Source organism: Protopterus annectens, chromosome 17.part0 (assembly GCF_019279795.1).
Source record: "Protopterus annectens isolate FY-2018-M chromosome 17.part0, PAN1.0, whole genome shotgun sequence".
NCBI lineage: Eukaryota > Metazoa > Chordata > Ceratodontiformes > Protopteridae > Protopterus > Protopterus annectens.
Window position 1 is genome coordinate 405,428,896 of NC_056751.1, and position 144,179 is coordinate 405,573,074.

A 144,179-nucleotide genomic window follows, 5' to 3' on the forward strand; every position below is an offset into this window, starting at 1 on the left:
CCTTTCTTGTGGCCGCCACCACCACTATAGCATCTACCGGCAATCCCTTTGCCTAAAGCTGATAGTCCTCTGGTGCAGTTAGAATCTTGTCTGTGCTTTTGGGGATGGGTTCTATGTTGTCAGCAGCCTTCCACACCTGCTGCGAGATCAACTTAATGAGCTTGTCAGCAGGAAGAGTTACCGAAGAGGTAGATGGTCGAGCACCAAAAGCCTGCAGGTACACTGACTCCTCCAAAAAGAGCTTTTGGGACATCCAGCCACCCCTATGTTTAAGGATCTCAAGGCTGTCTCCAAAGGAAACGTCTTCTGGGGGTGACTGTGGGGAACCCTTCCCTTCATCAAAATCAGTGTCTTCTATGATGGATTCCTCCAAGGAATCCAGGTGTTTCCTCTTACACTTCTTCTTCTGAGGAACCTCCTCAGTGGTACGAGGACAAACCCTGAACAGGTGACTCATGCAGTTTCGGCACTCACTGTCCAGGTGTTGGGATTGGTTGAAGCTCTGGATGAGGGGAAAGATTGGAGAGCTGCTCCAATAGGGGAAGAGCCAACTGTATGCCCACAGTGGACAGGGCCTTCTGCGTACCCTGGAAAGCTGGTCCCACCAAAGAGGAAAGGGAGCCTGGAAATGAGAAAGATTACCTAACCATGCTCACTCCCCACTCCAAAGAAATCACCCCTGAAGCTGAAGCCAGGATAGAGATAACATGTGCCAAAGCCCCAAGGTGCTGAGATGGCCCTGAAAGCACTGGAGTTGAGCTCCAGCTGCTGAAACCGACAGCACAGCCACAACCCTAAGAGCTCTCCAGATCTGACAGAGCCAAAGAACTCAGGGTAGAAATCAGAACTGGAGATGAAGATCTTGTCAGAATGAAACAGCTGGCACCAGGAAGCTCACAGCTAGAATCTCCGAGGCCTCAGAGGTGGTCAGAGGAGGAAGACTAGGTGGAGATGAAGAAGACAGGGTTCTGGCGCAGAGAGGGGCTGAAACTGAGGATATGCCTGAGAATCCCCTCATGGCAAGGAGCTAGTCCACCAGACTCAACACATCCATTTCTGTCAGACTCTTGGTGGAATGAATTGACTAGGTAGAAGGGGATTTTGGGCATTCCAAAAAGGGGCTCGGTAACTGACCTATGAAGGGGTCTATGGACAGGAAGTACCTGGTCCTAGGTCTATCAAGAAAGGAGAATTCAGTATTTTCTGTTGGCACAGAAGATATTGGTGCCGAAATACGAGGTGGCACTGAGACTATCAGTTCCATGGTCTGATCGTGTGTTTGCCCCAACAAATTCAGCATCGATGAAAGAGCCAGTTTCAGTACTGTGGTTGGCATAGAGGTATCCTTTAAAGTCACTGTCAGTTCTGCACTGGTAGAGGGGAAATGAAGCTTTAAGTCTTTTGGTTGTTGGTGCTGAGGGAGAAGCTGGTACTGATAGACTCCTCTTTTTTGGTTTGTCAATTTTCAGTGTCAGTTGCTTGTCCTCCCTAATTTTCTAGTAGTTAACGGTCTTTCTCTTTCATAAAACTACTGCTACTGTTTTGTGCCATTTTCAGTTTCGCAAGAGCTAAACTTCTACAACAACAGTAATGTGAAAGTGAACACCGTACGGGCACCATTAACATTCGCAATTTAAAAGTACAACTTAAAAGCTACATAAAAGGGTCTAATTCAAAGAACTGGGAGAATATCCCACTGCTGAAGCAGTCTTCCTCTCAAAGGTTTATTTTTTTTTAAACAAGAAACCTCTTTATTAAATTATCAATTATGACATAGACACTCATACATTTATGTAAATGAAAACAAACCATATGACATATTTTCAATTACAAACATCACTTAGAATCTTCTGCACAGTCATTGTCATTCAAACACTACATAGCTCACCCAATTCCTGCATTCCCTTAAACCTCATCCCCCCAACCCTCCAAAATATTATTCTGAGTGTATTCTTCCCACAGTTCCCATTTTCTATGTAATATGGTCCTACCATTTTCCTAAAGATTCCACTTTTAGATATTTTATTGCTGATACTATATTCGCTACTTCTAGTACATTGATTCAGACTTTGATTTCCATTTTCTAGTAACTACATTTTTAGCAGCCACTAGAATTAAACTTGGCAAGGCCTTAATATGTCTAGGCAATTCTAATTCTGTACTACAGCTCAAAAAAAAAAATTTCCTTAGTTACACCAATTTGCTCACCCAGTATTTCTGACAGTAGTCTGCAGAGAATTATTAGTCTGCCATCTCATTACACTCCCAAAAATACTTTCCCAATTACCTCTTTCCCCATCACACCTCCAACATTTGCAGTCTACCCGAGTAAAATTCTTTGGAGTCTCTGTGATGAACGTGCCCTGACCCAGCAATCAAGGAACCTCAATCCTCACCACTAACACCAGGGAGGTCGTCTCATAGAAGAGAAAAGGATAACTAATACACACAGTAAAGTACAATTTCCCTTAAGTGCACACAGTGATCACAGTCAGTTTGGGGCTGGTTGCTCCTTTGCTCACCAGGTCCCCAATAAGACTCCCCACTGGCACAGCTATAGGGTCCAGGTCTCAGCCTAGCTGGGCAAGCTAGAACCTCCAGTATCCTCTCTGTCCAACCAGTGCTTCGTGTCCCTGCCAAGTAGCCAAGTAGCTCACACACACACACACACACACACACACACACACACACACACACACACACACACACACACACACACACACACACACTCTCACACTCACACACACACACTCACACACTTTGAGATAAGTATTTATACAACTTCACAGACACTCCTGGGAAAGGCTGACACAGATTCTCCAACTGTGCCCCTTTACCCAGACCATACGGTAGTAATTACTGCCACCACCCAGCTAATAATATGAGCTACTAAAAGGCCCTTAAAAGGGTGTCCAGTTATTACTGTGCAATATTATTATCCAATGGTAATGTGACTATACAGTCTAAGGCTTATTAGAGTGGCCTATTACAATAACCTCTATAAATATGCAACGTACTCTAGAGCTTATCTCTACACAAACCAGCCACAGGTAGAAGGTTTTAAAAATATTTAATAACAGATAATTAAATCACAAGACAAAACTACTACACCACAGAGATATCTAAGAGTTCAGAGATCACACATAAACTTAAAATAATACAGTAGGACAGGTCTGATTTCAAAGAAAAATACCTAATTAATCTTTACTAGCTTTAACTATTCCTACAAGAAATCACAGTGCTAGAAACTTACATGTGAGCTTAGGCAGAGTGCTGAGTTACCTGGATATCAAGATAAAAATGCGCTTTAGTCTCTTGTGAGAAATAGTATTTAAACATTACTAACAAACATGTCTCTTAGGCCCACCAAATTACATCATTTTCGACACTTAGGTTTTCCCAGTATTCATATTGTATCATCTTAACACCTGGTCTGAGTTCTCAGGCCACAAACTGCATTATTTAGCAATCTAACACCTGCTCAGAAACTGACAACAATACAAGGCATTTCACATGTATATTCTAAGAGAAACCAGAGCAATAAAGCACATTCCACATCTAAATTCTGGTCATAAACCTTAGCCTTAAAACAATGGGCATGAAACCTTCATCCAGACGCACTGGAGCCAAATTCTAACATGAAAGGGTCACAACATGCTTCACTGGGCCAGTAGAGTGCAATGTTGTCACATATTTTGCAGTTCCATATTTCACAGTATTCTTTTATGTTCAAGAAAACATGCCTATATTTTACATTTATTTACAAATGTCAGAATTATATATCAAATTCTGTTTGACTAGGCTGGCAGCCTTCGCCCATCTCTCCCCAAATGTCACAGTCACTTGAGTTATAAAAATACCTACACTTACAAGCAAAGATCATAAATCTTCTAGACTTTGTTGCATATTTGGGAGCCATACATATATCCTCCCATTGTTTCTTTGAGAAGTGCTTATCCAGTTTCTCATGCCAATTGTTTCTAACCTCGTCTGATTGATTCCTACAGTTATCATGCAAAAGGTCTATTATTTTTAGAAATTATATCACTCACATGTATTATTTTTCTTTAGGAAAGACTCTTGCAGCAGTATAAAGAATGAGCAAAATCCCAAGCAGTAGCATTTTGTGTTGCATTTAAGGTGGTGACAATTTGTAAAAGGATTTTCCTGCAAACTGGTATACCAAACCCGCCCTTCTCTTACACAGTAGAAGCCAGCTCATAGTATTTTGTGAACATGTAGGTAGAGGGTTATATTATAGCTCCATAAACACAAAAGCCTCACATGAAGGCAGCTAAAAGTGCACAGCTATCAAACAGCAAATCAAAAAAAAAAAAAAAAACAGGACAGCATAGTCTTTACCATTCAATAATCTAAAAACCTTTATTAGGTCACTTACAAATTGAGAAAATTATAGTTCTCTCTAAGCCTGGTTTCCTCAGGAAACAGTGTCTTCTTCAGTAAATCTAGTCGAACAACATCAGTTTAGTGTTTAGTTATATCCTATGTGTAACAGCAATGTAGTGTATGGAGTGTGGTAATTATGCTCTGATATTCGGAAAAATACAGTTAAGCTCTACTATAGCACGAGACTGGATTTTAACAAATGTTAAGCACTTCCTACTTAATTTGATAATGTCAGGTGTCATACTACACAGTCAAATCTGCCAGTACTGGCCAGCAAACAACAGCAGAAGAATATTAAAAAAAAAAAAAACAGATTTGTTTCTGCCTGCCGTCCATACTTGTAACATGCCCTGACTTCCTGTTTTAACTTAGAAAGTGGCTAGAATAACAGGATGCTTGTTCACCTGCATTTTCTGAATGAAGTCTGGGACTCAAATGTATATCATTTAGTGAAATGAATCCATATTTTATGAGGAACAGACCAAACATATGAAGCAAAAATCTGAACACTTGAGAGGCACGGCAAAGTGAATGTAAGCATAAAAACTGAGTTATACTGCCTTTCTGACTGCATTCACTAAGTGCTTTATGCCTCTGAAAGCCAGCAAAACACTTAGCATTTTTTTACTGTAAGTCATTGTACATGGAACAGAAAAGCTTCATGCACTACAAAGAATTATGATCTGGTCTACATTCATAGCCTTTTATTATGTATTCTCGACATGGATGCCAAGATTCACCTCCTGAGCATCACTCTCGAGGTGTATTTCTAGGCATCCATGACTCAAACACATAATAAGCAGGTTATGAGTGTCAAACCACTCATACTCCTCTACATAATATGCTCATTTAAAGCTCCCTGTACAAAAGAAGCAGTTATTTTCTATACATAATTAAATGTTAATTTAAACATGGGTTAACCATAACACCCAAGTTTACAATCTAAATACTCCATAGCTCCACCTACATCCTGAGCTGAAACATTCATAAAAAAGGCTGAAGAGGTAGCTAACCTCTCTGAGTTTGCTCTAACTAGGCCAGATAACATCTCACAACAAAAACATTTAGAAACAGGCAAGACATTTTGACAAGGTCTGTTTAATTGACAAAATGTCTAGTCTTCCCTGCATAAAGAAGGCAAAGATTTGGCTAGCTTGTTCAATGTTTTTAATCTTTTAAATATCACAAATGTATTTGAACATTCTGCATGAGTAGTAATGTGCATTTGTGTAAGTAAACTTACCATAACTGTACATGTTCTAATAAATCAGTGTTGTGTAAGCCTAAACTATATGGATTATAACCTGACCAGGATATGACCACTGCCAGCTTTTAATTATTCAGGGCACCTTCCATGTGCCATAACATCCAGGGGCTTGAGCTGAACCACATAAAAAGGCAGTTTGGGCATTAAATATTTCAGAGGTTTCTTGTCTTAAGAGAGGCTACAGCCTGGAAGGAAAAATGCTAGGAATGGAAAAAGCAATAAAAATATGTAACTATATAAACAAGGGTTTAAACATCCACACCCTGACAATACATAAACAAAAAAATGGCATTGAGGGGATGGCTACTGAAACAGTGATCTATTAGAACTACTATTATTGTAAGTTTACTTACTCTATACTATGTTCAACATATCACTGTTGTAGTAGCCTAGTATATTTGGATAGATTACCACAGGGTTAGGAACATACAGGGAAGAGGAGGGGGAAAGAATTTTGGGGTCTTTGGAGAATGATCCTAGCAAAGTTTGTTCTGGACCTGTAAAAGAATACAGTTTGTAATGTTTTGTGAAAGTACATACAGATGGCAAAGTTGCTGCTTGTAGAATATTTCTACAGTCCACCCCTTTCCAAAAAGCCACAGAAGAAGCCAAGGCCCTGGTAGAATGGGTCTCAACCATGCCTGGATGTGGCTTGTTATCATGAGAATAAACATAAAAGGATAAGATGATAATCTAGAAATTGTCTGCTTTGACACTAGTTGCCCTTTTTAATTTCCTTCATAGGAGAAATACCTGATTGGTTTTCCTGAAGGATTTAGTTCTATTCACGTAGTATCTGAGCTGCTTGCAGACATCCAGAGTATGTAGGATTCTTTTTTAGGTTCTGAGGTTCTGATGGACTTTTTTTCAGGTTCTGAAAAGAATACAGGAAAATTAACAGATTGGCTCAAGGTAAAATCTGAAACCATTTTAGACATATAAGAAGGCTTTTTTCTTAAAGAAATCCTGTCCTTGTGGAAAATGATGTAGGGTTGACTCACCATAAGAGCTTGTAACTCTTCTTGCAGAAGTCAGAGAAATTAGTAATGCAATTTTCCATGTCAAGAACCTCAAATCAGCCAGATGAGTTGGTTCATATGGAAGAAGTGTCACTTTTTCAAGCAAAAAGTTAAGGTCCAAAGGAGGAGCCTACTTTTTTCTAGGTGGACAGATATGTAAAATGGTTTACTATCAGAACTATGCAAATTAGTTATGTAAGTCATTACTTGAATCAAAATGCCAAAAATGTGCACATCGTTCGCTCACATCTCCAAATGTGGTAATGTCAGTATGTCGAAGTTGATATTATCGACATTACCTGGACATCTGGAGATGTACTGCCAATGTTTTGCAGGGTGGCAAGCCCCCCTGCGACCCCCACACCCATGCTAATTATATATTTTAACTCCAAGATTGCACTACACTGAGGAAAAGGTACTTTTCCCAATCCCCAATGTAGTGCAATCCAACTGAAACATTGATATGAAAAAACTCGAATGCAAGTTACATGTTGACATTTTGGAGACAACAGGTTTTCTACTCGCAATTTTGAACTTGTGCACCTTTACCCTCAACCTTATGACTTTCAGACATTTGATAATAAACCATGTAAAACACCTTTCAAAAACTACTCGACTTGACAACATGTTGAACAAGGAGGGTCTAAGGACAGGCAAGCAGAAATGGCCAAAAAGTGAATCTTGACAGATGAGTGAGACAGACCAGATGATAACAACTAACACAGATAATCAAGAACAAGAGTCATCCAAGCTTTAAAAGGGTCCAGGTTCTTAGAATGCCCCCAACTAGAAAATCTATTCAATTTGAACATATAAAATCTCCTAGCATTAGGTAGCCCCCTTTAGTACTTGTTGCACGCCCACAGAAAAATGGTGCCTAACCACTCCTGACTTCTAAGAGTATATCCAGTCTGTGAGGAAGTTTGTGGTAATTGCCCTTACCCAATTTCAAAAGAAGGTAAAAACACTGCTGCCTGGGCCAAAAGGGAGTCACCACCACTATCTTCAGAGAGTCCTTCAGAATCTTTAGAAGAACTGTGGGTATCAGTGGAAAGAATGAAAAAGCATACAGGAACATTCCTGTCCATGGGAATGATAAAGCATGTGTCTTCCAGGCCTTTACAAGGAATCTTAGAACAGAATTTATTTCTTTAACTGTCTGTTTTAAAAGGAGGCCAAAAGATCTGAGGTGTTCACCATAACTGAATCAGTTCATAGAAGATCCCATCATTCAATTTCTATTTGTGAGGGTCTGTCCTTGTCTTGCTCAGCTCGTTTGCCAAAACATTTTACTCTGACGGAATGTATGATGCTTGTAGGATTAAGGAATAATGAAGAGCTCATTTCCAAGCCATCATTGTAAGCTTGCATCGGGGGTACAACCTTGTACCTCCATGCTTATGTACCACATGACTATGGTACTGTCTGTAATTACCTGAAGAGGTCCAGCAGACTATTGGTGATGAAGAGACTTCAAGGCATAGATGACAGCCAGAAAGTGGTAATAAACATCTTTCAAGTCTACTGTTACCAAGTAACTCACAGGAGGATTGAGGGGTAACAGTTTCTAAAAGGTCAGCATTTTGAATTTTGGTACTTTCACATACAGATTTAGACATGAAATATCTAGTACTGGTCTCCCACAGGCCTCATTCTTTGGTACCACAAATATTCTAGAATAGAAGCCCATTCAGGGTTCTTGTGGATACTGGTTCTATGACTCCTTAATTGAACCTGAGGAAAATTGTTGTTTGGTTTGGAGGGTGGGAGGTTTTTGTATCCAATGTCATCTGTAACATTCCATTTTTAGGACCCTGGGGTCTAAAACAATCTTTTGCCAAAAGGAAGTGTTGAGGACCAGTTTATGGAATAGATTTGTAAATGTATTGGCCAGAGGGGATAAAGAATGCTGGCATAGACATTTTGTACTGTTGATCTGTCCCTTTTTCTGAAATGAACCCCGTTTCTTGTTACTTCCTTCAGACCATCTCTTTTTTTGCACCATGATTGCCAGAAAGTCTGCTTTTGTTTATTTGGCTTTTTTGTGAAAGAGGGAGGCCTGTACAATTTGTACTTCAGTACCTGAAAAATCTTTGAAACTCCCTGAATCAATTTCCCCCTTTCAACATATTGTTTTGAGCAACTGTGTAACAGAAAGGTCAAACAATATTTCTGTATCTAAAACAGAATCCAAGATTTCAGAATTTGCCTCATCTGCAAACTTGTGGTTACATACCCAAGCATACCTTCTCAACACTGTAGCAGTAGTCCTAGACACAGTATCTGCACAATCATAAACACTCTTCAAAGCATGTTTATATACTTGGGACAGGATAGAAACAGTATGGTTCAAAAAAGAGCATTCTTCTGCAGTAAGAGTGGCAATCAATTCCCTCAGACTGTCCACATGACAAAGCAGACATTTCCACATATATGCCTGGTAATTCAGAATTCTGAAGGCTATAGTGGAGGAAGAAAACATTCTGTTACCTATATGGTCCATCATTTTCTTTCCTTTTCATCAGGCAAAGGATTTGTGTTAAGGACCAACCTGCTGCCAACATGAGGTACAGCAGAAATTGCTACTGGATCAAATCTAAGGTGAGAAAAATACATTTATTCGCATGAGGTACCTTATACAGTTTATCTGCTTTCTTTAAGGACTGATGGCTGGATATCCAGATGATTACAAGCAACATTCAACACTTCCTCCAAGGCTGGTAGTACAGGAGAAATAGGACAGAAATAAGGTATATCCATTTGTAACATGTCATAGTATATCCGTAGATCAAGGGGAACATCTATTACTTCCCATAAAAATACCTCATTCATTCTGGCTATGATCTGATTTTAAAAAATTCCTCCACAGGAGGATAAGACTTAATATTTTCATCACAATCAAAGAGATGGGCTTGGGAATCTGTAGGAGAAAAGCCCTATCTCTGTTAAAGTCAGAATCATTGGACTCTGCTTCCTCAGGAATTTCTTTAAAGGGTAAGCCCACTTCTAATTGTTTCTATGTACCAGTATTCAATGCTTGTCATGCTTGGTAAGGAACTCATCTTTCTTAACAATAATTACTTCTTCAGAAGAACGAAGTTTAATCTTTTGTTTTTGCTTAATAGGTATTCCAGTAGAATAACATTATCTTGAAAGAGGAATGCCCGCCTAGTCTAAAGGTCTTTTGCCAGAGTTATCCCAAGAAGGATCTTCCTGAGTGTTTCCTAGATCAAGAGAAGATGGTTCTCCCATGCCTGTATCAGACACTGGAAGAGCCAAAGAGGACGTGGCTGACCCCCATGGTCATGATGGCAAAAATAACTACAACCCAGGAAGCTGGAGAGGCAAGTCAATGGTCTGAGGAAAAAACAGTAGCCACTGCAGGTTCATCAACTCTTGACTGAGTTGTAGACTGCCAGCTGGACCAATGTAAGTATCTATGCTGTATCTGGGGAAGACTAACCAAAAGAGGTAAGCATTGCTGGAGTGAGTCGGTATGAAGATAAATTGTCACTGAGTGGTCAAAAGCAGCACACAAACTCAGAACACTTTCCCCAGTCCCTTTATCATAAAAAATGCACAAGCAGAACACAAAATCCATGCCAGTACCTTTCTACATTCAAAACACACTGACAGAAAAGTAATATGACAAGTAGGTTGTCAGGAAGTGAGCTTAAGAATTTTACTGACACATGCATTCCTGCCAATCCCTCTGTAAGCTTTTTTGCCTCCCCCCAAAAAAGTCAAAATTTACACAAGAAGTGTGCAATTTCTCATGAAATTAGCCCCAAATACATTAATAGGCAATTGCAACTAAAAATAGAGGACCCTGGCAGGAAACTTTCAATACTGTGAAAAAATACTGGGTTACTTAAAGGGGAGATACAGCATTTAATAAAAAAATGGAATAAATATAATTTTTCTTAAACTGCAATAATTTCTTTGTGGAAGGGTTCTGCAATGGGGACTTATCTGCCAGAAATGAAGCTCTCAGCCATTTGCTGTTCCTGTGAAGACCAAGAGATCCTTCTTCTCAAAAAAGCAAGAAAGTACCTAAGAAATGTTCACTATAACTGCTGATTTCCCTCCTTAGGATTAACCAATCAGTTGTTGTTGTTTCCTAGGTAGGGTACAACCCATATAGCCTAAAGGCTACTGCAGCAGTGGGAATAATGAACATAATGTGAACACTTTTGATGAGAGCTTGCTTACATGAGAAGCAGATACAATTAAGGTTACTTCACAAGAGGAGAGGTTAACAGTTAAGATTATCATGTTATCAAAAAAGCCAATACAAATTCTAAAATGAGAGCCTAGCAGTTCAAAATTCTGAAAGTTAAAGTAGAGAAGAATAACTATCTTTCCAAATCTATCAAAAGCTTTTCCATCACTGTCAGAGAAAGTAGGGGTCATTAACAATCTGTTTACCAGCAGAAGTGTTAGATAAGGAAAGGGTGGCCCAATCACAGACCCTGGTAACTACAGACCTCTTAGTTTCACTAGCCTCATATGTAAAGCTATGGAGAGCATCATCTCAGACCTCATTAATCTAGACAATGAAAATCTCTTAAAGGTGGACCCATAAAATTTGGCTTTGTTAAAGTAAGGTCCTGCCTCTTTCAACTAATTAATTTATTTGGAAAAAGTAACCAAAGCAGTGGATAGTGGTTATGCACTGCATACAACATACCTAGACCTGGCCAAGGCCTTTGACACCATTCCCCATGCAGGCATTTTTGATAAGACTTGTAAATTTGAATATAAAACCCTTATATTGTGCTGCAGATAGCTAACTGGTTGTGTGATGAAACCAATGTAGTTAGAATTATAGGTGCCACTTCTGAATGGAAAATGTCACCAGTGATGTACCACAGGGCTCAGTTTTGGGCTCACTCATATTTGGCATTTACTTCTCAAATCTTCAGGCCAGCATTCCTAGCCTATGGTTAACTAGATTTGCAGATGACTGTAAATTGGGTGGTGCTTGATCGTCAACTGTCTCACAGTTGCTCCAACATGGCTTAGAACTTGTTACAACTGGTGAAAAGACAGTGGTCTCAAATTAAATGTGAAAAAATGTAGCATAGTTCATTTTGGTAAACAAAACCGTTTCACTTACTGAATAGGTGATAAACTCACCAAACTAGGCATCAACCCCTATATCACTAGGTGGGTTGCAAATTGGCTCACAGACAGAACACACAGTGTGAAAGTAGCGTACTCCAAGTCAGACTGCCTACCAATCATGAGTGGAGTCCCGCAGGGATCAGTCCTGAGTCCTCTCCTGTTTGGCATCTACTTCTCCGAAATCCAGGCCAACACAGAGGGACTCTGGCTGACCAAGTTCGCAAATGGCTGCAAGCTGGGAGCCATTATTAATTCCCCAAGTGATGTAGACATCCTACAGAAAGGCCTCATTCAGACCAATGACTGGTGTCGAAACCATGGCCTTAAGTTTAATGCCAAAAAATGTGTCGTCATCCTCTTTGGGAAAAACTCAGTTCCCACTAATTACCACATTGATGGGAGCCCACTGAACACTGAAGGCATTATAAGAGATCTGGGGACACAGGTTGACAGCAACCTTTCCTTCGACCACCACACTGCCACTGTGGTCAGAAAGTCCTTCTATGTGGCACATCTCATTACCAAGGGTTTTGCATCCAGGAAGAGAGAGGTCATCATCTCTCTCTCTCTACTCTTCCCTCATTTTCCAATCATTGAGTATAATGCCCCATTTGGCATGTACCTCACTAGACACATGCAACAGCTGGAAAGGCCACAAAAGTACCTCACGAAGAGGATCCTAGGTCTTAAACACATGTCCTACATGGACAGACTCAAAAAACTCCAGCTATTCTCTGTCTCTTATCATCTGCTAAGAGGCAATCTCTGCTTGACTTACTAAGCCATGTCTGACCCAGCTCTGTTAGAAATGCACCTTTTGGCATGTATTCCCCTAAACATTTCACACAACTTGAGACCTCAGAGATTCATAACCAAAACAATCAGTGACCTCACAATCTTACTTATCAGGAGAGAATGTCAGCCTTTTCTCTGTACTCAGTCTTTTACATATTCCTCCATGCTGGTCTGTGCCTAGCTTTTTGAGCCATGAAAGATCCAATCCTATATGACCTCCTGTCCCTTCACATAACTAATGGTGCCACAAATACTCAGTTAAAAGAATGAAAACTTCATCAAGAGAAAAATAAATCATGTTGGTGTGATAGATTCACATCCCAATGTATTCTTCAGCTCTTCAATAAACTTCCATACATGTCAAACAGAGTAGCACCCTTACCACGTTTAATGCCAAACTAGATAATGGGATATGCAGTCACAAATTCCCCCCAGTTTATCTTGTGCTGCCCTCCTTGAAGCTAGAAGTAGCTTTTGTATAGTTCTTTTGCCTAGGCTTATAACAGTATTCAAACTGATTGCCTAGTATTTACCTATGAACCTATAAATAACGGCAGGGTCTGCTTCAGGTTTAGAAAAAAAGAAGTTATGTACTCACAATACGTTCCATGTTTGTTGTTCATCTCGCCTTAATTCTTACTGGTTGGGGTTTGGAACCAATCCTTGATTCTGACTCGGCCGTATACTAAAGCTCGAGGTCTTCCACTGACTCAAGGCTTTATCCCTATTCCATTATGCTCTAGTGAAGGTCCTCAGATCTTGTTTGCTGATAACTCCAGTTACCTAATATACTATTACAATATCTTATGAAGACAAAGAAAAAGGTCAGAGAACACACTTGCCCAATGTAAGAATCTCTTGGTCCTCCAGGAGCCACAGGCTAGAGGAAGGAGGGTGGGACGTAGGAATTAAGGCGAGATGGACAACAAACATGGAACTTTATGGTGAGTACATAACTTCTTTATGTTATATTGTCCTATCTCGCCTTCATTCGGATTGGTTGGGACAGCGTCCCTAGCACCATATTTCCTGGGTGTCTCACGGGAGGATATTCTTCAGGACAGTGGACCCAAAGGAGGTCCTGTCCCTAGAAGCCAAATCTAATTTGTAATGAGTGATAAAGGTATGAGGCCTTGCCCAAGTCGCAGCAGCACAAATGCTATCAAGTGGCAGTCTAGCTCAAAAGGCAGAAGAGGTTGCCATGGCTCTCGCAGAATGACCTTTGACTTTAAATGGGAGAACTTTGTTGTAAGAATTATATATAAAGGTAATACAATCTGAGAGCCATTTTGAAAGTGTGACTTCAGATATAGGGGCACCTTTCTTTGCTTCTGAAAATGAAACAAATAACTGATCAGATTTCCTGAAGTCTTTTGTCCTATGTAAGTAGAAATGTAACTGTCTATGTACATCCAGTTGGTGAAGCTTATATACTGCCTTGTTGCCATGGTTAGGGAAAAAAATGGTAGCTCTACGGACTGAGTTAGGTTAGACTCTGAGCATACTTTTGGTTGGAAGGATGGGTTTGTCCAAAAGGATACTCTGTCTTTGTGGAAAAGGATATATGGTGGCTTGATCGATAATGCTTGCAGCTCTGAAACTCTTCTAGCAGAAGTGATGGCAATCAACATACTTGTTTTCCATATTAAAAAATTTAGATCACATGATGACACAGGTTCAAAGGGGGGGGGGGGGATCAAACAGGACAGAACAAAGTTTAAGTCCCATGGTAGAAGATGGGTTTTTATGGGTGGTCTTAATACTTTAGTCCCCTTCAGGAAGGCTTTGCATAGTCTGTGGGACATCAAATTTGGGGCCAAATCACTTATATGGAAATTAGATATTGCTGCTAACTGCACATAGATGGCAGCTGCAGCTGCACCTTCATTAAATAGTTTTCCCAGAAATTTGAGAATAGAACTTATAGGAGCAGAAAAGGGGTCAATGTGTTTGCTTGATGCCCAGGAAGAAAACATTTTCCATTTACTCATATACAATTTTCTCATTGAGGCCTTATGAGAAGAGATCAAGATACGTTTCAATGAAGGAGGAAGGTTAGGAAACCTGGCTATATTTGGAATTGGAGCAGCCAAGCTGTCAATTCGGGGGTTTGAAGACAAGGGTGGAGCGTTCTAGACATATGAGTCAGAAGGCCTGGAACTGGGTCCAGAATTCTTGTGTCCTCCTGAAGATGAGGCCAAAGAAAGGGGAACGAAATCTGACAAGGCCAGTATGGGCCAGTGAGAATCAGATTGCTTCCCAATGCGCTGGCTTTCTGGAGAACCTTGGGTATCAGAGGAAAGGGAGGGAAGGCATAAAGGAGACCCAAGGGCCATTCATGTACAAGTGCATCCCTTGGTGACTCCCCAGGAGAGGGGATCAGGGCAAAATACCTGCTGCATTTGGCATTCATGGATGTGGCAAAAAGGTCGCAGCAAGGTTGGCCCCATTTGGGGAAGATTCTCTCTGCTACTTCTTGTTTTAGGGACCACACGTGAGGAATGAGGATTGCTCTGCTGAGCTTGTCTGCTATCACGTTGGATTTCCCCGGGGATGTGCATTGCTATCAGAAAATGTTGGGAGGAGATCTCCCACTGCCATACTCTGAGGGCCTCTTGACAAAGGGGGTAAGACCTGGTCCCTCTTTATTTATGTACCAGACAACCAACATGTTGTCTGTCTGTATTGCAATTGTTCCCAGTGACAAAGAGTCCTGGAGTGCCTGCAATGTCAAAAGCACTGCTCTCATCTCTAGGATACTGATGTACAAAAGGACCTCATGATCATGCCAAGTACCTTGAACTGTCCTTCCCAGATAATGCCCCCCCCCCCATCTGGGAGGCGTCCATGGTCACTGTGGCCACAGGCTGTGGGTGAAGAAATGGTTGACATGATGTTACATGATTGGAGTGAAGCCACCAGCGAAGGTCCTTCTTGCAGAACTCTGTTAACAGAATTTGATGAGACACGAGTATTTCCTGCAAAGATCATTGAGTGAATAGTAGCCACTGTAGAATTCCCATATGCATGCATGCTAGTGGAACTAAACTTATCACTGCTGCCATGGTTCCCAAGACTTTCAAAACTGTTCTCGCCTGTACTCTTGTCTTAGAGAGAAGGTTGGAGACTTGCTGTCTCAGAACTATAATTCTTTCTACAGGAAGTTTTGCAATCATGTTCATTGTATCTAGATCTGCTCCTATAAACAAGATACGTTGCAATGGCAACAAGGTAGATTTCTCTTAATTTATTGTGATTCCCAGGTGAGAGCAGAGAGATAAAGTGGTGTCTCTAGCTTCCAGCAGTAGATGCTTGGTGGTGGCAGTTAGGACTCAGTCATCTAGATACGGAAACACTCGGAATCCTAGATGTCTCAAATGAGCCGTGACTACTGCCATACACTTGGTGAACTCTCTGGGGGCTGCTGTGAGACCAAAGGGCAGAGAAACTGGTAATGACTGACTCCCAGCTGGAAGTGCAGATGACTCCTGGATGGCCTGTCCATCTTTATGTGGCAGTACACATCCTGGAGGCCTATAGAGCATATCCAATTGTCTTTTCCCAGAAAGAGAAGAATCGACTGCAATGTTACCATCTGGAACTTGGTCTTTTTTACTGATTTGTTTAATCTGCTGAGATCCAAAATGGGCTCCAGTCCCCTGTTCTTTCTGGCACTAAAAAGAATCTCAAGTAAGTTCCGGATCCTATTCGGTCTGCGGGGACTCTTTGTCAAGCAACGTTTGAATTTCTAGAGGTGCTTGATCCCTTTGACTGGGTGGAACGTCTGGGGTTTTCTTTATGCTTGGGACAGGAAGAGAAACGGTATTGAGTAGCCTATGGATATGATATTTTGTACCACTTTTCTTTTGTTATTTCCAGCCAGACTTCTAGGTACAAAGATAATCAACCCCTGACTGCCTCCAGAGCTGGACAGACGGACCTCCCTTCAGGAGTGCTGAAAGGGCCTACTACGGAAAAAATCCCTGTCGCCCTGATTTTGTGGACCCCCCTCTGCTGTGTGGGTAGCATCTTCCATTTGTACTTCCCCCTCTGCCCCTAGGGAAGAGTCACCACGTGTGTCCTGAAAAACTCTCTGGGATTTACGGAACTACATTTTTCCTCCCTTCTGACCTTTTGGATAAGATCTAGAAGGTATGGAAAAATGGACTCATATCGCAGAGAGAGTTTTTCCTTCTTGTTCACACCTGGTTAGTGTGTCCTTGACCTTTGGCCTGAACAAGGATGAACCATCGAAGGAGGCATTAATAAAGGAAGATTTAAAAGGTTCCAAAAAGTCACACAAGAGCATCCAGGAATGTCTCATTAGGGAAATTCCTGAACCGGCTGCTCTGCTCACTCCATCTGCTGCATAAGAAATGAGTCTCATGGAGGAGTTGACCACAGAGTTTAAGATGGAGAGTTGAGAGGAAACTTTGCCTGACACCCCTGCAGCTACTGTACCTTGGAGAGTATCTCCTAGCTCCTTTAGGAGATTTCTTTGTAGCTTTGTAAAATGCGTCAGATAATTCAGTGAGCTGAGTGCAAAAGTCGCTAAAGTAAAAAAGAAGTTATGTACTCACCATAATGTTCCATGTGAGTTGTTCCATCTCGCCTTCATTCTTCACTGATGGGTTTGGAGCCGATCCTCGGCTCCAACATGGCCGTTTAGCAAAGCTCAAAGATTACCAGTAGCTCAAGACCAAGCCCCTTATCCCATGATGCATTGCTGGAATTACCTCAGATCTTGTTTGCTGCATGTACCATATCCTAGTAAGAGGACTAATCTCCCCAGACAGGAAGAAACAATGAATAACCAGGATGAAGTCAGTCTCCAGGTCGACCGTCAGCTAGGTGGGGGAAGGAGGGACGGACATGAGAATGAAGGCAAGATGAAACACCTCACATGGAACGTTATGGTGAGTACATAACTTCTTTATGTGAATTTGTTTAATCTCACCGTTCATTCTTCAGTGATGGGTATTGTCCCTAGCACCCTAAATCCTGGGTGGCTCACGGGAGTACATTTTTCAGGACCGTAGAACCAAAGGAAGCCCTGTCCCTGGAGGCCTTGTCCACTTTGTAATGAGTGATAAAAATGTGAGGCTTAGACCAAGTGGCTGCACACAGATATTGTCAAGAGGTAACTTGGCTTGAAAGGCCGAAGAAGTACAGACTGCTCTGGTAGGTTCATAGGTTCATAGGTTCATAGGTTTATACTAGGCTATCTGCCCTAAGGCATTTATAAGCCTAGCCCAAATTTTTGTGGCTTACGCCACCCCTTATATGAAAAAATACTGTGCCCATTAGTTTGCTGTGCCTCTGTCCAGCAGTGACACAGAGATGATTCCCGGGGTAAACCTACGATCTCCCATCCACAGGTCTAGATTTCTCTTGAACAGAGTCAGCGAGGTGCTCTGCCTCACATGGACCGGGATTTTATTCCACAGCATAGGGAGTCTCTGAGTGATAAATCTATCCCTCCAGCACGTCCTATTTATATCCGTGCTAAGGTTTAAGTCGCTTGCTCTAGTGGTTTTGGTGGATTTGGATTTTTTGAGGTGGAGCATGTCCATTAATTCCAGGTTGGACATGGCCTTGTATGTCAGGCACATGTCACCTCTGAGCAGACGGTATGCGACTGACTAGAGCTGGAGTTTCTTCAATCTGGCAGCATATGACAGATTTTGGAGTCCCTTTATCCTTTTGGTGAGGAACTTTTGGGGTCTCTCCAATTGCAGCAGATGTCGGGTGAGATACATCCCAAATGGGGCATTGTACTCGATCATTGGTCTGATAAGTGAAGAGTACAGGGGAACAATGACCTCACTAGATCTGGATGTGAACCCCTTCATGATCAGGTGGGCAATGTAGAAGGTCTTTCTAACCACTTTAGCAACGTGAGTGTCAAAAGAAAGGCCACTGTCAACCTGGGTCCCCGGGTCCCTGATAACCTCTTCTGTGCTTAGTGGATTGCCACCTATATGGTAGCTTGGGGTTACCTTGTTTTTCCCGAAGGGTATGACTATACATTTTTTGGCGTTTAACTTCAGACCATGGCTCTGGCACCAGCTATCTGTTTCCGTGAGTCCCTTCTGAAGGATATCCGTGTCCGATGCACTTTCCACTATGGCGCCCAGTTTGCAGTCGTCTGCAAACTTTGTCAGCCAAAGTCCTCCCATGTTGGCCTGTACTTCTGAGAAGTAGATGCCAAACAATAGGGGACCAAGGACCGAGCCCTGTGGGACACCACTTGTGACCGGCTTGGAGTCTGACACAGCGCCAGCAACTCTAACCCTGTGGGTTCTGTCCTTAAGCCAGTTTGCAACCCATCTTGTGACATATGGGTTTACATTTAAGCTGGTAAGTTTTTCTACAATACCCAAGTGGGGTAGAATGCGCCTTCACTTTATGCAACAAAGACCTATTAGCAAATGGTTGTTTTAGCCACTGGTCTACCTTTTCTGGCTTCAGAGAATGAAACAAAAAGCTGGTCTGACTTTCTGAAGTCTTTTGTTCTGTCCAAATAATATCTAGGCTGTCTGTGAACATCAAGTTTGTGCAGCATGTATTCTAATTTGTTGGAATGGTTGGGGGGAAAAACGGGCAACTCAATAACTTGATTGATGTTTGCCTCAGAACATACTTTAGGCAAAAAAGAAGGGTTAGTCCTAAGGGATACTCTGTCAGGATGAAAAATCATATAGGGAGGCTTGATAGATAATGCCTGAAGCTCTGACACTCTGCGGGCAGTAGTAATGGCCACTAGAAAAATAGTTTTCCATGACAGAAACTTGAGCTCACAAGATGATGCTGGTTCAAAGGGAGAAAGAATAATACGGGAAAGCATGAAATTCAAGCTCCAGGGAGAAGAAGGAGTCTTCACTGGAGGTCTCATGTGCCTTTGAGGAAGGCCTTGGATAACTGGTGTTGCATAATATTCAGTCCATCAGTACCTAGATGGAAATTAGATATAGCTGCTAACTGGAATCTAATGGTAGCAGCTACAGCTCCTTCATGAAAAATCTCAGTCAAGAATTCTAGAATAGATGACAGTGGAGCTTGGTAAGGATCAAGGTTTTTGTTAGAAGCCCAAGTGGAAAATCTTTTCCACTTACTACAGTACAATTTTCTGGTGGAAGGTTTGTGGGAAGCTAACAAAATTTGACTTGTGTCATCTGAAAGATTGTGAAGTCTGGCTATATGGGGAACTGGAGCAGCCAAGCAGTTAGCTTCAGTGACTGCAAGGAAGGATGGAGGTCCCCTGATGGGTGTGCCAGAAGGTCTGGAACTGGGTTCAGGGTCCATGGATCCTCCAAGAGATGATGGTAAAGAAATGGAAACCAAATCTGCCGAGGCCAATGAGGGGCTATACGAATGACAGTCCTTCCCAGCTACTTTGCTTTCTGTAAAAACTGGGTGTCAGTGGAATTGGGGGAAATGCATAGAGGAGATCCGGGGGCCAATCGTGTACGACTGCATCCCTCGGTGGTTCTCCCAGAGGGGGGATCAGAGCAAAGTAGCTTCTGCATTTGGTGTTGATGTGGCTGGCAAAAAGAATGCAGCAAGCCTGGCCTCATTTGCAGAAAATCCTGTCCGCAATCTCCTGTTTGAGGGACCACTCGTGTGGCAACAATATTGCCCTGCTCAGTTTGACTGCTATCACGTTGGATCTCCCCGGGATGTGCATTGCCAACAGAAAGTGCTGGGATGACATAGCCAACAGCCAAACTCTGAGGGCTTCTCGGCAAAGGGGGTAAGACTTGGCCCCGCCCTGTTTGTTCAAATACCAGACCACTGACATGTTGTCTGTCTGTATGGCAATTGTACCTAGAGGGAGGGAGTCCTGAAAGTACTGCAACACCAGACGTACCGCTCTCATCTCTAGGACATTGATATGCAAATGTGACTCTTGATCCGTCCATGTGCCTTGGGTAGTCTTTCCCTGAAAATGCCCCCCCATCCTATCAGGGAAGCGTCCGTGGTCACAGTGGCTACTGGAGGGGGAAGTACAAAGGGGCATCCTATTGTGACATGTAGAGACGTCAACCACCACTGAAGATCCCTCTTGCAAGAGTTTATAATCAGAATCATATGGTTCATTGGCAACTCATGGAAAGTCCATTGAGTGAACAGAAGCCACTGAAGAATCTGCATATGCATCCTGGCCAATGGAATGGCTAAAATTGCTGTCGCCATCAAACCTAGTACTTTCAAGACCTCTGCGGCAGGAGCTCTGTTCTTTGAAACCAGTGAAATGATGTGTTGGAGAAGAATTGATACCCTTTCGACTGGAAGATGTAGAGTGGTGGTTGACATGTCTAACTCTGCCCCTATAAAGACGATATGCTGCAATAGAGACAAGGCAGACTTTTCGAAGTTGACCATAATGCCTAAATGGTTGCAGAGTGTCAGAGTGGATTCTGTTGCCTGAATCAGTTGATGCCTGGTGGTGGAGGTAAGGAGCCAATCATCTAGATACAGAAGCACCTTGAATCATAGATGCCTCAGGTGAGCCGTGACCACTGCCATACATTTGGTAAACACTCTGGGGGCTGTAGTGAGACCAAAGGAGGGCAGGACTCGAAACTGGTAGTGAATGGCTCCCAGCTGGAAATGCAAATGATCTCTGGATGGTCTGGCCATTTTTATGTGGTAGTACGCATCCTTCAGATCGATCGAGCACATCCAATCATCCTTCCCTAAAAAGGGGAGTATGGACTGAAGCGTGACCATCCGAAACTTCTCTTTTTTTACAAATTGGTTCAGTCTGCTGAGGTCCAAAATGGGTTTCCAGTCCCCTGTTTTCTTTGGAACCAAAAAGAATCTTGAGTAAGTTCTGAATCCTATTTGGTCTGCTGGGACTGGTTGGATGACTCTTTTTTCTAGTAACTTGCGGACCTCTATGGTTGCTTGTTCCCTGTAACTGGGTGGAATGTCCGGGATTCTTTTGACGGGAATGGGTGGAGCAGAGAATGGTATGAAATACCCTCTGGAAATTATGCTTTGTACCCATCTGTTGTTTGTGATATCTAACCAGGCTTCTGGGTACAAAGATAAGCAACCCCCGACCGCCTCCAGAGCAGGGCAGTCGGGTCTCCTCTCAGGAGCGCTGGTAGGGTTGGCCAGAGAAATTATCTCTGTCACCCTGGTGTTGCGGACGCCCTCTGCTGTGAGGGCGGCGTCTTCCATTATTATCCCCTCCTCTGCCCCTGGAGGGGGGGTTCTCCACGTGTGTCCTGAAAGGCTCCTTGGGCTTTTCGGAACCACATCTTCCCTCCCCCTTTGGCCTTTGGGAAAAGGAGAAGTAGGGGTGGAAAATGGACTCCGACGGCAGACAGAGTCTTTCCCTCCTGTTCACACCTGGTCAATGTTTCCTTTACCTTTGGCCCAAACAAGGATGAGCCATCAAATGGGGTGTTTACACATGGATGAGCCATCAAACGGGGTGTTTACACATGAAGACTTGAAAGGCTCTGCAAAGGAACAGAGGGGCATCTAGGCATGCCTGCGAAGAGCAATCCCTGTACCTGCAGCCCTATTCGAACCATCAGCTGCATATGATATGAGGTGCATGGATGAGTTCACAATGGAATTAAGGGTAGCAAGCTGGGCCGAAACTTTGTCAGAGACGCCTGCAGCTACAGTACCCTGAAGAGAATCTCCCAGCTCCGTAAGGAGATCTCTTTGCAGTCTGGTGAAATGGGTCAGATAGTTCAGTGATCGCAGAGTGAAAGTCGTTGAACTGAACATGCGTTTCCCATATCTATCCATGATCCTGGACTCTCTGTTACGAGGATGGATAGACGCAGAAGTTTCTGACAATTCCTTCTTTGTGGCCGCTGCCACCACCATGGCATCAACAGGAACTCCTTTGGACAGAAAGGATTTATCGACAGGTGCAGAAATAAATTTATTGGGCCTTCGGGGGACAGGCTCCATGGACTCCGACTCCCACGCCCTACGAGAGACAAATTGCATGAGCTCATCTTAGGATGGAGACACCCAGGAGGTGGAAGTTTGAGACCCGAAAGTCTTCAGAAGAACCGACTCATACTCAGTAGGGATTTTGGACTGCCAATCAGCCCTCTGCCTAAGGATCTCAAATATCTCCGCAAAGGAGATGTCCTCAGAGGGGGATTGAGGGGACCCTTCTGTCTCCTCCAAGTCAGTGTCAGATGTCAGGGACTCCTGTGGGGAGTCCAAGTGCCTCCTCTTGCACAGTCTCTTTCTGGGTGCTTCCTCAGTGGGGACTTCTGGAGATGTCTCAGAAGAGCAGGAAGCACCCAGTGAGGCTACCTAAGGCTCTGGGTCTCTACCCGTGGAATGACCAATGGTAGCAGAAGCGGACACAAGCACTTTAAGGGAAGAAGAAGCCAAACCTGATGATGAGGAAGTCTTTGGAGACAACACCCGCCTCATGGCTTCGAAAGCATCACGGCTCCAATGAGAAGGAGTCGACCGACCCGAAGGGACTGCGATCCCCTCCCGCACTGATGCCATGGGCTCCGAGCCCGAGGTAGGAGCTGAGCTCACCTGAGCCGAAGCCCTGAGAGGAAGAGTCAGCACTGACAAGTCAGTGCGACTATCCTCCCTGGATCCGACAGGGGAGCGTCGGCTCCTAGAGTCCCCGGTCGGCACTGAGGACATCCGAGCAGATGGAGCCGATGATACTGGAACAGCCGTCGGCTCCAAGGGTTCTACAATCATAAAGTCGGCCTCCACCAGCTCTGAAGGACCGGTACAGCTCGGAGGAGGAGTAGTCAAGTTAGGAAGTGTGATCTTCAGTTACGATGCCCGGGTCGGAGCCGACAACAATTTAGATAAGCCTGGTGCTGTTAACTTCTGTACCAGTCGATCCATGTCCGAATCAGAAAGGCTAACCGATGACCTGGAAGAAAGCACCGATGGTGCCGACTGGAGAAGTGGTGAAGAGGGAGTCTTGGAGACCAGTACCAAGTCAGAGTCCCGGCTCCGAAAAGAACAGACTGTCGGCTCCGAAGGCTGTGGAGTAAAGTCACAGAATACTCCACTTTTTTTGATTTTTTTGATTTAGACTCCGAGGAAGATTTTGAGGATTTTGATGATTTGCTGGCCCCATCCTGGTCAGACAAAGCTTCTACAAAGGACTGCTTAAGGATACCTCGATGTATGAGTTTCCTCTTACTCTCAGCCAGCACCCTAGTAGAAAAGGAGTGGCAGATACTGCAGGACTCCTGAAGGTGCACTTCACCCAAACAATAAATGCACTGACTATGTGCATCTGTCACCGACATTTTTTGTCTGCAGCCTGGACATTTTCTGAAGTCAGACTTCGGATGTTTCTCCTTATCTTCAGACATAATATCTAATTAGAATAATAACCACTATAAGACTATCAACAACTTTGACAACAAACGCCCAAAGGGCCATTCTAAATATAATACAATAGAGAATAAATATATTCTCCTAACTGTTCTAAACTATTCTAAACTACTGAGGCCGAGGCCAAGAAGCAAGTCATGCAAAAACCTAGCAAGTTATAAAAGGGGAAAGGGAACACTTTTAACAGTCTAACTCTATCTAAGCAATAGATATATAAACATATACAAGAGAAATATGAAGAAAAACTTGCATATGTAGAAAATCCCACAAAAAGTCTCCAGCAACGCCGGAAACCAAGAGATCAGTGCCATGGCAAACTAGATCTGAGGTAATTCCAGCAATGCATCATGGGATAAGGGGCTTGGTCTCGAGCTACTGGTAATCTTTGAGCTTTGCTAAATGGCCATGAACCCATCAGTGAAGAATGAATAGTCAGATTGAACAACTTCACATCATGTGCATCCCGTATCTGTCCATTGTATGAGAGTCAATGTTCAGTGGATAGAGAGACGAGGATGTTTCAGAAAGATCATTTTTGATGGCTGCTGCCACCACCATAATATCTACAGGGACACCTTTACTCAAAAAATATTTATCAGAAGGGGCTGTGATGAACTTATTTGGCCTCCGAGGGACAGGTTCCACTGTGTCTGGAGACTCCCATGCCTTTCAACTAATTAGTTCCATAAGTTAATCGAAAGGCAGAGACACCCAAGTGGATGAAGGGTGAGATCCCAAGGCCTTCAGGTAAACAGACTCCTCATCAGAAGGGTTGATGGGCTTCTAGCAGCCTCTCTGCTTAATGATTTCTAGGATGTCTGCAAAGGAGACATCCTCAGAGGGTGACCATAAGGATCCTTCTGACTCATCGAGGTCTGTGTCAGAGGTGACTGACTCCTCTGGGGAGTCTAAATGCTTCTTCTTGCAAAGCCTCTTATGAAGGAACTCTTCAGAAGGATATTCTGGAGAGGTTTCGGAAGAGAGTGATTCACCCGATGGGGTACCCTGAGGCCTAGGGTGTCCACTGGTTTGTAGATGGTGTGGTGTAGAGACGGACGCCGGTGCCTTAGGGGGAGGAATGTCAGAACCCTTGAGTGGAGCTGTCTGAGGAGACAGCACTCTCCTCATCAGCTCAAAAGCCCCCCTCCCCTGATCCAAGGATACCTCCAGCTCCGAAGAGACAGAAGAAATCCCTGGAACCAAGGGGGTTGGCCCTGAAGTTGATGTAGGAGCTGAGCTCATCCGTGCCAAAGCCCGAGATGTAAGTTCTGATCCAACAAATGTCCGATCTGACTCCCCTCCCCAGACTTGACCGGATGGCGCTGGCTCCTAGACTCCTCGGACGGAACCAAGGATGTCAGAGCAGACATCAGTTCTGAAGATCTCAAGATGGTTCTTGGCACCAATGGTTCCACAACAATCGTCTCCAAGCATTCAGCCTCCAAGGTCCCAGGTTGGCTTGGAGGAGGAATCAACATCGACGAGGAAGACTTGGCTGGCTCTGAATCCATCTGGGTTGGAGCCGAGAAGACTTTTGCCAGTGCCGGTATCCTTAGCAGTCTACGCACCACCCGATCCACATCATCGTCTGAAAGACTCCTGGAGGACTTGGAGGAAAGAGTAGGAGATCCAACAGCCTGCAAAATAGGGGACCTTAGAATAGTAGTAACTGGCTCTAATACTGGGGACCAGCTCCGTAGCTCAAATTCCATCGGCACCGAAACAGTTGAAGGAGATTCTGTAGGTCCAGTAGTCTTCGGAGCCAAGGATACTACTTTACTTAATTTTTTTGCTGGCTCTTATGTACAGGTGGCATGTTACTCTAGAGCTCCTCAAATTCTGAGTCCAGCATTGAAACCAGCTAATAAAAGTACACAATTGTTATAAAATGGCACAACTGAAATGGATTATTAGTCACCCCCTCCAAACAAACCCAACTCCATGATCTCTGTTTCACTTCTCTTAATGGAATCCATTATTATTATTATTATTAGCATTTTTACAAAGCTCCTTTTTAGAGAAGGCATAGGGAAAAAAGCTCCAAAAAAACTCATCTCTCCCTGTGGTCTATTTATGCCCTCTCAAACACATAATTAGAAATTACCTCCACTTTTAGAAATTTTAGACTCTACTTAGACCAGTGTTTAATCTTGCACCATCATATTGAAAGACAAAGATCAACAGACATCTCACCTCTGTTTTGGAAACGGAAAATCTCAAACTTCATTTCCCCTGAAGGAAATCAAATATTGGTGAAGGCATAATCTTAACAGAGCTCAGATATGGACTGCTACTGACTGCACATGCTTCGAAGAAACAGCTCAGTATTTCAGAAAAATGAGATGTTATGAACTTACCATAACGTTCCATCTTAGTTGTCTTCTCTCGCCTTCTTTCTTGCTGGATGGGTTCGGAGCCGATCCTCGGCTCCGACGCGGCCTATACTAAAGCTCGAGAGCTAATTTTACCGGCTTGAGGCAACCCTATATCCCATGATGCTGGGCGGTAACTACCCAGATCTCGTTTGGTAGCTGAAAAAAATAGCCAATTTAGTCCCCCAACTCAGGAGGAGAAGGAGAAAGGAGAAACTCCCCTAATGTCACTATCTAAAGCAGTAGCTACCCCAGGGCAACCTGTTTGGGCTTAAAATAGTGCAAGATAAGGCCCTTTAGAAGAAGGGGAAATCCTTTCGGTCTGTCCAGGCTAGGGGGATGGTGGGAGGGACGCAAGAAAGAAGGCGAGAGAAGACAACTAACATGGAACGTTATGGTAGGTACATAACTTCTCAATGTTAAGTTGTCAATCTTGCCTTCATTCTTGCTGGATGGGACCGCGTCCCTAGCACCTTCATCCTGGGTAGCTCATTGGAACAGACTCTTGAGAACGGTGGAACCAAAATTTGGCCTGTTTCTGGAGGCCATGTCCAATTTGTAATGAGTAACGAAGGTATGAGGAGAGGCCCATGTGGCTGCCGCACAGATAGTGTCTATTGGTAATCTAGCTTGAAAGGCTGTTGAAGTAGCCAACGCTCTGGTTGAATGGGCTCTTGGCCTAGAAGGCAATTCTTTACCTCTGAGTTGATAAATACAGGTAATCACAGAAGACAGCCACCTAGACAGGGTTACTTTGGATACCAGAAGGCCCTTTTTACTTTCTGCATAAGATAAAAAGAGTTGATCAGATTTCCTGATTTGTTTAGTTCTGTCCAGATAGTAGCGGAGCTGACGATGAACGTCCAAGCAATGCAGTTTTTGCTCTGCCCTGTTTGAATGATTAGGGAAGAAAACTGGAAGATCAATAGATTGATTTAAATTTGTCTGGGAAGCCGCCTTGGGTAAAAAAGACGGGTTAGTTCTAAGAGAAACTCTGTCTTTGTGGAAAACTAAATAAGGAGGACGAATGCAAAGGGCAGAAGCAGATGTAATGGCGACTAGGAAGAGCGTCTTCCAGGAAAGTAACTTCAAAGAACAGGAAGCCGCAGGTTCAAAGGGAGGGAGAATCAAGGATGTTAAAACTAAGTTTAAATCCCACTGTGGTGGGGGTTCTTTGATTGGGGGCTTGAGTAAAAAGATACCTCTGAGGAATGCTTTGCAAAGTTTATGAGACATAATGCTGGAGTCTGACAGGCCTATGTGAAAATTTGAAATGGCTGCTAACTGAACTTTTACTGTGGAGGATGAAGATCCTGAATGAAAAATTTCAGCTAGGAAATCTAAAACTGAGTGTATTGCAGCAGTGAAGGGATCTATATTCCTAGCCCTTGCCCAGAAGGAAAAACGCTGCCATTTACTAGCATAGATCCTTCTGGTGGAAGACTTAAGGGAAGCTATGATAATATCACGGACAGAATTTGAGATAATGGGAAGCCTGGCTAGGGACGGAAGTGGAGCAACCAAGCTGTGAGGCTGAGAGATTGGAGGGATTGGTGCAGCTGCCCTGACTGATGGGCCAAAAGATCTGGCACTGGATCCAGATGCCAAGGCTGCCCCAACAGATAACGATGCAGGAACGGGAACCATATCTGTCGAGGCCAATAAGGGGCAACGAGAATCATCTTGGCTCTCAAGGCGGTAGCTTTCTGAATTATCTGTGTGATTAATGGGAAGGGGGGAAGGCGTATAGAAGTCCCCGAGGCCAATCGTGGACTAGAGCATCTCTGGGGGGATGGCCTGGAAGGGGGAAGAGAGTGAAGAAGTCGAGGCACTTGCTGTTTTGTGGTGTTGCAAAAAGATCGCAGCAAGGAAACCCCCACTTCCGAAAAATATCCTCCATCACAGATTGCTTGAGAGACCACTCGTGGGGCATGAGAATAGCTCTGCTCAGCCTGTCCGCTATGATGTTGGACTTCCCGGGGATATGCGTTGCTATCAGAAACCGCTGAGAAGAGATCGCCCATTGCCAAAGTCTGAGTGCTTCTCGACACAGGGGATAGGACTTGGTTCCGCCCTGTTTGTTGATATACCACACTACGGACATATTGTCCGTTTGAATTGCAATAGTCCCCAGGGGAAGAGAGTCTTGGAGGGCTTGCAACGTTAAAAGCACTGCTCTCATCTCCAGGACGTTTATGTGCAAGTGGCATTCGAAAGGTTGCTATGTGCCATGGACTGTCCTGCCCTGAAAATGGCCCCCCACCCGATCAGGAAGGCATCCGATGTGACCGTGGCGACCGGGGGGGGGAATAAATGGTCTGCCTTGAAGGACTTGAGGGAAGACCATCCACCAAGACAGATGTTTCTTGCAAGATAGAGTGATTAAAATCTTGTGTGTCATAGGAAGCTGTTGAAAGGACCACTGGGAGAAAAGCATCCACTGGAGGAGCCGCATGTAAAAGCGGGCAAGGAGAAGTAGCGTGATGGCTGCCGCCATGAGATCTAACACTTTCAGAACATACTTGGCCTGAATTCTGTTGCTCTAAAGGAGAACGTGAACATGATTTTGAATATCTAAGACCCTCTGCTCTGTTAACTTTGCTGAGAGCTGTACGGTGTCCAAGGTGGCGCCTATGAAGGTAATAGACTGACAAGGCAGACTTTTCGAAATTTATGGATATACCTAGCCCTTTGCAAGTTTGGATGGTATAATCTCTGGCCAGAAGAAGCTGATGCCTGGTGGTGGCAGTAATGTGCCAGTCGTCTAGAAATGGAAAAACGTGGAATCCCTGACTTCTGAGATGAGCCGTAACCACTGCCATGCATTTGGTGAACACTCGGGGGGCTGTAGGGAGACCAAAGGGCAGGGCCCTGAATTGATAGTGACTGGCCCCCAGCCAGAAGCGGAGAAACCTTCTGGAGCGCCTGTGTATCTTGATGTGATAGTACGCATCCTGAAGATCCACTGAGCACATCCAATTGTCCTTGCCCAGAAGGGGTAGAATGGACTGTAGCGTGACCATCCAGAACCTCGTTCTTTTTACAAACTTGTTTAGTTTGCTGAGATCCAATATTGGCCTCCAGTCCCATTTTTTTTGGTACCAAAAAGAACTTTGAGTAGACTCCGGATCCTAGTTGGTCTGCTGGGACTGGTTGGATGGCTCTCTTTGTTAGCAGCTTTGATATTTCTAGTGCTGCTTGTTCCCTTAGACTGGGTGGAACATCTGGGAGGGACCCTTTTTGTAGAGTTGGGGTTTGGATAAAGGGGATTTTGTAACCCTCGGATATGATCGACTGCACCCATTTGTCTTGAGTGAGGGAGAGCCAGGCTTGTGGGTACAGCGATAATCTTCCCCCGACTGCCTCTGAAGGCGGACAATCGGGCAGCACCTCAGGGATGCTGGAAGGGTTTGTCAGAAAGAGGTTCTCTGCTACCCTGATTCTGCGGACCCCCTCTGCCTCTTGGATGGCGTCTGTTGTTGTTGTTCCCCCCTCTGCCTCTAGGGGGAACTGACCTCTTGCGTCAAGCGTGACTCCTTGTGATTTGCGGAACCACATTTTTCCACCCTTTTGACCCTTAAGATATGGTCTAGATGGGGTTGAAAAACGGAGTCCTACGGCAGAAAGAGTCTTGCCATCTTGTTCGCATCTGGTCAAGGTATCTTTCACTTGAGGTCCAAACAACGCTGAACCATCAAAGGGGGAGTTAGTGAAGGACACCTTGAAGGGGTCTGTGAAGTTGCAAAGCCGCATGCAGGTGTGACGCCTTAAAGCCACACCTGTGCCTGCGGTCCTACTCGCTTCATCGGCTGCATAGGAAATAAGCCGCATGGAGGGGTTGACGATGAAATTCAGGGTTCCTAGCTGCGAGTTGATTTTTTCCTGAGACCCAGCAGCTGATGGATCCTGTAGAACCTCACCCAGTTCTTTGAGAATATCTCTTTGAAGACGGGTGAAGTGGCATAAGTAATTCAGCGACCGCATGGCAAAGGTCGCTGACGAGAACATCCGCTTGCCGTACCTATCCATAGACCGAGAATCCTTATTAGGCAGATGGATAGGCACTGAAGGATCAGCCAGTTCCTTCTTGGTGGCTGCAGCCACCACCATGGCATCAACTGGGACACCCTTACTTAAAAATTGCTTATCCAAAGGGGCTGTGATAAATTTGGAAGGCCTCCGTGGGGTGGGTTCCATCGAATCAGGGGCCGTCCACACCTTCCATGCCACCACTTCCATAAGGGGGTCGAAGGGCGGAGACACCCAGGAGGTGGAAGGGCGAGAACCAAACACCTCTAGGTAAACCGACTCGTCCTTGGAAGGATTAAGGGTAGACCAGTTCCCCTATGTTTGAGGATTTCAAGGATGTCAGAAAAGGAGACATCCTCAGAGGGGGACCTTGGGGACCCTTCCGACTCATCCAAGTCAGTATCAGATGTGATGGACTCAGGGGAGTCCACATGCTTCCTCTTACATGTCCTCTTACGTGGGGGTTCACCTGACGGATCAGGAGAAGCCTCAAAAGAGGAGGATATTCCCAGTGGGGAAACCTGAGGCATTGGATCTCTACGGCCAGGGGCAAGAGAGTGGGCAGAGACCTCAGCAGGCACTACAGTGGAAGGAGCTGATGGAGCTGACCGTAGAGCAGGCACTGGGGCCAGTACACTCCTCATGACCTCGAAGGCGCCCCTATCAGGCAGAGCAGAGGGCTCCCGCTCCGAAGAACTAGGAACCCCAGCCGGCACCGACACGGACGGCTCCGAAGCCGATGTTGGGGCCGAACTCACCGGCGCCGACGCTCCGAGAGGGAGAATGGGGTCGGACAAGGGTCTGATGCCACTCGCCCCCTCGGAGCCGGCGAGGAAGTCCAAGCACCCGGATCCCTCCAAGGAAGGCACCATGGATGAGATTGGAGCAGACGAAGGAGCTGAAGGGGGAGGTATCGGCTCCGACGTCACGACGGACGCAGCTCCGAGAAGCTCCGGCTCCGAACTCAGTGGTAGAGTCGAAGGAGGAATCGTAGGTTGTATGGATGTAGCCACTGTCTGATGAGACAGGCTATGAAGCATTTGGGCCAGTGCCTGACCACCCTCTCAAGTTCATGGTCGGAAAGCCTGGAAGACCGAGAGGAATGGCTCCGATGGCTCCGCTCCGAGAGTAAAGGCGATCTCGGAGCCGAATGAATAGATTCCAGAGATGGAGATCTAGACCTCTTACGTGTGGAGGATACCGAGACTGGTGGACCTGTAGACACGTCGGCTACAGCCGGAGCCGACTGTGAAGACTGAGTCTTGGAGGCATCGGCTCCAGCCGGAGCCGATGCAGGAAGCTGCGATATAGACGTATCGGCTCAGCCGGAGCCGATCGTGTCGCAGAAGGTGAGCCACCAGCCGAAGGCTTAGAGCACGGAGCCGAAGGTTTGGATGGCTTCGAAGGCTTCCCCGGCAAAGACTTAGCCGGGGAACCTTCGGGCTTTAATAAGCCCCTCAAAATCAACTTATTCCTGTGCTCCTGCAGGACTCTTGGGCTGAATGCATGGCACACAGAACAAGAGTCCTGCAGGTGCAGGGGTCACAGGTAATAAACACAAGAAGTGTGACCGTCTGTCAGCGACATCTTCTGACAGCACAAGTCACACTTCTTGAAGCCTGAGACCTTTGTGTCTTTCGACATAATGCTGTCGAAAAAAGTCAAGATTCTGAAAGTTAGAATCTACACACACACACTCAAACAGACAAGAATATACAATTAGTAAAAACCACACACACAGCCAAGAATCCCTGGAAGGGACTGAGAAAAAACGGAAGGGCCTAAGGCCTAACCTAAGGTGGGGAGTATAACTTGGGATAAGGGATTAAACAGAGGGACTAAAAGGGAAAAAGGGTAGTAATAAGGATAAAACTAGCCTTTTAGACAAAAAAGTGGGAATCTAAGAGAGAAAAACTAGAAATTTTCTTAAATTTCTTACTGACCTGTGGAGCCGGTAAAAAGAGCACCTCGCTAGCGAAAGCGGCAAACAAGATCTGGGTAGTTACCGCCTAGCATCATAGGATATAGGGTTGCCTCGAGCCGGTAAAATTAGCTCTCGAGCTTTAGTATAGGCCGAGTCGGAGCCGAGGATCGGCTCCGAAACCATCCAGCAAGAATGAAGGCGAGATTGACAACTTAACATCTATAGTTATGCAACTAGAATTACCATAACCGTAGAGTTTGAATGATCACTTCTGCAGTAGCCTAAGCTATATGGGTTATATCCTGCACAGGATATAACAGCCGGTCAGTTTCCAAATCTTCAGGACACCCTCCACAAGCCCAAACCATTAGTTATCTCACACAGAGTTGAATAAAAAGACAGGTATGGGTTCCAAGCACCTTCAGAGCTTACATGCCAATGGACAGAAGGAGGCTAAGCCCTGAGAGGACTTTGCCTAGAAAATAAAAAATACATGTCCACAACCTGGCTCAAAAATCATACAAAAAAGGGGGATGGATAAAGCTACTGCAGCAGTGATCATGCAAACATCAATTATTACGGTAGGTTTACTTACACCACTGTACTATGTTCTTCATATTCATCACTACTACAGTAACCTAAGCCATATGGGTAGAATACTATAGCTTAGAATAACTGATAGATGGAAGGAGAAGTGTCCAGGATCCCCTGGAGAACAGTCCTAACAAAGCCTGCCCTAGACTTGAAAAAGTAATATAGTTTGCAGTGCTTTGTAGAAGCATGCACAGAGGACCAAGTTGCTCCTTATACAATACTTCTCGAGTCTAGCCCTTTCCAAAAAGCCATAGATGAAGCCAAGACCCTGGTAGAATGAGCATTGACCCCCGCCTGGAATAGATTTGTTGTGCTGGGAATAACAAAAGGTATTAGCCTGAGATAACCATTTGCACTGTCTTCTTTGACACAGGCTGTCCCTTCTTCTTACCTTCACAAGAAATGAACTGATCAGTTCTGAAAGATTTTGTTCCACCAAGATAGTAACCGACATGTCTGTGGACATCAAAGGTATGCAGACTCCTTTCTCCCTCATTCATGAGTTCAGGAAAGAACAAAGAGAGATGGATAGTCTGACATAAAATACACTTGGAAACCACTTTAGGCATAAAAGAAGGATTAGTTCTCAAAGAAACCCTGTCTCTGTGGAAGATGAGATAAGGGTGACCCACCATAAGAGCTTGCAACTCAGATACTCTTCCTGCAGAAAGAGATGTTCAAAAACATTATCACATAAGAGTGCACTGAAAGAGGGGGATTCATGAGCAGACATGCTGAAATGACCAACAAATGAACAATGATAGAGAAGTAAGACATGGCAGTAAGATAGTAACTCACACAAATACTGTAAAACCAAGGAAACACAAGACTTGAATGGATGTTGATTGTTTTGTTAGCACCAACTAGAAAATCTTTACAATTTCCTTATATGTAATTTTCTAGCAGCAGGTTTTATTGCCTCCATTAGTACCTTCTGCAACTCTTCATAAAACAGGTGCCTGAAAGGTATTAAGACCCAGTCATCTAGGCAGTCATTTGTAGTTGTTCGGGTCGGGATATATCAAACAACCATCATCTTGTGTGAGTAAATCCAGTCTGTGAGAAAGGTGATCAGTCAAGGAGCACTATGTGATAGCTCCAGAAGGGGATGGCAGGAGAGAATGTTGAGCCAGATGGAACAAGACAACATAGATCTAGCATTATGGTAAGTACGTAACTTTTGTATCCAGTGTTTTCATTTCCATCTGACTCAACAGATGGAACAGATTCCTCAGCAATCAGAAGAAACCCTGGGAGCTCATAGAATGATGTTCCAAAGTATGGGGGATCTAAATGATTAACCAGATCTAAACTGCACATCTAGTTTGTAGTGTGAAACAAAAGTATGAACAGTAGACCAAGTAACCAGAGCACACATCTCATCTATGGGTAGTCTAGCGAAGTAAGCAATGTAGGTAGCCGCTGCTCTAATTTACTGAGCCTTGGGCTTATGTGGTACTGACAATCCTATTTCCTTATAAACAAAGGTAATGCAGTCAGAGAACCACCTGAATAAAGTAATTTAAAAAACTCACTGACCCAATTTGAAAAGGACAGAAAAAGCTGGTCTGGTTTTCTGCTATCTTTGGTGCTATGCAGGTAAAATCTCAGTTGATGATAAACATTCATCAAATGCAAGGTGAAAACTGGTAGGTTAATTGTTGGATCTATATTAGAACATCGACAAAGCCATTAATTGAGCTGCTTAATAATTGAAAATACCGATAAAAGAACTCACTCTTGTGAGATCGCAGTACAGTAAAGATCAGAAAATTTGCCCTTTCCTCACTGTACTGCGATCTCGGAGATGATATATATAATTAAGTGAGTTCTTTTATTGGCATTTTCGATTATTAAGCCGTTTGATTAATGGCTTTGTCGATGTTCTAATATAGATCCTAACTGTTAAGATTTGCTTCTGAGCCCACTTTAGGAAGAAAATGTGGACTGGACTGCAGTGATACCCCACCCTCATGTAAAATACGGAAGGAGGTCTGCAGGACAACACCTGGAACTCTTAAGATCCACCTAGCTAAGGTGACTGTTACTTCCAAGAAAGACATTTTAGTTCTGCTGAGGATGTTGGCACAAAGAGGGATCTAGTTAGGGCTTGAAGCATCACAGTAATATTCCATGGATGAACTAAATATCTGATTGCAGGAGGTCTGAGAAGTACAGTTCCCTTCAAAAAAGACTTGGACATTTTCAAAAAAGATCTGGAGATTTTCAAAGAGACAACAGAGCTATGGTTTTATCTCACATGAAAGCTGGATATGGATGCTAATTGTACTTTGATGGGTAAGAAGCTAGCACCTCTCTGAAACAAACCCAACAAGAAGTTTAAGATAGATGGCAATTGTGCAGAAAATGGGTCTAAACCTTCAGAGGAAGTGTAGAAAACAGATTTCTTCCATTTTCTAGCACAAACCTTCCTAGCGCTAGGTTTCTGTGATGAAGAAAAATTGTGTATAACTGTAGAAGAAAGCCAGCCATCTCTGGCCATCATTACCATGCAGTCAATTTCAGGGTCTTTATGTCTCAGTGAGGCTGACTGGATGGATGTAGTGGAAGGTCTGGATGTGGATCCAGTACCCAAGAAGGGTGATTTAGATGAGGCCAGAGAAAGGGAAACCATACCTACTGGGGCAAAAGATCACAATGAGAATCAAAGTTGCCTTGCTCATGGCTTTCTGAATAAATGTGGTTATGAATGGAAAGTTTGGAAATGCATATAGGAAACCAGGGGCCAGTTGTGATTAAGAGCATCCCTTACTGACTGCCCCTCTGGGGGAATAAGGGTGAAGTAGCTGCTGACCTGATATTTAGATGGGAGATGAAAGGATCACAGCAAGGTTGGCCCCAGTAACTGAAAATCATTGCTGCCACTACCTAATTGAGAGACCACTCATGAGTCAACAGAATAGACCTGTTCAGCTTGTCCACCAGAACACTGGAAGTCTCCGGAATGAGCACTGCCACCAGAAAGAGTTGAGAAAACATTGCCCACTGCCACACTCTCATGGCTTCTAAGCATAACAGGTATGAATGGGTTCCCCCTTTCTTGTTAATATACCAGACCTCTGTCATGTCGTCCATTTGTATGGATATCACACCCTTGGGAAGGGAATGCTGGAATGCCTGAAATATTAGGGAGATCTCCATCATCCCAAGACATTGATGTAAAGCCCAGCCTGTGTTGTCAACCATGTGCCCTGAACCATCTTCTCTTTGTAATGCCCCCTCCACCATCCCAAAAGGGAGATGGATGTGGTCACAGTGACTATCAAAGTGGGACAGCAAAAGGTCAACCCCATGTGACTACTGGGGAGGTCAACCACCAGTGAGTATGGTTTCTGCAAACTGATGTGAGGCGCACTGGGAAATAAAGAAGTTGGTGCAAGAGCGGACATTTAACAGAAAGTATCCACTTCAGAACTCTCACGTAAAATGTTGCCTGAGGTACTAGCATGATAGATGCAGCCTTCAACTTCACTAAAAGAAGAGTCAGTTTCAGTGGAGCACTGAATAAGGCAGGACCTCAGAAATTACCTGACATAGGGAAAGGACTCTAGATTCTGGAAGCCTAGCAATTTGTGAAGTTGAATCCACATGGCACCCTATGGACTCTGTTGACTAGTATGGTCTCAGCTGGCTTTGGTTAGATTGATTGTTATTCCCAAGTAAAGATCTAAATGGAGCAAGACGTCCCTGCACTGGATAAGTAGATCCCTCGTGGATGCGGTGAGTAGTAGGGGAACACCTGAAACCCTTGCATCCTTAGATACACTGCAATAACTGCCATGCATTTGGTGAACACCCTGGGGGCTGTGGTGAGAGTAAAGGGCGATGTCCTGAACTGAAAATGACTGGCTCTCAGCCAGAAACAGAGATATCTCCTGGACTGCCTCACTATCTTGATATAGTACTAGGCATTCTGGAGACTGATCGAGCACAACTGGTCATCGTTCTTCTTCAGAAGAAGGATGGAATGCACCATGACAATCAAGAACTTTGTAAGTTTACTTCACCATGAACTGGAAACAGAATAGCTCACCACCACACAAGGAAAGAAGCCAGTGATTACCTTTATATTTTATTAAAATTATAGTCCAGTCCAGTAGTAGATCCACAATGTAGTCCCACAAAACAGGTAAAATAAGCACACACTGGATCCAATAAAATCTGGTTAGCAGCAAATACAAAGCATAAAATGCAGACTCCTCTAGCGCCACGGCTCTTCAGCCTTTACAGAGTATATCCCTACTTCACATATTCTGTCTTTAAATAGCATAATTATAAACAATTAACCAATCATAGACAAATTAATTGAAGAAAACATTTACAGTGACATTCTTGATTCATTTCATACAGAATTAAAAGTGTTAAACTTCAGAATTAAAGTAGATTCTAACTTCCAAAGTTGTCTTTGAATATCAAAGTCATACATTTGTTGTACTTGCCCCAAAATTGTAGCTTGTAAGCCTTGTATATTTCCACTGTGACATTCTTTAAAATGTGATGCAACAGGACTTTCTTCTTTACCCTTAACATCCCTAACATGCTCCTTCAACCTTTGTTTGAAACTTCTTTTACTTCCCCCTATGTATACCTTACCACACGGACATTTCAAACCATAAACTATTCCAGTACTGTCACAGGAAAATTCCTTGTGTGGTGGTGAACTTTGTAACTTTGTTTCACAAATTATTTGAGTTGGCTTAGGTCCAGAATGGGTCTGAGAGCACCAATCATTTTTGGAACCAAAAAAGAACCTTGACTAGACACTGGATCCTCACTAGTCTGATGGGAACTCCTGGTTGACTTGTTTATCTAGCAGTTTTGTTACTTCTGCTGCTGCCAGTTCCCTCTGACTAGGAAGAAATTCAGAGATTCTCTTTTTCTTTTCTGAAGGGAAGGGAAAAGGAATAATATAACCTCCGGTGATTATCTTCTCAATCCAGAAATGTTGAGTGATGGCTAGCTAGGCAGAAGGGTATAGGAATAAGTGTCCCTCCAAATGCCTCCAGAGTGTGGCAGCTGGGGAACCCTTCAGGATCAATGAAAAGGCTTTCTGGTAAAAGGACCCAGAAACCCTTGATTCTGCAGTCTGCCTCTACTCCTGGAGCAAAGTCCATTCAAGTTATTCATTCCCTCTACCCAGTAGGGGGACTGCCAGCAGAAACATCTTGGCAAAGTTCTGGGATTTTCAAAACCATAGCTTTTTTCCACCCTTCTGGTTCTGAAGGCAAATTAACAAATACAAACTGGGGGGGGTTAGTTTTACAGACTGCAGCTCAAGATGACTTTTGACCGTGGTCACAAAGAACTAATTAAGGCTTAAATTTGAAAAACTGAAGTTTCCAAGCAACTTCAAAAGCTATAAAGATTTTTTCTTTCTCCAAGACCTGCCCGTAGTTTTAGATATGGATCTGCCAGTAAAAACCAATATAAATAAATAAAAAACTAGGTTATGGATGTTGTTTCAAAATATAAGTCCTTAATCCAAGATCTGTTAAAAATGTAACGAGGACAGAATAAACATAAAAATAACTAAAGAGCTTTCTTTCATAGATCAAATCCTTTATTTTATTTCTTAACAGACAGCTGAGCGCAGTTGTTATGTTACAGAAAATTTTTATTAAACCCAGTTTATATCACTAGAAACACAAAAGCAAGTGCTGTTTTTTTTTTTCAAATTCTTAAGCAATGGTTTTGAAAACAAGCAAAACTATTGGATGTACTTCTCGAGACCCTTAATCGTACTGGATAAAGCTTTTGAGTAATGGCCAATCTGTGTCACCCTTAAATCTTCTATATCATAGGTTATCTAACAGTTTTGTCAAGATATGATAGGATTAGAATGACTAATGGGGTGTCCAGTGGTAGAATGATGAGTCAGCCAATGAGATGTAGTGGGGGTATGCACCAATAAGCAAGCACCCAGTGTGGACTCCCCTCAGTAGGTGTCTTGGTTGGACTGGCCAATGGGGGGGGGGGGTAGGTCTGAGGTAACCCTTGTCTAATAGCATGTTTGTGCTTTGTGAGCATAAATTAGAAGCAGTTTCATAGGTTGTTACAGTAATTGGCTTCAGCAATGTGTCCCCAAGAGGGGAGGTATGGCAGGATCCATGTGGACTTGGTGATAGGTTCAAGGGTAGGGGTGCATTAAATGAAGGTAGTGATTGGCCAGAAGTCTCAGTGTCATCTTCCGTAATGCCTATCATTCCATGGCGGGAAGGCTGTGCCTGGACTGACAGGTGTGGAGACAGTGGGGGAGTGTCCTAAGCTTGTGATCGAATAGCACTCAGTAGGCGGGGGTGTGTGTCTGTGGGACCGAGAGGGATAGGAGAAGACTTGGCCAATTAAGTGGTGGTGAATAATGGGGAAGCCCCATGGATAGATGAATGCAGAAACTGCCCATCTTGTACTGACTGTAGTACAGTCACCATTTAGTACCTGATGTTGAGGCTTCTCCCTGAGTCGTGTCCTCAGCAGAAGTTTAACTATTGAAATCTACAACACAGGAGATTCCCAACTGGATAGACAATACATAAAGAAAAGTTACTATGTATATTTGTCTTGGCTATAATTCTGCCCATAGATGAATAATGGAAAAACTTAATTTAAATTTAGGAATAATAAATATAATGACCAGGATAAAAAATTAACCAAAACAATAAAAAAAAAAAAAAAAAAAAAAAAAAAAAATCACAGAAGACAAATTAAAATATATAATATAAAATAGATGTGGTCCACACATCACGAAAACTAGAAACCAGTCACAAAACTAGTCCCTTAGGGAACTGTAATGGGCACTGGCTTAGGTTAAATAATCATGCACCAGATGGTTAGATTTCAAGTGGCAGAGAATCACTGGAGTTAATCATGACTCCATGTGGGTTGTGAAGGATTAAAAAAGAGAACGGTAAAATACAATGAAATAAAACAAAAGTCAGTAAAGGTCATAGTCAAATCTTAAGGGATATCAGTCAGGAAGTAAAACCTAAGATGTAAAACTTAATGAATGTGACTAGCAGAAATGTGCCACTTTGTTGTGGGATCCAGATATGTTGGTTAACCACAGAGTGGGTCTGCCTGTTTTAGGGGCTATGAGGGAAACATCAGGAATGGGAAGGAATCGGCTTCATTAAATTTAACCACCAGAAGTAAATATATACCCTTATTAGTTTAGGAAGCTTCCCAGAGAAAGTTGAAAATTAAGCAAATTATGAACTGAAGGAAAACTGAAAGAAAACAGGTGAACCAAAAAGAGTCTCAGTGCACCGCTCATGAGAAAATTTGAGGTAACCCTTGTCCAATAGAGTGCTTGTGCTTAGTGTGAGAAAATTAGAAATATTTTCGTATCTTGTTATTGTAATTGGCTTCAGCGATGTGTCCCTCAAGAGGGGGGGGTATGGCGGGATCCATATGGACGTGGTGATAGGCTCAAGGGTAGGGGGCGTGAAATGAAGGTAGTGATTAGCCAAACGTCTCTGTCATCTCTCATAATACCTACCATTCCACGGTGGGAAGCCTGTGCCTGAACTAATAGGTGTGGAGGCGGTGGGGGAGTGACCTAAGTTTGTGACCAAATAACACTCAGTAGGTGGGGGGGTGTCTGTGGGACCAAGAGGGATAGGAGAATTTTGGCCAATTAAGTGGTGGTGAACAGCGGTGAAGCCCCATGGATAGTTGGATGAAGAAACTGCCCATCTTGTACTGACTGCAGTGCAGTCACCAATCAGTACCTAATATTAGGCCTTCTCACTGAGAACGCATCATTTCCTCAGCGAAAGTCTGACCATTGAAATTTACACCACAGGGGATTCCCAATGGGATTAACAATAACAAAAGAAAAGTTACTAAGTTATACAGTGGATATAAAAAGTGTACACACCCCTGTTAAAATGCCAGGGTTTTGTGATATAAAAAAATGAGACCACAATAAATCATTTCAAAACTTTTCCCACCTTTAATGTGGCCTATAACCTGTACAATTCAATTGAAAAACAAACAAAAAATCTGTTAGGGGAAAATTATAAAAAAATAAAAAAATGTACGGTACACTGGTAGCATTAAGTGTGCACACCCTTAAACTAACACTTTGTTGAAGCACCTTTTGATTTAATTACAGTATTCAGTCTTTTGGATACACACCTGCCATCAACTAAAGAGACTCTGATTAACCCCAAATAAAGTTCAGCTGTCCTAGTAGGATTTTACTGACATTTACTCAGTTGCCTGCTACAGCAAAAGCCATGGTTCACAGAGAACTTACAAAGCATCAAAGGGATCTCATTGTTGAAAGGTATCAGTTAGGGGAAGGGTACAAAAAAGTTTCACAGCATTGCATATACCATGGAACACACTGAAGATAGTCATCAAAAAGTGGAGAAAATATGGCACAACAGTGACATTGCAAAGAACTGGACGTCCCTCCAAAATTGATGAAAAGACATGACGAAAACTGGTCAGGGAGGCTGCCAAGAGACCTACAGCAACACTGAAGGAGATGCAGGAATTCCTGGCAAGTACTGGTTCTGTACTACTTGTGACAACAATCTCCCGTATTCGCCATATGTCTGGACTATGGGGTAGGGTTGCAAGATGGAAGCCTTTTCTTACACAGAAAAACATCCAGGCCTGGCTAAAATTTGCAGAACAATACATCAAGTCTCCCAAAAGTATGTGGGAAAATGTGTTATGGTCTGATGAGACCAAGGTTGAACGTTTTGACCACAATTCCAAAAGGTACGTTTGGCGCAAAAACAACACTTTGCATCACCAAAAGAACACCATCCTCAAGGTGAAGCATGGTGGTGGTAGTATCATGCTTTGGGGTTGCTTTTCTTCAGCTGGAACTGGAGCTTTAGTCAAGGTGGAGGGAATTATGAACAGTTCCAAATACCAGTCACTTTTGGTCCAGAACCTTCAGGCATCTGCTAGAAAGCTGAAGATGAGGAGGAATTTCACTTTTCAACACGACAATAACCACAAGCAAACATCCAAATCAACAAAAGAATGGCTTCTCCAGAAGAAAATTAAAGTTTTGGAATGGCCCAGCCAGAGCCCAGACTTAAATCCAATAGAAAATCAGTGGGGTGACCTGAAGAGGGCTGTGCACAAGAGATGCCCTCGCAATCTGACAGATATGGAGTGCTTTTGCAAGGAAGAGTGGGCGAATATTGCCAAGTCAAGATGTGTCATGCTGATAGACTCCTACCCAAGAAGACTGAATGCTGTAATTAAATCAAAGGTGCTTCAACAAAGTATTAGTTTAACGGTGTGCACACTTATGCAACCACCATATTGTACGTTTTTTATTTTTAATATTTTTCCCCTAACAGATATGTTTGTTTTTCAATTGAATTGTACAGGTTATAGGTCACATTAAAGGTAAGAAAAGTTTTGAAATGATTTATCGTGGTCCTATTTCTTCATATCACAAAAAACAGGCATTTTAACAGGGGTGTGTACACTTTTTATATCCACTGTATTTGTCTTACCTATAATTCTGACCATAAATGAATAATAGAAAAATGTAATTTAAATTTATGAGTAATAACAGTAATGACCGGGATAAAAATTGACTAGACCAATAATAAATTATAAAAGAAATTAAAATATAAAAAATATAAAATAGATGCGGCCCTCAGCTTATGAAAACTAGAAACCAGTCAAAAAACTAGTCCCCTAGGGAACCATAATGGACACTGGCTTAGGTTAAATAATCACGCGCCAGCTGGTTAGAATTCAAGTAGCGGAGAATCACGGGAGTTAATAGTGACGCCATGTGGGTTTTGAAGGATTAAAAAAGAGAACAGTAAAATAAAATAAAAGTCAGTAAAGATCATAATCAAACCTTAAGGGATATCAATCAAGAAGTAAAACTTAATGAATGTGACTAGCTGAAACCTGCCACGTGTTGTGGGGTCCTGATATACTGGTTAATCGCAGAGCAGGTCTACCCGTTTTAGGGGCTACGAGGGAAACATCGGGAAGGGAAAAGATTCAGCTTCATTCATTTTTAACCACTATAAGTAAATATAGGTATACTATCAAATACTCGAAATTCAGATGTACGAATGTTGAAAACGCCGACGCATTAGATCGACGTCATGCATATTAAGTAGGTTAAAAGATCAACATATAAATTCGAAATGTCCATGTCGATGTTAATGTCGACTTTTTTGTATTTACTTGCTGAAGTGCTGCAAACTGTGAACCGATAGTCCCAAGATCTCCAAAGCATTACAATATACATCATAAAGTGCATTACAGAAACACCGTAATAATTCCAACATGATAGTAACATATCCCTGTAGTCTCTTTGAAATACAAACTGGAACACCGCAATAGTAGTATACTCTCAACATATCCCTCACAAATCTTGTTGCATTTCCATCAAAAGTTGCCCGGACATATAGTTTAGTTTAACTAATGACATTTGACAGATGAATTTCTGGAATTACACGTACACGATGTACATAAACATCCTAAAAGCTGCAATATTCAACGACAAGTGCCACAACACCTTTAGGGGTGAAATCACTTCTCTTTTGGAGCATTAAATAGAAGACAAATATTTGCAAGATAAATTACCTAAGTATGTGTATACTTCTCTCCTGCTTTATAAAACTCGAGAGAGTTAAAGAGCATTTCACAGCCTATGTATTTTCCATTACTTTTAATGTCATTTCAGTAGTCAGTGTGCCATGAAAGGTCCTGCAGTGTACTTCCTTTTGTGTTAGGCACTGTGAATCAGCCTTAATTTAGAAGATAATCAGATGATTTCTTAGGTTTACTTGAAACCATAATCTCTCATCTGAAACTTTCAGACTATAATTGAATTAATTATGAATTATGAATGAGGATTTTCTTCTCTTTGCACTTGGCTTGTTCAAACGGTTTCCACAGTTTTCATACTCACAGCTTAAACTCACTTTGCATCAATGATTTGTGCCTCCTATCTGGTTTTTAGGATAACCTCAGCTAAAAAGAAGTTATGTCTTACCGTAACATTCCATCTGTATTGTTGATCCTCGTTCAGTCATTATGTGTGGGTATCGGTTCCAACCTCGGAACCAAGCCGGCTATCTTCCAAGCTTGCATCAGCTACAAACTCTCGAGCTAAAACTCTTACCCAGAATTCCCCTCTCCCTGTTACCTCAGATTGAGTTTGCAAGTCAAAAGAAGGTAGAGGCTACCTCTGGTCAAATGACCTAACAGAACCGGATGGTGAGATCCACTAGAAGCCACAGGAGGGGGAAGGAGGGAGGGTCATAATGACTGAACGAGGATCAACAATACAGATGGAACGTTATGGTAAGACATAACTTCTTTATCTGATATTGTTAATCCTCGTTCATTCGTTATGTGTGGGACAGAGTCCCCAGTTACCTTTATTCCTGGGAGGCTCTCATGGAAGGACATTCCTGAGCACCATAGAGCCAAAAGATGCTCTTCCCCTGGAGGCAAATTCAATTTGTAATGATTGATGAAGGTATGAGGAGTAGCCCAAGTTGCAGCGGCACAAATGTCATGTAAAGAGGCTCTGGCATGGAAGGCAGCAGAAGTTGCCACTGATCTTGTAGAATGAGCCTTTATGGTAGTAGGTAATGGAATATTACGTTGTCTACAAATGAAGGTCATGCAGTCTTTTAACTATTTAGCCAATGTGACCTTAGCAACAGCACATCCTAATCTAGGTCCAGAATAGGCCAAAAATAACTGGTCTGATTTACGAGAAGCCTTAGTCCTGTTCAAGTAGAAGTGAATTTGCCTGTGAATATTTAGGGTATGTAGGCAATACTCTCCTCTGTTTGAATGATTGGGGAAGAAAACTGGCAATTCAATGGTTTGATTAATGGACATTTCAGAGATCACTTTTGGCAGAAAGGAAGGATTAGTTCTCAATGACACTCTATCTCTATGTAAAATCAAATAAGGACTCTTGATGCATAAGGCTTGAAGCTCAGAGATACGTCTGACGTAAGTATGGCGACCAAAAACAAGGTTTTCCATGACAAATATTTGAGGTCGCAAGAAGAAACTTGTTCGAAAGGTGGCATTGTCAAAGCTTGTAGGACTAAAGACAGGTCCCATGGTTGAGTAGGTTCTCTAAAAGGAGGTCTTAGATGATTCACGCCTTTTATGAAGGTCTTACATAACTTGTGTGACATAAGAGAAGAGTTTTGGACGCCATCCTGAAAAGTAGATATTGCAGCCAAATGAACTCTAATGGTAGAGGCAGATAGACCGGACTGAAATAGGTAGACAGATATTCCAGTACTATCGACACTGGTGCTGAAAAAGGATCTACTTGTTTTTCTTTCAGCCAAAAAGTAAATCTTTTCCACTTGCTGAGATATGTAATTCTGGTGGAAGACTTATGAAATGCAATAAAAATGTCACGTACTGGCAAAGAAAGATCATTCTGCCTGGTAATCAAAGGAATTGGAGGAGCCAAGCTGTGAGCTTCAAGCTGTTCAGGTTGGGGTAAATCAGATTCTGCGGATGGGAGATCAACCCCGGGGTTGGATGAAGAATCCATGGTTGATCTAGCAGGTGAGGCCAAAGGAAGGGAAACCAAATCTGATGAGGCCAATATGGTGCTATGAGGATTACTTTGCTCTTCAACTGGCGGGCTTTCTTCAGAAAATGGAAAATGAGGGGGAGAGGTGGAAAAGCATAAAGCAGACCCGAGGGCCAATCGTGGACTAGAGCATCCCTGGGTGACTGTCCTGGGGGGGGGAATCAGGTCAAAATAGTTGCTGCATTTGTAGTTGGTCAGGGAAGCAAAGAGGTCGCAGCAAGGAAGACCCCAGAGGTTGAAAATCTCCGCCGCTATCAAGGGATTCAGGGACCACTTGTGAGGTTGTAGAATACACCTGCTGAGTCTGTCTGCTATCACTTTGGAACTCCCAGGAATGTGCATTGCTAGAAGAAAGTGGTTGGTAGCCATTGTCCATTGCCATAACCTCATGGCCTCTCGACAGAGTGGGTAAGATTTGGTTCCACCTTGTTTGTTGATGTACCAGACCACCGCCATGTTGTCTGGTTGTATCGCAATTGTAACAGACAGCAGCAGGGGATGGAATGCTTGCAATGCCAGAAGCACCGCCCTCAGCTCCAGAACATTTATATGCAGATGGGCCTCCATTTCGGACCAAGTACCTTGGACTATCTGCCCTTGAAATAGCCCCCCCACCCCATCAGGGAGGCGTCAATGGTTACTGTAGCCTTGGGCTGTTAGGGGGAGAAGGGGTGAGACCATTGTGATGGATTGTGCACCATCCACCAATTTAGATCTTGTTTGCACCTGTGAGTTACCTGAATCTTGGCTGAAAGAGGGTACTGAAAGGGATACCATTGTGTGAGGAGTAGCCATTGTAGAAGCCTCATGTGAAACCTGGCCAGGGGGACAATTGTAAAGGAGGCTGCCATGGAACCCAACAAGTGGAGAACAGAATGAGCTGTCTATTTCTCCCTTGAAAGGATTGGAATCAGTTGCTGCTTTATCCTTAGAATTCTGTGCTCTGGATGCTCTGCAATTCTTTGTATTCAAGATGACCCCTATGAATTCTGTGGACTGAGAAGGGGTGAGATTGGATTTTTGCCAGTTTATGGTTATGCCTAGCCTTTCTGCAGTGAGGAGAGAGTATGGCAGGGCTTCTTCCAATAGATGTCTGGTGGGGACGGAGATCAGCCCAGTCGTCTAGGTATGGAAACACCTGGAATCCTTGTAGTCGCAAGTGAGCTGTGATGACTGCCATGCACTTTGTGAACACTCTGGGGGCTGTACAGATTCCGAAGGGCAGTACTCTGAACTGGTAATGACTGGTTCCCACACAGAAGTGAAGGAATCTTCTTGATGGTCTGTCCACTTTTATATGGTAGTACGTATCTTGAAGATCTATCGAGCACATCCAATCATCTTTTTCCAAAAGCGGAAGGATAGAATGTATTGTGACCATCTGGAATTTCTGCACTTTTACAAACTTGTTCAATACACTGAGATCCAAAATTGGTTGCCAGTCCCCGGTTTTCTTTGGCACCAAAAATAGTCTTGAGTAGAATCCGGATCCTATCTGGTCTGGAAGGACTATCTGGATGACTCTTTTTCTTAGCAGCTTTGAAATCTCTAATGCTGCTTCTTCCCTTTGACTGGGTGGAATGTCGGGTAAGCTTGTTGAGGGAGAGGAACAAAGATCGAAGGGGATATGATAACCTCTGGTTATTATCCTTTGTACCCAAGAATCAGTGGTAATGGTTAGCCAGGCAGAAGGGTACAAAGAGAAAAGACCCCCAACCCACTTCCAGAGGAAAGCAGTTGGGTCGCTCTAAAGGAGCGCTGGTAGGATTGGCTAGGGAAAGCATCCCTGGAACCCTGGTTATGCAGACCCCCTCTGCCCCAAAAGGGGAGTCTTCCCTGAGAGTTTCCCCCTCTGCCTCTAGGGGAGAACTCGGCCTGTGTGTCACAGAAAGAACCTTGATACGTTTTGTGCCATATCTTCCCATTCTTCTGGTTTCTGGAGCAAGCTCGTTGAGGGGAAAAATAATGGACACCCACAGCAGAAAGGGTCTTACCGTCCTGTTCACATCTGGCAAGTGTGCTTTTAAACTATAAAAACGGTCCGATCCACATCTGAATAAGATTTATTGACATACTAAAATAATTAAATTAAATAAAGAATTGTATTCTGATGAAGTCACATTAGCAGAGATGAAAGCGCTTAATACGTTATTTTTAATTATTTTTGTATGCCAATAAATTTTATTCAGATGTGGATCAGACTGTTTTTATAGTTTTTTTCTTTCAGTACTATACATTTTATTTGTTTTTATCAGTGTGCTTTTAACCTTGGGTCTGAACAACGACGAAGCTTCGATGGGAGCGTTGGGAAAGGAAGCCTTGAACGGTTCTGTGAAATTACACAAGCACATCCAGCCATGTCGTCTCAAAACAATGCCTGAACCCACCGCTCTAGCTGCTCCTTCTGATGCATGAGATATCAGGAGCATAGAGGAGTTAGATACCAATTCGATGATAGCTAGCTGAGAGGCCACTGTCACGTTCCTTATCAGACACAGCTCTAGCCAAAGTTTCAGAGAGCTCAGAAATTAAGTCTCTTTGAAGCCTGGTAAAATGTGCCATATAGTTCAGGCACCTGACTGCAAAGATTGCTGATGCAAAAGTATGCTTCCCTATTCTGTCCAGAGCCGGTGACTCTTTGTTGGGTGGATGGACAGTCTGGCTTTCTTCCTCCGCCAGGTCCTTTTTAGTTGCGGCCACCACCACCAAAGGATCTACAGGAAGACCTCTGGACCAATGGGGATCACTAGCTGGAGGGGACAAAATTTTATCTGGCCTCCGGGGAATGGCCTCATCGGTGTCAGGAGCCTTCCACGCAGACTGCACGATGAGCCGGACAAGTTCGTCGGCAGGTGGAGTAACCCAGGAGGTAGGGGGCCGAGCATGAAAGGCCTGCAGGAACACAGACTCTTCAGAGGTCGGGTTGGAGGGCTGCCAGTCACCTCTCTGTTTAAGGATTTCAAGGATATCACCAAAGGATACCTCAGAGGGTGATCGAGGGGACCCTTCCCGATCATCAAAGTCTGTGTCTTCAGCAAGGGACTCCTCTGTGGAGTCCATGTGCTTCCTCTTGCACAAGCTCTTTTGAGGATCTTTCTCAGAGGGAGAAGCTGGGGAAGACAGCTCAAAAGGGGTCTCCTGTGGGAGTATGTCCTGAGGCCCTTGTGCCCGGTGTCTGCTAGAAGCGGCTTGTGAACATTGCGGTCCAGAGGAGGGCGGGGAGAGTGATGGCACAGGATCGCCAACTGACGCCAGAGCCTTCTCCATAAGCTGGAAGGCCAGTCCACCAGAAGAGGGATGAGGACCCAGGGCAGGGGTCACCCCTTGCCTAAGTGGCTCAGCCTGCCAACTCGGAGTCCCTGGATGGTTGTGAAACGCTAAAGCATGTACACCACAGCTGACATCCTGGGCCATGACAAGACTCTCCTGCCACAAAGGCAACTGTGGCTCCTTAGTGAGGTCCATAAAAGGAACCATAGTGGGGCAAGACTGTGCTATCTCAAGGGGCTTCAAAGGCAATGAAGGAGGAGAATAAGTAGGGGCTCTTTGGTAAAGGGTGATCACCTCCCAAGGAAGGATAGGTCCTGGGGGGTGGAATACCTCTGGCCAAAAGCACTTGATCCACAAGACACAACACATCATGTTCAGAGAGGCTTTAGCAGATCTCACGGACATGGCTGAGGGAGAGTCAGGTCTATCCAAGGATGGAGCAAACTCGGTGCCCTCCACGGAGGTGGTCTGCACTGAGAACAACGAAGCTGTAATGGACTGAACTACTGGTGTCTGCACCAAGGAAATCATCGGTGCCGAAGGCGTGGTGTGCACCGACGATGAGGTCGGTACTGAAGTGATTGTCGGCGCCAAGGCCTGAACCAAAAAAAAATCAGTGAAGAAAGCTGAATGGTGGTACCAAGGGGGTAGTCTGTGCCGGGTAAGTTGTCAGAGCCGAAAAGGAAATGGGCGTGGAAACATCCTTGGTACCGATGCTGTATGGGGCACACTAGTCAGTCTTGGTGCCGAGGTCACAGATGGTGCCAATGGCCTCGGTGCCGAGGGTCTAAGCACTGCAAGCGCATTAGCCGACGAAGTCAAATCTGAACTGGAAAGCTTAGCTTTCTTGGGTCTCGGTTCCTGAGAGTCCCCAGCTGGGGACGAAAGAAGAGACTTGGCCTTTTTATGTTCATCACTCTTTTTCTTATGGGATCTTCGAGGGGTTGAAGCCTTTGACCCAGAAACAGCTCCTGAAAAATAATATTTAAGTAGCCCCTTCAATATTAATTTATTTTTTCTCTCAATTAACGTCCTGTTGGAAAAATTCTTACAAATCCCGCAAGGCGGGTCAACTGTTAAATGAGGCACACCTAAGCAATAGACACACAAGGAATGTGCATCTGAAGTAGGTAATTTATGGCCACAATCTAAACATCTTTTAAACCCTGGGATACCTTTTTTATCTGTCATGTTAGTTAAGGAAAGAAAGAAAAAACAGAAAAATACCAGCAATGGTACAGGAAATACCCGAAGGTAAGAAGGAAAAGGGGCTTACCAATGATGGTAAAAAAGGATTACCTCATGGTAAAAAGAGAGGAAAGGAGTTGAAAAGGTTCGAAAAGGTTAGTCGCTAAATGCGATAAGGTAAGAGATAACTATCTAATAACTTTTTTGTGAAAAAAAAAGTTGTCTTAGTATGAAGAAAAATACTGTACTTGGCTCAAGAGAAGCAGCTTGACACGACCGAATGGCGATGCGGCAAACGAAATCTGAGGTAACAGGGAAAGGGGAATTCTGGGTAAGAGTTTTAGCTCGAGAGTTTGTAGGTGATGCGAGCTTGGAAGATGGCCAGCTCGGTTCCGAGGTCGGAACCGATACCCACACGTAAGGAATGAACGAGGATTAACAATATCGGATTAAAGTATTAATACATCTTTTCATGCATTACATTAAGACTATTTGCTGTTATTTCTCAAACCTTGACTTACTTTATAGACCTGTTATTCACCAAGCTCTTTTGCAGTCTCTGTATATACCTTAGTTTGCCATTTCCATTAGAGAGTTTGTAGCCAACATACCCGGCTTGCATTTCTATATTTTTTTCAATCAACATGGAAGATATTTTCTCTTCTTTTGTTTTACTTTAGAAAGGACATTTTATTGTGGTTAGAATGGATGCTACCTTATGTTTTATTGTGAAAACACTGGTCTCAGTATGCTCACATATAAACTTCTTTGTTTCCTTCACAATGAAAAGCGACATTCAACAACAACATACATTTGTTCGACAGTTGTATGGCCAACTGCGGATCTTTTGCGGCCTTATGACTGTCGAGTAATGTAAGTTAGTTGCCATGAATTTCAATATTATGAATGTCGAACATATGGCTGCCGGACATGTTACTTTCGATATTTTGATAGTAAACCGTAAATATGTACCCTTATTAGTGTAGGAAGCTTTCCAGAGAAAGCTGAAAATTATACAGGTTACAAATTGAAGGAAAACTGAAGGAAAACAGGTGAACCAAAAAGTGTTTATCAGTGAACCGCTCATGAGAAAGTAGTAGCCTCAATTAAACTAAAATACCAGAAACCAATACAGTAAAATGACCATTACCTTCTTTTTACCCTGATGAATCTAGCCATCTGTTGCCCCCCTCATTTTTAAGATTCAGTTTGGTCCAATTAATGATATGTCTGTCTTGCAATTCTTTTTGAGTAACCTTTTAGGCCAACAGAATTAATATTTATTTATTTATTGACATTTGTTAACCGGGTTTGTCCAACTGGGCTTGTGGCCCATTTTCAGTGGAGACTCGAGGAGAAAAGCTCCAGTAGTACGTTTTTAAACAAGTACAATTTTAAACAACATTGATATAATAGCAGTTATAGCAAAAAGATTCACATATGTTGGGTTACATGCATGAAGTTGAAGTTGCATTAAAAAGAAGCTAAGTAACATAATTTTACATCAATATAGTTCAATAGGTCAACAATAAAATTTTTTGTTTGTATAAAATTATAAAATGCATAGCAGACACATTGGAGAGAGAGGTGTAATGAGGAACTAAATATGGTCTTTTTGAGGGTACATAAAGGGAAGGAAGACTAGGTGGGGTCATGGCAAGGACAGGTCCTGGAATTGAGAAAATAAGCTTTTAGTTCATTTTTAAAGTGTGAGGTGTGGGAGATTGAACATAAGTCAAGGGGAAATTTGTTCCAAGCATGGGCAAGGGAGTGTTTGTAGAGTAGTTTTCCTACTGACCTTTTTGGGTGGTAGATATCAAGTAATTGTTGGTTAGAAGTATGGAGGGTCCGGGATGGGATGTAGATGGAGACTAAGGAAGATAAAGATGGACAGAAGGAGGTTTTATAAAGAATAGAGTGTAGCATATGAAATTGATAAGATAGCAGAAATTGGGGAAGTTCAAGCCATTGAAGAGTGTAAAGAAATGCAGTGGTGTGAGTTGTATGGGGAGTTAGTAATGAATCTGGCTATTTTATGGTAAGTCTGTTGGAGTTTGTTTAGAGTGGAGGCCTGGATATTGGTAAGAACTGGGGCTGCGTATAAGAGGGAGGGGAGGAGGAGTGCCTGGCCCAGGGTTAGTCTAGATTCAGGGGTTAGAAATTTTTTGTTCCGATATAACAGACCTAGTTTCTGGTTTGTTTTTTTTATACACTGGAGTATGTGTAGGTTGAACTTTAGTTCGTCATCGATAATGACCCCTAGGAGTTTTGTGTGGGTGTCAGGTTAGATAGTTGTATTGTTAGAAGATTTAATAAAAAAGGAGGTTTTGTGATGAGAAAGAGAACGAGGAAGGAAAAGTAGGAGGTTTGGTCTTTTTAGGATTTAGGATCTTTAGGTTGTGAGAGAGCCATTGTTCAGTGGATAGTAGGGCTTGTTGGGTCAGGGAGTGTAGTTCAGGAATGTTATTTGAGATGGAAATAAGTGTGGAGTCGTCGGCATACTGAATAAGGGAGGAGTTTTTGCATGAGGTGTAAAGATCATTGGTGAAGATGTTAAACAAAAGGGGTCCCAAGTTAGAGCTTTGAGGAACACCAGTGGAGTTGGGAAGAAAAGGTGAGGAGGATGAGAGCCATTTGACAGATTGTTCTCTGCCAGATAGGTAACTATTAAACCAGGCAAGTGCAGAGGGGGATAGGTGGAGATTTGCGAGTTTGGATAGTCATAGAGGATGACAGACAGTATAAAAGGCTTTGGAGAGATCTAGGAAGAGACAGGAAATGAGTTTATTGTTGTTTAGGGCCTCTGCAATGATATGAGTGAAGGAGAGGAGGGCAGTGGTGGTACTGTGGTGAGGACGAAATTCATGTTGGATAGGGGTAAGTAAGTAGTGTGTGAGGAGGTGATTGAGAAGCTGCGAGTAAATACATTTTTCTAATATATTGGAGAGGGAGGACAGAATGGTAATGCGTCTGTAGTTTGAGGGGTCAGTGGAGTTTCCACCTTTATGAAGAGGGATAGTAAAGAAAAATTTCCAAGGGGTGGGGACAGCTGATTCCAGAATAGATCGATTAATTAGTATAGATATAGGATAGGCAATTGAGTCAGCAGCAAGTTTGGGGAATGTATGAGATAGATTGTCAGTGGAAGAACAGCAAGGTTTTAGCTTGAGTAGTAGAGATTTGATGTAAGTAATGGGAAATGGCTCAAAAGAAAACAAAGCTGTGTTAATGGGACTTGGAGGGGTGGGTGTTGAAGTAGAGTTTGGCTTAGAGATTACCAAATTTTGAATGGAAAAGATAAAGTGTTTATTCAGGAGGGTAGCTGTTTCCTGAGAGGAAGAGTTAGGGTATGGGGAGGGATTAGAGGGCTTTCCAGGACAGAGGATGTTGAGAGTTGACCAAAATCTTCGAGGATTGGATTTGTTGTTAAGCTGAGCAGAGCTATAGTATAACTTTTTGTCATTAGTTGTATGTTTTTGCAAGGTTCCTCAGTTGCCTGTATTTTTGAAGAAGAGGTGGTTGCTTAGTTTTAGTCCAGGTTTTCCAAGCACTATCTGTTTGTTTCATAAGGGACCTAGTCTCCTTGGAGAGCCAGGGAGCATGATTTGATTTTACTCTGATCTTCCTAGAGGGAGCTAAGGAGTTTAGAGTACTCACGAAGATGCTATTGAAAGAGCTTACAGCATCATTTAGGGGGAGGTGTTTTAGGATGGACCAATCTATGTTGTGGAGAATGGAGTTAAATTGGGATGAATTGAAAGTCGATAGTTTTCGATAGTATTTGATAAGGTGGTGTTTAGAAATATGGGAGTAGTGTCTTAAGATGGTGGTAGAGAGATGATCACTGAGGGAGTCAGGTAAGGTGGCGGGATTGGGGTATTGGTGGGGGAATTGTTAAGGATCCAGTCTATGATGGAGCTGGAGGTGGAATTTTTATGGAAGCGAGTGGGAGATGTTATAAGTTGGTGGAAGCCGTGTAGGTGAATACTGAGTTGGGGGGAGTCAGTTGTGAGTTTAGACCAATCAATGTTGACATCACCAAGGATAAGTGTCTCATATGGTATGTTGTGGGAGAACCAGGATAGGACGTTTCAAGAATGGAAAGATTGTTATCAGGAGGAAGGTAGATAGAGGCAATTGTAAGTTTTTTGTGGGGATTCAGATGGCAGTTAAGGATGATGATTTCAGCTGGGAGGAAGTCAGGAATTGGGGAAGGGTATGGTGAGAGGTTAAGGTTGTTTGAGTAGAGGATGGCCACGCCACCCCCTTTTTTACAGGTCTATCAGATCAGAAGATATTATAATCTGGTGGGAGTATTTCACTATTTGAGATTTGTGGCTTGAGCTAGTTTCAGATAGGGAGAGAATGTGAGGGGTATTGAGAGCTATCCATGAGTGCAGCTCAGTAACTTTATTTGCTAGACTCTGAATATTCAATGAGTAAATAGTTAAGTATTTGGATGGAGATGGTTGTTGTGACTGAGGTTGGTGACTGTTTGAGGAGTAAGATGGGGGCAGTGTAGAGGTAGTTTTGGGAAGAGTGTGGATGGGGAGAGAAGAAGAGGGGCCAGGGTTGGGATGGATATCTCCAGAACAAAGTAGGTTTTTAGTGAGGAGAGAGTGAGTAGTAGATGCTAGACGGAGTTTATATAGTTTTGACTTAATCCAAAGAAAACCAAGTCAGTTCAAAAGGAAACCACAAAGCAGCATTTTAATAAATCCAAGTAAAACAGAGAATGGTTAAATGCTTTCGTCTGCCAAATCAGACATCTTCAGAACCACCCATATTAAACTCAACATTCAAATAATGGAACTGCTTGATTATTGTGGGCGGATGCTGAGGTTGTTAAACGATGAGGAGGTCTACAACCAAGTGCCCTTGAACGAAATTAATCTTGCTTATAGGTCTGTTAAAGTGGTTCTTGATGAATTGTTGCTTTTTGATACTATTTCCAGACCTTTGTATAAATTTTTGTATGTTGATAAACCAGTCATTTCAAAGATTTTTGGCATACCCAAAATCCATTCTAACAAGCTAGACCCACCCCTCTGCCCAATTGTGGCATCCAGAGGGTCTATTACCAAACCCCTGGCAAAATATATCAACACTAAATTGAAATTTTTGTTCAAGTCCAGTATACACATACTTAAGGACTCATGGGATCTGTTAAATAAATTACAGATGGTTATTGTTCCTCAAGAGGCGCTATTAGTTACATGTGATGTACACGGTTTATATAATGTTATACCACAGGAACTGGGTCTTGAATGGTTTAAGAATATTTTATTATCCCATAGTGGACTTAGTACAGCTGACCAAGAAATGTTGGTTTAACCCTTTTATGGATTTGGTGTTGAATAACAATTTTTTATACTTTGAGGGAGAATATTACAGACAATGCAAGGGGGTGGCCATGGGTGCTTCTTGTGCCCCCCTCTTTGCCAACACTGTTATGTTATGGTGGGAATTATTTATTTATTTTATTTATTTATTTAAATTTGTTGACCGGGAGTGTCCGACTGGACGTATGTCCATTTTCAACGGAGGCCCGGGGAGAAAAGCTCCACAGTAAAATAAACAGACAGTAGTTACATTGGATTACATAGCGATTAACAATTTAACATAGCAATTGCTTACAACATATTTACAGATGAAGAACATAGTACATCAGTAGACAACTAGAATCTTTATCTGTGAAGTACATAACAGACATTAACAAATGCTACAATGAGAAGTTCCTGCTGTATAATAAGTACTAGGCTTATGAGCATCTGAGCTTGCTATAATCAAGGTAGTTAGTGGAGTGGAAAGAAAGGTAGTGGTTGGATGGGGTGGATGATATTAGAATGGGAGTTGCAAGGGCATAGCCAGCATGTTTTTAGGTGTGCTTTTAGTAAAGTTTTGAAGTGGGTGCATGATGGTACGGAGGTAATTGTGGGTGGGAGTGAGTTCCATAATTTGGCTTTAGCTCAAGAGAATAGGGCTTCACCAGCAGAGTTATTGGCTTTAGTGATCTGCAAGTGATTTTTGTTACTAGATCTTAGTGGTCTGGTGGTGCGATAGGGTTGGAGTAGATTCTGGAGGGATGGGACATTTAGTGGATGGTTTACTAGTTTGTGGGCGAGTGAGAGTTGATACCACTGAAGGAGGTGAGGGAGTTCAAGCCAGCCCAGTTCAGCAAGTGAGAGACAGTGGTGACTACGGTAGGATGCCCCTGTGGCGAATTTGGCGATTTTGTTGTAGCAGGTCTCTAGCTTGTTTAGATCGCATTGCCTTAGGTTGGTATATATTGGAGAGGCATAAAGTAGGGTGGAGATAAGGTGGGAATTTGCTACTGAAATCTTTGCTGCTTTGGTGAGAAATTGCTTATTTCTGTATAACGCTCCTAGTTTTTTTGTGGACTTTTTTTATGGTCATGGATATGTGAATGTCAAATTTTAGTTTATTGTCTATTTCCACTCCTAGCAATTTGGTGTGTTCAGTTGGGTATATAGTGGTGTTGTCTTTTGCTGTGATGTTAAAGTGAGAGTTGTTTTGAGTATGTTTGGTGGGTTGGAAGATGAGTAGTTTAGTTTTGTTTGGGTTGAGTATTAATTGGGCATTGGATAACCATGTTTCAACAGAGGAAAAGACTTCCTGTGTGACTTTTTGCAGCTTGGGTAGGGACTGGGCTGAGCAGATGATGGTCGAGTCATCTGCGTATTGTATGAGTGTGCCATGTTTGGTGGCAGAGGCTAGATTATTAGTGTAAACAGAGAAGAGTAGTGGTCCAAGGATGGATCCCTGGGGAACCCCTATGGAGACAGGTAGTTGGGGAGATATGTCATTCTGCCATACAACGGATTGTTGGCGGTTAGACAGGTAACTCTGAAACCAGTTGGTGACTGATTGTGAGAAGTATAGGTTATTGAGGACAGAGATAAGTTGTTTGTGTGGGACCATGTCAAATGCTTTAGATAGGTCTAGGAAAGTAGCAGAGGAGAGATAGCCATTGTTTTCATGCTGAAGGATAGTGTTAGTAAAGAAGAGTAAAGCAGTGGTGGTGCTATGGTTTGGTCGGAAACCATGCTGAGTACTGGAAAGGAGGTTGTTAGTAAGGAGGTAGTCTGAGACCTGAGAGTGTATGCATCTCTCTAGTATTTTGGAGAATGGAGAGAGAATAGCTATGGGGCGGTAATTGGTTAGTTCTGCGGAGGGTCCGCCTTTGTGGAGGGGAATTATATGTGATACTTTCCACAGTGTGGGAACGTAACTTAATGACAGAGATCGGTTAATCAAGATGGATACTGGGTAGGCCAGAGCATCAGCTGCGATTTGTAGGTATTCACTTGGGAGGTTGTCTGCTGCTAATTTGGTGGGTTTAAGTTTAGTTAAGAGTTTTTTTATGTTGGAGGTAGGTACAGGAGAAAAAGAGAAGGCAGTGGGGAGATTACTAGTTGAAGGTGTGGGTTGGAGGGGAGGGGGGTTGTGTTGTTTAACTAGTGATAGTATGGTTTGGGTGAACTGTGTGTTGAATGAGGTAGCAATATTTTCTGAGGAGTGAGGGATGTTAGGAAGAGGGGTACTGACTTTACCTGGGTGGAGGATGGAGTTTATGGAGGACCACAATTGTTTGGGGCTGTGTTGTGAGGAGTCTAGGGCAAACTGGTAGTATTGGAATTTGTCCTGTTTTATTAGTTTTTTGACTCTATTGCGTAGTTCTAGGAATTTCTGTCTAGCTGAGGGGGTTTTGGTTTTGCACCAGTGCTCCCAGGCTTTATCCCTGTTTTTCATTTCTGACTTAGTGGTTTTCTGTAGCCATGGGGAGGGTTGTGCTTTGGTTCTGGAAAATCTTATGGGGGCATGGTAATTAAGGATGTTCAGGAAGGTAGTATTAAAAAATTCAACTGCGTCATCTAGACTGAGGTACTTCAGAGGATGCCAGTTACATTCTTTGAGGGATGAGATGAATGTGAGTGGGTTAAAGTTTAGTTTTTTACGTATTTGACGGTAGATGACAGGTTTAGCTTGATATAGGTATTTTTTGAGTAGGAATGTTGGGGAGTGATCACTGAGGCTATCTGATAAGCAGCCTGTTATATATGACTGGAGCTCTTACTGACTAGTATCCAATCCAGGGTAGTGTGCATGCTGGAGTTTTTATTTATCCTGGTTGGTGACTTGACTAGTTGGGTGAAGCCATGAAGTTGTACATGATGGGTTGGATTGTTGCCAGAACAGGATTGTCAGTCAATATTGAAATCACCTAAGATGATAGTTTCTTGGGAGAGATGGTGGGTAGACCAGCTGAGGAGGTTTTCTAGTGGAGGGATGTTTTGGCCAGGTGGGAAGTAGCATCCAATTATGTTGATGGTTTTGTTTTGGTTAATTTTGAGGTTGGTATATATTATTTCTTCATTGCCTATTTGTGGAGCTGATGATTTTAAGAGCTGGATGTTTAGATGCTGTTTAAATATTATAGCTACACCACCTCCTCTTTTGTTTAGCCGGTCTACTCTTTGTATGCCGTAACCTGTAGAGAGTATTTGCTCACTGGTAATGTGAGGTTTTAGCCAGGTTTCGTCAGGATGACTATATCTGGGGAGTACAAGTCTATGGTGGCATGGAGTTTATGGACTTTGTTGGATATACTTCTAATATTTAGGCTTAGTAGAAGGAAGTCACTTGGCTTTCTATTGTAATATGGGAGAAGTTGTTTTTTTTCTAGTCTGATTATGAGGATTGGGGTTGGAGATGGTAGGGCCAGGGTTGGGGTGGATGTCTCCACTTAGGGCTAGTTTTGATATGCATGAGATTATTAGTTTTCTCAGTTTTTTAGTGTGTTTGTTTATAAGGGAAACTTTATGATTGTGCTCTGTGGGTAATAAGTATGGTGGGAGGGTTACTATGTTAAGTTAAGTTGTAGGGATGCTTTATGTTTGAGTAATATAGTTGGTAGAATATGTGGGGGGCGCATAGGGAATTGCATTTATTGTTTAGTTTGGCATTTTTTAAGTTTTATTTGACTTATTATAGGTACCTGGACGATTTGTTTTTTATTTGGACAGGGACACAAGATGATATGGACAAATTTATCAGTTTCATGCAGGAGAGTACTGATTTTCTAAGATTTTCTTATGTGGTGGATAAACGAAAGAAAGAATGGCAGGACACTGCTGTAATATTTTCTTCTTTATTAAAAGCACAAAATCCAGTGGTAAGCGCTTTCGGGTTATGCAACCCTTCATCAGACAAATTGGAGATACACAACTCTACATTTTTAAAATCACAACCTACCAATCAACAGTCAGTAAATAACCTGCCTTTTTTGTAAGGCTGGTTTTAAAGGTACCATCTCATTCAAACCAGGGCTCCTATGAGCCATGAGTTCTATAATCCATCTTGACTCCAAAGACTCAGTAAGAAGTTTGAGATCTCCACCTCTATTGCTCAATCTTACATTGGCCACAGCTTTGAAAAGAAAAGTGTGTGTAGGATTTGACTCAATGTGTCTATACAGGGCATTGTGTACATCCTTATTTCTGATGGATGATAAATGCTGTAGTATCCTGACCTTTAGCATGTTGTTGGTCTTTCCCACATAAAACCCTGAACATTGTGAACATTCAGCCAAGTAAACCAAATTAGCTAATATATAGTAGAATATACAGGAAGCCAACATTTTGTAATCTTATTTATATTTTACTAGTTGCCATCATATGCATGGGAAAAAAGGCATTGTGAGAAGCCAATTGATCCGGGTTTCTAGACTGACATCAGATAATGGGGATTGTCTGAGAGAATTTAGTTTTGTGAAGGACATGTTTAAGGAGAGGGGGTATCCGCCTGATCTCTTGGACTCCACAGGCAATGAAATTTGGATGGGTAGACAAAACAAATATGCTCCCATTATTAAGTCTGGGCTTGGCCATCAAGTTAATTTACAAAGTTTGGACACTACTAGGGAAATTGAACCATTTAAGGTTAACAATATGGTTATGCATTATACGGCAGAAGCTAGATGTTTTGAAAAAAATATTTCTAACAACTGGAATTTATTACAAGCTGGCAGTGACATTTATCACTTATTTATATCCAGACCGACTTTTACTTATAAAAATAGAAGTAATTTCAAGGTGATATTGGAACATACTGGGTGCACATATGGGGTCCCCACTACAAGAGAATGCAAACATTGTACATATTGTACATATATTAATGTTAATAAAGATGATGAGGTGTTCAGTAAGATCAAAACATGGAATGTGGGTACATTTGTAAACTGCAACACAAAAATAATTATTTATTTAGCTACCTGTTGCTCATGCAATGCATTTTATATTGGTAAAACCAATAACTCCCTTAAACAAAGGATTTATCGGGTCTATATTAGAACATCGAAGTTTCAGAACTTTGAATGTTCTAATATCGACCCCTATTCAGCGAACGCTGAAAACATCTAAAACATATAGAACAGCGAATTTTTTCCTAGGGAAAAAATTTGCTGTTCCAACACACATAAACACAGCACAAGCACACCAAACAAACAGCAATCCACACAAATGCAACTAAAATCTTACATCTAACCATACACTAAACTGTACATACACCACTATCTACCCACTTACCTTAACCGAAACCCTAACCCTAAGGTCCATCACTATCGCACACACACCTCACCCGCGCCCTAACCCTAACTCACCTACCCCACCCTAACCCTCACATCCACACATTCGCACACTTACCTGACCCGTGCCCTAACCCTAACTCATCTAACCCATCCTAACCCTCATGTCCACATAATTGCACACTTACCTGAACCCGACCCGTAACTTTTCACCACAGTGCTGAAAATAGCGAAGCGACAGGAACGGACAACCAAATTCTTTCCCTAGGAAAGAATTTGGTTTTCTGTCACTTGGCTATTTTCAGCTTTTGCTGAATAGGGGTTGATATTAGAACATTCGAAGTTCTGAAACGTAGCTCTTCTAATATAGACCCGATTTATCAACATATTTTTAGTATTAGAAGAAGGGATAATAAAAGTGCACTTGCTCGACATTCATTATATTGTTTAAACTTTAATAAGTTTGTGTTTCTAATTCTGGAGCAGCAGGTTTTGCACGATACTGGTGGTGATTGGGAAAATGAATTACTTAGGAAGGAAATGATATGGCAGCTTAAATTTGATGCTGCATATCCACCAGGGTTAAATGACAATGTTTCTATTTCTAGTGAATTAAAGAGAAGGGCTTTGGAAATGTAATTGTTTTAAACTATTTTCAACTATTTTTTTTTAACTATTTTTAACTATATTTTATTATTTTCAAATTTTCTTAATTTTTCACATGTATTTATTGTAAGCATGTTTCTTTAAATGCATTGGTTGTTTTTGAGGGGCGTGTTTCTTTTAATGTTTTTAAGTAGAACTTTGAGTTTAATATGGGTGGTTCTGAAGATGTCTGATTTGGCAGATGAAAGCGCTTAACCATTATCTGTTTTACTTGGATTAATTAAAACGCTGCTTTGTGGTTTCCTTTTGGACTGACTTTGTTTTCTTTGGATTTTGTTTGGTGTATACCTGGTCAAGCACTGGTGGAATTTTTTTGGTTATTGGCTTTTTTATCTTCAGTGCTTCATGATGTCTAATGGAAGCCTGCAACAGCTTATTCCTGAAATGCGCTTTTCTCAAGGTGATAGTGTTGTTAATCTTACTTTCCTACTGCAGCAGCTGACACAGTCGGTGTCATTGCTTAATTCTATCATTTTGGAATTATGTGGCCAGCGATGTACTACTGACAACCCTGGTAAAGGAACTTCTTATTCTGCAGCTATATGTAATGCCACTACTTTTCGTGGGACTCAGTAACAAAACAAATGTTAGTGTCTAAGGTTGCTCACAGTATTTCTGACAACAACACAAGAGACGGTAAGGGTGAGTTTTCAACAACACCCAAAGTACATGCTTGGTTGGACAAGTTTGAGTACAATACTTGTGTCACTTTAGACAATGCTGTTAACAACGAACCTTTGACTATTCGTAAGCAAATTTCAAAACTTGACCATTTTTTGTACAGATTTAAAAGTCTGCAGCTGGACAATTATTTTTTAGAAGAGAATGTACGTAGACAGCGTTTATGGAAATACTCTCAGGGGTTGGAAGTTAACTCTATTTTTCATATAGAGTTATTGGTATTATTTGACCACACTGGCCTTGAACTTACCAGGTTGCTTATTAACGACAACGAAAGAAAAATGGTTGAACTTAAACAACACATTGACAAACTAGTGAACTCTGTTACTGTGGATGTCCAGTTTCCTGACTATAAATTAAAGTTTAATCACACCTTTGAGACTGTGGAACACAATCTAATTAATGTTAAGGGCAGGAAAGACAAGAAATTGATGAGGGACGATGAAGATTATAAAAGGAAAAATGTTTACCCCCCCAAAGTACAACAAACATGTAGAAATGATATTGGTGCGACTAACTGTGATATGGACCAGGATGTTCCGCGAGGAAATGTCCCTTTAGGACCTCAAGTCCCACACCACTCGGAGAGGCTAGCGGGGCATTCTCAACACAACAGCAACAACAAGGGGAGTGGGTACAGGAATGATTATTACAACAACCGCCATACCACGAGGCGGATGTAGATTTGTCTAGTTCCTCATTGGACTTGTTTAATTTTCAAACAGGTACTGTCGACATCACTTCTTTTTTAATTTCACCATCTACAATTTTTCTTCTTTGATTGTTGGGCCAGAACATCACAAATTGTTGTTAAAAGGTTTTAACTTTATTCCTGCTTCTAAGGCCCGTGCTGAAGACATTTTGTTGGACATAAGATTGTTTTGTAGGAAAATGAACTTTAGAGTGATGTTTAACAGAAATATGCAATCTACTATGATTAGGAATGAATTTAAACATAGTAGTACTTTTATCCCACCACAACATCCTCTTATTAAAGTTTTTGAAAGATAATGTGAATGTGATATTAGAACAGTTTTGACAACAAACACAACTAGATATTTTAAACTATCAGTAAATGAAGTTCACTTGTTGAATGAATTAAAACCAAACACTAATTTATGTTATATGAAACTAGACAAGGGGTGTGATCTGGTTATAATGGAACTGCATGATTATTGTGGGCGGATGCTGAGGTTGTGAAACGATGAGGAAGTCTACAACCAAGTGTCCTTGAATTAAATTAATCTTGCTTATAGGTCTGTTAAAATGGTTCTTGACAAATTGTTGCTTTTTGATACTATTTCCAGACCTTTGTATGAATTTTTGTATGTTGATAAACCAGTCATTTCAAAGATTTTTGGCATACCTAAAATCCATTCTAACAAGCTAGACCCACCCCTCTGCCCAATTGTGGCATTCAGAGGGTCTATTACCGAATCCCTGGCAAAATATATCGACACAAAATTGAAATTTTTGTTCAAGTCCAGTATACACATACTTAAGGAATCATGGGATCTGTTAAATAAATTACAGATAGTTATTGTGCCCCAAGAGGTGTTATTAGTTATATGTGATGTACATTGTTTATATACTGTTATACCACAAGAACTGGGTCTTGAATGGTTTAAGAATATTTTATTATCCCATAGTGGACTTAGTACAGCTGACCAAGAAATGTTGGTTTGTTTTATGGATTTGGTGTTGAATTAATAATTTTTTATACTTTGAGGGAGAATATTACAGACAATGCAAGGGGGTGGCCATGGGTACTTCTTGTGCCCCCTCTTTGCCAACACTGTTATGTTATGGTGGAATTGCATTTATTGTTTAGTTCAGCATTTTTTAAGTTTTATTTGACTTATTATAGGTACCTGGATGATTTGTTTTTTATTTGGACAGGGACACAAGATGATTTGGACACATTTATCAGTTTCATGCAGAAGAGTACTGATTTTCTGAGATTTTCTTATGTGGTGGATAATGCTAGTATTAACTATTTGGAGATCAATTTTTCTAAACAAAGTGATGGCACTTTAAAAACTAGAATATACAGGAAGCCAACATTTTGTAATGCTTATTTATATTTTACTAGCTGCCATCCTATGCATGGGAAAAAAGGCATTGTGAGAAGTCAATTGATCCGGGTTTCTAGATTGACATCAGATAATGGGGATTGTCTGAGAGAATTTAATTTTGTGAAGGACATGTTTAAGGAGAGGGGGTATCCACCTGATCTCTTGGACTCCATAGGCAATGAAATTTGGATGGGTAGACAAAACAAATATGCTCCCATTATCAAGTTTGGACTTGGCCATCAAGTTAATTTACAAAGTTTGGATACTACTAGGGAAATTGAACCATTTAAGGTTAACAATATGGTTATGCATTATACGGTAGAAGCTAGATGTTTTGAAAAAAAAATATTTCTAACAACTGGAATTTATTACAAGCTGGCAGTGACATTTGTCACTTATTTATTTCCAGACCGTTTACTTATGAAAATAGAAGTAATTTTAAGGTGATATTGGAACATACTGGGTGCACATATGGGGTCCCCACTACAAGAAAATGTGAACATTGTACATATTGCACATATATTAATGTTAATAAAGATGGTGAGGTGCTCAGTAGGATCAAAACATGGAATGTGGGTACATTTGTAAACAGTAACACAAAAAGAATTATTTATTTAGCTACCTGTTGTTCATGCAATGCATTTTATATTGGTAAAACCAATAACTCCCTTAAACAAAGGATTTATCAACATATTTATAGTATTAGAAGAAGGGATATTATGCACTTGCTCGACATTCATTGCATTGTTTAAACTTTAATAAGTTTGTGTTTCTAATCCTGGAACAGCAGGTTTTGCACGATACTGGTGGTGACTGGGAAAATGAATTACTTAGGAAGGAAATGAAATGGCAGCTTAAATTTGATGCTACATATCCACCAGGGTTAAATGACAATATTTCTATTTCTAGTGAATTAAAGAGAAGGGCTTTGGAAATGTAATTGTTTTTAACTATTTTCAACTATTTAACTATTTTTTATTATTTTCAAATTTTCGTAATTCTTCACATGTATTTATTGTAAGCATGTTTCTTTAAATGCAGTGGTTGTTTTTGAGGGGCGTGTTTCTTTGAATGTTTTTAAGTAGAACTTTGAGTTTAGTATGGATGGTTCTGAAGATGTCTGATTTGGCAGTCGAAAGCGCTTAACCATTCTCTGTTTTACTTGGATTTATTAAAACTCTGCTTTGTGGTTTCTTTTTGGACTGACTTGGTTTTCTTTGGATTTTGTTTGGTGTATACCTGGTCAAGCACTAGTGGAATTTTTTTCGGTTAATAGTTTTGACTTAGCTTTCTGGGAAGGTTTAAAAACCTGTATTATGGATAATTTATATAGACTTGAGGTAGAGGTAGTAAAGAGATTAGGGGAGATAGTAAAAGATGAAGTAGTTTGATATATGTTGTATGAGTGAGAAGTTGGTGAACATAAGAGTGGGTCAGAGAGATTGGAGTGGTAGGAGGTGGAGATAGAGAGAATAAGGAGTAGTGTAGAAGATATTAGAAAATAATACATGGAATAAAATATGGTCAGATAGAGTAGGTAGAGACAGTGGTATAGAGGAAGTGGTGTTGACAAGATTGACAGATTATTAAGGTAGTTGTGGCAATAGGCAGGAAGTGGAATTGTAGTGGCTAGTGGGACAGGAAGGGGAGGGATAGGTATAAAGGTAATTGTAATGGGGGGGTGTGGGAATGGGGGTAGGGTAGGGGAATGAAGCGAGCATAGTGAGGGTGAACAGAGAAGGGCTAGCACTCTGGTCAAGATGAAGTCAGAGAAGCAATCAGAAAAAGATAGTGAAAAACTAGCTTGATAGACAAGGATATAAAGTTTCTAAAGGTATAGTCACCAGAAATAAATAAAAAAGAAATAAAATATGAGCAGAAGTATGCTTAGAAAAGTACACTGGCCTCAAGCTACACAAGTAGATTTACTTGAAGCAAATTCAGTGCTGTATGGTTAAAATAAGCTACAATAGAGAGGGGCTTTGGAGGGGGAGAGAGGTCATACTAGCAGCTAAAAGCAGGGCAAAAAAAAGACATTAATATGTAAGAGTCTGAAGACAGTAAAATAGGGCAGGTGCACTAGCAAAGTCAGTTATGAGTAAGACTAGAAATGAATTCTGGGAAAGGTAAAGTACAGAACAGGAGAATATACACAGACATAGTATGAGGACAGAGGGTAACCAAACAGAAAGGATAGGAGCTGCTGGTGTCTGCTTTTTGTGGCGACTAGCAAAAAAAACTGTAAATTCCTGTTGTGCTTATAAATTCTAGCATTAGTTAAAAGATTAGCTTATGTAGTAATTATTCACTGGGACACGTACTTCAGTGGTATTATTTTAAGCTTAAAATGGTGGCTTCCGGATTGATGGTTAGAGTTGCCGGGTATCTGTTAAGGTCTTCAAACCTGTGTTGCCTGTACTGTGGCCAGGAAAACACCACAGGGAATAATCCACTAGGGTTCAGTGGTAATATTTTAAGCTTAAAATGGTGGCTTCCGGACCGATGGTTAGAGTTGCAGGGTATCTGTTAAGGTCCTCAAACCTGTGTTGCCTGTACTGTGGCCAGGAGAAAACCACAGGGAATAATCCACTAGGGTTCAGTGGTATTATTTTAAGCTTAAAATTGTGGCGTCCGGACCGATGGCTACAGTTGCAGGGTATCTGTTAAGGCTCTCAAACCTGTGTTGCATGTACTATGGCCAGGAGAAAACCACAGGGAATAATCCACTAGGGTTCAGTGGTATTATTTTAAGCTTAAAATGGTGGCTTCTGGATCGATGGTTAGAGTTGCAGGGTATCTGTTAAGGTCCTCAAACCTGTGTTGCCTGTACTATGGCCAGGAGAAAACCACAGGGAATAATCCACTAGGGTTCAGTGGTATTATTTTAAGCTTACAATGACGGCTTCCGGACCAATGGTTAGAGTTGTAGGGTATCTGTTAAGGTCCTCAAACCTGTGTTGCCTGTAGTGTGGCCAGGAGAAAACTGCAGGGAATAATCCACTAGGGTTCAGTGGTATTATTTTAAGCTTTTAAGCTATTAAGTTGAGCTGGTGATTGCTGATGTTAGTTTATATTAAAAACAAGCTCAGTAAATCTCAGTAAAAGCAAAAGAACAGCCCTATAAAACCTTTCATAAAAACATATAATAAAATACATAAAAACCTAACCAAAATTATATTTGAAAGGCAAATTATCCAGAACAGGAATGAATTCTGGACCAGCGCTTTCACTGGTGCTTCTTCAGATCTGTCTGCAGTATGTGAAAGCCCCCTAGGAAAGAAAATTAACCAGGTTAGAACCTCACTGCCATTACTTCCAAAACATATTCTAAATGTCAAACAAGTTATAAAATCTTAGTATGTTCATGTAAAAGCTATCAACCATATCAACATTAATAAATCCACCAATCATGTTTTTTATCCCATAAAATGAAAAAGAGTGAGTGATACAACAAAATTTTTTAAAAGAACAATGAATCTATGGTTCAATAATAGGCATGGTGATGGAGCTTTCTTAGGTGGACACAGCACAGCCTTCATGTCATGGAATGGTATGCGTTACGAGAGACGACACTGAGACTTCTGGTCAATCACTACCTTTATTTCTCGCCTCCCTACTCTCAAGCTTATCACCACGTCCACACCTCATTAGTCATTCTAATCCTATCATAACTTGACAAAACTGTTAGATAACCTATGACATAGAAGACTAAAGGTGACATGGATTGGCCATTACTACTTGAAAGGTTTATCCAATACAACTAAGGGTCTCAACATGTACATCCAATAGTTGTTCTTGTTTTCAAACCCACTGCTTAAGAATATGAAAAAACAGCACTTGCTTTTGTGTTTCTGATGATATAAATCACGTTTAATAAAGATTTTTTGTAACATAACTACAGCATTCATCTGTCTGCTAAAGAAATAAAATAAAAGATTTAATATATGAAAGAAAGCTCTTTAGTTTTTACAATTATTTTGTCCTCATTAGATTTTGAACAGATCTTTTTGGAATGAAATCCATAACCTAGTATTTTATTTATTTATTTATATTGTTTTTTTACTGGCGAATCTAAATCTGAAATTACAGGCAGGTCTTGGAGAAAGAAAAAAATCTTTGGTGGTTTTGAATTTGCTTGGAAACTGCAATTTTTCAGGTTTAAGCCTTAATCCTTCTGGTTCTGGGAAAAAGTCCTTTGGCAAGTGTAAAAATGTCTGCGTATGGCAGAGAGGGTCTTGGTCTCCTGTTCACTTTATTTTTATTTATTTATTTAGTTTTATTTTACATTTGTTGACCGGGATAGTCCGACTGGATGCGTGTCCATTTTCAGTGGAGGCCCGGGGAGAAAAGCTCCAAGGGTAAGCAGATACAGCATTACATAATACCAGCATTACATATTACAAACAGACTAGTTACAGAGATTACATAAGTAAGCAAGTTAAACAAGTTCCACAGGTTACAGTTAATCCTGAGCACAAATCAGGATTAAATTAAATTACACAGTAAACTGATTAACAGATTTTTACATATTCTAGAGAGAGTTAGCCAGGCTTGATACACTGACATAGCCAGTTATGTGACAAATGTTGTTTGAGTCTAGTTTTAAATTGACCTAAGGTGGAAAGTAAGGTAATATCAGCTGGAAGAGAGTTCCAGGATCTACTTACAAACTACTAATTCAGAGGCTATGTTATTAATTTTGCTAGTCTGAATTAGTAGTTTGTTACAGGATTGAAGCGGTCTAGGATTGTTATAGGGGGTGATAATATTTTTAAGTGCAGGAGTATTGTCCGGATTATAGAGGATTTTATAGGCCATAATCAGTTGGTTATACTGGATTAGGCTGGGTAGTTCAAGCCACCCAAGCTGATTTAGATTGATGCAATGATGTGTCCTGAAAGGCAGCCCAGTGGCAAACCTGGCAATGTGGTTGTAGCAAACTGAGAGTTTGTTAAGGACAGTCTTGTTTAAATTTGAGAGTAGAGGGGATGCATACAGAAGGGTTGAAAGAAGGTGAGAGCGAACTATGGCAATTTTAGCTGGAGGGGTTAGGAAGGCTTTTATTCTGTAAAGTGAGCCTAGTTTTTTACTGATGGTTTTGATAGTTTGGTTAACATGCAGGTCAAATTTTAGATTATTGTCTATGATGACACCTAATAGTTTTGTAGATGGGTCAGGGGAGATTATTGTGCCATCATTTGATTTTATGGTAAAGGTGAAAGCGGTAGACCTACGTGTTGGTGAAAATAACAGCATTTTAGTTTTTTTGGGATTTAGGATCAGACGATGTTCAGAAAGCCAGTTTTTTACTGTATTAAAGGTGGTCTGGGTAGCTGACCATAACTCTACTGGAGATGTGGCCGAGCAAATCAGAGTAGAGTCATCAGCATATTGGATGCAGCTGACTTTTGGGATGACAGTATAAAAGTCGTTAATGAAGATGGAGAACAGCAAGGGCCCTAGTATAGAGCCTTGTGGTACTCCAAGGGTGTTAGGTAGAAGGTTAGAGAGTTTGTTCTGCCAGAGGACAGCCTTCTGTCGACCATTCAGGTAGGATTGAAACCACTGGAGGGCTCCAGTATCTAGACAGAATGTTTGCAGGGTGTGGATTAAAAGTTGGTGATCAACCATATTGAACGCCTTGGAAAGATCCAAAAAGAGGGCTGAGGATATATAATTATTGTTTCGATTATGGTTTATGGTGTTAGTAAAGGCTAGGAGGGCTGAAGTAGTGCTGTGATGACGACGGAAGTGTCTGCCATAAGACGATTTTGGATTAGGTGGTGCATGAGTTGTCTATAAATAGAAGTTATGTTCTTACCATAACGTTCCATGTTAGTTGTCTTCTTCTCGCCTTCTTCTTGCTGGATGGGTTCGGAGCCGACCTCGGCTCCGACTCGGCCACTCTAAAAGCTCGAGAGTTGGTTCCACCGGCTCGAGGCTCCCCTTATATCCCACAATGCTAGGCGAGAGTTACCTCAGATCTCGTTTGTAAGCTAACCCCAGCTTATAATAGTAATAGAACAACTCTAAAAGAGTCCACCTCTAACAACAGGGAGAAAGAAAGGTGACCTACATCCTGGTTCAGGAAATATGCAAACAGCATATGCCTAAGAAAAGAGGTGGTAGAAAGAGAGGTCACAATCACAACTCCTCTAGGTCTGTCCAGGCCAGGGGGAAGGAGGGTGGGACGCAAGAAGAAGGCGAGAAGAAGACAACTAACATGGAACGTTATGGTAAGAACATAACTTCTATATGTTAAGTTGTCTATCTCGCCTTCATTCTTGCTGGATGGGACCGCGTCCCAAGCACCTTGTCCCGGGTGGCCTAACGGAACAGACTCCTGAGAACAGTGGAACCAAAGTTAGCTCTATGCCTAGAAGCTAAATCCAACTTATAATGAGAAATGAAAGTGTAAGGAGTAGCCCAAGTAGCCGCTGCACAAATGGTGTCAATAGGCAGTCTGTCTTGGAAGGCTAAAGAAGTAGCCAAAGCACTGGTAGAATGGGCCTTAGGTTTGTTAGGCAGCTTTTGGTGTCTAATCTCATAAACAAGGGTAATCAGAGATGTAAGCCATCTAGATAATGATACCTTTGAAACTGAAAGTCCTTTTCTGCTTTCTGCATAGGAGATAAACAGTTGGTCAGATTTTCTGAATTGTTTTGTTCTATCCAAATAGTACCTCAACTGACGATGAACATCTAGCCAGTGTAATTTTTGTTCAGACCTATTGGAATATTCTGGAAAAAAGACAGGGAGGTCAATGCTTTGATTTAGATTTGACGTCGAGACTACCTTAGGCAAGAAGGATGGGTTGGTTCGTAAGGATACCCTGTCCTTATGGAACAATAGATAAGGAGGTCGACAGCTGAGTGCATGAAGTTCTGAGACTCTTCTAGCTGAAGTAATAGCTACCAGAAAGAGAGTCTTCCATGATAGCAATTTCAAAGAACAGGAGGCTGCAGGTTCGAAAGGGGGGAGAATCAAAGAAGTAAGAATTAAATTTAGGTCCCAAGGAGAAGGAGGATTTCTTATAGGAGGTCTGAGAAGAAAAACTCCTTTCAAAAAGGCTTTGCAAAGCTTGTGGGACATTAAGGCAGACTCAGAAATACCTACATGAAAGTTAGAGATAGCTGCCAATTGAACTTTAAGAGTAGAAGGGGATGAACCTGCATGGAAGAGTTCAGCTAGAAATTCAAGGACTATTTGGATGGAAGCAGTGAAAGGATCTATGTCCCTTCCTTGAGCCCAATATGTGAAACGTTTCCACTTACTCAAATAAATCTTCCTTGTGGAAGATTTATGGGAAGCTATCAAAATATCTCGAACAGAGCGAGATAATTGAGGAAGCCTGGCTAATGTTGGAACTGGAGGAACCAAGCAGTGAGGTTCAGATAGGGGAGGGAGCGATGTAACTGACCCGATTGATGGATCAAAAGGTCTGGAACTAGGTCCAGATGCCAAGGTCGCTCCAGTAGAAATTGATGTAGAAAGGGGAACCACACCTGTCGAGGCCAGTAAGGAGCAATGAGGATCAACAAGGCCTTCTGAGCGATAGCTTTCTGTATCACCTGAGAGATTAGTGGGAAGGGGGGAAATGCATACAGAAGTCCCCGGGGCCAAACTTGGACTAGAGCGTCTCTGCTGGGTTGGCCTGGTAACGGGAATAGAGTGAAATAATGTCTGCACTTGCTGTTTTGGGGAGTAGCAAAAAGATCGCAGCAAGGCTGACCCCACTTGAGAAAAATCTCTCTCACAACAGAGTCTTTCAGAGACCACTCGTGAGGCATGAGGATAGCTCTGCTCAATTTGTCCACTATTTGATTGGACTTCCCGGGGATGTGCGTTGCTATCAGAAAACGCTGAGAAGAAATTGCCCATTGCCACAATCTGAGTGCTTCTCGACACAGGGGGTAGGACCTGGTTCCGCCTTGTTTGTTGATGTACCACACTACAGACATATTGTCTGTCTGGATTGCAATCGTTCCCAAGGGGAGAGAGTCTTGAAGGGCTTGCAACGCTAAAAGCACTGCTCTCATCTCCAGAACATTTATGTGCAAGTGGCATTTGTCTGGTTGCCATGTGCCCTGGACCGTCCTGCCCTGATAATGCCCCCCCCCACCCGATCAGGGAGGCGTCCGTTGTCAAAGTAGCAACCGGAGGGGGGGGAACAAATGGTCTTCCCAACCAGAGCTGAGGGGAAGACATCCACCACATGAGATGATTTCTGCACGCCTGCGTGATCATAATGGTATGGGACATTGGAAGTTGCTGGTATGACCATTGTGTAAAGAGCATCCATTGAAGGATTCTCATGTGGAATCTGGCTAATGGAAGCAGAGGTATGGCAGCCGCCATAATTCCCAACACTTTCAGAACTAACCTGGCTTTGATTCTGTTGTTGTTGAAAAGGAGTGAGACCAGTCTGTGTATGTCTGTTATTCTCTGATCTGTTAACCTCGCAGACATGTTTACTGTGTCTAGATTTGCCTATGAAGGTAATAGTACGACAAGGCGACAAAACAGACTTTTCGCAATTTATTGAAATGCCTAACTTTTGACAAATGCGAAAGGTGTAATCCCTGGCCATCAGAAGGAGATGCTTGGTGGGGGCTGTGAGGAGCCAGTCGTCCAAATATGGAAACACCTGGAATCCTTGTCGTCTCAGGTGAGAAGCTACCACTGCCATGCATTTGGTAAACACCGGGGCAGTGGTGAGACCAAAGGGCAGGGCCCTGAATTGAAAATGACTGGTTCCCAGCCTGAAGCGGAGGAATCTTCTGGAGCGTCTGTTCATTTTATGTGATAGTACGCATCCTGAAGGTCTATAGAGCACATCCAGTTTCCTTTTCCCAATAGGGGAAGGATGGACTGCAGCGTGACCATCCGAAATCTTGTTTTCTTGACTGATCTGTTCAAGATACTGAGATCCAAAATTGGTCTCCAGTCCCCTGTTTTCTTTGGAACTAAAAAGAACCTTGAGTAGATTCCGGATCCTTGCTGGTCTGCTGGAACTGGCTGAATTGCTCTTTTTGCAAGCAGTTTTGAAATTTCCAAAACCGCTAGATCCCTTTGCGCGGGTGGAACATCTGGAAGGGATTTTTTTGATTGTTTCGGAATGCGAAGAAAGGGGATAGAATAGCCTTCGGAAATGATAGACTGTACCCATTTGTCTTGAGTCAGGGATAGCCAGGCTTTTGGGTACAGTGACAACCTTCCCCCGACTGCCTCCGAAGGTGGGCAGCCGGGCAACACCTCAGGGATGCTGAAAGGGCTTATCAGAGAAGGCTTCTCGATTGCCCTGGTTCTGCGGAGCCCCCCTGCCTCGAGGGCGACGTCTACCATTGTTATTCCCGCCTCTGCCTCTGGCGGGGTAACGACTTTGTGCGTCAGGCGAAGTCCCTTGATTTTGTTTACGGAACCACATTTTCCCACTTTTCTGGCCTTTGGGGTAAGGCCTAGAAGGAGTAGAAAAACGGACTCCGACGGCAGAAAGAGTCTTGCCATCAGTCTCGCACCTAGTCAAGGTTTCTTTCACTTGAGGACCAAAGAGATGATCCATCAAACGGGGAGTTAGTGAAAGACGTCTTGAAGGGGTCCGCAAAATTGCATAGCCGCATCCAGGCATGCCTACGTAAGGCCACACCTGTCCCTGCGGCCCTACTCGCTCCATCAGCCGCATAAGAAAGGAGGCGCATGGAGGAGTTGGCTATGGAGTTAAGGGTAGCCAGCTGAGTGTTCATTTTATCTTGAAAACCCACAGCTGTAGGGTCCTTCAACATGTCACTCGCTTCTTTAATCAAGTCTCTTTGAAGACGAGTGAAATGGCACAGGTAGTTCAGCGAACGCATAGTAAATGTCGCTGACGAAAACATCCGCTTCCCGTACCTGTCCATGGACCTAGATTCCTTGTTAGGTGGATGGACAGGTACTGAAGGATCAGCTAGTTCCTTCTTAGTGGCAGCAGCTACCACCATAGCATCCACAGAAACTCCTTTTGTCAAGAACTGCTTGTCTGCTGGTGCCGTTATGAATTTGGAGGGTCTCCTGGGAGTGGGATCTACTGAATCAGGAGCCGTCCATGCCTTTTTAGCAACCACCTGCATGAGGGGGTCAAAGGGGGGGGACACCCAGGAGGTGGAAGGACGAGAGCCAAACGCCTCAAGATATACAGATTCATCCTCCGAAGGGTTAAGGGCTGGCCAATTTCCCCTCTGCTTCAGGATCTCTAGAATGTCTGCAAAAGAGACATCTTCAGAAGGGGAACGGGGGGAACCCTCGGAATCATCTAAATCTGTATCAGATGTGATTGACTCAGGTGAGTCAATGTGTTTCCTCTTACACTTCCTCTTCCGAGGGGGCTCTTCTGCCAAATCAGGAGAGGCCTCGGAAGAGGATGAGATCCCCACAGGGGGTTCCTGAGGAGCTGGCTCTCTGCGGTCCGGGATGAGGGAGTGAGTCGACTTGACCTGAGGCACCGTAGAGGGAGGGGCGGACGGCACCGACTGTGGAGTAGAGCCAGGCTCAAACACACTCCGCATGACTTCGAAAGCACCCCTGTCAGGCAAAGCCAGAGGTCCCCGCTCCGAGAAGCTGAGAACCCCCCTCGGCACCGACAGTGATGGCTCCGAGGCCAATGTCGGAGCCGAACTCACCAGCGCCGAAGCTCCGAGAGGAAGAGCGGGGTCGGACAAGGGTCCGATGCCACTCACCCCCTCGGAGCCGACGATGGAAGTCCGGCGCCGAGATTCTTCTAAGGAAGAAATCGGAGCCGACGATGGAGCCGAAGACAATTGTATCGGCTCCGACGCTACCACAGTCTCGGTTCCGACACGACCCGGCTCCGAGCTCAACTGAGTCGGAGGAGGAATATATTGATGGACAAGGGCAGGCATCGACTGATGAGTCGGGCTCTGAAGCATCTGGGCTAGTGCCTCGGACTTAAGAAGTCGACTCACTACCCTCTGAAGGTCATGATCCGATAGCCTCGATGACCTAGAGGAATGAGATTTATGGCTCCGTTCAGACAGCAGGGGAGATCCTGGAGCCGAATGAACCAAGGGATGGTGACCTGGACCTCTTCCTCGATGTCGGTTCCGAAGATCTGGACGGAGCCGACACGAGAACCTCTATTACCTCGGCTCCAGCCGGAGCCGAGGGAACCACAGAAACTGTGGACTGAGACTCATCGGCTCCAGCCGGAGCCGATGTAGGCTGAGGTTTAGAAGCCTTAGGTCTCGGCTCAGTTGCTGGAGCCGAGGACCTAGAAGCCTTAGAGGTCTTCCCAGAGACAGAAAGGGAATCCTCCGGCTTAAGAAGACCCCTCAGGATCAACTTATTTTTTCTTTCCTGCAGGACCCTGGGGCTGAAGCCGTGGCATACAGCACAGGAGTCCTGCAGGTGCAAAGGCCCCAGGCAATAGACACAAGAAGTGTGACCGTCTGTCAGAGACATTTTCTGACAGCACGCATCACACTTCTTGAAGCCTGAGACCTTTGTGTCTTTAGACATCCTAAACAAAAGTGTAATCACACACACTCAACAAACACACTGATTACACTAATCTAGTTTTAAAACTCAAAAAATAAACAATTAACTAAAGTTTACCAAGAGTAACACACACACACAACTAGGGGATGGAGAAAGGCCAGAAGGCCCGAGAGAGAACTTTAAAAGTTCTTTGGAAAAAAATTGGGATTTTCCGGAAAACGGAGTAGAAAAACCCACTACACTAAGGGAAATATATTTAAACTCAAAAAAATAGGGTTTTAAGTGATCTAATTTTACCAAAATTACACTTACCAACAAGCCGGTAGAAAAACCAACACCTCGATGCTGTAGCGGCAAACGAGATCTGGGGTAACTCTCGCCTAGCATTGTGGGATATAAGGGGAGCCTCGAGCCGGTGGAACCAACTCTCGAGCTTTTAGAGTGGCCGAGTCGGAGCCGAGGTCGGCTCCGAACCCATCCAGCAAGAATGAAGGCGAGATAGACAACTTAACATATAAATTTTTCCATAATCTTTGCAAGTGGAGGGAGTATAGCTATTGGCCTATAATTGGAGAATTGGAGAATTCAGTAGAGCTGCCTCCTTTGTGAAGTGGGATTACACAGGATATTTTCCAGATGGTGGGAACTTTAGCTTCTACTATGGTTCGATTGATTAGTATTGAGACGGGGTAAGCAATAGCATCAGCTGATTTTTGTAGGTACGCGGCAGGGAGTTGAACAGCAGAAAGTGTAGTGGGTTTTAATTTTTTGATCAAGGTACGGATAAGTGAAGTGGCGACTGGTTGGAAGCTGAACGCGAGTAGGTTTTTAGGGGTGCTACTTTCAGGACCAGGGGAGCTAGGAGGTAGTTGGCTAGCTAGGGCTTGAATTGTCTCAATAAAGAATTGGTTAAAACTATCAGAAACATCTTCAGGGGTTTTATCAATAGTAGTAGCAGGGATTGGGGTTGAAGTTTGTCCAGGATGTAGTAGATTATTTAAACCTGCCCAAAACTTCTGAGGGTTATTTTGATTTACGGTCTGTAAATTACAGTAGTATTGTTTTTTGTCTTGTAAAATTGATTTTTTGGTTTTGTTCCTGGATTGCCTGTATTTAACGTGATCTTGAGGGTCTTTAGAAGAACGCCATAAAGCCCATGCTTTGTTTCTAAGGGTAATTTTGAGTTTAGACTCTATAGAAAGCCATGGTGCAGTTTTTGCCTTGGTTCTCTTTGAACGAACAGGTGCATGCAAATCAAGGATCTCAAGGAATTTGTTGTTAAAGTATGCTACTGCTTCCTCTAAGGGGAGGTGTTTTAGAATAGACCAATTACATGAGTTTAGTTCTTGTTGGAATTTGGCAGGGTCAAAGTTTTTATTGTTTCTAACCTTTCTGAGTAAGGGTTGTTGGGAATTAATGGTTTTGTGCTTAATTACATATGTGAGAAGGTGATTGCTTAGGCCATTAAGGAGGGTACCAGAGGTGTACAGTTGGGCGTGACTGTTTATGAGTACCCAGTCAAGTATACTTTCTTTTTGGTTGGGTTTACCTATCCTGGTAGGGGTGGATATGATTTGTGTAAATGCATGCAGGTTAATATGGGTGGTTGGGGATTCTGAGGAATAGGTGCCCCAGTCTATGTTAAAGTCTCCAAGTAGTAGGGTTTCTTGGGGGTAGTGACGTGATAGCCAGTGCAGGATATCTTCAAATGTAGATATATTGTTACCTGGGGGAATGTACATACAGATGATATTAATGCATTTATTTTTATTAAGTTGCAATTTGGTGGCAAGAATCTCTGAGTTACTAATCTGAGGAGGTTGTATTACATCTATGGTGACATTCAACTCAGATTTATAGAGTACAGCTACCCCACCCCCTTCCTCGAAGCACGATCCAGCCTGTGTATGTTGCACCCAGGTGGTAACACTTCATTGTCTTTTGTGTTAGGTTTTAACCAGGTTTCAGATAAACAGAGAATCTCAGGGGAGTGGACATCCAGAAGTGCATGCAATTCATGTACCTTGTTATTAATGCTTCTAATATTGAGATGACAGACTAGGAGAGAGTTAGTTGGCCTATTAATTGTAGGTTTGTAGCTTAGATTGCAGGTAGAGGGGGTATGTGTATCTGAAGTGAGTGGGCCAGGGTTGGGGTGAATATCACCACCAAGTATTAGGTTGAGTCTATACTTGGTGATGAACTTCAGGAATTTGTTTATTAGTTTGTGGTAGTGTTTGGATCTAGAGCTAATGTGCCTGGGGTTGAGATGTTGATAGACTGAACAAGATGTTGGATAGGATCTGGTACTGTAAGTATGGTTGAAGGTGGAAGGATTTACAGCTGGGGTGATAGTATGGCCTTTTGGGACCTGGAATCCCGTAAGAAACTGGTTTTCATACAAGGTAAGGAGGTATGGGGTGAACAAGAGGGGTAGTAAAGAGGAGTATATCATTATCTGTGATTCAGCTAGTGAGTTAAGGAACTGTTTTACCTGGTGATGCAACACCAGAAGATAGAGTGGTGAGGTAAAGGTACTGGAAAGGGGATGGGAGAATGCCAGATGAAACCTAAAAGGTGCTATTAAAATGTAGGTAGTAGAATGGGGGTGGGTGGAATTATCCCAGATGAAAGCAGATAGGATCTAGAAAGTGGGGGAATGGCTATAGTACTATAAATTTAGAGGTACTGGGGGCGAGAGGTAATTGGGGGCAGGGAGGGGAACGAAGAGAGCCCGAGCATAGCAAGGGCGAACGTACCGGGGCTATTGCAGTTTACAAGGTTTCCTAAGGTGTCCTAAAGCTATAAGCTTTAATCATCCTGATTTGCGAAGAGTTTTCTATACTAAAGTGGAGGCAAATTGTATGACAGTACATGTTGTATACTTAGCAGTGTGTCAGTTGTGTTCCTCTTTCTACGTTGGTAAGACCAACCGCCCACTTAGAGATAGGATGAGGGAGCACAACTATCACATCAGGAAAGGCACGCTGCATAATGCTTTAGCTAAACATGTGGCTGTGCATGGCCATGACCATAAGTTTCTGTTTAGAGTGTTAGAAGTTATCACCCCAACTCAGAGGGGTGGTGATATCAGGACTTACACTGAAGGGAAAGAGAGTGATTGGATAACACTATTGAGGGCTGATAGGGGATTAGGTTTAAATGAAAAGGCATCCATTAAACCCAGGCTGAGACAGCGTTGGCATGTCAAGTGATTATATGTAGTTTATTTTTAATATGAGTATGCCTATGTTCATGCCCTTATGCCTCAGTGTTTTTATGTTTTTAATATATGGAATTTTCTCCATGCACTATTCATCATTTTTTATATATATACTTTCTATATATATTGTATGATATGTTTTAGTTATTTTATGCATTTATACTTCTGTAGTGTGTATCTTTAGTTTTCTGCAATCTGCTATGCCTTTAAATAGAATCCTGTATTGAATCAACTTTTTGATAGGTTAATTGTTTAATTGTATCTGTGTGCTTTCAATATATAAGTCTGCATTAGGTGTTTGTTTCATGGATCTGAAGAAGCTAATACAGTGAAAGCGCTTATCCGTTTGTTTCTGTCTGCAATAAATACGTGGATTTTATATCTTGGATTTATCAATTTTTGTTATTTTCTCACTTTAACTCCTGCTCAGTACAAGTTCTTTATTTATACTTCTCTTTATTTTTTCTGAGCAGGGGCGTTTACCTGTGAAGCAGCATCTTATTTGACTTTTTCACTTTAATTTTAATGTCACTTGCACTCAGCACTGTAATTTCACTTACATTTAACAGGAAACTCGGACCAACAGTATACAATTTTGGGAATTTTTGCAAGGGTTACTTGTTCAAATGTCCGGCTATTGCAGTTTACAAGGTTTCCTAAGGTGTCCTAAAGCTATAAGGTAAGTATTACAGCTCTTAATGTAAGAGTCAATTTACTTCAGTTACAGAGGAAGGAGGCAACCACTCAAGTAGAAACAAAGAGCCGTATGGCTGACCAATATGGTGACCTGCTTAATTACAAAGCACTGTAAGTGAAAGCTTAACAAATGCTTTTTGTGTGTGCAACCTACTCTGTTTAAATGTTGAGAGAAACTGATTGCAGTCCTGTAGACACCGTTTTGTAGGGAACTGTAGAGTTCAACTAGGAAAAGAGAAAAGCAGAGATTCTAGGGTAAGCATGAAGGCAACAACAGGCAGTTATTATAGCAATAACCCACGCCTGGGTGTGGGTAATGCTAAATTTACCCACACCCAGAAGTGGGTTATTGCTATTATACCATGACATTATTTAAGAAAAGAAACTATTACTTTTCTTAAATAATGGCATAGTATAATGCCTGTTTACTGCCCTTCCGCAGATGTCTGGCATCCGCGGCAGTTCTGATGTACTGCGCGCCTGCGCAGTACATCAGAGTTGTAAAGCAACGGAGAAAGCAAGATCTCCGTTGCTTTTTAAGTTAGCTATGTTAAATGAGTTTAACATAGCGAGACAGTTTAAAATAAGCAACGGACATCTCCGTTGCTTATTTTAACTGTCTCGCCATGTTAAACTCATTTAACATAGCGAACATTAAAAAAAGCAACGGAGATGTTGCTTTCTCCGTTTTAAACATTCGCTATGTTAAATGGGTTTAACATATGAGACAGCTTTAAAATAAGCAAGGGAGATCTCCGTTGCTTATTTTAAAGCTGTCTCGCTATGTTAAACCCATTTAACATAGCGAGACAGTGTTTTAAAAAACCGAGTTATACTAATGGAAAAACGTCCGGGCGACCGGACCTTTTTCCATTAGTATAACTCGATTTACAACGGGCACGCTGGCCAATCAGCGTGCACGTTTTGGGGGGATCATGGTATAATATATAATAATGCATTCAGAAAGGTTTGGTGGGGGGGTAAAGTAGCATACTTCAGAATGAACTAAGATTTATAGCTAAGAAACCTAAGCAAGAGAGCAATGCAGTAAATAAACACTTGCCAGATTTTAAAGATATACCAGAAAAACTAAATCAGTTATTCACAATTGTACAACTGGAAAATTGCCAGTAAAAGCACTTCAGGTATAGCTAGCCCAAGTTATTCAAGTCATAAAAGCACTTCTTCAATGTGTGTGTGCAATTTAAACATTAAAAAACACATGCAGCAAGGAGGAGCTCTGATTATACACTTTCTCTAGGTACAGGTTCAGTTTAAACACAAATATTACCACAGAAATTCAGTAAAGTCACTAGCTACTTATAGAGCCTCTGAAAAAATAGAGCAGTCTGTGCAGAATCAGAATTTAGCAGCAGGTCATTCAGTTACACAAAAAAACAGTAAAAGAGCCATACAATGAAGAAACTTACACTAAGTCACACCAGGTCAGCCAAGGTGGGGAAGAGAGAGGGAAATCCTAAGCACCTAGATTTGAAAATGATGCCTGTACTGAATTATAGCAGTTTAACCTGTTTGAGGAAAGAGGGGGGTGGGGGAAAAGAGAAGGCAGTGGGAGTGGTTACAGGGAATACCCTGATTGACTCAAGACACCACACCAGAGATAAGTTGAATGTAAGGGCCTAAAATCTGCACTCAGCACTGTTATTTGCACTCAGTACTTTAATTTTAATGTTACTTGCACTCAGCACTGTAATTTCAGTTATGTTTAGCAGGAAAGACAGACCAACAGTATACAATTTTGGGTATTTTTACAAGGGTTACTTGTTCAAATGTCAGGCTATTGCAGTTTACAAGGTTTCCTAAGGTGTCCTAAAGCTATAAGGTAAATATTACAGCTCTTAATGTAAGAGTCAATTTACTTCAGTTACAGGGGAAGGAGGCAACCACTCAAGTAGAAACAAAGAGCCCTATGGCTGACCAATATGGTGACCTGCTTAATTACAAAGCACTGTAAGTGAAAGCTTAACAAATGCTTTTTGTGTGTGCAACCTACTCTGTTTAAATGTTGAGAGAAACTGATTGCAGTCCTGTAGACACCGTTTTGTAGGGAACTGTAGAGTTCAATCTGTTTAAATGTTGAGAGAAACTGATTGCAGTCCTGTAGACACCATTTTGTAGGGAACTGTAGAGTTCAATCTGTTTAAATATTGAGAGAAACTGATTGCAGTCCTGTAGACACCGTTTTGTAGGGAACTGTAGAGTTCAATCTGTTTAAATGTTGAGAGAAACTGATTGCGGTCCTGTAGACACCGTTTTGTAGGGAACTGTAGAGTTCAATCTGTTTAAATGTTGAGAGAAACTGATTGCAGTCCTATAGACACCGTTTTGTAGGGAACTGTAGAGAGACTTCTGGTAAGTTTGTCTTTTTCCTTGGGATGAAAGATTGTTGAACCATCAAAGGAGCACTAATGAAGGACATCTTGAAACTTTCTGCAAAACTGCAGAGAAGCATCCAGGTGTGCTGACAAACAGCAGTGCCAATTAAACTTTCAAAAAACATAAGCCAGCACATAAGGTTCCATCGAAACCAACTTTATTGACATCCAGATCCCTTCAATAAAGGAATCTAAAAGCTTAAACAGCATACCGGTTTCGGCCATGCCCTGGCCTTTATCAATGCAGTTCAAAAAATAATTGGGAAAACCGACCCCTGGTGGACCATGCTTATATAGTCAACAATTAAAGTGATACAAATTCCTTTTATAATGAACACCATACATAGGAACATGGCACATCAATCACATCATTTGAAAAAAATTATAAACAAATAAACCATATACTATAACATCCTAAATAAAAATAAAAATAAATAAAAATAAATGATAAAATACAAAATCAAAATAATAATGAATAATGCAATAACTTACATATATTAATAAAATATTAAAGTGTTATTTTGACAAAAATATGATAGTACCTAACTATCTACCTATCTTACATCAACAAATAATGAAGGGGCTTGTGGGGTAGTCAGATCAACTACTCAAAACTATTACTGTATGTAGAAAAAGACCTAAATAGGTCAACTCTTTGAAAAAATCTACATATACATACTCATACACATACTTCCACATATACACCTACATACATGTACATACAAATATACACATATATATATATACATATATGTTCCCGTATATATACACACGTCTGTATATCCAAAAAACATATACAAGCCATGTGTGTATACCACCTTACCATTGTATTCATGCTATGCCTGCAAACCATCTCCAAGGAGAATGTCATATTTGTAAAGAAAATACCAATTCTTTCAATATATAAACAGTTGCTCATATATGCAAGCCCTGCCTAATTCTATTCCAGCAAATTTAAACCAGGTTTAAATAAGCCCCCCAATCGAATAATCCATCTTTGTTCCATTTGATCAAGTTTTTGATGCCACCCGGCTTTAAAACCCCTATGAAGGGTAATTTTGTCTATAACCACAAACCGAAAGATGGCTGAAGGATGCTCAATGGTATGTTTGAATAGAGCATTGGCAACACGTTTATTTCTGATTGCACTTAAATGTTCACCTATTCTAAATTTGACAGGTCTGGACGTTTGTCCAACGTAGAATGCAGAGCAACTACACGTAACCAAGTATACCACCCAATCTGTGCTGCAATTAGCAAAGACCCTTATTTCAAAAATTCGTGATGTATTTTTACTAGAAAATTCTTTGGTCTGTTGTAAATGCTGACATGCAGCACAATGTCCACAAGGATAACACCCCCTTAATCTATCCCCACTTAGGGTTCTTTGTTGTGGTATAATATCAACAGCAGTGCCAATGCCTACAGCTCTTGACATGCCATCAACTATGTTTCAAAGCAGAAGCATGGATACTTTGGACATAGATTTTAAGGTAGATATCTGTGACTCCACAAATTTTTGGATGTCAGCAGACAGGTTACCCCAGAGGGATTTGGATAGCTTTTTGGTTGATCAAACAGTTAACTGCATAGACAGCAAATATCTCTGAAGCATAAGTGCATTTCTCAAATCTTTCCAGCACCCTTCATTCCCTGGTAGGGGGGTGAGCAGATGTGCTCTCTCTTCTGAGAGTTCATTTTGGTGGCTGCCGCAACCACCATAGTATCTACTAGGGCTCCTTGCTCCAATGGGATCTGTTTCTAGGGGCAGCCTATATTTTGTCAATTTCCTTGGGATAGGCTCCATCATAATGGGTTCCTTCCATGCCTGCTGACCAGCCAAGTCATTGAATTCGTCAGTAGGTGGGACATCCCAGAAGGTAAATGAGTGAGTCTTGAAAGGCTCAAGGAACACCAGTTCTTTGAGGAAGGGGCTACAGTGGACCAGACACCTCTCTGCTTCATCAATTCGAGTATATCTCCAGAGGACATGTCTTCTAGAGGGAGTTTGAGGGATCCTTCCCCTTCCTCAAAGTCTGTATCCTTACTGACAGACTCTTGGGAAGAGTTAAGATGCCCTCTCTTGCAAGACCATGACCTTCCCTAGTGGTGGATTCCATCAGAATTAGAGAGAGATCTCACCAAGCAAGACCTCCTGAGGCTTAAAGAGACTAACTGTTCCTGTCTGATAGGATGAGCGGACATGATAACAGGCTCCAAGGAGAGTTGGAATGGAGCTCAGTGGGCAAGAGATACCACCTGTCTGGATCTGGAAAAAGCCACAAAAGCTGAAACCAAAATCAGTGACAAAGATGTACCTGCCCCCAACTCAAACAGGCCAAAGAAGGAATGACCCAGCCCCAATCCATCTTGTTTCTGAGGCAGACATTGGAACAGTAGTGTCCAAGGCTGAAGACCTTAAGGCTAGGAACAGCTCCAAAAGCCTTGGAGTCGACCTTGATCCCCATACCTCAGCCCCACTGCTTTGGCCCAGAGGCCCTTCCTGATCCAACAGTGCCAGAACCGAACAGGTGAGGGAAACCATCAGAGCTGAAGTTAAAAGAGCTGTTGGTTCTGACAGACAACTCTCATAGATGCCACTCAGTACCATGAGAATTAGTCCGAAAGGTCAGAATGGTGAAGGAGAGATAATGACTGTGATCAGTGGGACAAGACCTACAGCCAACAATATGTTAGGTGCCAGGAGGACCCCCAACTGAATCTGAGTCTGGAGAAATGTCCATATCATCCTATCAATGTTGGTTTTAGAGACTCCTCAATGATCGAAAGGGCCAGAAGGAAGATGCTGAATTTTCTCTCTGTTTTTCTTTTTCCTTTTCTTTCTCTTAGCTCCTGTCTCTCTCTCCCTCTCCACTTCTCCTTTTCCTTAGTACTCCATACGTTTTCTGACTTTTTTAAGAAATGAGATGTAGTATCCGAACTAGAAGAAGCCAGAACTCCTGTTTGCTCAGAGAGAAGGCCTTTAAGGACAAGTTTGCTACGTCTGTCAGCAACAGCCTCGGCCCGAAGGAGGCACAGGACTCACATTACACTTCCAAATGAGCTACCCCTAGACAGCACACACAGACAGTGTGAAGGTCCTGTTGTGGGGATATTGTGCCCGTAGATACTGCATTTTGTTTTTAAAACTAGAGACCTTGTCAGACATAATGAAGCAAACTGACAACAAAGAAAAATCAAGTGCAACAAAAAACAACTAAACAGTAAAAACCCAATAAAGGAGACAATGCTAATAGCCTTAAACAGCGATCTAAAATACACCAGAAAAATTATGTACTAGTTAGACTGAAGTTTCAGAATTATTTTTTTTTTGTAGGAAAGACAGGAAGAAAAACTCCCCAAAAACTTATATAAGGTTAACACCAAGAAAAAATGTAGCTACACTACATTTCTACTATATTGTACACGTGAAAGACATATATATATATATATATATATATATATATATATATATATATATATATATGCATATATACATATATCTATTAAGAGGGTCTATACTGAATCAGAAAACGCTTAAAAAGTGAATGCCGATTCATCGACCCCAATTCACCGAGCGCTCACAATCCCGAACACTCAGAACAGCGTTTTTTTTTCCCAGGGAAAAAAATCGCTGTTCCACAAAAAAAATTTTTTTAAACAATATTTAGCCCCCCACACCCCCCTACTTAAATATACCAACTCCGTGATCGCACCACAGTGGAGGAAATGGCAAACTCCCGAAACCGGCCCAGCAATTTTTTTCCCCTGGGAAAAAAAATCGCTGTTCTGGGTGTTTGGGATTGTCAGCATTCACTCAAATAGGGTAGATGAATCAGCGTTCACTTTTTTAAGCGTTTGCTGATTCAATATAGACCCTATATATATATATATATATATATATATATATACACATGTATATACATACAAATGTATATATATATATATATATATATATATATATATATTATATATACATACATATATATATATATATATATATATATATATATATTACATATACACACACACACACACACACACACACACACACACACACACACACATATATATATATATATATATATATATATATATAAATATATACATATATACATATAAATATAAATCTATACATATACATATATATATATAAATATATACATATATATATATACATATATATATATATATATAATATATACATATATATATACATATATATATATATATATATATATATATATATATATATATATATATATATATATATATATATATATATATATATATATATATAAATATATATAAATATATATAGATATAAATATATATACATATATATAGATATAAATATATATATATATATATATATATATATATATATATACACACACACACACACACACACACACACACACACACACACACACACACACACACACACACACACACACACACACACACACCCTCTGTGAAAGGTTGGTCCTTGGGCTAGCAACCTGAGCCAGTAAAACCAGTAACTGCTACAGAAACACTGAGAGCTGAAAGGTGCTCATTGCCAAATATACCACATGGTGGGTAAACTGGAATGAGAAAGTTTTATATATATATATATATATATATATATATATATACATATATATATATATATATATATATATATATATATATATATATACTTCTTCTTTCAGCTGCTCCCGTTAGGGGTCGCCGCAGCGGATCATCTGTTTGCATTTCTTCCTGTCCTCTGCATCTTGCTCTGCTCCAACCACCTGCATGTCCTCTCTCACCACATCCATAAACCTTATCTTAGGCCTTCCTCTTTTTCTGTTACCTGGCAGCTTCATCCTTAGCAGCTTTTTCCCAATCTACTCTGCATCCCTCCTCAGCACATGTCCAAATCAACGTAATCTTGCCTCTCTGGCTTTGTCTCTAAACCTTCCAACCTGGGCTAACCCTCTAATATACTTATTCCTAATCCTGTCCACCCTCGTCACACCCAGTGCAAATCTTAACATCTTTAACACTGCCACTTTCAGCTCTGACTCCTGCCTTTTTGTCAATGCCACTGTCTCCAACCCATATAACATAGCTGGTCTCACTACCCTCTTGTCGACCTTCCCTTTCACTCTTACTGGTACTCGTGTGTCACAAATCACTCCTGACACTCTTCTCCACCCACTACATCCTGCCTGTACTCCCTTCTTCACCTCTCTTCCACACTCACCATTACTCTGAACTGTTGATCCCAAGTATTTAAACTCATCCACCTTCACCACCTCTACTCCCTGCATCACCATTCCTCTATCCTCCATCTCATTCACACACATATATTCTGTCTTAGTCCTGCCGACCTTCATTCCTCTTCTCTCTAGAGCATATCTCCACCTCTCCAGGGTCTCTTTCACCTGTTCCCTACTCTCACTACAGATCACAATGTCATCTGCAAATATCATAGTCCACGGGGACTCCTGCCTGATCTCATCTGTCAATCTGTCCATCACCATTGCAAATAAGAAAGGGCTCAGAGCTGATCCTTGATGTAATACCACCTCCACCTTAAATGCATCCGTCACTCCCACCGCAGACCTCACCGCTGTCACACTACCCTCGTACATATCCTGTACCACTCTTATATACTTCTCTGACACTCCCGACTTCCTCATACAATACCAGAACTTTATATATAAAATCTTGTATGACCCCCCAATTCGGTTTCCATTTGTGAGAGTCTGCCTTGGTCCTGCTCAGGTTCTCTTCCACACAATTTTTCTCTGACAAAAAGTAAGATGCCTGTACAGTCAGATTGTGCTGTAAAGCTATATCCCATGCTAACATGGCTAGTCCGCAAAGGGGGTATGAATCTGATCTGGTTCTCCCTTGCTTGTATATGTACCACATCACTGTTGTATTATCTGTACCTACTTGAAGAGGTCCAGTGGACCACGGTTGATTCAAAGAGTTGAGAGGCTTTATAAGAGCTAGTATCCCTTTTACGTTTATGTGCCAGAGAACTTACACTTTTATTCCCCATGACACTGCACTCCAAGCAAAATCAAACCTTCTGCACTGAGTGACTGCTTTGGAGCTGGAGGGAGAATGGGAGACCTGGTTTCAGAGATATTTGATACCTCCAGCAATTGATTTCCCTTTTCACAAATCCCAGAACTTGAATTTGAAAAACAAAATAGGTGTTGATGCTATGAATAAATAGACTTCAGATACCATTGTATATTTCTCATGTGGAGTCTTGCAAGAGGTATCACGAGAATCATGGAGGCCATGAGACCCACAGTCCTGAGGTATTCTCTCACTGAGACAGAAGTCTGAGTGGAAATCCACTGGACTACATCTACATTTAGATTTATTTTTCCTAAAGAAGAAAAGCTCTTTGTACTGAGGTGTCTGGCAGGCACCCAGAAACACAATCCCATGTGATGGAGTCAAAACAGATTTTTGAATGTTCTCTCAGAATCCCAGCCAGTGTAGGAAACTCATACCTAGGTAACAGATTCCTGGCACTTTGAAAAAGACTCTGCAAAGATAATCAAGTCATCTAAATATGGAAGAATGTGGATACTCTGCAACCTGCAATGGGTTACCACAGGAGCTATACACTTTGTGAAGCAGTGGCTAGCCCAAAGGGTAAGACAGAGAACTGATAATGTGATTCAGATGCACAAAACCTTAAGAAATACCTGAATCTGGATTAATAGGAATTTGGTGATATGTATCTTTTAAATCTAAGATTACTAAAAACTAAAATTGTGATGCAGGTAACAGGTTGTGAAATAAAAGCATTGTGAACTTTGGCACTATCGCAAACTGATTTATGAAAGAAAGATCTACAACTGGACTGCAGGAATTTTCTTTCTTTGGCACTAAAAATATTCTTGAATAAAATCCTTTCCTCAGTTGGGAAGGAGGAACAGCTTCTACTTGCCCTCTGAGACAGCATATGATGCAGGACAGGAGGAAAAAGAAGGTTTTGGTCAGGCAGATGAAGAGGAATCCCTTGAAACAAAGAATTTTCCTCCCACTGCCATTTGTACCTCAGATGACTCGCACTCAGGACCCATTTATTCGAAACAATCTGTTGCCAAAAGTGGCACAGTGGTGCAGAGATTAGCATTGTCACCTCATAGCAAGAGGTTCTCTAGTTCAGTTCTTGGCTGGGATGCCTTCTGTGAGGAGTCTACATATCCTCCTTTTGTTCTCTTGGGTTTCCTTCAGAATCTCTGGTTTCCTCCCACATTTCAAAGATGTGGAGTAGCTGGATAGGACACTCCAAGCTGGCCATACATGTGAGTGTGCATGTGAATGTGTGGTATGGAAGAGCAGCAGCAACAGGGCCAAACACCTGGCAGTCTGAACCTTTGCTCTAGATGATAATGTTAAAGTGACACCCCAACCCATTGTGAAAAAATGGGAAAAAGGGTTGTGGAAGGGGGTCTATATTAAAAGCACGAAGGTGTACTTACCCGAATACGTAAACGCTGATGCATATTCCTCGAACCGTGAATACACCGAATGCCCTAAACCGCAAAATTCAAAAACTCGAACCGTCGTAGTTGCCCCACCCCACCGCCCGCTACATACTACCTACCCAAACAAACTAAATAAACCACATACATACACTAACCAAAACCCTACTTCTAACCCTAAACTAAACCCTACTTCTAACCCTACACTAAATCTTGCATATACCACCATGTATGCACTTACCCTAACCCGCACCCTTAATTCTAAGGTCTGTAACTATTGCACAATTACCTTAAGAAGCTATACCCAAACAAACTAAATAATCCACACACATACACTTAACAAAACCCTACTTCTAATCTTACACTAAATCTCACATACATTACCATCTATGCACTTACCTTAACCCGCACTCTAACCCTAAGGTCCGTAACTATTGCAAATTTACCTTATGGAGCTATACCACAGAAGGGCCAACCATGACGATTCGATGTTTTGGATTTCGTGCTTCAGGACGATCAATGTTTTCGCAGTTCGATGAAGACGTGTCAGTGTTTACGTACTGGGGTAAGTACACTGCTTTTAGTATAGACCCAGTGGAAGGATGATGGAATCTGTTGCCAAAGGGAAAAATGTAGCTTTAGACTCTCTGGAAGGGGTAAGGGACTGCAGGGTTGGGGGGGGGGAGACGTGATCCCTTATATAGTTATTCAGCCTTTTCTGACTGCCCTTTGTTCAGGGAGGGGGGGTCATGCTTTCTTTTAGAACCTTCCTGCCATTGCTTTTCAAATGTCTTATTATCAAAAAAAAATCTCTTGAAGAATTTAGAGGAGGACTGAAAAATCAGAGAGATTCTCTAAATTAGCTTACCTGTCTCATCACATTTTTTGATAGCCTCTGCATCACAGTGATCAAAAACTACATCTCTATCCAAAGAAGACGAATAGTTCAAAATCTCATTTTTAACATCTTTTGGGAGATTCTGAGAATGCAACCAGCCACAAAATAGCAGCAGTGGCAACAGCCCTGGAAGCAGTATACGCAAAGTCATAAATGCATTTCAAATAATGACTAGTGACTTGGGAAACAGAAGAAACTTAACTACATAAAACCAAGTTATGTACTTACCATAATAATAGATAAGTTATGTACTTACCATAATGATAGATAAATGTTAGCTGCTTCCATCCTTCCTCAATTGATGGGTTACCAGATCCATCTAGGATGTGACTTCGGCCACTTTTTGATTTTGGATCTCAGGCTCCTCCGTTTACCAATAATCCCATGTAATTAGTAAGGTACCACAGATCAAGGCTGTCCATACTCTACAATAAAACTGATATGGTATCATCATAAAAAAAACACATCACAGATAGAGTAGCAAGACCTGACCCAGGGCTTGAAGAGTGCATTACCAAGCCATTGGAACTATCAGTGCAGACACTCCAAAACAAAGGAAAAAGATAACTGGAAGGGGGAAGTAGAGAGGGAAGTTGAGAAAGGAAGGAAGCAGGCAATGCAAATATATTGTTTTGCTAAGTACATAACTTTTGGATTCAGTGCTGTCTCTTCTGTCCTTTCCTCAATGGATGGGACAGAATCTCCACCAATCACAAATCTTGGAAGGTTTCAAGGAAGAATATTCCAGAGAGCAGCTAAAAAAAGGAAGCTCTAGATCTGGACTGTAAATTTACCTTACAGTGAGATATGAAGGCATGGATAGTCAACCATGTGGCTACAGCACAAATGTCATCAACTGATACTTTGGAGAAAAAAGCAGTGGAAGTGGCAACTGATTTAGCAGAATGACCATTAGCAGACCTAGGCAAAAACAATCCTTTCTCTCTGCATACATGGGAAATGCATTCAGATAACCATCGAGAAAGATTTATCTTAGAGACTCCTTTACCCAATTTTGCTGATGAAAATTTACAGTCTTTCTGACATTCTTGGTACTGTGCAAGCAAAACCTGAGTTGACGATGCACATCCAGAAGGTGTAGCATGTATTCTCCTTTACTGGCAAAATGTACAAAGACTATAGATGGGTTGAGTGATGATTCCGAAGTCAACTTAGGGAGAAAGGATTTTTCTTCTCAAAGTGACTCTATCCTTGTGGAAAACCAAGTAAGGAACTTTACAGAAAACAGACTGGAGCTCCAATACTCATTTTTGCAGACATAAATGCTACTAGAAACAAAGATTTCTATGAAAGGCATTTCAAATCAACTGAAGCTGCAGGTCTGAAGGAAGGTCTTGTCAAAGGCTGTAGAAGGATTATAATGTCCCAAGGGAAAACTGGGTCTCTAAGAGAGACAGTCACAGTAGAAAGGTGCCCTTTAAGTAGGCCTTGGACAATTTCAGTGAAGCAATGGGTGACTGATTTTCCACAGTTTGGACACTGGTAATAGCAGCCAACTGAACCTTGACAGTGAAGTAACTAGAACCACAGTGAAAAAAAGAAGTCAGAAAATCTAAGACAGTTGGGAAAGGAGATGAAAAGGGATACAAATCCTGCTAAAAACCCATATTGAAAAATATTTTTCCTTTTAGTTTTGCAACTCTATCTTCCTGGTTGAAGGTTTTTGTGAGGAAGTGAGAATGTGCATATCTTGGGATGAAAGCCTGGACTGTCTAACCATCATCAGAACTGTAAAAAACATACGGTCAACCTGTGGGCTTCAGTGTCAAGTTTTGGCTTCTCAGAAGGGTGAGAGTAAAGATCTGGAGCACTCTCCAGTACCCACAGAAGGTGAATCAGATGACACTGGAGAAAAGGAAACCACACCTGTTGAGGCCAGAAGGGAGCAATGAGTATCACTGTAGCCTTGTTCCCTATTGCTTTCTGCAGAAACTTTAGAAGGAGAGGAGTGGGCAGATAGGCACAGAGGAGACCGGGGAGCCAAGTTTGGGTCAGAGCATTACTTGGGGATGGGTGGTTAGGGCAAAGTATTTCTTGTATTTGGTGTTGGCAGGGGAAGCAAACAGGTCGCAGCAGCTGAAAATCTGATCCACCATCAACGGATTGAGGGACCACTCTGTGTCTGCTAGTACACTGGACTTCCCCAGTATGCACATTGCTATCAGAAAGCATTGAGAAGACATTTCCCACTGTCAAATCCTCATGGCCTCTCAACATAGTGGGCAAGAATGTGTTCCTCCCTGTTTGTTGATGTACCACACTACTGACATATTGTCCATATGGACAGAGCTCAAACCTTTGGGCAAGGAGTCCTGGAAGACCTGCAATGCCAGAAAGACTGCCCTCATCTCCAGAATACTGATGTGAATACTGTCCTCAAGGGGACCACATGCCTGGGACAGTCATTCCCAGAAAATGCCCACTCCCACTGAGAAATGGCTTTGGACACTCAGGCCTGGGAAGAGCAAAGAGGTCACAGCAGCTGAAAATCTGATCTGCCATAGGACTCATGAAGAAGGAGTAAAGATCTTCTCAACCTGTCTAATAGTACACTACACTTCCCCAGTCATTCCCAGAAAATGTCCACCTCAGCTGAGACAGGTCTGTGGTCACTATGGCCTGGGGAGAGGAAAAGGTTGACCTTGAGATACAATCTGTGATTCCAGCCACCAATGAATATAAGTTCTGCAAATTCTTTTGAATGGTACTGAAAAACTCATTGTATGATGTCTTATTGACCAATGAAGCTCAAAGGTTCAGTGGAGCCCCCTCAAATGAAATCTGGCTAGGGGAGCCAGGATAATGGCAGCTGCCATTGAGCAGAGAAAATGCAAAATTAACCTTGCCAGGGGCTTCTGTTGGGAGAATACTGCTACTGCCTCTTGTTGAAGAGTGGAAATCCTGAATTCTGGTAGCCTGGCTATCTGGAACTCTACATCCAGGTATATCACAATGAATTTTAAGGCTTGATCAGGTTGAAGTTTGGACTTTGCTGTGCTGACAGTCATCCCTAGTTGTGAGTAAAGTAGGAGTAAGTAGTCCATGGTTTAAAGAAAGAGATTCCTGGTGGAAGTGGTTATGAGCCAGTTGTCCATGTATGGGAACACTCAGAACCCCAGCAGTATGAGATGAACTACAATTACTGCAATGCATTTGGTGAATACCCAGGGGGTCCGTGGTGAGACTTAAGGGCAGAGCTTTGAATTGCAAGTAATAATACGACAAAAAGGCCAGTAAAAAATATAAAAAATCACCAGCTTGCACTTTATTTACAAGAACATCTCAAGTCTCTAGAGCTTCGGCAGGAAATGCCTTCTAGGAGTACATCAGTAAGGAAAAAACAGTGGCACTTTATACAAACATTAACTATCAATTATAAAACACTTTAATTTTATTATACTTAGAAAACAATTATATCAAAAGTTTCCATGAACATTCAGTATTAAGTACACAAGGACTTAAAGTATTGTATTTTAAAATATAAACACTTTCTTTATATAACAAATGATGCTTATTCTTAAACTCAGAGTTGCCAACACCCTAATTAACTTGTTCTAGGATTCTGGCTTGCAGAGAGTCTGGATTGCTATTGTGAAACAACTTAAAATGCATGGCAACAGGACTAGCAACTTTTTCCATTTTTATGTCTCTAATGTGCTCCTGCAGTCTCAATTTAAAACTTTTCTTAGTTTCACCTATATAAAAGAGACTGCAGGAGCATCTGAGAACATAAATAACATTAGATGTTACACGAGTAAAATGTCCTTTAGGACTAAAGGGAACACCATTGATATAACTAAAAATATTAACATATTTGCATGCTGAGCATCTAGTACAACCACTAGTGCCCAGTATACCTAAAGTACTACATAACTTATCCACTGGCTTTAACAAATTTACTGTGTACAATAATGTCCTGTATGTTCCTACCTCTTATGTACGAAAATATAGGAAATCTGCATAATGTATCACAAAATACTTTAAATTTAAATAAAAATGACCAAAAAATGCTTGATTATCTTAATTTGTTCATGAGAAAAAACATTGTAAGAAATAACTATGTACATTTGCCTGACTTCTAACTTATCTTGACTAGTATTACTGCCAGTATATCTTCTGTAGTGTTTCATAATAGAGGTATTGGCTGCTGACAAATTATTTTGTATCAATGGATTATTTTTTTTTTAACCAGTGCCTTCTGGATATCTTTCATGAAATAACCCCTTCTCAAGAACATATTTATAGAAATACACATTTCCTTGTATAATTCCTTTTCAGGGTCTATATTAGAACACCGAACGTTCAAAATTTCGAGTGTTCTAATATCGACCCATTTTCAGCGATCGCTGAAAATATCGAAGAAACAGAAAACCTATTTTTTTTCAAGGGAAAGAATTTGGTTGTCCGTTTCGATATTTTCAGCGCTGTGGTGGAAAGTTACAGGTCAAGTTCAGGTAAGTGTGCAATTGTATGGATGTCAGGGTTAGGGCGGGTTAGGGTTAGGGCATGGGTCAGGTAAGTGTGCAATTGTGTGGACGTGAGGGTTAGGGCGGGGTAGGTGAGTTAGGGTGCGGGTGAGGTGACTGTGCGATAGTGACAGACCTTAGGGTTAGGGTTTGGGTTAAGGTAAGTGGATAGTTAGTGGTGTATATATAGTTTAGTGTAGGATTCATAGGTTCATACTAGGCTATCTGCCCTAGGGCATTTATAAGCCTAGCCAGAGTGTGTTTGGCTTTCGCCACCCATTTTAAATTAATTTTGCTATGCCTTTTTTCGAGGTTAGTATACTGTGCCTCTGTCTAACAGTGACACAGAAGTGATACCCAGGGTAAACCTACGATCTCCCATCCACTCATCAAGATTCCTCTTGAAGAGAGTCAATGAGGGACTCTGCCTAACCTGGACTGGGATTTTATTCCAGAGTGAAGGAAGCCTCTGGGTTATGAATCTGTCCCTCCAGCATGTCCTATTTATTTTAGTGCTGAGGTTCAAGTCTCTCGAGCGCGTAGCTCGATGGGATTTGGATTTTCTGAGGTGCAGCATGTCCATTAATTCCGGGTTGGACATGGCTTTATACGTCAGGCACAGATCGCCTCTGAGCAGGCGGTATGCCACTGAGTAGAGCTGGAGTTTCTTTAACCGGGCAGCATATGGCATCTGTTTGAGCCCTATGATCCTCTTGGTAAGGTACTTTTGGGGTCTTTCCAGTTGCTGCAGGTGTCTGGTAAGGTACATCCCAAAAGGGGCATTGTATGCAATTATGGGCCTGATAAGGGATGAGTAAAGGGGCACGATGACCTCCCCTGATCTAGATGTGAATCCCTTCATGATTAGGTGGGCTATATAAAATGTTTTTCTAATCACTTTGGCCACGTGGTTGTCAAATGAGAGATTGCTATCAACTTGTGTCCCCAGGTCCCTAATTACTTCTTCTGTACTTAATGGATTACCACCTATGTGGTAATTTGTGGGTACTTTGTTTTTGCCAAAGGGGATGACTATACACTTTTTGGTGTTTAGCTTGAGGCCATGGCTCTGGCACCAGTTGTCTGTTTCTATGAGGCCCTTTTGGAGGATGCTTGTGTCAGCTGGAGAGTCGATTATGGCGCCCAGTTTGCAGTCATCTGCGAACTTAGTCAGCCACAGTCCTTCCGTGTTGGCCTGTACCTCCGAGAAATATATACCGAACAAGAGAGGTCCCAGGACTGAGCCTTGGGGGACGCCACTTCTAACTGGTTTGTAGTATGACATGGCTCCAGCAATTCCAACCATGTGGGTTCTGTCCTTGAGCCAGTTTGCAACCCATCTAGTGACAAAGGGGTTTATATTTAAGCTGGTGAGCTTATCTATAATGCCTGAGTGGGGTATTGTATCGAAGGCTTTTGCGAGGTCCAGGTAGGCTGTGTGGACCACCTTCCCCTCGTCAATGGCCTTGGTGACTGTTTCAAAGAAATCAACCAGGTTTAAGAGGCAGGATCTGCCCTTAACAAAGCCGAACTGGGTAGGATCCAGTGTCTGTAGGTCCCCAATATCTTTATTTATGAGGTCCATGATGATCCTTTCCATAGCTTTGCAGACCAAGCTAGTCAGGCTTATGGGGCGATCGTTTCCAAGATCCGTTGAGGCACCACCTTTGTGGAGAGGGACCACTGTTGCTGCACGCCACTCTTTGGGTACATATCCTGTAGTAAGTCTGAGACTGAACAGTAGTTTTATGTTTGGGTTTAGCTCTTCTTGGAGTTCATGTAGGATGCAGCCCGGGACACCGTCTGGTCCCATTGATGCTGTGTTTTTTGCTTTAGAGAGGGCAGCTCTTACCTGAGCATCTGAGATGTCAGGGGGGCAGCACTCTGCTGGGACAAATATTTGCCCTTTTGGTGGGGAGGGGGGGGGGGGAGAAGTTTGCACTGAATCTGTCAGATAGGATGTTGGCAATGTCTGTGGGTTCGGTGTATTTTTTGTCATTTTGGACTAATTCTGAGCATATCTGGGAATTCCCACCCAGGTTCCTAACATAACTAAAGAAAGCCTTGTGATTATCCTTAGTGTCCTGTGGAATTTTTCTCTCGAAGCTGGCCTTAGACGATTTTATGAGTGCCCGTAGTTTTTTGCTAATACTGATCAGAGATGCCTTTCCTTTTTGGGATTTTGCTCTATCATGTAGTAGCTTCCTCCTTCTATTGTATAGTTTGTTTATGGCTGGGGTCCACCAGACAGGACGTCTGCCTTTGGAGGATTGGGTCTTGGTTTTATTTGGGATTGCATGATCCATGCATTCCTGAAGGTGTTCATAGAATGTGTTTATAAAGGATTCTGCGGTCTGGGCCATATTTTTCATAGGCCCGGGGGCTTTGAAGGATTCCACCTCGGTTTTGAGGAGTGTGAAATTTGCTTTAGAGAAGTTTTTCACTGTGGTTTTCAGGGCAGGGCGTGGAGTCGGGATGTGAATATCCAGTGAGATTAGTTTATGGTCTGATCTTACCAGTGAGGGATACACTTCTGGTCTGGAGCATAGAGTCCCCATGTTGGTGATGATCGGGTCCAGTATGTTTTCCCCTCTTGTGGGAGTGGTAACAAGTTGTTCCATAGCATTTGAGTTTATAAATTCTAGGAACCTTTGGGCTAGGTGTTGGAGCTAGAGTAATGCTCCCAGTCTATGTTTGGGTAGTTGAAGTCGCCCAATATAATGGTGTTTGGAGAGACCTTCATATTTTCCAGTGTTCTCAGGAAGGCCGAGTGGGGTTCCTGGGTTTGGGAGGGTGGTCTGTAGCAGGCTATAAACTGGAAGGCAGTTTTCCCCACTGTTAGTTGCACATGGATAGTCTCTGATGCTTCGTGCTGTGCCACCAACCTGGAGGTGTGGGTATCTTTGACGAATATTGATACTCCCCCTCCTTTTGTAGTACGGTCCATGTTTTGGGGCAGAAAAGCATGGTATGAGGTATAACCTGGTAGTGCTGGGGTGCTCTCGGGAGCCTTGAACCAGGTTTCTGTTACTGCACAGATATCGATGTTCTCCGTGCTAAGGAGAGTTTCAAGTGCGTGCATCTTGAGGTTTAGACTTCTGGCATTGAGTAGCATTACTCTTAGTTTCTTACCCCTTGTGATACCTATGGTGGTGGGTTTGTCTTTTGAGCCTTGCCTAAAAAAGGCACTATGGGGGTAGCAAGAGCCTTTGCCAATATCCGAAAGCCCAGGGGTGACAGGTGCAAGCCGTCCCTAGTGAAGCATCGTGGCTTGTCGAGCATGTCATCCCAGGCTGACAGGCATTGGATCTCCTTTGAATGACACCAATACTTAAGCCAATTGTTGAAATTGATCATCTTGTCTTCATATTGTGGCATCATTCTTGGTGAGGGTAAGATGCTACTCAAGGTCAAGGTCATACCGGCCTGGGCTACCTGCTCAGAGAGCTCCTCTATGTCTCTTTTCATGTAGTCCAGGGAGGTACATCTCAGGTCATTCACACCAGCATGGACAATGACTGAGTCATATTTGTACTTGCCTTGGTGTGACCTGAGTGCTTGTGTTATGTGGCGGATCCTAGCGCCCGACAGGCAGCTCACCGTGACCTTCTCCTTGTTCAGCCTGGTGAGCGGGACGTCAGTGTGCCTGATGATAGAGTCACCTATTACAAGTGTATCAGCTGTGTTGTTTAGCCTTAAGGGCTGTGACTGTTCAGCACACTGGCTTTGTGAGCTATGTGTTGCACAAGTTTTGTTTTGGGGTAGTGATTGCTTGGGTGTCTGCTTTGGAGGTCTCAGCTGCTTAGGCAGATTTTTATTTAGAGCCTCCGAGTATGTTTTTGTGTGTTTATGTGTTTGGTTTGATGTCGTGGTAGGTCTATGTGAGATTGGAATTGTAGTGAGTGTGGTTTCCTTCTCCTCCTGACTGGTTTCGCCAGTACTGAGTTGAGAGAGCTTAGCCTCCAGTATGGCTATATGATTGCATCTCTCACATGTGTTGGAATTTGTTGGGAGGAGGAGAGGGTTGTCTGTGTACATGAGGCAGTTGTAACATTGCCTCAAGATTCCCAGATTCACCAGCTGGACCGGAGAGGAGATTGACAACTGACCTTTGGACATGCTAGAATAGTATTGGGAATTCCTTTATAATTGAAAGAAAAGGGCCAATGGGGAACGAGGTACTCAAGGGGAGTTTGTGAGGGTGTAGTGCTTTTAATATTTTAGTGCTGACTTATATAATTGCTTTAGTGAGCAAGTACCAGGTAACTTAAATGCAATGTGTTTCAGGTAACTTAAATGCAAAAATGACAAACAGTAACTTCCTTTCAAGTGAAACAAGGAAATAAGTACAGTAAGCAATGCAGATATCACTAGGGATCAACAGAAGCACTGAAAAGCCACGTTTTAGGTGGAATTAGCATTTCAGGGAAATAACAATCAAACAAACAAGCAGCATACAAATAAAGCTAGATTCAGCAGGCCTGGATCTAGTCTATGCTACAGAAAACAAGGTGTAACAATTTCAGTAAGAAGCAGTTCAAATATGCAGGGACTATAAGCCTTTAACCAGAAATTCCCAGCTCAGAAGGGCAGAGTCCAGCCTCTCCTCCCACAAGAGTGCAGACCACGAACCCTTTTAATGTAAAATAACTGGCCTGAAGCCCAAGTGCTTAAACCAGAATTAATGCACTTTTAGAATAACAGACACTGAGCCCTCAATCAGCAGTTCCCAACTTAGAAGGATGTAAGCTACCTGTCCTGCCACCACAGTGCAGGCCACAAACCTTCCTAATGTAAAACAACTGGTCTGAAGCCCAAGTGCTTAATCCAAAAGACTTAGAATGATAGCTACACTTTAATCAAGTTACTACCAAGCAGTAATAAATACAATTGAATACTTTAAAGAATGCCTGGATTAGTGCTCAAGTTATACAAACAAAGCTAGATTCAGCAGGCCTGGATCTAGTCTATGCTACAGCAAACAAGGTGTACCAATTTCAGTAAGAAGCAGTTCAAATATGCAGGCACTATAAGCATTTAACCAGAAATTCCCAGCTCAGAAGGGCAGAGTCCAGCCTCTCCTCCCACAAGAGTGCAAACCACAAACCCTTTTAATGTAAAATAACTGGCCTGAAGCCCAAGTGCTTAAACCAGAATTAATACACTTTTAGAATAACAGACACTGAGCCCTCAATCAGCAGTTCCCAACTTAGAAGGATTAAAGCTACCTGTCCTGCCACCACAGTGCAGGCCACAAACCTTCATAATGTAAAACAACTGGTCTGAAGCCCAAGTGCTTAATGATAGCTACACTTTAATCAAGTTACTACCAAGCAGTAATAAATACAACTGAATACTTTAAAGAATGCCTGGATTAGTGCTCAGGTTTTACAAACAAAGCTAGATTCAGCAGGCCTGGATCTAGTCTATGCTACAGCAAACAAGGTGTACCAATTTCAGTAAGAAGCAGTTCAAATATGCAGGTACTATAAGCCTTTAACCAGAAATTCCTAGCTAAAAGGGCAGAGTCCAGCCTCTCCTCCCACAAGAGTGCAGACCACAAACCCTTTTAATGTAAAATAACTGGCCTGAAGCCCAAGTGCTTAAACCAGAATTAATACACTTTTAGAATAACAGACACTGAGCCCTCAATCAGCAGTTCCCAACTTAGAAGGATGTAAGCTACCTGTCCTGCCACCACAGTGCAGGCCACAAACCTTCCTAATGTAAAACAACTGGTCTGAAGCCCAAGTGCTTAATCCAAAAGACTTAGAATGATAGCTACACTTTAATCAAGTTACTACCAAGCAGTAATAAATACAATTGAATACTTTAAAGAATGCCTGGATTAGTGCTCAAGTTATACAAACAAAGCTAGATTCAGCAGGCCTGGATCTAGTCTATGCTACAGCAAACAAGGTGTACCAATTTCAGTAAGAAGCAGTTCAAATATGCAGGCACAATAAGCCTTTAACCAGAAATTCCCAGCTCAGAAGGGCAGAGTCCAGCCTCTCCTCCCACAAGAGTGCAGACCACGAACCCTTTTAATGTAAAATAACTGGCCTGAAGCCCAAGTGCTTAAACCAGAATTAATACACTTTTAGAATAACAGACACTGAGCCCTCAATCAGCAGTTCCCAACTTAGAAGGATGTAAGCTACCTGTCCTGCCACCACAGTGCAGGCCACAAACCTTCCTAATGCAAAACAACTGGTCTGAAGCCCAAGTGCTTAATCCAAAAGACTTAGAATGATAGCTACACTTTAATCAAGTTACTACCAAGCAGTAATAAATACAATTGAATACTTTAAAGAATGCCTGGATTAGTGCTCAGGTTATACAAACAAAGCTAGATTCAGCAGGCCTGGATCTAGTCTATGCTACAGCAAACAAGGTGTACCAATTTCAGTAAGAAGCAGTTTAGATATGCAGGCACTATAAGCCTTTAACCAGAAATTCCTAGCTAAAAGGGCAGAGTCCAGCCTCTCCTCCCACAAGGGTGCATACCACAAACCCTTTTAATGTAAAATAACTGGCCTGAAGCCCAAGTGCTTAAAACAGAATTAATACACTTTTAGAATAACAGACACTGAGCCCTCAATCAGCAGTTCCCAACTTAAAAGGATGTAAGCTACCTGTCCTGCCACCACAGCGCAGATCAAAAACCTTCCTAATGTAAAACAACTGGTCTGAAGCCCAAGTGCTTAAACTAAAAGACTTAGAATGAGTTACACCAAGCAGTAATAAATACAATTGAGTACTTTTAAGATGACGCAAAAGCAAAATAAAGTAGGAAGAAACACAAATACAGAGTCTAGGTGTATGTGTGTGGATTGCTGTTTGTTTGGTGTGCTTGTGTTGTGTGTATGTGTGTTTTGGAACAGCAAATTTTTTCCCTAGGAAAAAATTGGCTGTTCTGTATGCTCAATGTTTTAAATTTTCGATTCATAGGGTTCGATAATAGAACACTCGAAATTTTGAAAGTTCGGTGTTCTAATATAGACCCCCTTTTCATCAGTACATAGTCTGCAGACTCTCAGTAACTCTCCATAGGGTAAAGAATCCAGCAGATGAGATGGATGGCAACTGGTTCTATGTAAGAACTGATTACTGTTGTCAAACTTTCGATGAATTTTAGTTTTAATTTTTTCCCCCCACTACACCTGTTAAATCCACATCCAGAAAACTTATAGTTTGGCCCTGTTGAAGTCCATCAAATTTTATTTGAAACCTGTTTACATCCAACTCTTTAACAAAGGCAGATAAATTAGTCATCCCACCCTTACACACAAATACTAGGTCATCTATAAATCTACAATAGGAAACAACACAAGTTTTAAAAAAGTATGTCTATATACATATTCCACCTCATAAAAGCCCATAAAAAGATTAGCATAGGCAGGTACAAATGATGCAGCCATGGCAGTGCCTATTTTCTGAACATAAATATCTTCACAAAAACAAAAATAATTATTAGTAAGACAAAATTCTATCAGTACTAATACATAATTACTTAGGGGACTGTCTCCTAAGAAAGCCTTAATAGCTTCTAAACCATGTTGGTGTTGTATAGAAGTATATAGACATTTAACATCAACAGACACCCAATACATGTCTTCAGTCCACTCAATGACTTTAATTTTATCTAAAAACTCAAAATAATCTTTTATAAATGATGGTAGCTTCATTATATAAGGTAATAAATAACTATGCAAAAATACCTATATTTCATAAAAAATAATGAGTAACAGAAATAATGGGCCTTCCTGGGGTGTGTTGCATGCTTTTATGAAGCTTGGGTAAACAGTAAAAATATGCTACAGAATTATTTTCGTTATATAGCTTTTTATCTACGTCTTGTTTAGAAAAATACCTAAGCCTATAACCTTTAAAAATTAAATGCTGAAATTATTTTTGTGCATTTTGATAATCACTCTGTCACCTTAACATATACTTCAGTATTACTAAGATGTTCCATGCACATTTCCATGTACTGATTAGCATGTATTACTACTAAGCTATTCCCCTTGTCAGAGGGTTTAAAGACCGATTCATGTTGTTCCCCCATATTTTTAAGAATTTTCCATTCATCTTTTGACAAATTGTAAGAGAAATAATTCCCTGTTCGCATAAATTCTTTACATGTATGTTCTAAAGAAAAGTTGACCATAGCTGTAAATTGATGAACACCCTCATGCAGAAAAGGTGGGACAAAATCACTGGAACATTTTACAGATGTAGTGTCAAGGTAACAGTAACCATTTAACTCATCTATAGCAGAAGAACACGTATAAAAACTGTCATCTGTATCTGAAATGTCTTCAGTAGAAATTAAAGTACCATTAATGCCCGCATCTGAGTTATTTCTAGAAAAATAGTTAAGCAAATGTAATTTTCTACACATTCTATATACTTCAAGTTTAAACATGTAGGGTCTAGGCATCACAGTAGGTACAAATTTAAGACCCTTATTTAAAATACATTTGTATTTCACTCAATTCTACCTGTGATAAATTTATAACAATGTTATTCTCACCGTTTGCACCAGAATCACAATACACAAATTCAGTTCCATCTAGTCATGTTGTTATGCTGTTGATAAGCTCCTCTATTACTAAAAGTTTGTTGTCGGTGGCGAAAACCATCCCCGGTGTTTCTTTCCAAATCTGCTGCTTACCATTCCGAAAATTATTGTTCAAATATTGAGGCTTTTGAGCTTGAGGCAAAGGTAGATATTGCTGGTCATCTGTCTGTAGAGCCTCTAGAAGTGTCTGAAAACACTTGATGTGAACTGCCTCCACCATTATAACCCCTTAGGCACTATTGACAAGCTGTTGACGTGGTTTGGTTTTGTTTGCTTTCCAAATTAAAGTCTTATGGTTATTGTAGTCCCTTGAATCTCTTTGAAGTTTTGTTTTTTTCTTTTTCATGAGATCCTGTTCAAGCTCAATCACTTTGTCATTAATGTCAACTAGCTGGGTCTGTAAGTGAGCGGGACTAATTTTGGCTGCCAAAGAATTACACAAAGTAGAAATTTCTTCCTTCAACTTTCACTGCAATAAAGTGTCCCGTTCTATAGAGATATTTACCAACTTAGTGACAGACCGATGGGTGGCTGCAATCCATCTATCTTGAAGCTGTTTTTCTGCTTCATCTGAAACATCAAAAGGTTTAGATGGATTTTTAAAGGCACGCAGCCCCCTCGGTGTAATGTCAAGCTGAATATAACGTTGTAGGCTCAAAATGTTAAGATAAACTGCAGTTTCTTTCATCATAAGCTGTTCTAGCTTGTAAATGATATCAGACACATCCATGGAAAAAGAAACAGAGTGGTTCTTACCCACACAATCAAAAGGACTGGCTATATGTTGTTTACGACCATCTACAATAAGATGTTCCCAGCTGATAAAATTCTGCTCACCTCTCAAACCAGTTCCTGAAGACGTCCCTCAATTAGACAGCACATACTGATCCATGCTTTTTTGAGTAGCATCCATACTCTCATCTCCCAGAATCCTCAGTAGTTGATTATTAGGATCACTGGCCATGTAGCAACAACAAAAATACAAGAAAGTCCCAAAAAATATAAAAATACGACAAAAAGGTCAGTAAAAAATATAAAAATCACCGGCTTGCACTTTATTTACAAGAACTTCTCAAGTCTCTAGCGCTTCAGCAAGAAATGCCTTCTAGGAGTACATCAGTAAGGAAAAAAAAAGAGCCATTTTATACAAACATTAACTATCAATTATAAAACACTTATCTAAAATATTAAATACTGTATTTTTATTACACTTAGAAAACAATCATATCAAACGTTTCCATGAACATTCAGTATTAAGTCCACAAGGACTTACAGTATTGTATTTTAAAATATAAATACTTTCTTTATATAACAAATTATGTTTATTCTTAAACTTCGAGTTGGCAACACCCCAATTAACTTGTTCTAGGATGCTGGCTTGCAGAGAGTCTGGATTGCTATTGTGAAACAACTTAAAATGCATGGCAACAGGACTAGCAACTTTTTCCATTTTTATGTGTGTACTGGCCTCAAGTGGACCACATGCCTGGGACAGTCATTCCCAGAAAATTCCCACTCCCACACCAGCTGAAAAATGGCTGTGGACACTCAGGCCTGGGGAGAGCAAAAAGGTCACAGCAGCTGAAAATCTAATCTGCCACCATCAGATTGAGATAGGACTTATGACGAGGTAGTAAAGAACTTCTCAACCTGTTTGATAGTACACTACACTTCCCCAGTCATTCCCAGAAAATGTCCACCCCAGCTGAGACAGGTCTGCGGTCACTATGGCCTGGGAAGAGGGGAGAGGAAAAGGTTGACCTTGAGATACAATCTGTGATTCCAGCCACCAATGAATATGAGTTCTGTAAATTCTTTTCAATAGTACTGAAAAACTCATTGGATGATGTCTTATTGACCACTGAAGCTCAAAGGTTCAATGGAGCCCCCTCAAATGAAATCTGGCTAGGGGAGCCAGGATAATGGCAGCTGCCATTGAGCAGAGAAAATGCAAAATTAACCTTGCCAGAGGCTTCTGTTGGGAGAATACTGCTACTGCCTCTTGTTGAAGAGTGGAAATCCTGAATTCTGGTAGCCTGGCTATCTGGAACTCTACATCCAGGTACATCACAATGAATTTTAAGGCTTGATCAGGTTGAAGTTTGGACTTTGCTGTGTTGACAGTCATCCCTAGTTGTGAGTAAAGTAGGAGTAAGTAGTCCATGGTTTAAAGAAAGAGATTCCTGGTGGAAGTGGTTATGAGCCAGTTGTCCATGTGTGGGAACACTCAGAACCCCAGCAGTGTGAGATGAACTACAATTACTGCAATGCACTTGGTGAATACCCACGGGGTCTGTGGTGAGACTTAAGGGGAGAGCTTTGAACTGCAAGTGACTGGATCCCAGCCTTAAGCAGAGAAACCTTCAGGTGCATCTGTCTATCTTAATGGGATAGTACACATCCTGGATGTCTACTAAGCACATCCAGTCATCCTTCCTCAACAATGGTTGGATGGACAGTACCATGACCATCTGGAATTTTGTCTGCTTCATGTACTGATTCAAGTGACTGAGGTCCAAATTCTGGACTTAGTTCCCCATTCCTCTTTGGCACTAAAAGGAACCCTGACTAAACTTTGGATCCTTGCTGGTTTTGCAGGACCTCTTGGATGACTCACTTGTCTAGCAGCATTTTTCTTTTAGAGCTGCTGCCTTCCATTGGAAGGGTGGCACATAGAGAAGTTTCTTTAAATATGGGGGTTGAGAAAGAAAGGGAATCATGTAATCTTTTAGGTGATGGATGTCCAGGCTATGAAGTGCAGGGATATGTGCCCCCTGATTGTCTCTGGAGAGTGGCAGTTGGGCAACCATTCAGGAGTGCTGGGAAGGCCTACTGTAGAAAGGACCCCAAATGCCTTGGTTGTGCTTACCACCTCTGCTACAGGGCTGGTGTCCACTTGGATTGTTCCCCTCTCTGTCTCAGTGTGGGGGGGTTATCATCAGAAGCATTGCGTGGAAAACCTTGGAATGTGCAGAACAACCATTTCTTCCCTCCATTCTAGTTCCTGGAGAAGGCCCTCTGTGTGTGTGGGTGGCGGGGTAAAACTGTTCTCCCATTGCACACACAGTCTGTCCTACTGATTGATTTTGGACAGTATCTCTTTCACTTTAGATCCAAAAAGAGTGGATCCATCATAAGCAATATTGATATTAAACTGTTCGCAAAATCACAGAGATGCATCCAGGAGTGTCATCTGACTGTTCTCAACATACTATATGCCATGTTTGAAATAAGTTGTGTTGACACATTCAATAAGGACTGAAGGATGGCCAACTGCATGTCAACAGACTTCTTTTATTCTACAGATAATGACCCTGAGAGGGATTTAGATGGTGCCTTAACCAAATACCTCTGGAAACATGTTACATGAGCCAAACAGTTCCGCTCCCTGACAGCAAAGGCTGCTGAAGCATATACACAATTCCCAAACCTATTCAATATCCTGGACTACCTGTTAGGGGGATGGACAGTGGAGCTCTCTTCAGTAAGCTCCTTCTTGGTGGCCACCACTACTACCTTGGACTCCACTTTTGCCTGATCCTAGCTCCAAAAGGGATGAAGTTTAGGTGATACCAAAATCTTGTCCAGCTCCTAGATGATGGGTTTGACTGCATCAGGTTCCTTCCATGACTGCTTAGAGACCAAATCCACCAAATTGTCTGTGGTAGGACCACCCAATAGGTGGATGTACCAGCCCCATAAGCTTCAAGGAATAGGCTTTGGTGGGCCACCCTCCCCATTCTGCCTAAGAATTCCTAAATCTCACCAAAAGAAGACATCCCTAAGGGGGATCTAGAGGACCCTTCCCTTTCATCGAAATCAGTATCTTCAGTTAAATATTCCTGCAAGGAGTCAAGGTGTCTCTTCTTGCACATTATGCTTCCAGTGACCCTCACCAATGTGATGGTCGGCAGAAGATTCCAAAGCTGATTGTGAGTCTACAATATGGACTGTCCCCAGACTTTGAGGGCCTGGTTGTCTTGACTTGAAAGAATGTGGAGGGGAATGACCTGAAAAGTTCCACTTGGGCAAGGGCAAATCTGAGCAGGGAGAGAAGTCTGCTCCATAGACCAAGAGAGTACCCTTTCAAAGGCCTCAAAAGCAGAAGCTGAAATAGGCCCTAAAGCCACAGCAGTACAACTGAAGGACTCTTGCAGAGTTTGATCCTGAAGACCATCTCGGCTTGACTCTGAGGCCGACGTCAGTGCCAAGCTATCCAACACAGAAGCCCGGAGGGAAAGGACTAGCTCCAAAAATGTCAAAGGTGAGCCCAACCCCATGGCAGCAATGCCAACACCTTGGCTCTGAGATCCACTGAAATCCAAAATGCTCATAGCCAAATAGATCAGAGATACAGTTAGAATCAATGAACACCAAATCTTCAGACCCAACACAGGCAAACTCAAGGACACACCCAGATTCAAGAAACCCAAATCCAAAGGTCAGATTGGGCAAGGAGCTACAAGTTTATGAGGGGGATAGTTCTTGGCCTGAGACTCCAACAGAGAACACCCAGCTGGATATGGGTCCTGAAGAACTTCTTCATCATTCTACTCATGTCCACTTCAGACAGGTTCCTGGAAGACTGCAATGACCTAAGAAACAAAGCAGTTGAAGGGGTCTGGATATCCTGTAGAAAGGTCTTTCTTGGAGAAACAGCGATTGGAGCCTAGGAAACACAGGCTCTCAGGAGAAGTACAGTTCTTGGAGTGGAGGAATGCTGGATCCAATAGTGACAATTCCTGAGCAGGGACAGGATTCAAGGGCTTCTGCAGCTTCAGGGTCAACCCAGAAGGGCTTGACCACTCCAGTGAAATGTTTTGTTATATCTTTCCTTGCCTTTGTACCTAGGCTTGTCAGTAATATCCTCACCCTTAGATTTCTTCATAATTTTCTTGAAAGATGGGGAAGAAAAAGATGAAGACTGTGGCAGGGAAACTTCTGCAGTGGCAGAGAGAAGTCCCTTCAGCACCAACTTATTCCATCTATCAGTTAAGGTCTTGGAACCGACCGATGTACAAACAGAGCACTGCTCATACAAGTAGATAGCCCCTAAGCAATACATGCACATCACATGAGCATTAAAGTTGAAGATTGTGTGGCCATAAGCCACACACCTTTTAAAATCCAATGGCCTTTTTCCATTGCTATGGAAAAATCAGCAACAGCAATAATAACAATAATAATAATGACTGCAACATCCAGCTATAAAACTATAGCTATCCCAGACTGTAAATAAGAGCAATAACAACAGCAGGAAAAATCACAACCACATTTTATAAGATAAACAAGAAAATGGTTCAAAGAACCCAAGAAGAGAAAACAACAGGTGCCAGAAAAGGCAAAGAAATGTAATCCTTTTTTAACAGAGGAAAAGGGAAGATAGGTGTCAGAAAAAGTTAGTGAAGTTACCAATGGCAATTTAATAGGGAAAAGCTAAAAAAAAAAAAAAAATCAACACTTAGCTGTCACCCCAAGCACTGAGCTAACATATAACATCTGATTCAAACAAGTAGCAAATGAGATCTGAGGTAACTTGCTAACTGCAGGGGATTGAGAATAAGGGAAATTAGATACCATACCCTCCTCAAAATCTGAAACTTTGGGGAAAAAAACATTTGCCCCTTCACATTCTCCTATAGATTCCAAATACTGAATCTCTTCAGGGAAAGAGGAATCTCTTTTTCTTTTACCAGAAACCACCTTACAAGAAGCATAAATACCCTTCACAAGACCCTAAGCCAAGCCCAATAAATTATTCCTGTCCAGAAAAAAATGACAAAGGGGAAGCTAAATCTTCAGTTTTCTGTCTCTTTTTGACAGTTAAGTTAGGTCAAGCAGATCAAGTATTGCTAGCAACAGCTTCCCCAGGGATGGGCACAACATTCTGGTTAAGAAAGGCACATTCCCTGCCCCTTCTCCCATGGCCTACAAGAATGTCTTTCCCCTACCCCCTAAGAGGACCACGACAGCCACAGAAGATGTGGTTAACCCCTAGTGCATGAAGACTGTATGAACAATACCAGGGGATCCAAAGTAAACGATGAGTGGTCTGAGGAACCAGCTTTGGCCACAGCATGGTGACCCATATGCAGCTGTAGTAAATTACTAGTCTGCTGTGATAACAAAGGTTGCTTAGTTAAGTTTTTTTCTTTTTGTAGATGGAAGAAGGTCTGATCAAAGGACTAGTAGACTGTTCCATGGTTAGCAAAAAAAGGTGTTTGTTTCTCAAGGAAGCTTAGCAGCAACAGCCAGTAAAACAGGAAATTAGCATTTAAGTAACTTTTGCCACAAAAAAAAAAAAGCAGTAAAAAGTACTTCAAACACTTTCGCCAGCCCCAAAAAGTAAAATAAACACTATTTTTTCCACAGAAAAACTACTTTAAAATAACTTTTTGCCACAAAAGTAAGAAAGTGTGCTCCCATTTAAAAGTACATAAAAGTCACAAGACACTCAAAGAAAATACTTTTTCTTAGCACAAAAATACTTGTTTTACACAAAAAACATAGTTTAAACAACTTTATAAAGGTACTGTAGAAGGTTTTTCCCCAAAAAGAACTTGTCTGCCCAGCAATGGAACAGTGTTAGCTGAATGTCGATCCTTGAAAGCCCACAGAGAAGTGCTCTTCCCAGCAGAAGGAAAGTTCTGAAGGCCCTGGTGCCCAAACTTATCTTTTTAGTAAGCTCAGGTCAAGCTTACTAACTGTTTGGGTGTGTGGAAGGTGCCCCGAAGCTTTGTAAACTAGCTAGCTGTTATATCCTATGTAGGATATAACATATATATGGCTTAGGCTACTGGAGCAGTGATCAACATGAAGAACATCTGCAAAAACGTTGCAGATTACTTTGTCTTCTTGCTGCAAAAAACAGTTACTGAATGACTTGCTCTCCTTATATGTTTGTTTCTGTAATATCACTAAAATAGGAAGCCTGTCAACATTTTTTGAGCTGTCTAAAACTAACAAGGTCTCACATACAATATAATTTATACTCACTTTCCAATGATAATGATATTGGGTATGAAAAAGTAAGCTGCACTGCAACAGTCATTCACTTTCCATATAAGTTCTTGTGCTGGACTCAATGAAGGTTGGTGAAAGGGACGGGGCATGGTCATTACATCTAGAGAGGAAAGAAGTGACCTGGCAACTATGTTTAAGGGCCAACATTTGGCCAGGTCTCAATGAATGTATTTCTATCAACAGTATTCTTAGGTTGGAGGCACGGAAAAGATGACCTGATTTACTTTAATATACATGGAAACATGTAAAATTAAACTAAACTAAGTTGTTTTGAATAAGGTCTTAAAGTAAACACCTGTTTTTGTATTTATATTTAACATATATAGGTTCATAGGTGTGCACTAGGCTAATGGCCCTGGAGCCTTTACAAGCCCAGCCCATAGAAGTGCCCTGGCATCGTGCCGCTCAACATTAGTTCCCAGTGCCTCTATCAAGTACAGCCACTGAAGTGATCCCCAGGGTGAACCTTCTATTACCCATCCACTCATCAAGATTTCTCTTGAAGAGAGATAATGAGGTACTCTGCTTGACATGTATGGGAAGTCTATTCCAAAGCATGGGCAGTCTCTGGGTGAGGAACCTGCCCTCCAGCATGTTCTGTTAATTGTGGTAATGAGGTTGAGGTCTCTGGAGCATGTGGTGCAGAGGGATTGGGATTTCTTTAGATGTAGCATTTCTAACAGAGCTGGGTCAGACATGGTTTTGTAAATCAGGCAAAGATCGCCTCTAAGTAAGCGATATGAGACAGAGAATAGCTGAAGTATTTTGAGTCTGACCGTGTAGGACATGTATTTAATGCCTAGGATCCTCTTCGTGAGGTACTTCTGTGGCCTCTCCAGCTGTTGCAGATGTCTGGTGAGGTACATGCCAAATGGGGCATTATACTCAATGACTGGTCTAATGAGGGAAGAGTAGAGACAGACAATGGCCTTTCTTCCTGGATGCAAAACCCTTGGTAATGAGATGTGCCACATAGAAGGACTTTCTGACCACAGTGGCAATGTGGTGGTCAAAGGAGAGGTTGCTGTCAACCTGCATCCTCAGATCTCTTATAATGTCTTCAGTGTTCAGTGGGCTTCCATCGATGTGGTAATTAGTGGGAACTGAGTTTTTACCAAAGGGGATGAAGACACATTCTTTGGCATTAAGCTTAAGGCCATAGTTTCGACACCAGTCATTGGTCTCTGTGAGGCTTTTCTTTAGAATGTCTGCATCATTTGGGGAGTTAATAATGGCTCCCAGCTTGCAGTCATCTGTGAAGTTGGTCATCCAGAGTCTCTTTGTGTTGGCCTGGACTTCTGAGAAATAGAAACCAAACAGGACAGGACCCAGGACCGATCCCTGTGGGATTCCACTTGTGACTAGTCAGCAGTCTGACTTGGAATCTACTACTTTCACACTGTGTGTTCTATCTGTGAGCCAATTTGTAACCCACCTAGTGATATAGGGGTTGATGCCTAGTTTGATGAGTTTATCAATAATTCCTGAGTGAGGAATGGTATCAAAGGCCTTGGACAGATCAAGGTACCATCATCCACAGCCCTGGTGACTGACTCAAAGAAGTCAACCAGGTTGAGCAGGCATGATCTCCCTTTCACAAAGCCAAATTGCATGGAGTCTAGAGTTTGGAGATTTCCTATATCTTTGTTAATCAGGTCCATGATGATGCGCTCCATACCTTTACATATCAGACTTGTCAGGCTAATGGGGCGATAATTCCCAAGTTCTGTAGTTGCTCCCCCTTTATGGACAGGGATGACTGTAGCAGTGCGCCATTCGGTAGGGACAAAGTCTGAGGTAAGGCTGTGACTGAACAGGGCACACAGATGTGGTGCCAGTTCACTTTGTAGTTCATGTAGAACACAGCCAGGGATATTATCGGGTCCCATGGAAGCTGTATACTTGGCCTTGGACAGTGCAGCTTTAACCTGTGCTGCAGTAATGCTGGATGCTTGGCTTTCTTCCAGTATTGTGATTGGTCCTTTGGGGGGGAGAAAGGGGTAAAGTTGGCACTGACTCTGTCGGCCAGTATGTTGACAATATCTGTTGGCTCAATATAAGAGGTACCATTGTGCAGTAACTCAGAGCAAATCTGGGTATTGCAGTGAAGGTTCTTGATATAACTACAGATGGCTTTGTGATTGTTTTTTGTGTCTGCCGCAATTCTGTCTTCATAGCTGGATTTAGAGGATTTTATGAGGGATTTCAACTTTCTGTTGAGGCTAATAAGGGAGTTTTTTCAATCTAGGGACTTCACCTTTTTCTGCAACAGTTTCTTCCTTCTGTTGTAGAGTTTATTAATGGCAGGGGACCACCAGACTGTCTTCTTTTTTTGGAGGAGAGGATCTTGGTTCTGTTGGGTATGGCTATTTACATGCATTTATGTACATGTTCATACAGTGCACTGGTGTATGATTTGGCAGTCATGCAGCTATTTTCCATTGGCATGGGTGCCATGAAGTTAGCCACCTCTGTTTTAGGAGCCCAAAGTCAGCTTCAGAGAAATTTTTCAAGGTGGTTACCTTTGTGGGGTGTGGGGGTGAGATGTGGATTTCCATGCTGATTTGTTTATGGTCAGACCTGACCAGGGTGGGATTGACTACTGGTGTAGAGCAATGGTCACCCATGTTAGTAATAACCAGGTCAAGGGTGTTGCTTCCTCTAGTGGGTGTCAGAATGAGCTGGTCCAGGGCATTGGAATTGATGAATTCCAGGAAGCGTTGGGCCAGTGTACTGGTGCTTGAGTCGTTTTCCCAGTTGATGGAGGGGTAGTTGAAGTCTCCTAGTATGACAGTGTTGGGTTTGTCCTTGATAAGATTTCAGGGTGGTTAGGAACATGGAGTGAGAGTCTAGGGACATGGTTGATGGCCTATAGCAGGCTATAACCTGGATTGCCATCTTACCCAATGTTAGTTGTACCTGAAATATATTAGATGTGTTATGTTGGGCTACTAGTCTGGAGGTGTGCATATCCTTTATGAATATGGAGACACCACCGCCTTTGGACCTACTGTCCATGTTTCGGGGCTGAAAGGTGTGGAATGAGTTAAAGCCTGGTAGTGCAGGGGTGCTTTCTGCCACTTTAAATCAGGTCTCCTTAACAGCACAAATGTCAATTTTCTCCATTTTGAGGAGTGCTTTGACCGCAGGCATCTTGAGATTTAGACTTCTAGCGTTGAGCAGCATGACCCTCAGACTGCATTTATTTATAGCTGTTATGGTGGTAATTTGGTCTTTGGAATACTGCCTAAAAAAGGCACTATAGGGTGGCAAGAGCCTTAGCCAGTACACGGAAGTCCATGGGTAGCAGATGCAGGCCATCTCTGGCAAAGCATCGAGGTCTGTCAGTCATGTCATCCCAAGCAGACAGATACTGGATCCCCTTAGAATGACACCAAAAACTTAGCCAATTGTTGAAGTCAATCATTTTTTGTTTGTACTGCAGTATCATTCTGGGTGATGGTAGGATACTGCTCAAGGCTAGGGTCATACCTGCCTGGGACACATAATCCATACTATTCAATCCTTACCTTATGGGGAGATTATTAGATTGTCCAGGCTTTGTAATAATAAGTTAGATTTACAAAAGCAAATTTCCCAAACTCTGTCTATGTTCTTACATAGAAGTTATAGTGAGAATTTAATCCAAGTGTCTATTGCTAAATTAATACAGTTTAACCTCAATAAATGTAATAATAATAGCAGTAAAAGACATACTTGTTCTAGTAATAATAATTCTCCTGTTAAGGGAGATAAAATGTTTTTTGTGACTACTTACAACATTTTAAGTACAAGAGTTTGGGAATTAATAAAGCATTATTGGAAATTCTTGCATAGAGATGAATTGCTGCATAGGATTATTTGTGATTCACCTTATGTGGTTTACAAGAGAGGACAGAATTTGGGGGATAAACTAGTTAAAGCTTATTTTACTTCACCGGTAGTTAGTCCTTCTATCTCCACAATGTCTTTGGGTACTACACCCTGTGATAATTGTAACATATGTTTTCATATAATATCGAGTTTTCCTAGGATTAATGGGAAAATATTTAGACCACGTAATCATTTTTCATGTGATACAGCAGGTGTAATATATTGCTTAAGGTGTCCCTGCAACCTCTTCTATATAGGGGAAACTAAGAGGAAATTTAGAATCAGGTTGCAGGAACACATAAGAGACATTAGGAAACAGAGACTGGAAAATCCTATAGCATCTCATTTTTTGGAAAAACATCATAATGATGCTAATTTATTACAAACTACTATTTTGGAAGAAGTGTTTATCAGGAATGGGGATGAAAGATTAATTAAAAATGTTTTATTATACAAAGAAACTGTCTTTATATTGAAGTTTGACACATTAACACCAAGAGGTCTGAATAGAGAAGTAAAGTGGAGAAGTTTGCTTTAATTTTTAAAGTATCTGTTTAATTGATTGGTTAATTTATTAAATGACTGTTGATGATGCATAAATAGGGGAATGTCTTTTTTGTAATTTTGTACTCTTTGAAGGCTGTTGTGGCCGAGGCGCTAAGTCGGTGTAATAAATTTTACTGTGGACCTGAATCCTACTGTCATTTTTTGGAATATATTGCTGTTTTATTTTTGTTGCTGGTTGTAACTAGGGTCATACCTGCCTGGGCCACATAATCCGAGAGCTTCACCGTATCTCTTTTCATATAATCCAGCGAGGTGCATCTCAGGTCATTCACACCCACATGGACAATGACAGAGTCATACTTGTACTTGTTGTAGAGTGACCCGAGTGCATGTGTTATGTGTCAGATTCTGGCACCTGATAGACAGCCGACTGCTACCGTCTCCTTATTCAGCCTACTGAGTGGGACGTCTGTGTGCCTCACTATTGAGTCACCTATGATTAGTGTATTGGGCAAGTTGTATTGCTTTAGGGGATTAGGTTGAGGGGTACTCTGTGGAGGTGAGCTATGTGTCATGTGGTTTGTGCTGTATTGTGGTGGTCGAGTGCGTTTCTGAACTGGAGATCTCTGCTGTTTGGGTAAATTTTTATTGAGAGCCTTCGCAAAGGTGGGTGTGTGGTTTGTGTTTTTATGTGAGAGATGTGATGGTGGGTGTTCTGGAGGGCTATGTGTTCCATGTGGTGTGGTGCAAGTGCTAACCTTCTCCTCTTGACCAGCTAGTCCAGCCTTGGCTGGAGAATGCGTAGCTTACAATTTGGTGATATAAACTGCATCTCTCACACGTCAGACTGTTGGGAGGTAAGAGGAGAGGGTTGTCTGTGTACATTAGGCAGTTGCTACTCTGCCTCAGAATGCCCAAGTGCACTAGGTTAACAGAAAAAAGCACAGGGAACTGCCCTTTAATCATGCCAGGAGGGATACTACCTGGCATGATTACCTATGCTACCTATTTAATTTTTGAGATGGGCTGGAATGTTAATTTTATGCTTTATAAATATTCAAGGATATTTATTAATATTTATAAATATTCGTAAATATGCATACAAAGATTTGTTCTCACTGGCTGAAATCATCGGGGGGTGCTGTTTGTATGAAGTCGTTACTAACTGAAGGCTTTTAAACATGAACTGCTTTCTTTTAAACTGTCTTTTAAACTTTCTGATAAAGTTTCTTATGGTAGAAATGAAAACACTAATTTTATTTGTGTTTTGATTAAGTATGGTTTTCACGGATAAATGGACTTAGAATATTGGATTTTACATTTTATTGTACCACACTGGAGTATTCACATTTCCTGCCTTTCAGTCTGTTTTTCTTCAGTTTGTGGATTTCTGGCTTATTGGTGGTTTGGCATTTCCATATAAGGGCCAAACTACTGAGACACCCTGCCTCCCCCTCTTAAAACCCTCATTAACTATAACTAGCTTAGTAAACATCTACTAAAGTTTCTTAAAGAGCATGACAAATGCCACTGTTTGACACATTCTGTCATAACATGATTAAGCCACCTCCATAATGTAATCAATCCAACGGTTTAATTAATACTTCTCTTCATTTCCATCTGTTATAAACTCTTAACCACATACTTTAACCCTACATTTCTTGTATATAAAAGTACTTGTTTACACAAAAACTTAGCTAGGATCATGTAAATGCTCTACATATGCTATATTTTATGGAAGCTGGATAAGATATAAAATTCCTTACTTGTAACTAGGATTGTTTACATATACGATATTCTATGAAAGTAGGCTGGCTACTACATGTCTGTCAAGTTATAAAGGATAGGATAATAATTCAAAGTTCCAGCGTTTGTATGTGTGCAAATAGAGATGGCAAAGAGCACTGCTACTCCTTTATACAAACATCTGCAAACCTTTTGTTTTTTCTTTTGCATCCTGCTACCATGGGCCTGCTACTGCAGCCAGGGTCCAACCCCCTACCATACCCCCATTTCCCACCCACCCCAAAACTCCTTAATTTATCTCAAACAAGCCACTCCCACCACTTAAAATTGACCAATCAACCTTAAATAAAAACCTCCTCATCCAAAACACCTAGCTCCTCTCTCCTCCCCCTCTACACATAACTCCCACACTCTCTCCCTTATACACTCTTAACTTATAACAAACTATATATCACAACTTTACTCTCTCTCCCCCATTAATCCACTTCTTCCCCTTTACTTGCAACATTAAAACTATCAACCAAGACTTTACCACTCATCCTGATATAATCCCTTCAAACTGCATTTTCTTGCCACCATCTAACTCTCCACTATGCTTCTCTTACACATTCCTCTACTAATCCTTCTCTCCCTGATCTCTGCCTTAACATCCTATCAACCTCTTCCAACAGTCTACCCAACCCCCACCATCTCAATTGCTTCACCACTCCACACTAGTCATGCACTTTAATATAGTATCAAACCTTTTCAATACCACCAAAGGAGAAATGTTCACATATAAAAACATTCCACATCCCAGTTACCCCACAAATACACCAAACTAATACTCAAATAGTGGTGATGTCCTTTTGAGCTCCCCCTCTGTCTCTGGAGGAGTTGTCCCCATATAAAACCTGGAAGGATCGTCGGGACTTATGGAACTACATTTTCATGCCTACTCTTTGATTCTGACAAAAAGATTGTTGAGCAGGAGAAAAGTGAATCCCTACAGCAGATAGGATCTTTCCAACCTGTTCACTCCGGGAAAGCATTTCTTTCAAAGAAGGGCCAAACAAGGATGTTCCATCAAAGGGAGCATTGATGAAAGAAGACTTAAAGGGCTCCACAAAGTCACATAATTGCTTCCAGACATGTCTCCTAACAGCTCTGCCTGAACCGGCAGCCCGTGAGGTACCCTCTGCATTATGGGATATTAACCTTATGGGTGCATAGGAAATGGATAACAGAGTGGCCAGCTGTGAAGAGAACCTCTTGTAGTCCTTCACAGATATGGACTTTGAGATGGATTTGGAGAGTTCCTTGGTCAGTCCCACTGTAGTCTTTTGAAGTGCAGTAAATAATTCAAGGACTTCAAGGCAAATGTTGCTGAACCAAATATGCTCTTTCCAAATCTGTCCAATGTCCTAGACTCTCTACTGGGGGATGCTCAGAGGAGCTCTGCTCTGCTAACTTCTTTTTTATTGTGGCTGCTACAACAACCACAGCATCAACAGGGACACTTTTGTTCCAATGGGCTCTGTCCCTCAACATTTTGTTTGGGCATCAGGGAATTGCTTCAACAGAGTCTGGTTCCTTCCATTCTTGGCAAGAAATTAAATCAATAAGTTTATCCCAAGGGGGGAGTTACCCAAGATGTAGATAGGCCAGAACCAAAAGCTTCTACAAAAACTGACTCCTCTGGGGAGGGAGTAGCTGAAGATCACCCACCATTTTGTTTAAGAATCCCTAGGATGTCTTCAAAGGAGACACCATTCAGTGGAGATTTGAGGGAACCCTTCCCCTTCAATGAAGTCAGTATCTTTAGTGAGAGATTCCATAGGGGAATCTATGTGCCTCCCTTCACATATTCTCATATGAGGAACATCTTCAATGGGATGATCTGGAGAGGTATTCGAAGAGAAGGGAAGTTTCTCAATGGGCACTGTCTGAATGCCAGACAGTGCCAGCTGTCCCTGTAGAGTAAGCCTAATAGGATCACAGCTCAGACCTGAAGGGGGAACAGATGTTGGATCCAAGGATGAAAGAGTAATTAAATCTCTCAGTCAATAGAAAGCCCTCTCCACTGCATCAAAGGCAGACAGACCAGGAGAAGCTGTGGCTGGCTGCACCAGAGTCAAGAACTCTAAAGCAACCAAATCCCAACCTTGCCCAGATCCCTGTCTCAAGGAAGGAGTCAGAACCAAGCTATCCAGCTCTGAGGCTCCAAGGGGCAAGGACGGATCATATAATATCAAAGTGGAACCCAGCTCCACATCTGGTGCTGACGCTTCAGCTTTAAGACTCATCCTAATTCAAGGGAATAGCAGTAGAACCAGTCAGGTAGGCCATCTTAGTCGAAGAGCTAGTGTCTTTGGATCTGAAACCGACACTCTTGGGGCTCTTGGATCTGAGGGCTCTGAAACCGTGGGACAGATCAGAGAAGGATAAATCACTAGATCAAAAGTGGACAGAAGGCTTATGGATCCAATTGGGGAATGGAGATGGAATAACCCCCTTCTGAATCTGAGCTCTGAGGAATTTCCTCCTCATCCTACCCATGTTCACCTCAGAAAGACTTCTGGAGGACCTGATGTACAATGTTGTTGATTGTGGTCTACACTATATCCTTAGTGTTTGGAAAAATTGAGAATGGAGTTGAAGAGATTCTAGTTCAACTGTGAACCCTGGTGAGCATGTTTGAGGAGACTTTGTCAGTATAACAGTTGGATCTGAGGTTTTTGGATCTCAGTGTTTTCTTTTAGGAATGTCGGATCCAATGTTTTCTGAACTTTTTGTGGTGGCTCTGAGGAAGCCGTGGTTGAAGTCAAGGCCTTTCAAAAATGGGTGGGGGATCTCTTATGAAACACCTTACTGTCAGAAGAAGATTTCATTGGTATACTGGGAGTTTGTGCCCCTGTAGAAGAAGAATATGATGAGAGAGGCAGCATCCCCTTAAGGACTACCTTATTACTCCTGTCAGAAAGTGCTTTAGAATTAAACTCACCACAGATACAGCAGTCAGTATTAAGGTATGCTCCTCCTAAGCAATAAACAGACTCCCTGTGGGCATCAGTATTAGGAATTTTGTGCTCACAGGAAGTGCACTTTTTAAAGACAGTTAATTTCTCAGCCATAGCTTGAAAAACAATACAACAGCAAGAAAGAAAAGGACATGGATTTTTTTTTAGATTTGCAAACTACCAGCAATGGAAAATATAATACCGTCTAAAGGAGTAGAAAAAAGGTGGAGAGGAAGAACTAGTACCAACAATGGCACATCATAAAACTACCAAATACTAAAAAAATGACCTAATGGTAGACAAACCTGAAAAAACAACAAGAAGGAGAGAGTGGATTAATAGCAGAAGTTAGAGAAGAGCTTTTCAAATAGTTGTTACTCACAAGTCAATTTAATATACCAAATGTAGCTCTTTGAGAAGGATCCACATCTGTGTGAGATGGTGGTAAATGAGATCTGAGGTACTGTTGGCTGACTGGGGCATTACGGGTTAGAGGGAGGAGCTCTCAAGATTTGAATATGAAGTCGAGTGTATGCGTCTAAGTCAGATCAGAGGTCAGATCTGGTACCCACATGTTGAGGAAGAATGAAAAGGACAACATCAGATCATCAGATTTGACTGTATCAATTATTATGAAAACACAAATAAGCAATTGGACTAGTATTCCACAGCAGGAGTTGTTAACTGAAAGGGCACATCCTATGCATGCTTCAAACATGGCCATGAGAAAGTAGCCAAGACCTGTATTAGAAAAGATGCAATTCTACCAGCAGAAAGAGTTGATTCTGACAAAACTGTTGCAGAAGGGCAAAGTATTAAAAGTTGGAGACAGTAGAGTGTTTGTGGAAAATGATTACTCGCTGTACACCTGGCAGAAAAGGAACAATTTTTTTCCAGGAATTAGGGGATGTCAACAGGCAGATGTGAGATTCAAGTTGCCATATCCAGCTATCTTCAGAATACTTTTTCCTGGAGGATCAAAGTTATTTTTTGATGCAGGACAGGCTAAGGAGAAAAACAAAAGTTTGTCCAACAAACAGTGAGCTATCAAACAGAAGGGGATGCTGCTGCTTATTCTTCTGATAATAACACTCGTATAGAGACTTTGCCAGTGAAACCTTTTCCAGTGTTCCAAAGAAAAATACTTGAGAAATCTATAAAAGCACAAGAGTTGACTAGAAGAACTGGGAATACAGTGGAAATGAACCAGAGACTGGAGTTAGGATATGGAGATCAACAGGAAGAAGACCAACAACTCAGAAATTAATGAATAAATGTGGGATTACAAAGCATTAATTATATTTGTGAAATATGGCTGAACAAGAAAAACCTGGAAATATTGGACTTTTTTAACTTTGTTAAGCATGAAGGGTATTCCAAGCATTTACCCTACTTTATGTCATTCACATTTGGAAAAACATTAAAGGGAAGATGAGGGAAAGAGGTAACTATAAGTAGAACAAATTTTGTTCTAACAGTATTTTTATGAAACAATTCATGGCATAAACTGCATGTAATACAGTAAAGCATTTTCTGTTATTTTCGTGTTACATGGATACTAAAGTAAATAGGTGCCCCTTTTTTCCTCATTATTTCTTTCTTTTTTTTAGTTTTAAGAAATGTAGGCATTGCAATGAAAAAAGAGAAGAAAGTCTGGACAAAAGCATGTTTAAGATAATAAGCTGTAATCTTGGGTTGCTGATGTGGGGAATGGGGTATAAAAGTATAAGGATCATGATATAAGTAGAGCTGATATGCTTTTTCTTACTTTTGTGTAGGGAAATGATTGGATCAGGGTCCTTGGCTTGATCTAGCCACACTTTTTAAGCAAAAGCAAGTAAATAATAGAAGACTGAACGTAATTAAAAGTTTTCCTTTAGCAAATGAATGCCCAAAGTATAACATGATATGCTTTTAGCTGAAGGCAACTATGTATCTGGTTCTTATTTTTGTATGGAGACAAGCTCATAAGAGGGATATACTTTTTTAAGCTAAACGGTAAGGCTTTCTAAAACATTAAAGTTGTTTTTTTACATCTGGGAATGAAATAAAGACAAGACAAAAACAGACAGAACTTAGTGTAAGTAGAAGCACAGGCTGTGCTATGTGCCTTAGCATGTATAACCTTAATTATAGGTCAGTTAAAGCTTGCGGGTGTAGCTGTCAATCTGAGACAATTGTTCCTATTAGGAGTGATAAACATTATTTGAAGAAGTATATAGTTTTGTGCATTTGTATTATGTTAATAGGTTTTGGGTGTGTGTGTGTGTTTTAATATTTCTTTTTCTTTTAAGGTTTTCACTAAAACAAAAAGTCTTGTGAGATATGACATAGGTTCAAATAGATATGACAAGAAACAACTGTATAAAAATAAGTGTGCCAAACTTTAGTGCATGCATGTAAAACAAAAGCTGAAAATAGACATTTTATAAAAAGCTGTTATAAGTAACAGGTGGGAACAATAACTCCTTATAATGGCAATACTTTCCATATTATCTTGGAATATGAATGGTCTCAAGGGTACACACAAAAAACAGGGAACTATATTAAGAAATGCAGAGTGGAAGTAGTTATGTTACAGGAGAAGCATTTGGAAAGAAATAAACATGTGGATTTGATAAAGAAAGGGTTTTAGAATGGTTATTCAGTAGAATATCTGGAGCATAGGAAAAAGGGTGTACTTATATTAATTGTTAGAGGACCTCCGGTAATGATAGAAGGGGGGAAAAGATAATAATGGTAGATTTGTGGTAGTAAGGGGTTACTGGCAAAGGAAGAGAATTACGCTGGCAAGTATTTATATTCCAAATAAAACTGCTAAAATGAAGCTTAAGAAAGTTCTGAAAAAAAGAATCAGATTTCAGCAAGGAAAATTACTTCTAGGTGGGGACTGGAATTTGATTTGCAACAGTGAGGATATATCTAGGGGTCTACAAGGGAAAATATAACAAAAGAGAGAGTACAGTTTTGAAGAAATTTATGAAGTACTTGGTATGGAAGCTGTAAAGTAGGAACTCAGAGAGAATTTATATATTATTCCCCAAGGAGCAAAAATTGGGCTAGGCTAGACAAAAATTATATTTCATAGGAACAAGTACATTAAATTGAAATTTTTGATACACATCCATTAACCATTTCAGTTCACATACCAATAATATCTAAGATAAAAATGCAGGGTAATGAAATAAGGATGAGACACTGGCACTTCCCTACATATCTGTTAAAAAGAGAGGAATTAAGGAATGAGTAATGAAAATTATTCAGGAGTTATTAGTGAAGACAGAATTTTCTTCAAAAGATATAGCTAGAGCAGTGGCATAAAATAAAATTGAATTTAAAAAGAGGATAGAAGTAAAAAAAAAGATATGATTAAGAAGTAATTAAAATATGACGTAATTACCATAATATTACATCTATGTTGTCTGATTATCATCTGGTTCAAGTGTATGGGTTGTTGGATCAAATCTCAAAACACCAACTTTGAAGCTTCTTCGGATCCAGATCTCTGACTTCTCCCCTACCCATAACTGTTTAGACTCCACCTTAGTTGCTCAGATCAAGTTTGGCCACCCTTGTGATGCATCAGAATAAGGAACCATCCTAAGAATGAACCCTCAAGTTACATAGTCCCAAGCTGTTGAGGAATAGCAGGTACAGTCTCATATGACTTTGTGCAGACAGGGAATAAAGGTCCACTCAATCATCTTGAAGCCAAAAGTGACAATTTAAAATTGTCATATTCAATGTTGTCTATTTTCATCTGTTTCATATTTTTACACAGAATTCCAAACAGTCAAACTGGGTGGTATCAAGGAAGGATATTCCTAAGTAGGATGGAAAGAAGGCAGGATGAGTGTCTAACTTATAATAAGACACAAAAGTGTGCGCCATAGCACAAGTGGCCACAACACAAATATCATCAATGGATAGTTCTGTGTTAAAGGCTGTCAAAGTAGAAACTGCCTTAGTTGAGTCAGCTTTGGGTTACCCAATAAGGGTAAATTTGATATTCATCTGGACAAAGGAACCTTAGTAACTGCCTTACCCAACTTTGGTTTAGAAAATGAAATGAGTACCTGATTATCTCTTCTAAATTGTTTTGTTCTGTGAGTATAGAATCTGAGCTGCCTGTGAACATCTAATATATGCAACAAGTATTCTCCTTTCTTTGAAAGTTTACAGATTGATTTAGATTAACTTTGGATGTCACCTTAGGAATAAAGGACGTGTTCGTTTTAAAGGAAACTCTATCTTTGTGCAAAACTAGATAGGGAGGCTTAAATGAAAGAGCCTGTAACTCTGGGATTCATCTTGCTGATGTCACTGCCACTATTAAAATTGTTTTCCAAGTAAGAAATTTTAGATTTGCTGTGGTTGCAGGTTCAAATAGAGCCTGTATCAGAGCCTGTAGCATAATAGTGGTGACCCATGGAGTGCTTGGATCTCCCAAGGGAGGTATTAGTAGAAAGGTATCGTTCAGGAAAGCTTTGGAAATTTTCAGTGAAGGTATTGGAATGTCTTTACATCCAACATGAACATTTGAAATTGCTACCAACTGTACCGTGATGATGGCAAAGCTGGAACCTTTATGAAAGAGATCAGATAAAAATTCTAGTATGGATGGAATAGGTACTGAAAAAAGGTCCAGAACTTTAGAATGGGTCCAAATCAAAAATCTCTTCCATTTACTCTGTTAAATTGTTCTAGTGGATAGTTTCTGAAAAGAAGAAAGAGTATTAACTACTGCAGGGGAAAGCCTGGCATTACTGGCTATGCTTAAACTTGAATGAACCATGTGATTAACTTCATGGACTTCTGGTCCATTGGAGGCAGTCCAGATGAATTGGTCAGTAGGTTTGGATAATGAAGGGGGATGTGTCTGTTGGGGCCAAAAGGGGACAATAAGGAACACCCTGACCTTGCATTGTCTTGCTGTCTGTATGAATTTATTCATTCAGGGCAAAGGCAGAAAGGTATACAGGAGGCCTGTGGGCCAAGTGTGGACCAGATTGTCGCTCAGTGACCGTCCCTGTGGAGGGATCAGAGCAAAATATATGCTGCATTTGTTGTTTAGATAGGATGCAAAAAGGATGAAGCAAGGTTGGCCCCAGTGACTGAATATTAAACGTGATGCTGTAGGATTAATGGACCACTCGTGAGGCAACAGGACCATTCTGCTCAATTTGTCTGCTAGTACACTGGACAATCAAAGAATGTGCATTGCTATCAGAAAGTTTTGTGAAGACATCGCTCATTGCCAGACTCTCATGACTTCTCAACACAAAAGATAAGAACATGTCCCCCCTTGCTTATTTATGTACCATACCACTGTCATGTTGTCCATCCACAATGCCGCAATGTTAGGATGACCACCCTGAACTTAAAGACACTGATGTTAAGATTGACCTCTAGCCACAACCATGCACCTTGGACCATTCTCCCTTCAAAGTGTCCCCCACTCACTTTAGAAGGGAGACATCCATGGTCATTGATGCAGTCGGTGATCCCGATTGGAAAGGGCAACCCTTGGTGACATTTGTGGATGTTACCCACCAAGCAATGTATTATTTGCAGACCTGAGTAGTTTGGATCTTAGAATGTAAAGAGTGAATGGAGTGAGACTACTGTACTGCTAAAGTCCATTGCAGTACTCTCATATAGTATCTGGCTAAAGGGACCATTAGAAGTTTGGATGCCATGAGGCCTAAAAGATGCAGAAGTAACGTTGCTGGTGGTGATGGGTGATGTAGTACTTGTAATGCTGTGAGACGAAGTGACAGAACTCTGGGATGGGGAAGAATGACTATCTGCAGGTTAGTATCTATGTAGCATCCTACAAACTCTATACTCTGTGTTGGAGTTAGTCAATATTCTGGTTGATTCATAATTATTCCTAAATCCAGTAACAACTGGAGTACCTGGTCCAGGTGTCACAACAGTAGATGCTTGGAGGTAGCAGTAAGCAGCCAATTGTTGAGGTACAGGATGACTTGGATCCAGCAGATACAGGTGTGCTGCTACCACTGTCGTAATCTCGGTGAATACCCTGGGGGCTATTGTGAGACCGAATGGCAGTGGCTTTCAGCCAGAAGCAGAGAAATCTCCTGGAGTGATTTGCTATTCTGACATGACAGTAGGAATCCTGAAAATCTATGGAACACAATCAATTGTCCTTCCTCAGAAGAGGTAAAATGGGCTTAACTATGACCATATGGAATTTTGTCTGTTTCACAAACTGGTTTAAGTGACTGAGATCCAAAATGGGTCTTAGGTCCCCCATTATCTCTGGTATTTAATAGAATTTATAATAGACTCCTGAGTCTAATTGATCAAGGGGGATTAGCTGATGACTCTTTTTTCTAGCAGAACTGAAATTTCTATGGCTACTAAGTCCCACTGACTGGCTGGAATGTTGGGGACTTTTTTGTTTTGAACAACAAACATCCTTCTTAAATTATCACATATGACATAGGCAATCCTACATTTATATAAGCACTCCTATATTTATATAAGCACTCCTATATTATACAAATCTCTCACTAGCAAAACCCCCCAGGAGTACCCACTTCCCTGCTAAGCCCACTACTTTTCTGTCTCATACCAACTCATAATTCTTTCTAGCATGTCGAAGGGTCAGATGCTGGCGTCCTCTCCTGCCCAGTTGGTGAATCTGGGAATTCTGAGACAATGTTACAATTGCCTCATGTACACGGACAACCCTCTCCTCCTCCCACGTAACACTAACACTTGTGAGAGATGCAGCTATTTAGCCAGACTGGAGGCTGAGCTCTCTCAACTCAGGACTGGCAAGACCAGGCAGGAGGAGAAGGCAACTACACACACCACAATACCAGTCTCACATAACTCAACCACACCACTGAATCAAACACATAAACACACTAAGACATACTCGGAGGCTCTGAGTAAAATTTACCTAAACAGCAGAGGCCTCCAAAGCAGACACCCAAGCAACTGCAAACTCAATACACCACACAAACAACACATAAACAACAAAATCAGTGTGCAAAGCAGTCACTGCCCTTAAGGCCAAATACAACACCAAACATACTTGTCATAGGTGACTCCATAGTCAGACACACTGACGTCCCGCTCACCAGACTGAGTAAGGAGAAGGTCACAGTAAGCTGCCTGTCGGGCGCTAGAATCCGCCACATAACGCAAGCACTCAGGTCTCTCAACAGCAGGTACAAGTACGACTCAGTCATTGTCCACGCTGGTGTCAACGACCTGAGACGTACCTCCTTGGACTACATGAAAAGAGACATTGAGGAGCTCTCTGATTATGTAGCCCAGGCAGGTATGACCCAGACCTTGAGCAGTATCCTACCTTCACCTAGAATGATGCCACAATACAGTGATAAGATGATCAGCTTTAATAATTGGCTTAAATTCTGGTGTCATTCAAAGGGGATCCAATGTCTGTCTGCCTGGGATGACATGCTGGACAAGCCATGCTGCTTCCAAGAGACGGCTTGCACCTGTCACTCCTGGGCTTCCGGATATTGGCAAAGGCTCTTGCCACCCCATAGTGCCTTTTTAGGCAAGGCTCAAATTCTAAACCTACCACCCTAGAACACAAAAAAGGAAAAAAACTAAGGGTAATGCTGCTCAATGCCAGAAGTCTCAATCTCAAGATGCACGCACTCGAGGCCCTTCTCAGTATGGAGAACATTGATGTCTGTGCTGTGACAGAAACCTGGTTCAAGGCTCCTGAGAGCACCCCAGCACTATCAGGTTTCACCTCATATCATGCGTTCCGGCCCCAAAATCCGGACAACACCAAGAAAGGAGGGGGGGTGTCCATATTCATAAAGGACACCCACACTTCAAGGTTGGTGGCAACGCACGATGCATCGGAGACCATCCAGGTGCAATTAACCATAGGTAAGTCTGCTCTGCAATTTATAGCATGTTACAGGCCACCCTCTCAAACTCAGGAACCTCACATGGCCTTCCTGAAAACATTGGAGGGGATAAATGTATCTCCAAACACCATCATACTAGGTGATTTCAACTACCCTAATATAGACTGGGAACACTACTCAAGCCCAAACACTCTAGCCCAAAGGTTCCTGGAGTTCATAAACTCAAATGCCATGGAACAACTAGTCACCATCCCCACAAGAGGAGAAAACATACTTGATCTCATCATCACGAACATGGGATCACAATGTTCAACACCGGAAGTATACCCCTCACTGGTGAGATCAGATCATAAACTAATCTCGCTGGAGGTCCTCATCCCGCCCCACCTGAAATAAAAAGACCACAGTGAAAACTTCTCAAAAGCCGACTTCACACTTCTAAAAACTAGCGTGGTCTCCTTTAAGGCCCCTGAGCCAGTGGTAAACATTACTCAAACCGCTGAATCACTTACAAATGCCTTCTACCAGCACCTACAGGACTGCATGGATCAGGCAATCCCAAACAAAACTAAGACACTTTGTACCAAAGGCAAGCGTCCAGTCTGGTGGACCCCAGCCATAAACAAGCTCTACAACAAAAGGAGGAAGCTACTACAAGATAGAGCAAAATCCTTGAAAGTAAGACACCTTTGATTATTATAAGTAAAAAACTAAGAGCTCTCATAAAATCATCCAAGGCAAATTTTGAGAGAAAAATCACCAAGGACTCAAAAGACAATCATAAGGCCTTCTTTAGCTATGTTAGAAACCTAGGAGGAAACTCCCAGATATGCTCAGAATTAGTTCAAAATGATGTGAAGATTACTGAACATACACACATTGCCAACATACTGGCTGACAGGTTCAGTGCAAACTTCTCCCCCCCCCAAAAGGAGAGATATCTATACCAGAGGATTGTAGCCCCCCAAACATCTCCAACGCCCAGGTGAGAACTGCTCTCTCCAAGGCAAAAAACACAGCATCCATGGGACCAGATGGTGTCCCTGGCTGTGTGCTCCACGAACTCAATGAGGAATTAAACCCGCAGTTAGGACAGCTGTTTAATCTTAACCTCACCTCAGGATACGTACCCAAGGAGTGGCGCACGGCGACTGTGGTCCCACTTCACAAGGGCGGTGCCTCCACCGACCCTGGTAATTACCGTCTCATTAGCTTGACGAGCCTTATCTGCAAAGCCATGGAGAGGATCATAATGGAACTCATAAATAAAGACATAGGGAACTTGCAGACTTTGGATCCAACCCAGTTTGGCTTTGTCAAAGGCAGATCATGCCTCTTAAACTTGGTTGACTTTTTCGAGACAGTCACCAAGGCCATTGATGAGGGAAAGGCAGTCCATACAGCCTACCTCAACCTGGCAAAGGCCTTCGACACAATACCCCACTCAGGTATCATCGAAAAACTCATCAGCTTGAACGTAAACCAATACATCACAAGATGGGTTGCAAACTGGCTAAGTGACAGAACCCACAGGGTCAGAGTTGCTGGAGCCATGTCAGACTCAAAGCCTGTCACAAGTGGTGTCCCACAGGGCTCAGTCCTGGGTCCACTCTTGTTCGGCATCTACTTTTCTGAAGTACAAGCAAACACAGGAGGGTTATGGCTGACAAAGTTTGCAGATGACTGCAAACTGGGCGCCATAGTCGAAAACACATCTGACACAGATATCCTTCAGAAGGGCCTCACAGAAACGGATAACTGGTGCCAGAGCCATGGCCTAAAGTTAAACGCCAAGAAATGCATAGTCATACCCTTTGGGAAAAACAAGGTTACCCCTAGCTACCATATAGGTGGCAATCCACTGAGCACAGAAGAAGTCATCAGGTATCTGGGGACCCAGGTTGACAGTAGCCTTCGTTTGACACTCATGTTGCTAAAGTAGTTAGGAAAACCTTCTACATTGCCCACCTGATCATGAAGGGATTCACATCTAGATCAAGGGAGGTCATCGTCCCCTGTACTCATCACTCATTAGACCTATGATTGAGTACAATGCCCCATTCGGAATGTATCTGACCCGACACCTGCAGCAGCTGGAAAGACCCCAAAAGTTCCTCACCAAAAGGATAAAGGGTCTCAAAAATATGTCTTATGCTGCCCGACTGAAAGAACTCCAGCTCTATTCAGTCTCATACCGCTTGCTCAGAGGTGACCTGTGCTTGACATATAAGGCCATGTCAAACCCAGATTTGATGAATATGCTTCACCTCAAAAAATCTAGATCCCTCAGAACCACAAGGGCGGGCGACTTAAACCTTGACACGGTTATTAATAGAACATGCTGGAGGGACAAATTCATCACCCAGAGACTCCCTATGCTGTGGAACAAAATCCCGGTACATGTGAGGCAGAGCACCTCGCTGGCCTTGTTCAAGAGGAATCTTGACCAATGGATGGGAGATCGCAGATATACCCCAGGGATTACTTCAGTGTCACTGCTTGACAGAGGCACAGCAAAATAATAGGCATAGTTTTATTCAAACTAAAGGGGTGGCGAAAGCCACATAACTATGGGCTAGGCTTATAAATGCCCTTGGGCAGATAGCCTAGTATGAACCTATGAACCTATGAACCTATAAATGAAAATAAACCAAACCGACACAACCTCAGCTGTAAACACTATATATTACAAACCACGACGACACAACTGTAGCTGCAAACATTATACACTAGTTATAATATATCCAGTCATTTTCAATCGAACATTACATAACTCATTCAAATCCTGCTTTATTTTAAACCTCGTTACTCCTCTGCATGTATTGATCCCACAGTTACCATTTTTTCCTGTGTAATTTGCTCCTACCCTTTTTTAAAGATCCCAATTCCGGTTATTTTATCTCTGTACTACCTTCACTACTTCTAGTAGCATTGGTTTAAACTTTGATTTCCATTTTCTAGTAATTGCTTTTTTGGCAGCCACCATAATTAGACTCAGCAAGGCCTTACTATGTCTAGGCAATTCCAATTCTGTATCATAGCTCAAAAAAATAAATAATTTCCTTAGTTACACCAATTTTCTCACCCAGTATCTCTGACAGAGCAGTCTGCAGGGAATCTTTAAAGTCTGCCATCTCGCTATACTCCAAGAAAATGTTCCCAGTTACCTCTTTCTTCCCCATCACACCTCCAACATTTGCTGTCTACCTAATGAAAGATTCTTTGGAGTCTACTTGTGGTATAAAAATACCTATGTAAACACTTCCAAGCAAAGATCCTAAATCTTCTAGAATTTGTTGCATATTTGGGAGACATACATATATCTCCCAATGTTTCTTTGTGAATTGCTTATCCAGTCTCTCTTCCCAATCCTTTCTAGCCTCCTCTGATTGATTCTTATAGTTATCATGCAATATTTTATATGCTCTACTAATTATTCCTTTCTTAAATGCAGCTTCTGTTCTAGATTCTACTAAAAACTCTACAAGTGCCGGTCTTTCATTTAGGACCCCCCCCCCCCATTTCTTTATTTCTTTTTGCCTATACTCTGATATTTATTTATTTTACATTTGTTTACCAGGAAAGTCCAACTGGACATATGTCCTTTTTCAGTGGAGGCCCAGGGAGATAAGCTCCAAGACATATAGTCACATAGTAACAGTACAACATGTTAACAATTTAAAGTATTTCAGAATAACAAAGACAAAAGAACAGTGTTAGACATATCAATCCTTGATAGGGAAGGCAATCTCTAACCTGCAGTCCAAATAAGTTCTTGGCATTTTCCTATTCTGTTATGTTTCTCTCTCTAGTTATTTGCTCCCAATACCTTGGTTCCTTTGCCAGTTTGCTCCAATAAATTCCAGCCACCTCTTGCCTATTGTCTGTATCCCTAATTTCAGTCATCTCTATCAGCAGAATCTCCTTTCTCAATTTCCATGTTGGTTTAGTTCTTAGAATACTCTCTGCTACTTTATGAATATAATATTCTGTATAATTATTGTTATTCTCCTTAAAAGTCTGCATCCAAATTCCCAGACTCCTTGTTTCTTGAGCTTCCCTGTTTCATCATCATCTCTTTCCACTTTGACTTATAGTTGTCTGCTTGTGCTTGTATAGAAGCGTTAACTGTGTTGCTCTAAATACCCCTTCAAAGCAGTAACCCCAGTCCACCTCATTCTACTGGAAGAATAAGCTTAGCTACTTGACTGTTGCCATCTTCCCCTCCCAGATAAATTTCTTCAGCTTTTTATTAATTACTATCCACAACTTCTCCTCTGGTTGATAAAAGTATGTCTGACCTGTTTATAAGACTAAAGGGACTAAAAACATTTTAACTGCTTATATCTTTATATCTTTATCTATATATATATATATATTATAGAGCTTCCATCTTCTTAGTTTTTGTATTATCTTTTCTTTAGTCTCTTCTCAAATATCCTTAGCTTCCACACCGTAATCGTTTTAATCCATACTCCTAAATATTTCATTTTGTCATGTTATTATATCATATCCGTGGTGGTGGTGCTGCAGTAGCATTGTCGCCTCACAGTAAGACGCTGTCCGGTTCAATTCTCAGCTAGAGCGTCTTCTGCGTGGAGACATGCGTGAATGGGCGTTCCTTCGTTGAAGGTTGTGCGTCAGGCCTGGCAAGCCGGTACGTAAAAATCAACTGCCAATCATTAGCGGACCAGAGTTCTGCTGTGGTGACCCCTAACTGGGAAAAAGCCGAAAGACACAACAACAATCATGTCCCCATAAATATGGATATTGCTGAAGCAGTTCGTGTGTGGGTACATAATTTATAGCTATTGCCTTTGTTTTAGTTGCATTATTTTTGTATCCCAAAAATATTTGAAACTGTAATTTCCCTAAATGAAACACAAATACCATGTACATCTTTTGTTTGGACTGTAATGTCCCTTTCTGGTTTTGTCGGGTATAAAATAATATCATCTGCAAATACAGCCATCTTTTCTTGACTACCATACCAATTTATATCCTTGAATTTATGAGTCCCTTATTGTCTTTGCCAGTAGTTCTAAATATAATGCAAATAACATAGGAGAGAGAGGACACCCCTGCTTGGTTCCTCTGCTCAAGCAGAAATTATCAGAGAGAACCCACCCACTTCAATTTTCACCTCTGATTCATCATATATCCTCCCAATCAACCTTATCATTTTTTCAGGAAATGCAAATGCTTCCATTGCTCTGCTCATAAAGTGTCAGCTTACTCTGTCAAATGCTTTCTCTGCAGCAAGACCCATCAACAACAGTGGTATTTTCTTACATTCTCTTCCCTCTGGATCATCTGGATCATCAATGTTCTGTTAATGTTGTCAAATGTTTGCCTGCTCTCCACAAAATTACACTAATCCATATCTATCAACTTTGGCATTACTTTTGCCATTCTTTTAACCATTATACACATAAACACTTTATAATCATGGTTTAAAATCAAAATAAGCCTATATGAAGCTGGATCTGAAGGGTCTTTACCATATTTAGGTATTACAGTCACCACAGGTTTCTTCCGGAATATTGGTGCTTCCCCTCTTTTTAAAATGTTGTTAAACAAAACCTAAATTTTTATCATTTTCTTCCCTCCTTGCTTCCAAACTTCCACAGGAAGGGTGTATATCATAAGTTCGAACCCTGATAAGTTCAAACACCAAAACCTCAAACTTGAAAGTCCAAAGACTGAAAATATCGAAGCCGCGGAACATCAAATTCTTTCCTGGGGGAAATAATTTTGTGGGCCATTTCCGCGGCTTTGCTATTTCCTCCACTGTGGTGCAATCTCGGAGTTGGTATATTTAAGTAGGGGGGGTGTGGGGGGCACAGCCCCCCATGTAGTGTTCGTGTGTTTCACATTTTGTACTGAAACAGCAACTTTTTTTCCCAGGGAACAAAATCGCTGTTCTCAGTCTTCGGAGTTTTCAGCTTTCGTGGTTTTGGGTTCGATGTTATCGCATTCGAAGTTTTGACACTTTGATGATGTGATATAGACACCCCACAGGAATACTATCTATATGTACTGTTAATATAACAACGATGATCCAGGGGGAAGCAGAATGTAAGCAAATACTACTAGCTTATACACGGCACAGCTTACCTCAACCTGGCCAAGGCTTTGAATACAATACCCCACTCAGGCATTATAGACAAGCTCACTAATTTAGGTATAAACCTTTTCATCACCTGCTGAATAGACAACTGGTTCACTGATAGGACCCAGGATGTCAAAATAGTTAGGGCCACCTCCACCAAGAGGCCATTCACTAGCGGAGTCCCTCAAAGCTCAGTACTGGGCCTGCTTCTTTTTTTGGCATCTATTTCTCTGAAATGGAAGTAAATGCTGAAGGTTTATGGCTGACTAAGTTTGCAGATGATTGCAAGCTCAGAGCTATCATCGACTCTTTTGCAGACACTAGCATTCTTCAAGAAGGTCTATCTCTGACTAAGAAATGGTGCCAAAGCCATGGTCTTAAACTTAATGGAAAGAAATGTATAATTGTACCCTTTGGGAAGTCAACCATCCTGGCTAATTACCATGTTTATAGTACACCCCTAAGTGTCGAGCCAGTTGCCATGGATCTGGGTATAGATGTGGACAGTAGCCTTATCTTTGACCACCATGTGGTCACAGTGATGAGGGAATCTTATAAGTAAGGGCATGATATCTATGTCCAAATAGGTCATTATCCCATTGTACTCCACCCTTATCAGACCAATCATAGAGTACAATGATCCCATTGGTATGTATCTGACCAGGCATATGCAGCAACTATAGCGAACTCAGGGGTTTCTTACAAAAAAAGAAAACAAAGTGTAACAAACCTGCTTTATGTAGAGTGCCTTAAAGCCCCTTCCTTCTACTCAGTCTCTTTCAGATTGCTAAGAGGTGATCTATGCCTGGCTTACAAGGCATCTGCAAACCCCACACTTATGAATGTTCTACATATTCATAAATCAAAGAGAACCAGAAATACAAGGTCTAGGGAACTGAACTTTGTGACTTAAGCAGAACTTGCTGGATAGACAGATACGTGTACCAGAGACTGCCCATCCTATGGAACAGGCTTCTCATCCATGTGAAGCTGAGTCTATCTATTATCCAGGTTTAAGTGCAACCTAGACCAATGGATGGACAATAGGAAATTTACACCAGGCCTGGCATCCATGTCCCTCGTGGACAGAGATAGCTTATAAATACCTGGCCGTCAGTGTCCTATCTGAATACGGGGCATCATTATTCTTTCAGAAAAACTTGGCTAGGCTTGGAAATGCCCTAGGTCATTAGCCTAGTAACAATATATGAATCCATGAATCTGAGGAAATGGAAGCTCTTTTTCATAGACACAGACAGCAAGATACAAGTGGTGAAAATATTTTTAGTCTCTTTAGTTTTATACATAGGTCAGGCATATTTTTATCAACCAGAGAAGTTGTGGATAGCAAATAATAGAGTTGAATGTTTTTATCTGAGAGGGTAAGAGGGAAAGAGTCAAGTGGCATAAGTTGATCCTTCCAATAGAACAAGGTGGATTAGGATTACCAGATTTGAAGGGATATTTTAGAGTACACAGTTAAGGCTCCTAAAGATAGCACACACAGAAAGCTATAAAAGTGGAAAGGGATGATGATGAAGCGGGGGGGGGGGGGTTTCAAGAAATAAGGAGACAGAGAGGGATTTTGGATGCAGATCCTTAAGAAAAATAACAATAGCCATACAGAATATTCATGAGGTGGATCCTGTTTTTCACAAAATCTCACCAAGACGACAATGACTGTATTTTATATAGCATATATCATGGACAGAATTAGGTTAAAAAATAAAGAAGACAGCTGTGTGCACAAGTCCCAGGATAAAAAATGCCCAATCCTGGTAGGCACACTGGTATCAGGATTGGAAAAAAATGACAGTGTAGAATCCTCAAGACATGGAAATATTCCTACACTGGGGCTAGGCCAGGCCCAGGGGGAGGATGCCCCCCCCCCCCATTGTAGAATGAAGTAGCAGTCCACAAAAATCACAAAAAAAAAACAGACAGGGCAAAAAAGAGCCATAGAGATAATAGAGTGGTCTATTGGGGATAAAAAAAAGAAATTATGCATTATTACTATTATGCAAGAACCCCAGAATTTAAAGATTAAGAGAGAAATTAAAGGAAAGAAAAATACTTCCACAAGAAAATCTGTTAGAAGCTTCAAATAAAAATGTGTGTTCGTTATTACAACAGATCCGTGATAACACTATATAGACCAAGAAATCTTGTGCCATTTGGAAAAAGAAGTGACTGAGGATGTGTGAAAATTTAAAGAACAAAATTTAGAGATGTTTGAAGGGTATAAAAAAGAAATATGGACATGGGAAAGAAAGACAGATCTGATATGGTGCAATATTTATGCAAAGGAGTAAGCCAAATTAATAAACACAAAAAGGCAGCCCCAAAGAAATTCAAACAGAAATATAGGCAAAGGCATCCAGATATGGAAAATTTCACAATAAAAAAATAAGATCACAAAGAGGGAATGCAAAACAGAAGATTAGTCAAATAGAAGTTAAAAAATTAGAAGCTGAAGTTATGGAATATTTGCAAAGTGAAGGATTAAGTATAGAAAGCCTAACCCAGGTCATATCACAGCATGTTGAAAACAACCAGTCTCTAAAGTAATGAGAAACAAGAGAAGCAGGAAACATCTGAAGAAGAAATATGGACATTGGAAGAAAAAGAGATTTAATATGGTGCAATAGTTATGCAAAGGAGAAAGCAAAACTAATCAATGCAAAAAGAGTAGCCTGAAATATATTTGAAGAGAAGTACAAGCAAAGACATCTGGACATGGAATATTTTACAATACAAAATCAAGAAAACAAAGAGGAAAAGTAGAAAAGAGGATTATTACTGGAGAATTTAAAGAAATAGAAACTGAGGTTATGGATTGCCTGCAAAGTGAAGGAATTAATGTAGAAAATTTAACTCAGATAACAAGCAACAGGATGGAGCAATGGACACCCAAATTAAGGAGAAACCAATGGAGCAAGAAGCATCTAATCAGTTAATATATGAAGATACTTTGCAGCCTTCCATAGGAAACCAGTACAAAGGTTCATCTGGAGCTATTCAGCAAGTGAAGAACAGGAAACCTCTGACATGGTCAATGCCGTGGAGTGATAGGCAGGTGAGTTCCCATATGAAAGTGCAATGGATGACACAGAGGAAACTGAAGAGAATGTGGCACAGGAAGATGCTCTGGAACTTTCTATAGACTGCCTGCAGGAAATAGCGAACAAATAATGTGCCCTCAGTTTAGAAGAAAAGTATCTAAGAGAAGAGTTACTTGATTTAATAGAAATGGATAGACATATTAAGATCAATGAAAGAAACAGACTGCAGAAGGTCAATAAAACCCCAAAAGGTAGAAGTTTGATAAAACAAATGAGCAAAGTAATTAGGACTGTTCATAGAGTTATATGCGATACAACAGAAGTAAATAGGATACATTACTGTGCAGCCAAATTAATAACAGATAAAGTCCTACCACAAGAACACAGGGTAGTAAGAGAAAGGACGGTGAGAAATAGAATGCCATCATGGAAGTATCGAATAGAGAAAACTATTAAGCAATTAAGACAAGACATGTCACTGTTAGAAGAGTATAGAAGAGGGAACAGAGCAACAAAAATACTCAGAAAAACAGATGTGATAAAAGCAATGCACAGTATTATAACGGATCAGGATTTATCATGCACTATTGCAAATAATAAACTAAAAATATCAACACAGGCAGAAAAAACTTAGAAGATACATAGATAAATATAAAGGAAAAGTACAAAATAAGCAATTTGTTGATGACCCAAAAAAAGTTTTATACAGAATTGGGAAACAAGGTAAAAAGATTTGAAAGACCACCAAAAAAGAAAAAATAGATACATTTTAGAGAAGTATTCATGAAGGTCCTGTGGAACATAACAAATATGCTAAATGGATCGAAGAAGTAAAAAAAAAGAATAAGAAGTTCAAATCTACAGGATATGAAATGGGATGAAGTAACGGACAGAGAGATTGAAACAAAGTTAAGAAAAGCCTCTAATTGGAAAACCCCAGGCCCAGATGCTATACCTAATGTCTGGCTAAAAGTATTAACATCTTTGCACAAAGATTTAGCCTTAAGTAAAAAATATTTATATGCGTACCCTGAACAGACACCAGCCTGGCTAACAACAGGAAAAACAATGCTCCTACTTAAGAGTGAACCTGCAAGCTACCCTACAAATTATAGACCAATAACTTGCCTTCCAACAATGTATAAACTATATACTGTAACTGATGCCAACAGAGTTTATAGTCATTTAGAAGAAAACTCAATTATGGCAATAGAACAAAAGGGTAATAAAATAAAATCATATAGAACAAAGAATAATTTGTTGTTAAATAGTCATAGTGGAGAACTGTAAAAAGGGGAAGAATCTAAGTATGGCATGGACAGACTACAAAAATAATTTGGCAGTATCCCACATTCATGGATAAAAGAGTGCTTAAAAATGTATAAAATATACCCTACACTGATAAACCACATCACAGCGACCATGAAACAGTGGCAAACCACTTTGCAATTAAGCTAGGACAAAGGACAAATTTTTATTCCAGGGATAAAAGTACACAGAGGGATATTCCAGGGTGACTCTCTGTCACTGCTGCTGCTGCTGCTCTTTTGCCCTGCCCTTAACCCATTAAGATGACTGTTTAACAGATTAGGTCATGGCTATAATTTGGCTCCCAAAAAGTAACAAAGTGTAAAGATTTCTCATCTTCTCATTGTTGATGATTTAAAACAGTATAGCTCATCAGATGAGGAACTGAAAGCACAACTCTAAGTAGTCAAAGCTTTTTCAGATGATATAAGAATGTCATTTAGTCCTGATAAATGTCCAAAAGCAACCTTTAAAGCAGGAAAGCTGCAGCATCAAGAAAACAGGAGTTTGGGACAAGAATGTGATATAATAGAACTTGAGCAAGAGGGAGTGTATAAATATTTGGGAATTGATGAAGGATCAACAATAAAACATGAACAAATGTGAATAAAACTCAGTAAGGAATATTTTAGAAGAATTAAATTAATCCTGAAAACAGCATTGACATCTAGGAACAAAGTTCAAGCTATAAACCAATTTGCTCGTCCTGTCCTAACAACAGTTTTGGAGTGACTGACTGGCCTCAAAAGGTGTTTGATAGATTATACAGGAAAAAAGTGATGTATAAACATCAGTGCATACCAAGATTATATATCCTCCATTCTGAAGGAGGTATGGGCCTCCTTAAAATTGATTACATGTATAGATCTGCAACCGTGGAACTGCATACATATTTGCTGACCTCATAAGACCCAAACATAGTGAACGTTTTGAAACATGAGGAGAATAAATCTAAGATGACGTCCCTTCTTAGTCTAGCAGAAGCATATCAGCGTCAAGTGGGAATGGAAATCAAACCAGAAGTAGATAAAAATCAGGCAGCAACTAAATGTGCCAAAAAACAAAAGACAGAATATAAGGTGAAGGATCAGATTAGAAGGCAAGAAATGTGGAAAATACATAAATATATTTGCAAATATAGAAAACTCATGGATCAACCTTATGCTGAGCAGGATCAAATGCAGGAATGGTTAAGGAGAGGCGAATTCAAACCAAAAGATGAAAGGTTAATACTGGTGGCCAAAGATAGTGGGCTACATACACACTGGTTTGCAAAGTCCATTGAACATGTGGGAAACACAGACAAATGTAGGTTTTGTAAAACAGAACTGGAAACAGTTGCACACCTTGTTGCTGGTTGTGAGATACTAATGGCAGAAGGACTGTATACTGAAAGGCATAATAATGTGGCAAGACTGTTGCATTGGGGATTGTGCAAACATTATAATACTGAAGTAGCTGAAAAACACTGGAAACATGAGCCACAAAGCATCATCGAAAATTATGAAGTCTACATCTCATGAGATCATCCATTACCAACAGTTCAAAAGATAGATATGAGAAAACCAGACATAGTCGTCCATGAAAAAAAGGCAATCACTGATGACACTGAAATCGCTACACCCAGTGACTATAGTGTCTTGTGTAAAGAGAGACACAAAGTCATAAAACATCAGGATTTGCAGGCAGAAATGAGAGGAATGTGGAAGAAAGATACCCAGACAGTTCCAATAGTAGCAGGAGCAATGGGTCTTATAAAAAATAATCTACAATCATATTTAGACATGTTACCAATACATGTAACTCCATACGAACTGCAGAAGGAGTCCTTACTGGGCACATTGCAGGTGCTGTGAACAGTACTTCTAGCTGGCATCAAAGACTGAGACAATACTAATTTCAAGAACTTTAATCATAATTTGACTTAGGAATGGGGTACATTCCTGTCATGGTATTACAAACCCAGATGATTTGGAGAAATTAAAGAAGAATATTATATTCAGAAATTATTCTAACAACTAAGCAAACATGGGAATGGAGAGAGGAGATTCTGTCAACAGGTATAACTGCAATTAGGGCTGCAGAGAATAGGCAGGAGTCTGCAGGAATTTGCTGGAGAAAACTGGCAAAAGAACCAAGGTATTGGGAGCAGATAGATAGAGGGAAAGGTAACAGAATGGAAAGAGGTCAAGAATACATTTGAACTGCAGTCTAGAGACTGCCTTCCCTATCAAGGACTGATATCAGTATACAGGCAAACAGAAAGGGACAGAGGAATCCTAAGTGAAAGACCACCACTAGTAGAGTTTTTAGTTGAATCTAGAACAGAAGCTGCTGTTAAAAAATGGATAATTAGTAGGGTATATAAAATATTGCTATGATAAGTATAGGAATCAATCAGAGGAGGTTAGAAAAGATTGGGATGAGACACTGGATAAGCAGTTCACAAAGAAACAATGGAAGGATATATGTATGGCTCAAAAATATGTAACAAAATCTAGATGATTTAGGATTTGTGCTAGGCAGTGTTTGCATAGGTATTTTTATACCCCAAGCAGCTGCTAAAGAGTTTTTTCTCAGGCAGATTGCAAATGTTGGAGATGTGATAAGGAAGAAAAAGGTAACTGGGAACACATGTTTAGGAGTATAATGAGTTGGCAGGCTTTAAAAATCCTCTACATACTACTTTGCCAGAAATACTGGGTGAACAAATTGGTGTAGCTAAAGAAATTTTTTTATGAACTTGGATACAGGATCTGCATTGCCTAGACATAGTAAGCCCTGCTAAGTTTAATTTTGGTAGCAGCCAAAAAAGCTATTACTAGAAAATAGAAATCAAAGCCTAAACCAACCATATTTGAAGTAGTGAATACAGTAACAGAGATAAAAGAATTGGAAGTGGGATCTTTAGAAAAGGGTAGGAGCAAATTATATAGAAAAAAATGGGAATTGTGGGAGCAACACATGCAGAATAATGTTTTGGAGAAGGAATGAGGTTCATAGGTTGATACTAAGCTATCGGCCCTAAGGCCTATACAAGCCTAGTCATAAGACTTCCCTGGCTATTTCTTCCCACAATATTTAATGGAAGGCAGGAACTGAGTGCGATATGTAATGCTGGATTGCCAATGACTATATGTGTTGTATAATATTTGTAACTGAGACTATTTCAATATGGCTTGTTTTCATTCATATAAATGTATGATTGCCAGAGTCATACATGATAATTCAATAAAGATGATTTAAAAAAACTGCTGTGGTTATATGTGAATGTAGCAATTTGATGTAAAGTGAAGATTATGTTCAGCTATTTTTGGAACTGAGAGGCAAGCATGGGCTTGCAGAAGTCCGCACATATTACCAGCACTCAATTAAGGAAAGCAATGTGCAGCACAGCTATGGCGAAGTGAATTAAAAAAAACATATAAGGTGTTACATACTGAATCTATGAGTGTCCTCACATCCTGACTGGGCATTTATAAGGTTTGAAATGAGAAGATAGGACAGCTAGAAATGAGAGAGAGAGTAGACAAAGTGCACACAACAGGATAACATCAAAAGGATCATGCTGGTGGAGGTTGAAGAAGAGCGATACTATGCTTTTGGAGAGGGACAGACTGCTCTATTTTTAAGAATTTTTATATAAGGATGAATTTGGGAAATAGTAAGGGAAGAGGATGTAGGACAGAGGTTTACTAAAGAGTTAAGAATGGAAGTAACATAAAATACAGAAGATACAGAAACACTATGGTTTGTTGACATTGGTTGGGGACACAAGACATACAGATGGAAGACAAGATGAAAAGTAGGAGGGTTAGAAGGTACTGGATCAGGTCTCATGCCTATCTGGAGGACCTGAAATATTGGCACTGGCTGATGGATCTGCAGTGGGGGACTTCCATTAACATGGGGATGGAGGCCTTCAGTGTCTCAATGGATGGAGCTGATCAGCTTAGCGACTCTTCAACTTGCTGTAGGCTGGGGTGCCACAGAACCAAAGCTACTGCCCTGACCCTGAGAAGTGGGCAGAGAGAAATAGTGAGCAGTGCTTGACCTAGGATGTATGAGGCTGGGCTGCCCCAGGATTTCTAGGTTTGTGGAAAAGGGAACATAAAAGGGAGAAAAATGAAAAAAAAAAAAAAAAAAAAGAAAGAAAATAATAAATTAAATTAAACAGACAGAAAAGAGACACAGATTGGAGGCAAGATGGACTCATAAAAAGAAGTTATGTCTTACCATAATGCTCCATCTGTGTTGTTGATCTTCGTTCATTCATTACTGATGGGTTATCGGTTCCATCCTCAGAACCGAGCCGGCCAAATATCAAGCTCGCATCAGCCAAAAACTCTCGAGCCAAGGTCCTACCCAGAATGCTCTGCTCCCTGTTACCTCAGATCAAGTTTGCAAGTTGACAGATAAAAGTAGAGGCTACCTCTGGTCATAGACCTACAATAAAGGTGTATATGAGATCAACCAGAAACCTCCGGAGGGGGACGTAAGGTGGGAAGTAATGAATGAATGAAGATCAACAACACAGATGGAACGTTATGGTAAGACATAACTTCTTTATCTGATGTTGTTAATCTTCGTTCATTCCTTACTAATGGGACAGAATTCCCAGCTACCTCTATCCCTGGGTGGCCCTCAAGGAAGGACATTCCTTAGCACCATGGAGCCAAAAGAAGCTCTGGAGGCCAAGTCCAATTTGTAATGAAGACTAAAGGTATGAAGTTTGGCCCAAGTCGCAGCTGAGCAAATATCATTGAGGGAAGCCTTAGCATGGAAAGCTGCAGAAGTTGCCATAGACCTTGTAGAATGTGCTTTCACTCTGCGAGGCAAAGTGACATTGTTTTTGTTGTAGATAAAGGTAATACAATTTCTCAGCCATAAAGCCGATGTAACTTTTGAGACAGGATGACCTCGTCTAGGTCCAGAAAAGGCCAGAAACAGTTGGTCTGATTTACGGGTAGATTGTGTTCTGTCCAGATAAAATCGTATTTGCCTATTAACATCCAAGGAGTGCAGGCAATACTCTCCCTTGTTAGAGTGGTTAGGAAAGAACACTGGGAGATCAATAGATTGGTTGAAAGACCACTCTGACACCACTTTTGGTAAAAAGGAAGAATTACTTCTCAGTGATACCATATCCTTATGGAAGATAAGATAGGGTGGTTTGATGCATAAGGCTTGAAGTTCTGACAAGCATCTGGCCGATGTGATTGCAATCAGAAACAAAGTTTCCAGGAGAGATATTTTACATCACATGAAGACGCAGGTTTAAAGGGGGGAGCCTGCAGAACCAATGCCAAATCCCAAGGTTGTACCAGTTCTCTAAAGGGAGGTTTTAAGTGGATAACCCCTTTCAAGAAAGTTTTACAGAGTCTATGTGACATAAGCGAAGAATCCTGAAAACCAATGTGGAAATTTGAGATGGCAGCTAAATGCACATGAATAGTAGAGGCAGACACCCCAGAGTGGAAAAGATGTGATAAGTAATCCAAAACCACCGAAACTGGGGCTGACAAGGGGTCTAATTGTTTATTTGCTGCCCATAGAGAGAACCTTTTCCATTTATTGAGATAGATTAGTCTGGTGGATGACTTATGAAATGCAATAAGAATATTGCAGACAGGGGACGAGAGGTTTTCCTGCCTGGCAATCATTGGAAGTGTAGAAACCAAGCTGTCAGTTTCAGGGTTGTTAGGTTGGGGTAAGTCAGATGCTGCGGATGGGAGATCAACGTTGGGGATGGATTGAGGATCCACGGTTGATCTAACAGGTGAGGCCAGAGGAAGGGGAACCAGACTTGTCGAGGCCAATATGGAGCAATGAGGATCACTTTGCTCTTCAACTGTCGTGCTTTCTTCAGAAACTGAGAGATGAGGGGAAGAGGAGAATAAGCATAAAGTAGACCTGAGGGCCAAGGATGGACTAGAGTGTCTCTCGGTGACTATCCCCAAGGGGTGATCAGGGCAAAACAGTTGCTGCACTTGTAGTTGGTTGGGGAGGCAAATAGGTTGCAGCAAAGCTGGCCCCAGTGGTTGAAGATTCTTGCCGCTATCATAGGATTGAGGGACCACTCGTGAGGTTGTAGAATGCACCTGCTCAATTTGTCTGCTATCACGTTGGAGCTCCCGGGAATGTGCATTGCAATTAGAAAGCGGATGGAAGCTATTTCCCCACTGCCATATTCTCAAGGCCTCTCAGCATAACGGGTAATATCTGGTGCCCCCTTGCTTGTTGATGTACCAGACCACTGCCATATTGTCTGACTGGATTGCAATATTCCCTGATGGAAGGATAGCATGAAATGCTTGCAACGCTAGTGGCACCGCCCTCAGTTCCAGGACACTGATATGCAAAATGGTCTCTGTCTCCGACCAGGTGCCTTGGACCGAGTTTTCCTGACCTAGGCCCCCCACCCCA